At 36.2% G+C, this 144179-nt stretch overlaps 8 protein-coding genes across 16 annotated transcripts; 2 read left to right on the top strand and 6 right to left on the bottom strand.

The window, feature by feature from the left end:
• The first annotated feature begins 6552 nt into the window (after positions 1–6552).
• Positions 6553–34587, top strand: LOC123559887 (WD repeat, SAM and U-box domain-containing protein 1-like). 2 transcript variants are annotated; one of them, XM_053552165.1, is made up of 12 exons: positions 6553–6711; positions 8762–9227; positions 11104–11303; positions 11789–11893; positions 15262–15355; positions 16604–16637; positions 22678–22718; positions 23309–23415; positions 26144–26377; positions 27289–27369; positions 27687–27758; positions 29152–34587. In XM_053552165.1, the coding sequence occupies exons 2-12, from the start codon at positions 8809–8811 to the stop codon at positions 29298–29300; spliced, it is 1536 nt and encodes a 511-aa protein (XP_053408140.1). In that variant the 5' UTR covers positions 6553–6711; positions 8762–8808; the 3' UTR covers positions 29301–34587. The 2 variants fall into 2 exon arrangements, with proteins under 2 accessions (XP_053408140.1, XP_053408141.1); XM_053552166.1 differs by lacking the exon at positions 6553–6711 and adding an exon at positions 7233–7254.
• A 2423-nt stretch (positions 34588–37010) lies between these two features.
• On the bottom strand, positions 37011–61387 carry LOC123559888 (proprotein convertase subtilisin/kexin type 7-like). The gene is made up of 17 exons (XM_045352014.2): positions 61279–61387; positions 57791–58310; positions 57478–57574; positions 56201–56302; positions 54350–54445; positions 53926–54016; positions 53579–53633; positions 52915–53053; positions 52282–52385; positions 51034–51207; positions 49623–49730; positions 48599–48704; positions 47508–47664; positions 46869–46963; positions 46159–46255; positions 45487–45595; positions 37011–44895 (listed from the first exon to the last, which is right to left on the bottom strand). The coding sequence occupies exons 1-17, from the start codon at positions 61320–61322 to the stop codon at positions 44227–44229; spliced, it is 2763 nt and encodes a 920-aa protein (XP_045207949.2). The 5' UTR covers positions 61323–61387; the 3' UTR covers positions 37011–44226.
• Positions 61388–63285: 1898 nt separating this feature from the next.
• LOC128546280 (uncharacterized) lies at positions 63286–67457 on the bottom strand. Its single transcript, XM_053516663.1, has 2 exons — positions 66399–67457; positions 63286–63756 (listed from the first exon to the last, which is right to left on the bottom strand). Exons 1-2 carry the CDS (start codon positions 67455–67457, stop codon positions 63286–63288), a joined length of 1530 nt encoding a protein of 509 aa, XP_053372638.1.
• Positions 67458–70871: 3414 nt separating this feature from the next.
• Positions 70872–74511, bottom strand: LOC123560541 (uncharacterized). The gene is made up of 3 exons (XM_045352710.2): positions 74348–74511; positions 73242–73354; positions 70872–71925 (listed from the first exon to the last, which is right to left on the bottom strand). Exons 1-3 carry the CDS (start codon positions 74389–74391, stop codon positions 71174–71176), a joined length of 909 nt encoding a protein of 302 aa, XP_045208645.2. The 5' UTR covers positions 74392–74511; the 3' UTR covers positions 70872–71173.
• Positions 74512–76098: 1587 nt separating this feature from the next.
• On the bottom strand, positions 76099–82167 carry LOC123559889 (uncharacterized). The gene is made up of 3 exons (XM_045352015.2): positions 82031–82167; positions 78342–78454; positions 76099–78247 (listed from the first exon to the last, which is right to left on the bottom strand). The coding sequence occupies exons 1-3, from the start codon at positions 82072–82074 to the stop codon at positions 77496–77498; spliced, it is 909 nt and encodes a 302-aa protein (XP_045207950.2). The 5' UTR covers positions 82075–82167; the 3' UTR covers positions 76099–77495.
• Positions 82168–84310: 2143 nt separating this feature from the next.
• On the bottom strand, positions 84311–89621 carry LOC123560542 (uncharacterized). Of its 2 annotated transcripts, none has more exons than XM_045352711.2 (3): positions 89549–89621; positions 87099–87211; positions 84311–85767 (listed from the first exon to the last, which is right to left on the bottom strand). In XM_045352711.2, exons 1-3 carry the CDS (start codon positions 89590–89592, stop codon positions 85022–85024), a joined length of 903 nt encoding a protein of 300 aa, XP_045208646.2. In that variant the 5' UTR covers positions 89593–89621; the 3' UTR covers positions 84311–85021. The 2 variants fall into 2 exon arrangements, with proteins under 2 accessions (XP_045208646.2, XP_053372680.1); XM_053516705.1 differs by lacking the exon at positions 89549–89621 and adding an exon at positions 88567–88699.
• An 11980-nt stretch (positions 89622–101601) lies between these two features.
• On the bottom strand, positions 101602–121242 carry LOC123559892 (chromobox protein homolog 1-like). 2 transcript variants are annotated; one of them, XM_045352023.2, is made up of 5 exons: positions 121093–121242; positions 109686–109828; positions 108995–109160; positions 107476–107576; positions 101602–103386 (listed from the first exon to the last, which is right to left on the bottom strand). In XM_045352023.2, exons 2-5 carry the CDS (start codon positions 109820–109822, stop codon positions 103251–103253), a joined length of 540 nt encoding a protein of 179 aa, XP_045207958.1. In that variant the 5' UTR covers positions 109823–109828; positions 121093–121242; the 3' UTR covers positions 101602–103250. The 2 variants fall into 2 exon arrangements, with proteins under 2 accessions (XP_045207958.1, XP_045207957.1); XM_045352022.2 differs by having other exon boundaries at positions 108977–109160.
• A 78-nt stretch (positions 121243–121320) lies between these two features.
• Positions 121321–143979, top strand: LOC123559891 (heterogeneous nuclear ribonucleoprotein A2 homolog 1-like). 6 transcript variants are annotated; one of them, XR_006688057.2, is made up of 10 exons: positions 121322–121481; positions 122108–122397; positions 130299–130422; positions 130956–131151; positions 131968–132066; positions 132780–132878; positions 133083–133211; positions 139070–139280; positions 141450–141535; positions 143875–143979. XR_006688057.2 is itself a non-coding variant. In XM_045352017.2 (9 exons), exons 1-8 carry the CDS (start codon positions 121467–121469, stop codon positions 139240–139242), a joined length of 1119 nt encoding a protein of 372 aa, XP_045207952.1. In that variant the 5' UTR covers positions 121321–121466; the 3' UTR covers positions 139243–139280; positions 139592–140066. The 6 variants fall into 6 exon arrangements, 5 of the variants coding, with proteins under 5 accessions (XP_045207952.1, XP_045207956.1, XP_045207951.1 ...); XM_045352017.2 differs by lacking the exons at positions 141450–141535; positions 143875–143979 and adding an exon at positions 139592–140066 and having other exon boundaries at positions 121321–121481; positions 130962–131151; XM_045352016.2 differs by lacking the exons at positions 141450–141535; positions 143875–143979 and adding an exon at positions 139592–140066.
• The last annotated feature ends 200 nt before the right edge of the window (positions 143980–144179 follow it).

A 144179-nucleotide genomic window follows, 5' to 3' on the forward strand; every position in this document is an offset into this window, starting at 1 on the left:
CATCACATGCGCAGAAAAACAGAATAGCGTTGTTGCGCATGTGATATGAAATTATTGCTTTATCATTAAATCTATATTTATAGTCCCTTCCATTGTTCTAGATGTAGTCACATGTTCAAACGATAAAAAATCGTATTTTCTCGAAAGGGGGACCCAAAAAAACACATATTGACCTCCAGCTGTGACGTCCACACGTTATTACGTTAAAAAAATGCGACGTCGTATCAATTAACCACGAAAGATGACCTAAGGCTGCAGACATTTGTATTTTAATGTTTATACTTATGAGTAGGCTGGATTTTATAATAAAACAATTGTCGTTTTTGTGTGGTCGATAAATCCACATATCGACCACACATAAAAACGATATCAAGTCGATAAATTCGCTCGAGGGTTTATATTGCTTTTATCAGGCCGATAAATCCACATATGAGCCAAGCCATGAGAAAACCAACATTGTCTATTGCGATTAGTTTTTAGTTTATACAAATTTGTTTTAGCTCGATTGTGATGAAAGCTTCAAGCTTATTGTAACCACTCTCAAATCCGCTTCCTGGAAAAACCAGTACTGGGTCATATGAGAATCATGGTCGTGACCCCATGGGGCTCGAACCCCCCGACCTCTGGATTGAGCGGCCAACACCTTATCCACTAGACCACCGCTCCCTATTGGGGATTAGAGAAACCGTTAGCAAACAGCATGGATCCTGACCAACTGGGCGGATGTTGGTTTTCTCATGGCGCGGGTCATATCGACCTCACCAAAAGGCAATTATTGTATAATATCACATGCGCAAAATTGAAAATAACGATTTTGCGCACGAGATATAAAAACGCTTATATAATTATCAAGTTAAACTAATGGGAAAAGTGCATTGGACATTGTGTGGCGTATAATTAAATTTAACATCTGAATTGCACACATTTTTAATCCATGCTTTAAAATGTTCATTTTAAAAAACAAATATTAACATTGTGTGAATAGTTGTATAACTAAGCAAAAGCATAGTTCGTAGTCCGACCGGGCCGGTTTTTTTAATTTTGTGTTAAAAGATATGCTAGTATTTTTCAAATATAAAAGAAAGAGAAATCAAAAAATAAATAATCTAAAAACAAAAATAACGTTAGCAGTAAATTTTAAAACATGAAAGTTCATTGCTATCACTACCCTCCCATTTATCCGTATTTTGATATTTACCGTTTTTTATTGTTTGTTTTTAACAACTGAGCGGGCATGTTTCGGGTGTGTGGGTGGGTGGGGGGGGGGGGGTCCGGGTTCCCAAACTTTGCGACCGATCTTTCATGTTTTATACTCCAGTTCATTCATTTCTACAACTTACTGTAACTCGGGGTATCATCTCCATACAAAACCACCCGGTTTTGTTTAAAGCTAAATCATAGATTTATCATTTGAGCAACATTTTGGGGATATTTTGTTTCAGTTTTCTTGTATTTCAGGGAAAAAAGACCTATTACATGAGTTATACCTCTTCTGTAAATGTTTACTTTGATATTTTTTATGAAATTTTGTAATTGCCTCCCCTTTAATATGAAAAAAATGTAAAAAGTGGACTTTGTTTTTAGATTTGATATAATTTATTAGTTTATTAGTTTTATATTCAAATTTGAATACTTCAACAAAACCCGAAACAAATGGCAAGTATGAAAACAGCGCATAGCTTCGTAGTTCATCTATTTTCGATCTATCTTGGTTGCCCCAACCGAGATAGGCAAAAGGAGTATAATAATAATTCATAAACTTACATTTCTAGTTAATTTTCGCAAAATGTGTACTTACCAATCCCAAAACTTTGACACCTTAATATAAGTGTTTATATTCATAGTTCCCTAAGCAAGATATTTCATTAAATTAAAAAATTAATATGCTAAAACGCTATCTTGGTCGGGCAACCAAATTTTATAAATACTTCCAGTGCACGGTATAGAACCCTTCGCCTTATGTCACATCGTTAGGGGTGAAATAACGACGTACATTTAACTAGCCTGTCCAGTTCTGTTGAAAGTATCCTGTAAACTGCTATCCGTGTCTGTCCGGTACACAAAATGACACATCGACTGCCGAACGTATTTTCTTCTTGATTGAGTGTGATTCAAAATACTTGTTATTTTAGGTCTTCGCTTATTCAAGTGCAATACTTCATCAAACATCGTATCATTTAATATCAAATACTTTGCTTCTTTCTTTGTAATAATGAAATAAAAAAACACATAATGGCCTTGATAAAGATGACGGTATCACCATTCGTAATTATATTAGGGCCTCCGTCCGTAAGTTTTCCCGGGAGTTTCCGTACAATCGGAATCGGCTTTTTCCGTGGTTTGGGCCGGACCGGGTTTTATTAATAACCCCGGCTACCTCTTTCTACGAGAGTTTTTTTGAAGGGATCAGCTTTAACTGTATTCTCAAATAAGTAAGCTGGAGTTTTTCGTTCTTCATTTAAACGAAAATGGACCCAGCTAACAAAAATATGAAGACATGAAATTACGTATATGAATAAGCATAAAGCGCAATACAGAAATCGTTGCTCTCTTGACATTACACAAGCACTTAATGACATTACAGTGTATGCATGTAATAACTGTAATAAAAACAGTTGATTAACAATGAAAGAACGTATTTGCTAACATTTAACTAGTCTCCAATAGCCCAAATCAAGTAAATGACTACCAGTTCTCTTTTGGCACTTGGCGTTAGAAAAAATACTTTGAAAAATTATCATGAAGCTATACATAAGATATAAGGATTTTGGCTTTTTAAAGCATTAATTTGGTTTACTTATATCCATATATAAGTGATCTAAATTGCAACATGTAGCATTGAGTTTGTCATCAACAATAATGCACTTTACCAAATGCAATAATAGTTGTCATTAATCTTTAAAGCGTTTGATCAAATACAATAATAGAATTTTTGCATAATAATCTTCCATAAGATAGCATGCACGTTGTTCATTGACTAATGCGGCCGTGTATCTTTTTAAAGATACTTTTTGTTTTTGTTGAAGAAAGATTGCCTATAAAAAGCGTCCTCCAATCCACTGTCAAACATTCTATAAAAGTCATCGCTGTGTTTAATGCGTTTAGAATATATTCTGTGAATGGCATTTGAAAGCAATGTATAAATAGTTTATGAAGCTGGTAGTTCTTCATAAGACAGATAAAGCAAAGTGCATCAAGGATTTATGCAATATCGCATTATCCCCCTGTTGTTCATGTACTTACTTGGAAACTACTAAAAGGAATGAAGTAAGATAATAATGAAACAATGTTTGAATCTTTTTCATATTTTAAAATGTCCTTATTTTAATGACTGGCAAATCTGGCTTTGTTTGAAAAAGTTAACTTTGACAATAAAAGGAAGTACAGCCGGTGGCAAAACAAACCCTGTTTTCTTGCACCTACTGAAGCATGGCATATATTGACAGACGGCAACGGATGGCGTGCAGAGTGAAAAGCCTAGCAAAGAACGCATTGACTTAGAGGGCTAAGACGCTTTCCTACGGAGCTGAAGGCCCTGAGCTCGATCTCTGACATTGCGATGTGTTTATGAGCAAAGCACTTTATCACAATTGCCTCAGTTGACCCAGCTGTAAATGGGTACCATCAAATTGCTAGGGGTAAAGTATATTTGATTTTAACTGATCTTAGAAATAAGGTCGCTCAAAAGCTCTACAGAGCTTTAGTTCATTGTTGTTCATTTCCCATTTAAAATTTGGCTGTCGTAGGTGTAACTCTTACAGTGCTGAACGAAATTTATTCAAACTGCTTAAAAAATAGAAAACATTAAGGTGAAACGTTAAAGAACTATTAGTCTGCCTACAGCACCATTATTTTTTCCCTTTATTAAAGGTATACTTAGTATTACATCCATAGTATTAACTACGGAAGCATGGAAGATTTTTTTTCGGAATGAGGTTATTTCTTACTAACTTATGGGAACAACATAATATCTGAAGTTTTTTGTTTTATTAATTGATTAAAGTCATCTCCAATTAACGCCACCTTTTAAGAAGATCGAGAACTTTAGCCAGATTGCTTGCGGCCACAACTTAATATCGGGATTTTATTTTTATTCTCCTACACCGGAGGGGACTATAGGAATGCCCTCCGTTCGTCCGCCCGTCCGTCTCTCCGTTCACAAATCTGGATCCTGCAATTACTGAAAAACTATTCAAGCTAGGTTCATAAAACTTGGTCTGTGAATAGAGGGCAATTATGCACGTACATTTTATTTAAATTTTCTGAATGTTTGTCTTGGCATTTCATCTGTGTGCTTTTTTTTTCAGTCTAACGGCACCTTGATGGCAATTTATAAAAGTTACGAGCTGGGTAAAATAACATCATATTCTTTGAGTTTGTCCATGACAGACACTGACTACTCCATGATGAGCTACGGGCCTGAGAGAAGTGGGAGGAAACTTGGCAGATGAGCTTCAGCCCATCAAAGTGTGATATTATCAGGTGGCACCTCGATCCCGAAGTACTGTAGACACTACCTACAGTCTTCATGATCAAACACTAGAAGTAATTGACTCAAGCAAATACTTGGGAGTGACAGTCACCAAAGAACTTACCTCAAGTGGGACAAGCATATCGGCAACATCACAAGCAAGGCTAGCTGTAGCATGGGTTTTCTGACCAGAAACTTATGAAATTGCACACCACCAGTCAAGTAAGCAGCTTACAAGGCTATAGTCAGATCCACGCGAGAGCACAGCCATCGTCTGGGACCCACACCAACAGAAGCACATCAAAGCCATCGAGCAGGTTCAGCGCCGGGGAGCCCGCTTTGTCTTCAACGACTTTACAACAAAGACCCCAGGATGCGTCTCCAGCATGATCAAAGACCTCAACTGGGAGTCACTTGAAGAGCGTCGTAAACACAGCAGGCTCGCCATGATGTACAAGATTTGCAACGACCTTGTAGACATCAGCGCAGACAAATTCCTCCGAAGCATCGATGCTAGAAAAAGAGGTCAGCACAAGCTATTCCAGGAGTGCATTACTGACCAGATAATGTCCAACACGTTCTTTTCGAGGACAGTGAGGGATTGGAATATCATCCCCTCCACCACAGTATCTGCAGAGACCCTGGAAGGCTTCAGGTCACTCCTTGCGGGGTAACCTGACACACTCCTTCACAGACATAACAGCAGCTGAAAATAGTTTTAGACAGTTTTTATTGTTGTTGTTTTTTTTTTACTGGTTGTCGCCACCACGTGCCTGACTCGCTGAGCTAATTATACGTTCTTTCAAGATCTCAGCTCTATACTTGGTTGATAATGTTGGTGCTTCTGTCATGTAGTTCATGTAGAATAGAAGCCCGAACACCCTTAGATGTTATGTTTTCCCAATTTGGTATTAATTAGTTATTATCATTATTATTATTATTATTATTATTATTATTATTAGGCTTACAGGTTGATTCAAATGAATCAAGTTCGGACAGTTCCGATTATTATTATTTTCATTATCATTCATTTTATTATTATGAATATCCTTACATTAGTTTTGTTCCATTTTGTCATAATATTGGTATGTACATTCTGACACATATATTTATATTATCATTATTTACATCGAAATATACCATAAATAATAATTTTATTCCCTTTTTTATTATATTCATGAATATCTACAAAAGAATCCGACCACAGGGGTCCGGCATAACTACTCCCAAGGCAGTAAATAATGTTATATTAGTATGTGTTTTTTTTTATAATTATGGCTCTAAGACTCAAAAATAAGTCATTAAACTCATTCCACTCATGAATGCATGTGCCGGACCCCTGTGAATTTTGTGTAATTGTGTCATTGTTTGAACAAAATAATCAAAGGTCAAAAGGGTCGGACAACAAGTTCTGACAACATTAGAGACTGTCATTCCTTTAAGCAGTAGGTGGAAAACGAATGCGAAGATTTACATAATATACGCATAGGCACTAATCATGATCAGTAGGCATTATATTTTCGTGATGAAAAAATGTTACGTGATTGCATACTTTAAGATATCAATATTTCATTCTAACATGGCTCGATTCGATTTCCAGTTAAACAAAGAAGGAAATCAAGCTCTGTATATTCTGCGATAAACAACGGTTGACGCGCGGACCGGTAAGAGAGCATTATGACGTGAAATTGTCACATGACGTCCGATACATTACTCCTCGGGTTAATGAAGCCCAGCATGATATTTATTAAAATATGTCAATGAGCATGTCAGAATGAGAACAATCAAGGCCTTCTTGTGAGTTATAGTTTATTTTACCACGATTCATCGTACAAATGCTTCAGTAAATTTAACCACGAGGGCCTACGCATCTGAATTCTGAACCGTGGTAAATTAGACGATAAACCACTCAGAGGCCTTGATTATTTATTAATTTAATGATAGCATAACATGAATTACGGGCAACGAAAAGTACATTTTTGTAAGTTAAAGGTATTGACTAGTAGGTCTAACGCCAAAAAAAAAAAGTATAGTGGTGTTACACGGTTAGGTAGTGTGATTATGATTTTGTGCGAATATAATGGTAACATCACATGATATTTTGTAAACAAAATGGCAGAAACTGTGACATCAAAATATTACAAAATTGCAATATTTGTAATGTAAAATTCGTACAGTGCAAGAAATCACACCTATTTGATATCGATAACAACTGGCTAAACTGAACATTTAGACTCTGGGTAAGTGTTAGGTTATTTTAAACTTAAAAGAAAATCAGAAAAAAATATTGTTGACAACATTTTTTCCAGATTTATGTAAAATAATGAGTGTTGAATGTAAAATGAGCATGTACCACTATGTCTAATAATTCAGACTTTATCCTCAGAGGCTCAGGTCATGTCTCGGTCTATATAGACCGTACTCTAGAAAAAGTCTAGTCCAAATAGGACGTTTTGGGACAGCGTGATAACTTTTGACAGTCACTGTGATTTACAGTCAACAAGTCCCCTAGTCAACTCGTCCCCGATTTGGTGATTTCGTCCCCCTCGGCGATTTCAAATTATGTATTCAAGTATGTAATAAAACATAAGTTAGGCAGACAGTTTCATAATCATTTGCTTTACAGCAGATTTACTGATTTTACTGAGAAGTCTTTGTAATGATCTGTTTTCCTACATGTAGTTTGCAGTGGCCTGTTTTCCAGGGAGGACGGACGTTTTGGCCCGGACGTTTCGGCCTAGGATCTTTTGGCCTAGGACGTTTTGGCCAAGAAAATTTTTGAGGTAGGATGTTTTGGCCAGAAAGAAATTATTTCCATAATATGCAAATTATGATCTGGACTTTAATATGTTATCATATGTTACAGTATAATTGATCATTCTTTTTAAAAATGTAATTGTGAATAAAATTTATTTTCATAACTCTTTTGGTTTGTTGTAAATGGCAAATATTTTCACATACACAAACACATACAATGTGTATATGTTTATATGTATACATATAGAAAGATTATAAAAAATAAAAATAAAATACCATGAGTATGTTTTATTATCAGTTTAATTTGTTCACTTATCCTATAAAATTCTTTAGAATAATCTCCAGACCATATTTTTGCATGATATGGAACCACAACTTATTTTTGGCCAAAACGTCCTACCCCCAAAAAATGCCTGGCCAAAACATCCTAGGCCGAAAGATCCTAGGCCGAAACGTCTGGGCCAAAACATCCGCTGGCCAAAACGTCCTACATTCGTTTTCCAGTTATTTCTTCTTTATTTGATGTCATAGTACTATAAAGAAATTCAGAAAACATAGAGATGAAAAAGTTATAACATTACCATAAATGTAAGTTATTATAGACTTGAACTCTTTAGTCTAATTTGTACTGCAGGAAAAAAAAAGAAACTGACATGGCATTATATACCTAGCAGTCTTATAGAATTTCTCTATGACCCTTGCATCGAAGACCCAGGAGGCAAAATTTAAGTGTTTGCATCGAAGACCCAGGAGGCAAAATTTAAGTGTTTGCACTGTCATTCTGTCCATTCATCCATCCATCCTTAATTTTTAGCCTGCTGGCGGCAAGTGGTTTTGCCTTTGCAACCAGTGCAGACCAAGATCAGCCTGCACATCATTGCAGACTAATCATGGTCTGCACTGTTTGTTATTCAGTCAGTAAATTTTCAGTGAACACCCCCTTTGAATAAGAAGTTGTACTACCCAAATTGAATAATGGACCAGTCCATTTTAGAAATTTAGCCAGTTAAAGGTTAAGTACTCAACTCCTGCAGTTTCCATCTGATTCAACCAAACTTTGTATACATCATCAGGCCTTTTTTCCATCAATTTGGGAATGCCACCGACACCGTTGGGAAAATGCTCTCGGAAATTATCTTAATTGGGACAATTTGCAAATTACCAAAATCTACATAAATGTGTTTTTGTGTGAAATGTTAATGAATTGCATTTCAGTAATTGTTCAACAGTATTATAATTTACCTAAATATACATACATATTAGCAAAACTATCTTAAAACAGCAAAAACCCTAAAAGGTAAAATCATTTGGGAATTTCAAATTCAACTTTGGGAAAAAAACATACTTTTTGGCATTGGGATTACCTCCTTTTACAGGAGGTAGATTCATACTCATAGGGGAAAAAAGCCAGATCATCAACATAAAGCAGGTATGCACATATTGTCTGGACTTGCAATTTTGGCATCATTCTCCTGCTGGTATATTGCTGTTCAGTTTGGTATAACCGTATTGTACTTTAATGTTTAATTTCAGATACTGGTAGTGTAGTTGACACTGTTAACCTTGTTCCGGTGACAAAAATGGAAGCCCCAAGTATAATAGCCAGTCTGTATCACACAATCAGTTCACACACTTCTGATGTTAATGGAGTGTGCTTCTCCAAGACAAAGATTTTAGCAACATGTTCAGGAGACAAAACTGTGCGTCTTTGGGACACAGATGATTATAGTGAATTGCCATGTTCTCCACTTTGTGGGCACACATACTATGTCCACTGTTGTACATTCTCACCGTTTGGAACTCTGTTAGCTTCATGCTCAACCGATGGTAAAGTTATTATATGGGACACAAAAACCGGAAAAAAGAAAGGTGTGTTACAGCACGACAGTAAATCTCCGATACGAGTGTGCCGTTTCTCGCCTAATTCACAAATGCTGGTTTCTGGAGGAGACGATAACAACATTTGTTTGTGGGATATAACTACAGAAACTCTCATCAAGTATTTACACTTTCTGTTTTCCATTTTTGAATAGTTTAATTGCAAATGTTATATTGGCCACATGAAGAGATTTAGACCGTATGAATACATGTATAGCTGAATATGAATATAATACCACATCATGTAATTTAGATTAATCAAATGTAATTGTAATTAGAAAATGTCAAAGTAATTGAAATGTAATAAATTACTGACACGTGTAATCAGCCCCAAGCCTGACCACATGGATATTTGTTTACTACAAAAAAGACGAGCTAAGAATATAGAAATGGGAATGTTTTGTTTAAATATTCTTTAACCCAATATTATTCCGATACATTTTGACACTTCAAATTGAGACTGTACTTTACAAGGAAAAAAGTGATATATCAAATAATCAAGATCTTTGCATTGTTTATTGTCTGATTTAATATGGTTCAGAGTTCAAATACAAAGGACTGAAACCGTACAGATGCTAGGTCAAGAGATTTAAATATCCAAGCATCTGAACGATGAACCATGGTAAACTGGATGATAAAGAACTAGAAGGTCATGTTTTATTTTCATTCTAACACACTCACTAAAATATGATGATGAAAATTTCATTCAGATAGTATTAAATGAACTAGACATCATGTGGCTATTGGACGTCATAATTGACGTCACTATGCTCTCTAAATTGTCTGCATGTCAAGTTGACAACCCTTGTTTATTGCAGAATATACATTGCTTGACTTCCTTATTTGTTTAACTGACAGACAGATTGAGCCATGTTAGAATGCAGATTTTCAAACATTATTCAAATGGGAATAGTTCAGCACTTTGTTTATAGTGTTTAGACAGGAATATTTAAAATAAGTTGTGTATAATAATTTTATATCTCTATATTTATGGATGATGCATCATATTCATCTCTTTTTCATTTAAATATTGATAGAACTTCAATTTTGCAGAGAAAATGGTAACCACCACAACTATTTCTCTTGATATACACTGGTTATAGTACATCTAACAGCAGTGTATTCATAGTCTTTATCGGCTGTTATTAAATCAATTTTCAAGGAGGATTTCTTTTCCATTTTGAAACTTGTCCATGGCTATATGTTTATGTTACAGCTGGAGAGTACATGTTACACTGTGATATAGCATCCATTCAAAGACATTCAGTTCCATTTCATTTGGGCAAATAAAATAAGATATAAATCAAAACTCAGAGATTGGTTGAGGTTTTTTTTATTGATAAGATTTGTTTTGCCCCCGAAGGGAGGCATATTAGTTTTCAACTGTCCGTCCATTAGTTCGTTCGTTCGTCACAACGTTAACTTTTTGCATGAAGGCACTTTACTCGCGAACCACTGCACCTAGGACCTTCAAACTTCACATGCTGATAGTACTTATTGAGTACACGACCCCTACTGACTTTGGGGTCACCAGGTCAAAGATCAAGGTCAAAGGTCAAGGCGCTGCGAGGGCATTTGTCACCATTAGTGACAGCTCTTGTTTATGTCAGTCATGTGACCAAGCCACCTTTAGCTAGATCACTGTCTCAGGTACAATGTATATGAAATTCTGAATACCTGAGGTAAAATGCCTTATTTATAAAGCCTTATATTTAATGACCATTAAGTACAAAATGTCATATTCTTCTGTGGTGTTTTGGTCAAGAATGCAGGAAAATTTTTATTGCTGCAGCGGCACAGGTTGGATTCCCGTCTCAGGCAAGTTTTTTTTTGTGATTTGGCAATTTTTAAACAGTTTAGAAACAAAAACTCATGTACAAATGCTCATTTTATGACCAAACTTTAATTTTAAAGAAAGATTATTTTTAGCAAAAATCTGGAGGTCAGTGCCTTTAACAATGATACATAATATTAATTTTCTTTGCTTTCTTTTTCAGTACATTCCGTGGACATGAGGGCACTGTATTTGGCTGTGATTTTACCCCAGACTGTCAACATGTAGTGTCAGGGTCCAGTGATGGGGATCTACAGGTTTGGGATGCCCGGTATGGTCATGGGAAAGCCTTGCTGCTGGAACTGGAAGGTCATGACCTTGGAGTTACATACTGTGATTTCTCTCCAACATTTGGTGTATCAGGTATTTACACTATACCTAGTTCTACATAATACTGTATGGTGTTTAGTAATTTCGTAAAGATGTTTCAGTCATGTTAAGAATTTATACTTTTTATGCTGCTTATAGTCCTGTTAATGCCTGTACATGGCAATGCTTTTTTAATGCAATTACTTACACATATGTATTTACTCTATAAAAAAAATAATTTTTTGGGGAAAAGTTCTATACATAGTTCTCATGTAAAATATCTGTTTTCAGATAAAAAAAAAAAGTATACATTGTTCTGTCTGATTTACACAACAAATTTTTCTTTCACTCAAATGACCAGTTTTACTGTAAATGATCTGTCCCCTTCCATTACATAGCTGTTCTACATGTTTTGATTACTTTACAATGTAATTTATGATTAAAAAATGTGTTTTCTGTAGAAAGAATAAGCAGAAGCAGTCTTGATTGCTATTTATTCTGTTGGTTTGCTTGTCAGACTGTTATACCATATTTTACAGAGCAGCCAGGACCGCCTACAGGCACCTCGAGATTTCTGTTAGCATCATGCGGTCAGGACGATGTCGTAAAACTCTGGGACTTCACTTCTATAGCTGGAACTACAAGTTAGTTTATTACATGCACATAAATATAACATATATAATAGCAGGTATTATAGCATCAGATCTATGTCTTTGCTCGGTTCTGCAACAGTCAAATTTGGCTTGCTTAAACTCATCGAGACCAGCAAAAATTTTCAATTGACGTATATATACTTTATTCAATGATGACATCTACTTTATTTCCTTACAGATATATTGTATTCAACATGTATGCAATAATCAATACACAAGCTTTTTTTAGTACATAAGTTATTAGAAATTGCTGTATAGGAAAACATGATCTTACTTACTAGACTGTTCTGTACATGTAAACTTTATTTCACTGTACATTGGTGGCTCAGGCAATCTTAAAAAAGTTACTTTATAATGACATTTGTTTCAAGTAGTGGGTGGACGGATAGCTCAGTGGTTTGCACACTGGCCTTCCAATCCTGAGGTCGGGGATTCGATCCCCGGCAGCTACTCGGGAATTTTCAGAAACGCTTTTCAGTGTTTCCCACCCAACTAGAGATGTACTGGTCAGGAACCCAGGCAATCCTTGCGTGTATCAGTGCTTAACACTGGGCACGTTAAAGAACCAGGCTGTCTATTCGCAACGAGCTAGGCTAAGTTAGCCGGACAAGCCTGTATCTGATTTCTGATGTCTCTGTCATGGGGGCTTTGTCTCACTCTGTCCCTCTGGTCAGATCACTCTGTGTCTGTACTAGTAGAGGATGAATTATGCGCCCTGTGTGGCTGCATTTGAACTATGTAAAGGGCCTTTAAACGTGAAATTGATCATGAAAAGGGCACTATATAAATCTGGTATAATAATAATAATTAGAAATTTAAGTCAATGATAACAGCTACTTTATTTCTTACAAACACTTTTTAAGTATATTTATGTACAACAAGTACGCAATAAAAACGTGCACCTATAAACAACTGTCAGTCAGTGTAATTAATGAGAGGCGACTTTCTTACATGGGTCTATTGATGCAAATGTTTTGCATGCGTCTTGTCTGTTTTAGGAAAAAAGGTGTGAAATGCACTTATACCATGTCTGTCAGGACCTTTGATGGAGTTGGAGAGTATGAATTGTCAATGTTTGATTTTCTTAGGTCTAACAATATATATTACATAGGGACTTTGCTGGGACCAGATGATGAGTTTCAGGGAACGAAGTTTGACTGTATGTTAAAAGATGTGTAATGTTACAATTAATTTGTTGTTTTATTCCCATGACAGTGAATTCAATCTCACACATTCATTCTCGCTTCAGTACATTACGACTGCATTAAGCCTTCTAGTGTTTCAATTGTTATGTTTTAATTCTCTAAACTATTGTATCAAGATTTCATTCTACAAAAAGTACAATGGGCTTATCATCCCATTTAGGTAATGTGATATTCCTGTGGTATCTATCCTCCATCTGTAAAATATTCTACTATGTTGGCTTTCTGTTGACACATGTCAGGCACTCTAAAGTATTTTCCATTGCTAAATTTGGGATTTGGCTAAATACTGTGAAATCGTTAATATGTGTGGAGGACTTATTTTCGTGGATTTTCTGGTTTGATTTATAGTCCACAAAACTAAATCCCAACAAACATTAAAATGTTTTCCTATGCATTTTTTCTTTAAAAATAGAAGTCCATTAATAAACAATATAGCTGTTTTGGTAAAAACATAGGATATTTCATGGCCACAAAATTGAATGGTTTCACAGTTAAAGCTTAATTAATTAGATTTGCAGATATATTCCAAGATTTTTTTAGTGATCACCCTGTGTCCGTCGTCGTCGTTGTCAACAATTTGACTGTTAACACTGTAGAGGTCACAATTTTGGCCTAATCTTAATGAAACTTGTTCAGAATGTTAATCTCAATAAAATCTTGGACGAGTGCGATATTGGGTCATCTGGGGTCAAAAACTGGGTCATCAGGTCAAATCAAAGGAAAAGCTTGTTAACCCTCTAGAGGTCACAATTTTGGCCCAATCTTAATGAAACTTGGTCAGAATGTTACCCTCAATAAAATCTTGAACAAGAACGATATTGGGTCATCTAGGGTCAAAAACTAGGTCACCAGGTCAAATCAAAGGAAAAGCTTGTTAACAATCTAGAGGTCACAATTTTGGCCCAATCTTAATGAAACTTGGTCAGAATGTTACTCTCAATAAAATCTTGGACGAGTTCGATATTGGGTTATCTGGGGTCAAAAACTAGGTCACCAGGTCAAATCAAAGGAAAAGCTTGTTAATACTCTAGAGGTCACAATTTTGGCCTAATCTTAATGAAACATGGTCAAAATATTACCCTCAATAAAATCTTAGAAAAGTTTTTTATTGAGTCATCTGGGGTTAAAAACTAGGTCACCAGGTCAAATCAAAGGAAAAGCTAGTTAACACTGTAGAGGCCACATTTATGGCCATATCTCAATGAAACTTGGTCAGAATGTTAATCTTGATGATCTATAGGTCACTTTTAAATCTGGGTCAGGTGGGGTTAAAAACTAGGTCACTAGGTCAAATCAAAGGAAAAGCTTGTTAACACTCTAGAGGCCACATTTATGACTATATCTTCATGAAACTTAGTCAGAATGTTAATCTTGTTGATCTTTGGGTCAGGTTCGAATCTGGGTCATGTGGGGTCAAAAACTAGGTCACCGGGTCAGATCAAAGGAAAAGCTAGTTATCACTTTAGAGGCCACATTTATGACCATATCTTAATGAAACTTGGTCAAAATGTTAATCTTGGTCAATAGGTCAGGTGAACGATACAGGGCCTTCATGGCCCTCTTGTTTTTGTCATGTTATCAGAATAATGATATATCTATACATCTTCCCATTTGCAAAGGATTGACCTTGAGACTGTAAACAGTTTGTGGTCAATAATTGGAAAATACTTGGGCCTACAATTTTCAGATGGTCATTGCCTATGGTCACGAGGTCACTCCTATAGCTTTTTGGGTCATTAGGCCAAAGTTCAAGGTTTATTGGAAATTAAACCGTTAGGCATTAAACCCAACAAAACTAGTAGATTTACTATACATTTAATTGGAAATCAAACCCTTAGGCGTTAAACCCAACAAAACTAGAATATTTACTATACATTTAATTGGAAATTAAACCATCAGGCGTTAAATCCAACAAAACTAGAATATTTAAACCCAACAAAACTAGAATATTTACTATACATTTAATGGAAATTAAACCATTAGGCGTTAAACCCAACAAAACTAGAATATTTACTTGTTAGGCGTTAAACCCAACAGAACTAGAATATTTACTTGTTAGGCGTTAAACCCAACAAAACTAGAATATTTACTATACATTTAATTGGAATGGATATTTCTAGAGATACAATGATACAGCATGACATAAAATTACAGGTGTGATGTTGAAGGAGAGGCAGGTACTACGAGGACATACAGGTACTGTGATGCAGTGTAAATTCTCACTGAATGGCAAACTTCTAGCTTCAGGGTAACTATTTAAACACTGATTTTCTCCTTTCAACAGTAACCTCATGGGACAGATTTATTTTCTCAAACATGATTGAACCCATTGATAAATTTGTGGTGATGATACATAATATTCTGGTTTATTAAATTCTGTCCACTTAAAAGACGAGTCATTAACCTTAACCCTGCTAAATTTCCAAAATGGACTAGTCCATTATTCAGTTTTGGTAGTACCACTTATGATTCAAAGGGGTGCAGGCTGATCTTAGTCTGCACTGGTCGCAAAAGCCAAATCACTTGCCACCAGCAAGCTAAAGGTTAAGTATGAATTGTAATTTTCAGTGGTTGGTTAAAAATGGCTGTATAGAAGTACAAAACCAAAAACAGTCACAGTGCTTTTCATTGTAAAGTGTTTTCAAACATTTACAAAAATATGAAGACAGCCTCTGCCTTATCTTATTGTTGACAATATGAATTTTCATTCTCCACATAAGATTTGTCTTTTGAAGTCATCAGATTCAGGTAGTAATTTTGTATTGGTCAGAAATTGTGGGGAAAAATTGGTTTAACCCTTACATTGATTCTGCCTTTACGACCAGTGTAGATCATGATCAGCCTGCACATCCATGCAGTCTGATCATGATCTGCACTGTTTGCCATTCAGCCAGTATATTTTTGGTTAACACCCCTTTAACAGTTAATGGTACTGTTCAAATTCAAAGATGGACCAGTTCATTATAGAAATTTAGCAGGGTAAGGGTTAATAACTATATAAATGTTACATCAGTTCCTTTCAGAGATGGTTTTATTCCTAGAATAGATGGATGCATGTAAAAATCATTTAATTTCATGGGCCTGAAATTTCATGATTTTGGTAGAAATGGCACTTTTGTGGGGATATAAATTCATGGATTTCAACTTTTGAACATATAATGTATGGGAATTTTACTTGTTTAACGGGATTAAATTTCGTGGATTGACACAACCACAAAATCCACGAAAATTAGTCCCCCACAAATATTAATGCTTTCACAGTATCTGTTTTATAACCATAGCGACAATAATGAAAATGGACAGTAATATTGATTTTGACATTCTTTGACAGGCAACTGAGAACCATAAAAAATCTCTCTGATTAATTAATCTTACTACTATATAGCAGGAGTATAAATAATGAGAAAATTTCTGAATATATAAGGAGGTCTTCTGCCAACATTTTTTGTTTGATTAGAGTGCATACTTTGTAATTCTATGTGTAATTATTTCACAGGTCAATAGATAAAACAGTGAGATTATGGGATCCAGTAAGTATTCACTTGCACTTAATACTAAGGGAGAAAACTCTTATGCAACCTTCTTTAATCAAATTAATGTAAAATTAACTTTGAATTTATTGAAAGCTTTGTAGAGTATCTTAAAAGTAAAACTTGTTATGTCATAAAGTAGTAACCTATAGGTTCTGTTATGCCTTCTTCCTCCAAAAATAGAGGGGATTTATTGTTTTTCCAGTTCTTGATTGGTCACAGTTGGTAGACCATGTAGTTTCTGATCAGTAAGTAGAGAATGCCCTAGCTTATAATGTAGATGACGCCTATTGTTTGTGGGTTAGTAGATTAAAGGTCAAGGTCTGAAAGCCCTCTAGACTGACCGTGGTCTCTTCTCTCCTCAATAAGTAAGGAAAAGTTTCGTCTACTTTCAAACTTCTGAGGTCAACAGAGGACCTATAATGTTTCTTAGTTAGTAGGTTAAAGGTGAAGGTCAAAATGATGTTGACACAACAAATGGTTCCAGATCAATATCTGGAGCACTTCTGGGCTTACAGCAATCAAATTTCTTGCCTGTTACAGTGTAACTTCCGAAAACCGGACCTTCTGAAAACCGGAAACCTTTGAAAACCGCACGAAAGTCAAAGTCCCGTTTTTTTCTGTTCTTATTTCTATATATTTTTAACCTCTGAAAACCAGAACTTCCGAATTCTGAAAACCGGACGATTTTTGAAGCACCGTTTATACTTTAACACTAAAATTGACTTCTGAAAACCGAACAGCAAAATATTTGCTGGATTAAAAGTGTCACCTGATAATCCAGAAATGCTGTCAACATGTCTTTTTGTTTAATTATTAGTGGTGCGCGTTTATTTTGACACGCTATATAATCACAATGATCATTTGATGCAAAAGTAAGGAAGTAATTAGCGCTTATTTTCATTTGCATTCAATTTATGAAAACGTGATGAACTAAATATCTTATGTGTTAAAAACTTTCTTAATGTTTGAACAAAAGAAAGACAGATGTTTTAAATGATTAGTTACATCGATTAAACTATGCATTATCCACATTAAAATTTAATGTTGACGAACTCGGGACTCCAAAGATGGTAAAATGTAAGTGGAAAATGTTTGCGTAAATGCTATTATTAAATTTTTTTTTTTTTTTATACTTGCTATTTATGTATTTATTATCCTTAATGTATGCAAATAATTAATAATTATCTAATTAATTAATTAATTAATTACTATGAAATTGTAAAATTAAAAAGGATAAAAATCTCCTTCATCCTACGTGTAAGAAAACATAACTTTTGTGCACCATGTCCACTTTGCCTACAAACCTTCAAACTTCTGAATTCCGGAAACTTCCAAAAACCGAACTTTTAGGCTGGTCCGGAGGTCGTTCGGTTTTCGGAAGTTACACTGTATCAGGAAACAACCACAATGATTATTGGGGTCAGTACCTTAAGGGTTAAGGGCTCAGTGACCTTGAGATTGAAAACCGGGTTTTTGAAGAAAAATCCGGCTTGTAGATTAGGTCTGTCTTGGCGAATGGGTGGGCGGATGGATGGAAACCTTTTTGTTCACTCAATATCTGGACAAGTATTTCACCTAGGACCTAGGACCTTGAAACTTCATAGGTATGTTGGTCTTGATGTGTACATGGCCCCTATTGATTTTGGGGTTACTGGGTCAAAGGTCAAGGTCACAGGGACCTGAACATTGAAAATGACCTTCAAAGTTCATAGGATGATTGCCTGTAAGCAGTAAATTTCTCTTTATTAAATCTTTTTATGTATTTTTGTTCATTAGATCAAAGGTCAAGGTCACAGCTTACAAAATGCCATACTTACATAGATGCCTCCACCATGCCATCATATGGTAAAAGGGGTGCATATGTGTTTTACAAACAGTTCTTGTTTAGTCATGTTTGGGCAACTGAAGGGCATGTCTCCAGAGATGTTCATACCAATAGTATGGTTTTAAACAGTTTGAAAATACAATAAATCTTTCCAGTTTATATCAAATCCATAGTACATAGCTTGACTACATGCTTCACAGTGTATGCAAATGCTTAAATATTTCTGCTTTAGAACTCAATCACTTTCTTGTTAGTTTTCATTTACAACTTCTAACAAACATAAGTACTTAAACATATAAACATGAAATATCAAATGACTGTCCTTGTTTTAGACATGTAGGTGTAGATTATGTACAGATGAACACAGGAATAGCTTTATGCTGTAAGAAGCTGCCTTCATGTGAATCTGTGCTTGATTTTTAGCTCACCTGTCACAAAGTGACAAGGTGAGCTTTTGTGATTGCGCGGTGTCCGTCGTCTGTCGTCCGTCCGTGCGTGCGTCCGTGCGTGCATCCGTAAACTTTTGCTTGTGACCACTCTAGAGGTCACATTTTTCATGGGATCTTTATGAAAGTTGGTCAGAATGTTCATCTTGATGATATCTAGGTCAAGTTCGAAACTGGGTCACGTGCCGTCAAAAACTAGGTCAGTAGGTCTAAAAATAGAAAAACTTTGTGACCTCTCTAGAGGCCATATATTTCATAAGATCTTCATGAAAATTGGTCAGAACGTTCATCTTGATGATATCTAGGTCAAGTGCGAAACTGGGTCACGTACTTTCAAAAACTAGGTCAGTAGGTCAAATAATAGAAAAACCTTGTGACCTCTCTAAAGGCCATATTTTTCATTGGATCTCTATGAAAGTTGGTCTGAATGTTTTTCTTGATGATATCAAGGTCAGGTTTGAAATTAGGTCACGTGCGGTCAAAAATTAGGATAGTAGATCTAAAAATAGAAAAACCTTGTGATCTCTCTAGAGGCCATATATTTCATGAGATCTTCATGAAAATTGGTCAGAATATTCACCTTGATGATATCTAGGTCAAATTCGAAAGTGGGTCACGTGTCATCAAAAACTAGGCCAGTAGATCAAATAATAGAAAAACCTTGTGACCTCTCTAGAGGCCATATTTTTCATGGGATCTGTATGAAAGTTGGTCTGAATGTTCATCTTGATGATATCTAGGTCAAGTTTGAAAGTGGGTCACGTGCCATCAAAAACTAGGTCAGTAGGTCAAATAATAGAAAAACCTTGTGACCTCTCTAAAGGCCATATTTTTCATGAGATCTGTATGAAAATTAGTCTGAATGTTCATCTTGATGATATCTAGGTCAAGTTCGAAACAGGGTCATGTGCGGTCAAAAACTAGGTCAGTAGGTCTAAAAATAGAAAAACCTTGTGACCTCTCTAGGGGCCATACTTGTGAATGGATCTCCATAAAAATTGGTCAGAATGTTCACCTTGATGATATCTAGGTCAAGTTTGAAACTTGGGCACGTGCCTTAAAAAACTAGGTCAGTAGGTCAAATAATAAAAAAACCTTGTGACCTCTCTAGAGGCCATGCTTATTATGGGATCTGTATGAAAGTTGGTCTGAATGTTCATCTTGATGATATCTAGGTCAAGTTTGAAACTGGGTCAACTGCGGTCAAAAACTAGGTCAGTAGGTCTAAAATTATTAAAATCTTTTGACCTCTCTGGAGGCCATATTTTTCAAAGGATCTTCATGAAAATTGATCTGAATGTTCACCTTGATGATATCTAGGTCAGTTTCGAAACTGGGTCACGTGCGGTCAAAAACTAGGCCAGTAGTTATAAAAATAGAAAAACCTTGTGACCTCTCTAGAGGCCATATTTTTCATGAGATCTTCATGAAAATTAGTGAGAATGTTCACCTTGATGATATCTAAGTAAAGTTCAAAACAGGGTCACGTAACTTCGAAAACTAGGTCAATAGGTCAAATAATAGAAAAACCTTGTGACCTCTCTGGTTTGCTAGACTGATTTGAAAGATTTGGACCTCACGCAAGTTTTCATAATGGAAGTTTATGGGGAATTCACAATTTTCATAACAGTGTAGATTTTAATGAAATTCTCATGGTTGTAAATAAACATAATTATGGCCTATAATATTTTGAAATAAAATGTATAGGCCTGTTTGCTGTATCAATGCTTGTTTTTAGCTCACCTGAGCACTAAGTGCTCAAAGGTGAGCATTAATGATTGCCCTGTGTCCGTCGTCCGTCCGTCATCAACAATTTGACTGTTAACACTCTAGAGGTCACAATTTTGGCCCAAACTTAATGAAACTTGGTCAGAATGTTGCCCTCAATAAAGTCTTGGACGAGTTCGATATCGGGTCATCTGGGTTCAAAAACTAGGTCACCAGGTCAAATCAAAGGAAAACCTTGTTAACACTCTAGAGGTCACAATTTTTGTCCAATCTTAATGAAACTTGGTCAGAATGTTACCCTCAATAAAATCTTGGATGTGTTCGATATTGGGTCATCTGGGGTCAAAAACTAGGTCACCAGGTCAAATCAAAGGAAAAGCTTGTTAACACTCTAGAGGTCACATTTTTGGCCAAATCTTAATGAAACTTGGTCAGAATGTTACCTTTAATGAAATCTTGGACGAGTTTGATATTGGGTCATCTGGGGTTAAAAACCAGGTCACCAGGTCAAATCAAAGGAAAAGCTTGTTAACACTCTAGAGGTCACAGTTTGGGCCCAATCTTAATGAAACTTGGTCAGAATGTTACACTCAATAAAGTCTTGGACGAGTTCGATATTGGGTCATCCAGGATAAAAAGCTAGGTCACCAGGTCAAATCAAAGGAAAAGCTTGTTAACACTGTAGAGGCCAGATTTATGACTATATCTTCACGAAACTTAGTCAGAATGTTAATCTTGATGATCTCAAGGTCCAGTTTGAATCTGGGTCATGTAGGATCAAAAACTAGGTCACCAGGTCAAATCAAAGGAAAAGCTAGTTTACACTGTAGAGGCCGCATTTATGACTGTATCTTAATGAAACTTGGTCAGAATGTTAATCTTGATGATTTATAAGTCAAGTTCAAATCTGGGTCAGGTGGGGTCAAAAACTAGGTCACTAGGTCAAATCAAAGGAAAAGCTTGTTAACACTCTAGAGTCCACATTTATGACTGTATCTTCACAAAACTTAGTCAGAATGTTAATCTTGGTGATTTTTAGGTCAAATTAGAATCTAGGTCATGTCTGGTCAAAAACTAGGTCACTGGGTCAAATGGAAGGAAAAGCTATTTAACACTTTAGAGGCCACATTTATGATCATATCTTAATGAAACTTGGTCAGAATGTTAATCTTGATGATCTTTAGGTCAATAGGTCAGGTGAGCGATACAGGATCTTCATGGCCCTCTTGTTGAGATATTTGCTCATGATTAAACTGACCCACCCATTTCAGGTTGGTTTTAAGACATTATTTTGAATTATTTAAAGTGTCAGATGTTTTGATATCATTTTTTAACTTTAGAAAGATAGTACCGTTACCATTGTAATAAATCTACTCACGGGTTGCCATTAATTCATAAAATGATTTTCATATCCGTTTGCGGAATCCAAACTTTATTCTACGGTATCCGGATAAATGACGTTACGCCATCACTTCCGGTTTATCAAATGTGCAGAACTACCTTAACTTCCATGGATTGACTCAGCCATGAAATCTACAAAAACTAGTTCCCAAGGAATATTTAAAAAATAATAAGTTCCCAAGTCTGGTTTATCGTATAATGACCCGTGTTTTGAGTTCTTATGCGTAAGAATATATCAGGAAGGCTGTAGGCCTGAGTGATATATTGTTTTGCATAAGAACGAAAAACTAGGGTTATTCTACGATAAATCACACTTGGGAACTTGTTATTTCGATTCTAACATGACATACTAGTATCAACAGTGTTAGAAAAAATGGTAACTACTTTTTACGACCGTGCTACGAACCTGGACCGGATGACATCATTGCACGTGGGTGGTTTATTGCAGAATAACCCGAGATAGATTTTGCTCTACATGTATGTAGGTTATTCGCTGGCCGTGTTAGAATAATGATTTCACAGTATCCTGGCTGTTAAACAGTCAGTAATTAGGATATCTTTGTATACATGTGTTCAGAGATTATTTCACATTATATACAATATATGTTTAATGCTTTGATGGTTCATTCTCTTTCAGCTTACAGGAGCCGCTCTACATGTTATAGAAGGTCACAAGAGGTAAATTCTTAAAATTATACATAGAAGTTCCATTTTATAGACGGCTGAAAACATCCCCAACTGCTTAGGGTATATATATATATAAATGTAGTTTGTATAATGTATTGACCATTTTATTCAAACACGTTGACAGATTTGTTTTTTTTTTTTTTGGTTTAGCGCTGTTTTTCAACAGTATTCAATTTATGTAATGGCGGGCAGATAACCTAACCAGAGTTTCTGGATTCTGTACTAATACAAACCTGTACTCTGTAAGTAACTGCCAACTTCTCCACATGATTAAGAGGTAGAGGACGAAATGACTCCTGACACAATATCTATTATCAAATCATCACAGAGAACATACGCCTTACCTAGGGATCGACTCACTATCCAGTGATCTGTAGGTCTGCGCTCTTCCTATTGAGCTAAGCTGGTGAGCAGATTTGTGGATCTAGTATGTATGTTTACATGATGTATGTTTATGGATGTATAGATCTAGAATATGTTTACATTATATTTGCTTATGTATGGACCTAGTATATTTTTATGTGATAAATGTTTACAGATATATGAATCTATTATATGTTTGCATGATAAATGTTTTACAGATATGTGACATGTTGTGCCTTTTCGAGTGATGGTCAGTATATAGCATCGGGATCCAATGATAAAACTGTCATGGTTTGGAAACTACAATCAGAACAACAGCTCTTCAGTAAGAATTTAACTCATTTATTTGTTTGTATAACTCTTTCTAGAGTCCCATTCTTAACAGTGGCAGTAATTCAGGAAAAAAAGATTAAATTTCAAAGCTTGAAACTGTCCTTACTCGTAGCCATAAAGAGACAGTTCATTAGCTCGACTATACGAAGTATATGGAGAGCTATCTAATCCTACCCAACCTGGCGTCGGTTGAAGTTTTTTACACTCTATTTTTCCTCCTTAACTCAGTAATTACTTGATGGATTTGTTTCAAACTTAAAATAGTTAGTCATCATCATCATCCACATTATATAGTCTAAGGGCCATAACTCTCACACCAATATTTCATGAATTATCCCCCCTTTTTACAGGTTAAAGTTTTGATGCACTTTCACTCTATCTCAGTTATTACTGAATGGATTTGATTCAAACTTAAAATAGTTGTTCAACATCATCACTCACATCATATGACACAAGAGTAATAACTCTTGCACCAATATTTGATGAATTACCTCCCCTTTTTAGCTCTACTTTTCGAAGAAAAAGTAGACCTATTGCACTCGCCCCGTTGTCTGCATCAGCCTCTCCGTTGGTTAAAGTTTTTGATAAACTCAAATATCTCTGTTACTATCAAAGCTATTGACGTGAAACTTAAAATACTTATTTACTTCAAAGAGCTATAAAATAAACAGATCGGCAACTTGAAAGGCATATAGAGCAAATCTCGCCAACATCCCGTGACAACTGAATGAGATCTTGTTGTAAGCGTCTGTTGATCATGATTGATCAAGTCAGCAAACGCTTTGAAATAAGGTTACTTTCGGATCATTTGTTTATCATGATAATGGTGCATTTTTAATGTTATTAGTATTTTTTACACGGGGAAGGAATGAATTTATGATTGAAAGTCTGAGAAATCAACAGTTTCTGTTTGAAAAAGGACTCAAATTGGTTTATTACATGCTGGGCATACCACCAGTAAGCGTCTGTTGATTTGATCATGACTGATCAAGTCGGCAAACGCTTTGAAATAAGATAACACGCTAACACGAGATGACGCGGGATTATCCCAAGTTGCCATTCTGTGTATTTTATAGTTCTTTGTTTACTTTCAAAGTCTACACCAGGAGAAACAATCCCCGTAACTCTGTTTAAATTTTGACAGATTTATGCCCCTTTTAAACTTAGAATTTTTGGTTAAAGTTTTTGATAAAGTCAAATATCTCTGTTACTGTCAAAGCTATTGACTTGAAACTTTAAATACTCATTTACTATTGAAGTCTACACCAGGAGAAATAATCCCCGTAACTCTGATTGAATTTTGACAGAAATATGCCCCTTTTTAACTTGGAATTTTTTGATAAAGTCAAATATCTCTGTTACTATTAACATGATTAAAACTTTTGACTGGAAACTTAAAATAGTTATTTACTATCAAAGTCTACACCAGGAGAAACAATCCCCATAACTGTGATTTGAATTTTGACAGAATTATGCCCCTTTTTAACTTAGAATTTTTTGATAAAGTCAAATGTCTCTGTTACTATTAACATGATTAAAACTTTTGACTGGAAACTTAAAATAGTTATTTACTATCAAAGTCTTCACCAGGAGAAACAATCCCCATTACTCTGTTTGAATTTTGACAGAGTGATGTCCCTTTTTAACTTGGAATTTTTTTTCTAATTCAGAGTCAAGCACTGAGAAAAGTCGAGCGCGCTGTCATACGGACTGCTCTTGTTACTTAGAATTTCAGGTTAAGGTTTTGGTGCACATTTACTCTATCTCAGTTATTATTATATGGATTTGATTCAAACTTAAAATAGTTGTTCCACCTTATCACCCACATCATATGACACAAAGTCAATAACTCTGGCACCAATTTCTCATAAATTATGCCCCCTTTTACTTGGAATTTAAGGTTAATTTTGATGCATTTTCACTATATCTTAGTTATTACTAAATGGATTTGATTCAGACTTGAAGTAGTTGTTCCACATCATCACCCACATCATATGACACAAGGTGCATATCTCTTGCACCAATATTTTCTGAATTATGCTCCCTTTTTGCTTAGAATTATACTTATTTAGTGTTTTGATATACTTTGTCTTTATCTCTCTTGTAATTTAATATTTTTGACACAGCCTCAAGCTATTGTGCAATATCTTCATCCACCATTGGAGTCATTAAACACTCCAGTGACAGCTCCAGCTTCCTCAGATGTGCCCAATTTCACTATCCAGCATCGAAATAGTCCAGCGCGCTGTCTCCTGTGACAGCTCCTCGAAACAGAATGTCACCACTCGGCTTCCGCCTTGGGTGATATTCTGCCCTCGGGTTGACAATATCAATGTCACACACACTGCCATATGATATTTATATAGTATCAGCTTGAAAATCTCATTATTATGATAACTATGTTTTAAAAACATATGGAGCCTCCATAGCCGAGTGGTTAAGGTCACTGACTTAAAATTACTTGCCTCTTGCCAATGTGGGTTCGAGCCTCACTCGGCATTAAATTCTTTATGTGAGGAAGCCATCCAAAGGTCAGTGGAATAATATACCCAGTGGCACCTGAGGTTCTTCCTGACCTCAAAAGCTGGAAAATCACCATATGACCTACACTTGTGTCCGTGCAACGTTAAACCCAACAAAAACATAACAAAATAAAAACTTGTATAAGATTTTAGTTCCTCCTGGTGAGTAAATAACATTATTATTATTTTATTTCACAGCTGCCTTAGAGACGAAGGATGGACTGTATATTGAAGATGTTCCACAGACAGTTGATATTGACATGTCTAGCCAGATAAAATCTGAGGCGGAGAAGTGGACAGTAGATGATGTGTGCAAGTGGATAGAGGAAATAGGCCTCGACCAGTACAAGGATAACTTTAGAAAGCACGATATTGATGGACAGGAGTTGCTTACCTTGACTCAGGAAAGTCTTATGACTGGATTAGGTGTTGGTATGTATTTTGTACAGAGACTCTTACTAAATGTAGGACGTAATCCCTCCCTGGATGAACCACAACCCCATCCCCTTTCTCCCCCTCCTCTGCTCAATTCAATTTGACCGAGGCAGACAAATCTCCCCTTTGAATTTTGTTAAATTAAAACTCTAAAATTTAAAAAAAAGTTTTAAAAATTCATGAAATTCAATATTTAATAAGATGAATTTAAGTTTTTAAACTGAACAAAGTGAAAAATTGGGATGTAATTGAAAAAAATCTAAGCAGGGATCTTGTCCGCCTTGGTCAGATTGAGTAGGGGGTCTTTGTCCATATCCCACATGTACATCTCAAAAAGAAACACAAATGTTACGATAAAATGCTTCAAAACAAAACAAATGGTTTACACCTCTGTTGTGTGATTCATCATTTAAGTATCATGGGCTTTTTTTATTGACTTCTGTTAAATACCAGATGATACCATTAAATGTCATAAATGATTTAAAAGAGCTCATTGAGTGTTGATATGAACTTCTTTAAAAAAAAAAGTGCAGTTGGATTTATCTTTTCAGTGTACAACAATAAAATGGTATTCCATTGGAAATTTCAGTCATTTCAAAATATTGAATTTAGAATATTAGCAGATTAATTCCATTTCCTGTCGACAACTTTCAAGAACTCTTAGGTAGCATGAACACAACAAATTAGTTTAACATTATCACAGTGATTGTGTAACATTTTGAAACTTTCATGGGCTAAATATTAATAATGGTATTTTCCTTGACATTAATTTTTTTTTCTGACTTGGTTAATTAGGGAGCAGTTTGTATTAGTTGCAGTGAGAGGGGATACATTTTAGAGAATATACAATTGATTTAACAATTTATATGAGAATATACATTTGTAAATGAATTATTTCTTGTTTTCAGATTCACTTGGTCACAGAAATAAAATTTTGCGATGCCGAAGTAGACTTCTTGAACACCCGATTGTTCAGCAGAGGGATCAAGGTAGGTCTTATCTACTGAATAAACTTATAAAAGCACCTTAGATTTATTTAAGACAAACTTATAAAAGTATGTCGCAATCAGGAGTTACCAATACATTTTGATTCAGGCCAAGGTTTGAAAAGTACTCAAAAAAAAGAGTTCTTGTATGACTCCTTTAAGGCCTTCTAGTTATTTATTTGAAATAGGCCAGACTAGATCAGTTATTAAAGTTTGGTGATCTTTTGTGGTTTGTTCTCTGTTAATTCAGAAATATCACACAAATAGGTCAGGTAATAAAGAGTAGGAGAAAATTTTTAAATGTTGTTTGTAATTGACAGATGCAGGTGTGCCGGATGAATTCTTATGTCCAATCACCAGGGAGATTATGAAGGATCCTGTTATATGCTCAGGTATGTCTTATAAAACATTCAAATACATAGCAGTCTTTAGACCTAGTTTTTACTCGCCTGTACCAAGGTAAATTCAGGGTTAGTTACTGTAATGTTGCTGTGTCTGTTGTCCATGATCTGTTATATGAGATAAGCTTTTTGATTTAAACAATTTCTTCTCATTAACCACAAGAATGATCTTTACCAAATTTGGTCATTAGCATGGACCTCTCTGATTTGTTCAAATGGTTTTCACTTTATAAATAGAGACAGTCAGAGATAAAAGTAGAAAAATCTTTTAACAACTTCTCATGATTCATATGATGGATATTTGCCAAACTTAATCTGAAATGACCTTGTAAGGTCCTCCCTCAATTTTTTTTCGAAGTAGAAAAAAAAATCTTCATATGAATCACTTGATCAATCTGCACCAAACTTGGTCTTTAGTAACCTGTTAAGGTGCTTTCTTAAATTGGCCTGCTTGGTCCATTTTAGGGCTTAAAATAAAAAAGCCTTTAAATAATTTCTTCTCATGAACCGCCTGATTGATCTTCATCAAACTTAATCTGCATCATCCTTGTATCGTCCTAGTATACATTTAGTGAAACCTTCCACAGGTATACATGTAGTGAAACTCCCCACAGACGTGTATTTAGTGAAATTCCCCACAGGTATACATGTAGTGGAACTCCCCACAGACGTGTATTTAGTGAAATTCCCCACAGGTATACATGTAGTGGAACTCCCCACAGACGTGTATTTAGTGAAATTCCCCACAGGTATACATGTAGTGCAACTCCCCTCAGACGTGTATTTAGTGAAATTCCCCACAGGTATACATGTAGTGCAACTCCCCTCAGACGTGTATTTAGTGAAATTCCCCACAGGTATACATATAGTGGAACTCCCCACAGACGTGTATTTAGTGAAATTCCCCACAGGTATACATATAGTGGAACTCCCCACAGACGTGTATTTAGTGAAATTCCCCACAGGTATACATATAGTGGAACTCCCCACAGACGTGTATTTAGTGAAATTCGCCCACAGGTATACATATAGTGGAACTCCCCACAGACGTGTATTTAGTGAAATTCCCCACAGGTATACATATAGTGGAACTCCCCACAGACGTGTATTTAGTGAAATTCCCCACAGGTATACATATAGTGGAACATTACAGATTCATGTAAAGTAGTAAGCAAGCAGCAAGTATTCAGGTTGCGAAACTTGCCACAAGTACATGTGTAATGAAACTTGCCACTACACGTAGAGAAAGTCACAAAAACTTTACATGTAGTGAAACTTGCAAGAAGAATATGTTAATTTTCATCACAGACATAACAGAATTGGCCAAATTCAGATTTCTGTAATGCATCCTGATTAATGTTTCCGAGAATTCTGTACATTGTAGATGGATATACGTATGAGCGTGCAGCCATTACAAGCTGGATACAGAAAGGGAAAGACAGAAGTCCGATGACTAATGCGGTGCTGGTTTCCAAGGATCTCACACCAAACAGAAGTCTTAAAATGATCATACAGCGCTACTTGAATCCTTGATTATACACCATAGCAACTGTGGTGGATGTCATGTGTGTGTAGTTTCAATTAAGATCATCTGAACTACCAGTATAGAAGGATACTGTAGAGCCTTGGTTATCCCAGAATGCCTTTACATGTGTCAAAAAATTTCATCTTCCGTATTAATATCACAGTATAGACAAATTCAGATGTATATATTTTTTTGAAGAAGTTGAATGATTTTTAACAGTAGCTTTGCATTAGTTTAAAACTCTCACAGCATTTTAAGTGAATTATAGCGTCATGTATTGTACTTGTTAAACTTCAAATCAAATTGATAAGATATATTTAGAAATGGATAATAGTGCATGTAATTTAAAGACAAAACCTTCAGTCTGATGTAGTTTTCCTTTTGTAGGAAGTCAGTTCTATGTAACCTATGTAAAATGCTTCTTGCTTGATTTTAAGAATTGGGCACTCAAAAAAAAAACAACATTTAAGAAAACTGCCTTGACAATCAAAACACTGCTAATCAAAGTGATTATGTCAAAGACGTAAATTTGCAGAACATTTTTGAAATAATTTCATTTATATAGATTTAGTTAAATCAAGAGCATAGATGGAAATAAATGATAAAGTGAAAAGGTAAATTTGTAACTTATCTTATTTTATTTTTTGTGCAAATTACATACAATTACTCTACTTAACAAGGCATTACAAAAATTATTCATTAGATTGAAATTACCAAGCAGGCAGAATTTTGTAATTTTATGAAATGACCACTATATGAAAATATATGTGTTTAAGAAATGACTACCGGTATGTGGAAAAATCGCTTAGAAAATGTCTAGGTGTATTTTGCTTTCAGTGCACATGGGGAAAATTGGCTTGTTTGCTTCAAAAGGTTTTAATCCTTACCCTGCTAAATTTATATAATGAACTTTTCCATCTTTCAATTTTGACAGTACCATTAACTGTTAAAAGGGGCGCTTGCCAAAAATATACTGACTGAATGGCGAACAGTGCAGATCATGATCAGACTGCACAGATGTGCAGGCTGATCATGATCTGCACTGGTCGCAAAGGCAGAATCCATCATGTCAAGCATAAGGGTTAAAACAAAATGCTTTTGCTGGTTTGCAACATGCATCCAACATAAGGCAGTTGTTATAAATTCAGATATACAAGAAAACATTGTAAACAATTTATGATATTTTGATAGTTTCTTTTATTATGCCCCTCTTCGAAGAAGGAGGGGTATATTGTTTTGCAGATGTCGGTCGGTCGGTCTGTATGTAGACCAATCCGTTTCTGGATGATAACTCAAGAACCCTTGGGCCTAGAATCATGAAAGTTGATAGGGAGGTTGTTCATCACCAGCAGATGACCCCTATTGATTTTGAGATCTGTATGTCAAAGGTCAAGGTCAAAGTGACCCTGATTAGTGATGACCTCTATTGATTTTGAGGTCAGTATGTCAAAGGTCAAGGTCACAGTGACCAGGAACAGTAAAATGGTTTCCGGGCAATAACTCAAGAATGCTTAGGCCTGTTGTCAAGAAAATCGATAGTGAGGTTGGTCATGACCAGTAGATGACCCCTATAGATTTTGAGTTAATTAGGTCGAAGGTCAAGGTCACATTTACCAGGAACAGTTAAATGGTTTCTGATCTTCTTGTCCAAAACCACAGGGCCTAGGCTTTGATATTTGGTATGTAGCAAAATCTAGTGGTCGTCTACCAAGATTGTTCAGATTATTTCCCTGGGGACAAATATGGCCCCACCCTGGGGGTCACATGGTTTATATAGACTTATATAGGAAAAAAACTTTGAAAAACCTCTTGTTCAAAACCACAGATCCTAGGGCTTTGATATTTTGTATATGACATCATCTAGTGGTCCTCTACTAAGATTGTCCAAATTATTCCCCTAGGGTCAAATATGGCCCCGCCCTGGGGGTCAAATGGTTTACATAGACTTATATAGGGAAAAACTTTGAAAATCTTTCTGTCCAAACCACATAGACTAGGGCTTTGATATTTTTAATGTAGCATCATCTAGTGGTTATCTACCAAGTTTGTTCAAATTATCCCTCTAGGGTCAAATATGGCCCCACCCCGGGGTCACATGGTTCATATAGACTTATATAGGGAAAAATGTAGAATCTTCATGTCTATAACCTACATCATTCAAATTTGGATCACATGTATTGTTTCAAGTGGCAAGATGATCCTTGACAGGAGTTGACCTTGATCTTGACCTACTTTCACATTTCTGTAGCTACAGTCTTCAAATTTGGACCACATACTTAGGTTTGTGTACCGAAACAAACTTTGACCTTGTTATTGACCTAGTGACCTACTTTCACATTTTTGAAGGTAAAGGCTTCAGATTTGGACCACATGCATAGTTTTGTGTTCTGAAATAAGATTTGACCTTGATTTTGACCTAGTGACCTACTTTCATATTTCTCAAGCTACAGCCTTCAAATTTGGACCACATGCATAGCCTTGTGTACCGAAATGAACTTTGATCTTGAGATTGACCTAGTGACCTTCTTTGACATTTCTGAAGCTACAGGCTTTAAATTTGGACTGCATGCATATTTTTGTGTTCTGAATTGAAATTTGACATTGATTTTTACCTAGTATCTACTTTCACATTTCTCACGCTACAGCCTCCAAATTTGAAGCACATGCATAGTTCTGTCTGCCGAAATGAACTTTGACCTTGAAATTGATTAGTGACCTACTTTCACATTTCTCAAGCCACAGCTTTCAAATTTGGACCACATAGTATTACACAGTGTTTTGTACCGAAATGAAATTTAACCTTGAATTTGATCTTGAGCTAGTCTTGAAATTTGGAACATTAAAAAATTGGCTTGGTGGTCCGTGCCAAGATCACTCTGTGATCTCTAGTTAGGTTAATAGGTTAAAGGTCAAGGTCAGATTGGACCAGAACAGTAGAACTTTTGTTTACAGTGAGCTTATAATTTCTGTTCCTTGTGCAATTACTGAATGCATCAAGGGGGGCATTTCGTGTTCAACGAGCTCTTGTTATATTTTCAACTCTTGTGGTGAAAAAAATCAGGTATTGGTTTATCTACTGTCTAGGAATCTGTGTTTTCCCGCCAGCTTAGCTCAATAGGGAGAGTGCAGATCTATAGATGAATTTACTGGCGAGGCTGATGTTCTCACAGATGATTTGATAAAAAAAATTGTGTCAGAAATCATTTGTCCCCCACCTCTAATACATGTGGAGAAGTTGGCAGTTACTTGCAGAGAACAGGTTTGTACTGGTACAGAATCCAGGAACACTGGTTAGGCTAACTGTCCACCGTTACATAACTGAAAACTGTTGAAAAATGGCGCTAAATCTTGAACAAATAGACAGTGGTATCCCTGTAGAGTATGTGATACATGTCAAAATATTGCTTAAACAATGTCAGTGGAATAGTGAAAAGTCATTTGGTCTGTAGAACTGAAATGTACCCAATTTTCTTAGTAGTCTTGCACCAGAAATATGACTGTATCCATTTTGTCATGCCAACCAGTAGATCTGTTTTAATTGTAAACAATCTGAAGTTCTTAAATATTTTTGTGATTTTTTTTCGATTGTGGCGTACACAAGTGATTGACTTTATTTACTTTTCAAGTGTATGCTTACGATTATGCTATGTTGGCCTAATCAGTTGTTGATTTTTATAATTTTTATTTAGTAATTTGTTATTGTTGTTGAATCCATTGTAATGCCAAATAGCTTAACATTATGTGCAAGTAATGAAAATGTGTATTTGTCTGCAGTTTTAGTTGTTATATATTCTAGATTGTTAAGTTTGTGAAGGAGATATATTTGTTTCTATATTTAGATATTGTGTCATGATTGCATCTTTGTTAGTTTTTAGCTCGACTTTTCGAAGAAAAAGTAGAGCTATTGCTCTCGCCCTGGCATTGGCATCACCGTTGGTTAAAGTTTTTGATTAAGTCAAATATCTCTGTTACTATCTAAGCTATTGACTTGAAACTTAAAATAGTTATTTACTTTCAAAGTCTACACCAGGAGAAACAATCACCATAACTCTGAAATGAATTTTGACAGAGTTATAACCCTTTCTAACTTAAGAAGTTTTTGGTTCAAGTTTTTGATAAAAGTCAAATACCTCTGTTACTATCAAAGCTTTTGACTTGAAACTTAAAATAATTATTTACTATCAAAGTCTACACCAGGAGAAATAATCCCCATAACTCTGATTTGAATTTTGACAGAGTTATGCCCATTTTTAACTTAAAATGTTTTGGTTAAAGTTTTATAAAGTTTTTACTGGTAAGCTCTAATTCAGTCAAGCACTGAGAAAAGTCAAGCGTGCTGTCTTACGGACAGCTCTTGTATTTTAAACTACTGACTTTTTAGATATGTTGAGAAATGCTGAAAGCATGTACGTACAGGCACGTTTACTCTGTTATAATCACCACTCTTAGAAGAATCCATAAGTTATTTACAGTACAAGGTTATAGAAGGTGCTGCATTCCGGAAACATCCATGGAAAAGAACCTATACACAAGACTGGTATCTTACGGAATTTTAGTAATTTAAGATGAGTGATGGGGGAGATAAGAACTCACAGTCCTTGGTTTTATAGGTCTGGCCTTTTACCGTGGGTCCAGAGATCCACTCCTACTAGTACCACAATAGTAATCACAATCTGATGGATTAGTTATGAATATGCATGAATAAATCTCTTTAATTATTTTCAGTATGGGTTAGTCGGCCTATTAGTAAAGTAAATGATAATATGGTAAGTGTGTTGTCAAGGTACTACTTTCACTGAATAATTTTACTTCAGAATCACCTTGCTCAATGTTATCTCATTCTTGAATAGAGAATGGTTTGCTGTTTTTATCATGTTCATCTGACGTATTTATGAAAACAAATTGCGATGAAAACTGAAATCCAAGAAGTCTACAAAGCTTGTAATGTAAGACATAATTTCATTCATGTACAGTGAAACTTCATTCACTCGAACTCTTGTAATTCAAACACTACTCTTCACTCAAACTCGCGATCAGGTCCTGGCAAAATCCCTGTGTAATGTATATTATTTGTTGGCTCAAACTACCAATAAGTCAAACAAATTCTGTCGGTTCGGAGGAGTTCCAAGTTAACAAAGTTCGACCGTAACTGAACTACTTCTTGTAGTTGTACTTTGATCAAACTTTGTTAATTTAACAATATTTATTTGTTATCAAGACCATAAAATTGTTTGTAGACTAGCTGTTACTTCTCAAGACATTTCTATGAAAAGAAAATTAAAACAAGGAAATACATGCTAGTGTTTGCTTCTCATTTTTAACCTTTACCCTGTTAAATTTCTAAAATAGACTGGTCCATCGTTCAGTTTGGGCAATACCATTTATTATTCGAGTGTTCATTGAAAACTGAAGGACTGAATAGGGAACAGTGCAGACCATGATCAGCCTGCATATAAGTGCAGGCTTGTCTTGGTCTACACTGGTTGCAAAGGCAGAGTCTGCACTGGTTGCAAAGACAGAATCACTTGCCGCCAGCAGGCTAAAGGTTAACCTATGGAACATTTTACTTTGTTTTGACCATTTGCCATCTACCTTTATTTTGTCTGTGAAAAGGATGTATGAAGACGGTAAACAATCTGATGTTGTACAATTTAGAAATTGCTGATATGAGTTTACGATGATATTAAACTAACCAGTGGTCATGACTCACCTGCCATTTACAAGTAACTGACAACTCCTTCCAAGTTACCATATAACTTTAATTGGCCCCACACAAATGTGGGTTCGAGCCTTACTTGGGGCATTGAATTCTTCATGTGAGGAAGCCATCCAGCAGGATTATGGAAGATTGGTGGTTCTACCCAGGTGCCCGCCCATGTTGAAACAAGAGGACCATGATGGTCCTGAATCGCTCACCTCTTCCCACATGACCCAGTTTTGAGTATGACGTCGTTTTTTCTATTATTTGACATAGTGACCTAGTTTTTGAGCTCATGTGACCCAGTTTTGAACTTGACCTAGATATTATCAAGATAAAAATTCTGACCAATTTTCATGAAGATCCATTGAAAAATATGGTCTCTAGAGAGGTCACAAGGTTTTTCTATTATTTGACCTATTGACCTAGTTTTTTACGGCACGAGACCAAGTTTCAACTTTGACCTAGATATCATCAAGGTGAACATTCTGACCAATTTTTATGGAGATCCATACACAAGTATGGCCTCTAGAGAGGTCACAAGGATTTTCTATTTTTAGACCTACTGACCTAGTTTTTGACCGCACGTGACCCTGTTTCGAACTTGACCTAGATATCATCAAGATGAACATTCAGACCAATTTTCATACAGATCCCATGAAAAATATGGCCTTTAGAGAGGTCTCAAGGTTTTTCTATTATTTGACCTACTGACCTAGTTTTTGAGGGCACGTGACCCACTTTCGAACTTGACCTAGATATCATCAAGATGAACATTCAGACCAACTTTCATACAGATCCCATGAAAAATATGGCCTCTAGAGAGGTCACAAGGTTTTTCTATTATTTGACCTACTGACCTAGATTTTGACGGCACGTGACCCACTTTCGAACCTGACCTAGATATCATCAAGGTGAACGTTCTGACCAATTTTCATGAAGATCTCATGAAATATATGGCCTCTAGAGAGGTCACAAGGTTTTTCTATTTTTAGACCTACTGACCTAGTTTTTGACCGCACATGACCCAGTTTTGAACTTGACCTAGATATCATCAAGATGAACATTCAGACCAACTTTCATACAGATCCCATGAAAAATATGGCCTCTAGAGAGGTCACAACGTTTTCTATTATTTGACCTACTGACCTAGTTTTTGACGGCATGTGACCAAGTTTCGAACTTGACCTAGATATCATCAAGGTGAACGTTCTGACCAATTTTCATGAAGATCTTGTTAAATATATGGCCTCTAGAGAGGTCACAAGGTTTTTCTATTTTTAGACCTACTGACCTAGTTTTTGATGGCACGTGACCCAGTTTCGAACTTGACCTAGATATCATCAAGGTGAACATACTGACCAATTTTCATGAAGATCTTGTGAAATATATGGCCTCTAGAGAGGTCACAAGGTTTTTTTATTTTTAGACCTACTGACCTAGTTTTTGAGGGATTGTGACCCAGTTTCGAACTTGACCTAGATATTATCAAGGTGAACATTCTGACCAATTTTCATGAAGATCTTGTGAAATATATGGCCTCTAGAGAGGTCACAAGGTTTTTCTATTTTTAGACCTACTGACCTAGTTTTTAAAGGCAGGTGACCCAGTTTCGAACCTGACCTAGATATCATCAAGATGAACATTCTGACCAACTTTCATAAAGATCCCATGAAAAATGTGACCTCTAGAGATGTCACAAGCAAAAGTTTACGGACGCACGGACGACAGACGCTGCGCGATCACAAAAGCTCACTGTCACTTCGTGACAGGTGAGCTGAAAATGCACCTGTGGGTTTTCCTCCACTGTCAAAGCTGCAGTGTTGCCATATAACCAATAAACGTGTCAGTGCAATGTTAATTAAACCCAACAAAAAAATTCAACTTTTCAAATTTTCTCCTGAACCTCGAGTAGCAGTGATGTGATAAACATGCATCTGACTAAAATAGAAGGATATAGAATGCTGCTAGAAATTGTAAATACTGCCTTTACGTAAGTGAAAAATGAAAAACTAAAACACCTTTTTAATATGTAGTGTTTTATTCTATTTTCCCTCATTTCATAGATTAGCTAATACCCTCATAAAATATCACAATATTATATTACCTGTAAATTATTGGATTTATGGCAAAATAATACACATAAAATTACATATTAAAAACAATAAAACAAAATAGCAATATGTATTTTAAGTAGAACTGTAACAGTACTCTTCATACAGGAGCTATGAGAAATATTCACAGCATTTTTTAAATGTAGATGTAACTTGTGCTTTTTTTCATGTTACAAATTTGCAGAATTCTGAGGAACTGGTCGGTGATGGGTGCCCGAGACCAGCGTGATTGGTGCCTGAGACCAGCGTGTTTGGTGCCTGAGACCAGCATGATTGGTGCCCGAGACCAGCATGATTGGTGCCTGAGACCAGCAGGGAGAAGAATTCAACATTTCCAAATGGATTCTGCAGCTTCTAAAACACGAAACAAGCATGTTACATAAATTCCAAAATAAAACATGAAAAAAGCTTAAAATACAATATTATGTCAATCAGCATCAATAAATTTTCCTGAAATGCTTGGGAATGTACATGTCTGATCACAATATCGTCATTTCATTTCTAATTATGCATTACTGGGCCATATTATGTTTATATTCTGCCATGGAACATGCATATTCAAAAAAAGGTGAGTTAACAGTAAGTGTGTATTTAAACCTCACTGTTAAAGTTCACTCTCCTGTTAAACCACACACAGAAAATGAAAAGAAACTGCAGATTTATGCTAAAATTTGTGGTAAAGAAGATCTACAATACAAAAAATCAAATAACAGTCAAATGCCCTTAAAAGCACTAGGGTTTATATATAGAAAAATCTAGAAAAAAAGCCTTTACATAATTTATATTGCAGCATGTAAAATTAAATCAAAATAAAATCCTTAGAAATACAGTATTACAATATATAACAATGCAAGATAAACATCATATACTGTAAAATCATTAGTGTTTAAGTCGACTAATTTGCTTGGATTTCATGCTTGTGTCAATTCAAAAAGTCAAATACATATGAAGAAATAGAATTCAGGGCAATTTTTTTACTTTTCATTTCAATTATTTTAAACCTTGAAATTTTTTGTCTCGATGAAGACCACCCCTACCACCTCAACACCCACCCCCTCCACACACACACACACACACACCCGTTGGGAATTTGTTTTATCTAAAACCATACAATTGCATATCAACAACATTAACTAATTTCCCAGTATATATAAAAAAGGTATTCTGACTAGCTTGAACAAAGCACCATCTAAAACTACATACTACTTGTGGATATACATGTAGAGCACCGCAATGAGGAGCAATATATGCCTGAAGGTATGACCTTTGACCCCTAAGTGTGACCTTGATGCGAGTCATCCAAAACTTGCGCTCTGCATGTCGTCTCAATGTAGTTAACATTTGTGTCAAGTTTCTTCGAAATCCTTCAAGGGGTTTAAGAGTTACAGGGCGGACATGAAATTGCTATGGAGAGACACCGGCGTCATAACATAATACGTCCCTTTGGGCATATAAAAATGAACTTTATATGAACATATTTGGGTGATATCAAAATGTAAATAAAATATAGCGTTATATTGCTGGTATTTGGTTTCAAAACTATGAAATTAAACCTTAGTAGAAAAAACTTGAAAACACATGCATAAACTGCAAATGATAAAACATAAAGTTTATAATTCCATTAATACTTGAAGTTAGGTAGTCCTGCATGTTTGGAGTAAAAACTTTTCTACAATGTAGAATTTGATTAAATCCTGGTTATTCAAAACTTCACAATATACTTAGAAAATTCAGCAAATAAAAAACATGGGGTTGTGTGCTTGGGGTTGTGTGCTTTGATAATTTGCTAGACAATATGTAACTAAAGCAAAAACGTGGGACTAAAGTTAGCAGTCATTTCAACACTATTTCAGCCATTTAAAATAAGAGTTTATTTAATGGTGGATACATTATACAGACCTGAATAATTTTTACACTACTTTGGGGTCTTTCAATTCAGTTTTCTAGCAAAAAACATATACAGTATGTGGTTTCTAGAATTCTTGTATATATCCTGCCTCCACTCTTTAAAAAAATTTCCTTAAACTCTCCAAAAACATTTATATATAATTTCATAACAATACTAGTGAAATGAGCAAAACATATAATAAAATCTTGCTAAAAACATAACAACAACAAACTTATTTTACATGATTACCTCTTATCACAGAATACAGCCGATGGATTTCTGAACATAAAACAGAAAGTAACTGTTGTAAAAACAATTATAGAAGAATTAACAAAAAACACAAAATTCACCACAGGCACATAAAATAAAACAATTATAAAGTCTATCTTAAAGATAATTAAAATATAAATGAGCCGTGCCATGAAAAAACCAACATAGTGGGTATGCGACCAGCAAGGATCCAGACCAGCCTGCGCATCCGCGCAGTCTGGTCAGGATCCATGCTGTTTGCTTTCAAAGCCTATTACAATTAGAGAAACCGTTAGCGAACAGCATGGATCCTGACCAGACTGCGCGGATGCGCAGGCTGGTCTGGATCCTTGCTGGTCGCATACCCACTATGTTGGTTTTTTCATGGCACGGCTCAAATGATTATGCAAATTGACTGAACTTTTAAAAGCAATAATTAGAAACAAATGAGTCACACCATGAGAAAACCAACATAGTGCGTTTGCAACCAGCATGGATCCAGACCAGCATGCGCATCTGTGTAGTCTGGTCAGGATCTATGCTGTTCGCTAACAGTTTTTCTAATTGCAATAGGCTTTGAAAGCGAACAGCATGGATCCTGACCAGACTACGCAGATGCGCATGCTGGTCTGGATCCATGCTGGTTGCAAACGCACTATGTTGGTTTTCTCATGGTGTGACTCATTTGTTTCTAATTATTCTAATAATTCTATAATCCTGACCAGATTGGTTTTCTCATGGCACACTCAAAATCTGTTACTATACACAATATATAGAGGATATTTGTCTGTTTCAGTGAAATATCAATTTTATTTCACAAGTGAGCATCAAAAACTGATATTTTCACGAGTGGCGTAGCCACGAGTGAAAATGACTTTTTTTTGGCGCTCACGAGTGAAATAAAATTGATATTTCACTGAAACAAACAAATTTTCTTTTTTATTTCATGTGTAAAACTCTATTTTTGTTGCATAATTTATAAAAATGTCGAAAATCGCGGGAAAGATCAACAGAAAGCATAACACAAATGACGTCATTTTATCGACGTCATCGTCATTATGGTCCCCGGTATTCATAACGCCCAGTATACAATTTGACTTCAATTGCAACGGAGGACCGGAACAAGTTCGGCAAAAACAGTGAAAATAAAAATGATAATCTACTGTTTCAAAACTGTGGATTATCACTTTTATTTCACTGAGAAAACTCTATAATTCACTGGAAAACATAAAATAAAAAGCTTTATCAGCAGTATAAATACTTTAGAATTTTTTCTCTTTTATGATACGAGGAAATATAAATAATGACATTTGATTTCCGTCAAAATATACTTCAAAAAGTATTGTACAGTATTAATGATAACTTGGTAAGTCAAAAATTAGTAAAACAAACTTCAAAGGAGACAGTCTGAGTAAAATGTGAGACATCTCAAGAAAAAGTAGTAGCAAGTTGTCTACATTAGTTTATATATGAAAAATATAATGATGAAAGACAAGATATTTTGTCATACTTAGAAATGCAGAAGTATGTCACAAAAATGTGGGAAGACTTTAAAACTGTAACCAAAACACCTCTTAATCACTATTAAGTCTTATATTCATGAGCTGATAAACAATTCTTAAATAGATATGCAATGGCCATCTGTCACTAAAACATTTTATCTTTAAATATTTTATTCAAATGTGGAAAACCTTTGTCAAATGTATTTAAGTTCACAAAATAAATAAAAAAATAAGTGTGTATATACAGCTACATTCATAATTAAGGTGATGGAACCGTATAGATGTTTAGCAATTTCTGTGCAATTACGTAATCTCAAAATTTTAACTGGGTATTCTACAGTCCTAACTGTAGCGGCTTTCCGTACAAGGCAGGAAATATCAATACTGCATAATGAGAATATGTTATTAAGGAGAAATCGTCAATTACAATTACAGGTCTGAGAATATGTAATTAAGCAGAAATTGTCAATTACGATTACAGGTCCGAGAATATGTAATTAAGCAGAAATCATCAATCACGATTACAGGTCTGAGAATATGTAATTAAGCAGAAATCGTCAATTACGATTACGCGTCCATGACCTGAAGAGATAAACAGCAAGATTCTTCTGTTAAAAAAGTTCCAGTTGCAAAATAGACAGTAGTGTACGGAACAAAATTCTAAGGACAACTTATATACTCTCTCGTACAAAATGTCATCTCATTTTATTTGAATCTTATATCCCAATTGCTTTAAACATCAACAATAGGATTTATAGTTGGAATAAAATTACTACAAAATGTATCATAATACCACCACAAAATTTACAAATCGTGGACATGATTAGCAAAAAAATATAAATAAATCAAATCAAATTGTACCCTGATACAATCTAATCCAACCTATTTGCTAACACAGAATGATTATTTTCCTACTAAAAATGAAGACACTAAAACCTATCTTCAATATTATCTATAATATTATGTACAAAGTATATTATACCCCCACGTGCAATATACATAAAATCATATATGTATTCTTCAATTTCTTGTAACACATTCCTATCTGTACATTTGAATCTCAAATTCCTTGGGACCCAGCATTTAACTTCAAAATACACAAAATTTCAACTTGAAAAATATCTTTGTGCAGGTGTTTTCACTTGATCTATTTCCATAACCTGTTATTCCTACACATTAAAAAAAAATATATATTTAAAACAAGAGCTGTCTCCGTAGGATGACACATGCCCCCGATGGCACTTTGAATGAATAGTTATGGCCGATGTTAGAGTTTAGGACCTTTGACCTACAGAGCTGGGTCTTGCGTGCGACACATCGTCTTACTGTGTCACACATTCATGCATAGTTATTTTAAAATCCATGCATGAATGACAAAGATATGGACCGGACATGCCCATCAATGCACTATCATGAAAAATGATCTTTAACGTCTAAGTGTGACCTTGACCTTTGAGCTACGGACCTGGGTCTTGCGTGTGACACGTCGTCTTACTGTGGTACACATTCATGCCAAGTTATTTGAAAATCCATCCATCGATGACAAAGATATGGACCGGACACGCCCATCAATGCACTATCCTTTAACGTCTAAGTGTGACCTTGACCTTTGAGCTATGGACCTGGGTCATGCGCACTGCACGTCGTCTTACTGTGGTACACATTCATGCCAAGTTATTTGAAAATCCATCCATCGATGACAAAGATATGGACCGGACACGCCCATCAATGCACTATCCTTTAACGTCTAAGTGTGACCCTGACCTTTGAGCTACGGACCTGGGTCTTGCGCACTGCACGTCGTCTTACTGTGGTACACATTCATGCCAAGTTATTTGAAAATCCATCCATCGATGACAAAGATATGGACCGGACACGCCCATCAATGCACTATCCGTTAACGTCTAAGTGTGACCTTGACCTTTGAGCTACGGACCTGGGTCTTGCGCACTGCACGTCGTCTTACTGTGGTACACATTCATGCCAAGTTATTTGAAAATCCATCCATCGATGACAAAGATATGGACCGGACACGAAAATTGCGGACAGACCGACAGACTGACAGACCGACAGACAGACAGACGGTTCAAAAACTATATGCCTCCCTTCGGGGGCATAAAAAGACTTAAGCAATTTAATAACACAGTTTTACAAACTGTTCCATTCAAAAACTGATATTTTATTACATTAGTCAATTCATTTTTCATCTTTGACACAAGATGTAAACACAAAGGTATTTTATCAACTGGGCTTCGATTTGGCTTTAACATAACTGAATTTTCAGTATGACAAATTTGATTTAAACAATGTCAAAATAGATACAATTAGAAGGCATTTCAATGGGATTTTTTTTTCTGAATTACAAGTGAGTTTGAAATACTGAGTTTAAACTGTAGTTATAAATACCTGCTGAAACTTTTAAATCTACATAATCAGGTATCTAGCTACAAGTAAATTTACATACTTTAAAGCTCTAAATGTTGCATGTATACATCTAAATACTGAGAAAATGCATACATTCTGGATTTTGGTACATCATACATCACTTCTTACTGGAATATTCTATAGTAGGCAAGAATGCTTTTCTGGAAGCTTGTGGACTTCAAAATAAAACAAGAGCTAAGTTGGATATGGCCATCCCCCTGCTGAAGCAAATGTTTGTTAAGTTTCAAAAATATTTATTGAGGGGAGATAGTTCAAAACGTAAGTAAAGTGGAGTTATGGGTCTTGTATACTGCACATCCTCCCAATGGACCCAAAGGACTGTTTTTGTGTAAAGCTATAACAAAATTCCCTCTATAGTTTTCAAGTTTGCTCTCTGAACAACTGTTATCAGTTAATTAAATTAAGATAGTAAATTGAAAAAAAAAAATGAGTTAGATAGAACTATACTTTTTGTGCAGTACACTTCTCTTCACGTTCTCTATCATTTTATGCAGTGTGAATAAATTTTTCTTTATGCCCCAGACAAGGATTAAAGGGAGATCGTTCATAGTCAGCAAGGTAGAGTTATGGTTCTTGTTCAAGGCACAATTCCCTACACAGTTTTGCCAGTAAATGAAATAAAGGGAGATAACTCAAAAGTAAACAAGACAGAAGTATCATTATAGTGCTCTTTCCTTTCACTATCCTTCGTTTAACAATATCCCTTTAATGGTTTTTGAGTAATGCTCCTGAAAAAAGTGTTTTGAACAGAGGGGAGTATACACGACAGGTAGAGACCATTACTATATATCCCACTGACTTTCATTTGCAGGGAGGTGGGTGAAAATGCAATGTGTTTCACTTGAAAATGATATATGCAAAACAAATAAAAATGTCAAGGCATTTTATATACAATAACCATGATGTTTGTTTACAACCTCCTACTGATAGAAAGAATCCACAAACTTCTCAAACATGCCTAGTATGCATAACTATACATAACTCTCAAAATCTCAAGTCAGTTATGATCAAATACATAACCAGTTTCCTTCTGCATAGTTAAAGTTCTGTCTCTGATTCATCGGAACAATTCTGTAAGAGACTGTAACCATTTTTGGTCTGTTTCCTGGCCATGACCTTGGCCTGTAATGCTGTAAGTTTATCACTGATAGAGTGACCTTCACCTTTAGCACCAGTACCACTCAGGAGGGAATGTGCTGACCCATTTTCCCCTACCACAGCTGAGTCGGAAGTGTTTATTTCACAGTCATCATTTAATGTATAAAATGGATTTCTAGAAATATCTTCATCATTACAGTTATGTATTTCAACATCACATGTACCAAGCTGTAACAGAGAGTCATCTGTATCAGACCTTTCAACTTGACCTCTATTGTCACTTGACCTTTCAACTTGACCTTCACCAAGGTCACCTGTCCGTTCTGGAATGATAGTTGTACCCATAGACCCGCTATGAGCACCTGCTGACCCTGACCTTTCAGGTTCAGTAGTTCGGAATGTTTGCATGGGAATGTTGTCGCTTAGCAACCCGGTAGTTTCTGTTTGACTTGGCTGGTTATATATATGTTCTCTAGCCAATCTGTGAGCTCGTTTCAGCAGTTTCATGTACTTTGATTGTTCTTTCTTCTCATCATTGTAGCAAAATAAATATTCACAAGACTCGTAAACAGCAAATAAAAAACACAGGATTCCACTCATTGCAATCACCTGCAACATAATGTCACAATGTCAATTAAATGGAAATCATAATGATTCATTTCTGATTTAACTTTATACAGTTAAGACCTGTATAAGACAGTTAAGACCTGTATAAGACAGTTAAGACCTGTATAAGACACAAAAAACTTGTGTTCTAATGTTTATAATATGATTAAACTTCAATTTTAAAGCGAGATCATCTTTAGCCATAATCTAGAGTCCAGTCCCTTTAATATATTATATTAATAAGAAGTTAACATGACCATTGCAACATTCAAGTAAAGGAAATTATATGACACAGTGTTTGATAAATTCATGACATTTAACCTTTAGCCTGCTGGCGGCAAGTGATTTTGCCTTTGCGACCAGTGCAGACCAAGATCAGCCTGCACATCCGTGCAGTCTGATCATGGTCTGCACTGTTCGCTATTCAGTCAGTAAATTTTCAGTGAAATCCTCCTTGAATAAAAAGTGGTACTGCCCAAATTGAATAATGGACCAGTCCATTTTAGAAACATAAAAGGGTAAGGGTTAAATAAACAAACTCTCACTGTAATTACCTTCCTAAACAAATCTAAATTAGAAAAGTACCCTGTTTACCTTCAGTATTCTAACAGACATGATGGCATCTGGTTGTGCTGTTACAGGAGGTGGTATACATCTACCTGTACTGTTTAAAAATCCTCCATGCAGGGCCTCGGTCACCAAACTGCAAGAAAAACAGAAAGCTTTGAATAATTTTTCACTTTTGTATTTTGCTGACTAAACTTTCTATTCTTCTTTGCCAAATTTCTGAAGGAATTAAGTCCTATTTCAACTACATGCTTAAGATTTTACATTTAACCTCCTCCTCCACTTCCACTTATAAGCAGTTATTTCATTCTCGTGCATTTAGGAACCTGTTTTACACAATGCAACTAGGAACATGTTTTACACAATAAAGCCCACTCCAAGAGCGAGTTTAACCTGGAAATTACTTCAATTTAGAAGTGATACAGCTGTCATCAATGCAGTTATAAGTGCTTCAACTAAACAAAATATCTCAGTAATGATTTTGTGTCTTCTATTACACCAGTCATGATGCCAAATTTAATGTGTGTATAATTTACATATTTCCTGACAACATCGTTTTAGTTACAATGTCTATTCAATCTCTTACACTGAATAAAATTTTTGATGTAACAAAATAAATTATCAAGAATGCAGGAAAACTCAACATGATTATAAACAGATCTTAAAACTAAATTTTATGAAAAAAAAAACAAAACAAACCTTTTTCTGCGTTGGAACTCCTTTGGTGCCATGGGTGTACCAAACAACTTCAATGTCCAGCTACGTAATGTTCCCATTCCATATCTGCCCCATTTATCTGAAATTAAATGTAATTCTTTATTTTCTGACACATAGGACTTTCTTTATCTTAATGCAATATGTAGGTGTTGATCAGAAGAAGCAATCAATCTATCTTTTTTTCCTGTACTTTAAAACAGACAGACTGGGTCACAGTTTCAGATCTAATGTCAGTGATTTCTTTCAGCTTCAAGACTCACAATGTGACTGAAATAATCATTCAGTCTAACTGAAATTTCTGACTTGGTGAAAACTTGAAACACAAACCTTTAGATCTGCATGCAAGATGGAAAAACAACCGGAGACAAGAAATGTTTGGGTAAATTTTCAGGGCTTATAGTTTAGGAAATGTGTATAGAAGTAATAATACAGTTCAATTTTTGAACTCAGTATCCTGTCAAAATTTGTTCAAGCTATCGGTAGATCGAGATAAAAGTGGTTCAAAGGATATCAATAGTATGTTAGATGGAACATACTGGACAAACATCTATGATTATTTAAATCAGTTCATTTATGTCGCACGCGCCACGGAGGTCCTATTACAGGCCCTATTCCCCTGTTATATGTAACTGACCATAAGCACAAAAGCTACAATTTGTCAACACATGTGTATATTACCACTGACTGAGTACCTGAATCTCGGATGATTATTGTCCATGTACCAACTGGTGACTCTCCCCAGCATCTCACTGTAGAAAATGTCCAACCATCAAATCCAAGTGACGAGCTGTAAAAACAGTCATGCGTGTCGTCATTTACATACAACCCCTCACAAAACTGTACATCTTAATACTTTTTTTAACCTTTAGCCTGCTGGTGGCTAGTGATTCTGCCTTTGCAATCAGTGCAGACCAAGATCAGCCTGCACATTTGTGCAGACTGATCATGGTCTGCACTGTTTGCTATTCGGTCAGTAAATTTTCAATGATCACCCCTTCAAATAGTAAATGGTACTGCCCAAATTGAATGATGGACCAGTTTATCTAAGAAATTTAGCAGGATACGGTTTAAATACTTCTAGGGTATGCCTGTGATAACATATTCTTAGAGAATGACTACTCACCAAGTAGTGAACTGTTCCTTGAATGTTTTAAGTATGACTTTGAAAGAAAATGTCAATGTTAAATCTAATTTCATTTGTATAAATTGCAACAGCATTAACTTAAAAGGTAAGAAAATGTCATTATCATAACTACTCTTGACCCGCAAGAACAACTCGCAGATCAAAGAGAAGAGGTAAGCTGTATATTTAAGGTCAATGTCATACATACTCATCATGTGGTCTTGATGCACCAATCACAGACATTGTACCATGTGGACTCTTCACCCTGAAGTCCAGATTACCTCTACATGGATGATCTAAGGTCAAGGTCACTTGTACAGTCTCAAGTATATACAAGTCAAATCCATTAGCATCTGACTCTGTCACTGAGGAGAAAAGAAAATTGTTGGCATAAACTTTCTTATTTACAATGAAACAATCCTTTATTTTTTTAAATGAACAGCAACAGTTAACAAACCAGCATAACTGGCTTATTATTGCTTGCCTGTTTGGTACCCAACAATTCAAGAGGATCTGAACCTCCTTTAGTTAATGAAATAGCAAAATGTTTCTACAGTTACTTTTGTAAGAGAATTCCAGTAGATTTCAACTCCCTTTTGTTAATGGAATAGCAACATATTTCTATAGTAACCTGTGTAAGAGAGATCTATGAGATTTAAATTTTCCTTTTGTTACTGGAATAACAACATGTTTCTATAGTGACTTGCATAAGAATGCCACAGACTACTGAAATAGCAATATGTGTAAAACAGATCCAGGGGTTTTGAACTAACTTTTTTAAGCTTAAATAGAAACATGTTTTCTATTTACCTGTGGAAGAGAGTTCAAGAGTATTCAAGCGCCCTCTGGTTATTGGAATAGCAACATGTTTCTTTTGCAACCTTGTAGGAGAACTCAAGGGGATTTGAAAATCCTTTTATTATTCGATCAGCAGTGCCAGTTTCCAGTCGAGGAGAGTTCAAGAGGATATTAACCTCCTTTACTTATTTGGAAAGCAATATATTTCTATAGTTAACTGTCAAGTTGAGTATAAGGAGATAAGAACTGTTTTCAATTACAGTAATAGCAACATGTTTCTATAGTTACCTGCGTAAGTGAGTTCGAGGGGATTTGAAGCTCCTTTAGTTACAGGAACAGCAACATGTTTCTATAGTTACCTGCGTAAGTGAGTTCGAGGGGATTTGAAGCTCCTTTAGTTACAGGAATAGCAACATGTTTCTATAGTTACCTGCGTAAGTGAGTTCGAGGGGATTTGAAGCTCCTTTAGTTACAGGAATAGCAACATGTTTCTATAGTTACCTGTGTAAGTGAGTTCAAGGGGATTTGAAGCTCCTTTAGTTATTGGAATAGCAACATGTTTTTCACTGTGTTCAAACGATGTTTGCCAAGGCACCTGGTCCCAAACCTTCAAATACAACATGACATCAGTAATTGTAAAGAAGTTCAACAACGTCAGATTAAATTTTCAAAACATGTTTGTTAATGAAAGTTTCAAAACAAAGAAAGTTACATATTTTTCAAAATTGAAATATTTATCTAAAGGAAAACTTCATAACGGGAAATGCTGACAACATCATTCAGCAGTATTTCAGCATATGTTTATCAAAGGGCCCAATCAAATTTACATGAATATCAAAGCCAGTTCTTTTCAAAACTGACAATATATGACTGGTCTGGTTGAAGCGTAAAATGGTAACTTATTTAACATCCATTTTAGTACAATTTCACAAAGCATAACATTTACTGCCTTGAATTTCACAGACTATCTCTGTGTACTTCAGTCAACATTGGTTAGAAGGTAGAACACAAGACATCACTGAATAGGTTGTTTTGTTTGTTTGCTTTGGATTTAACGCCGTTTTTCAATGTTACAGTATTTCAGTTATTAACGGTGGGCAGTTAACCTAACCAGTGTATCTGGATTTTGTACAAGTTCAAACCAGTAACTGCCAACTTCTCCACATGAATTAAAGGTGGAAGACAAATGATTTCAGACACAATGTCTTTTATCAAATCATCACAGAGAACATACAGCACGCCCGAGGATCGAACTCAAGACCCCGTGATCCATGAAGGGGTTGTATGCTGGATACTCAGCAAGTCAGTGTCACCAGTATGACTTCATCTTCTGTCTCTTATCCACATAGAGAAAACATCAGGGACAGGTCAATACTACTACAGAATTAAGTTACACTGGTGACATTAACTTACCAGTAACCAACTTCAAAATTAAAGTAAAATTCAATTATCTGTTGTTTATTTCAATGCTTGGCCAACTGCCAATAAAATGTAATTATAACTATGATTAGTGGCAATCTGATACCTTAGCTGCATTGACAAGCCTCCAGGCATTCATGAGACCAAAGCCATGTTTATGTGAGTGCCAGAGTCCCGCTCCATTCTTCTGCCAGTGAGCCACATCAATATCTACCTGTTTATAAAAAAACATTTAACTATTGCTACCATATATATATATACAGTTGAAACTAGGTCCCTCGAATTCCAAGGAATCAAGTGTTTTAGTTTGAAATAACCGAAATTCCATTTAAAAAGATATTTTGCGCACACATTTTCGGGATGGGGCTTGAAAATATCTTCGAGATAGCCGGAATTTTGAGATAAGCAAGCTCAAGATATCGAACTTCAACTGTATTTATGTGTTCGTTTTAGCGTCATTTTACAATCATATTAACTATGGTCTCTGCTTGTAATCACAGTTTTATTTTTCTCTTTCTTTCACACTGATTAATTTCACTGAATATTACTTTTAAAGTAACAGATCCATGAAAATTGTTGACTAAGGTGACTGTTGGAATAGCAAATGTTCAGAGGCTGCACAACAACACATGTTGTCCATCCGAAAGAAAATGAAGTTTTCACAGTCCCCATTTTACATACCCCTTTCAGGGCCTCACTTTGTGTGAGTTTGCTTACTAAATATGAATCTGAATTATGTCAATTTTTAAGCAAATGTTAAGCTTTATTTTGATACCAACCACTAATGACAATTTGCAGAAATAAAAATGTTACAGGTAAAAAATCTCATTTTCTGTCCTGGTTTATCATCAATACCAGTAACCCTTACCCTGCTAAATTTCTATATTATAATGAACTTGTCCATCATTCAATTTGGACAGTACCATTAACTGTTAAAAGGGGTGCATACCAAAAAGATCCTGAGTGAATGGCGAACAGTGCAGGTCATGATCAGACTGCACGGATGTGTAGGCTGATCATGATTTGCACTGGAGCACTGGTCGCAAAGGCAGAATCAATCGTGTCCAGAAAGATAAGGGTTAAATATCTTTTCAGTCACACTAGTCTGTATATTTTTATGGTAACATTCTCAAGTAGAACAATATATCTTCCCCACAATAAATAGAAGTCAAGGACAGCAAAGTTCAAATATCCATTTTTCATACAAATGCAAAGCACACCTGGGTCAAAATTGATCAAAATCTAAAATCTAAAACTTAAACTTTGACAATAAACTGCTAAAATTACTTTTCGCTAATTTATAAAAAATTCTTTTACAAAATTCAATGAAATCTGGCTCAAATATAGCACTACCTACAACAAAACACACTGTAAAACTTTAGTAACTTATTAATATTTTAATGGTAGTTACAAGGATTTGAATTTCTAGAGATTAAGTCTAAATTTCAGACTTTAAACATTGACGAATATGGGCTCAGTATATCATTATGGTTTTGAAGTACCAAAGTTACACAAACCTTGAGCGCAGTGAGAGCAATAAGGTACTGTATATCTCTCCAGGTAAGACACGGCTGTACATCTAACATGAGTGCTATCAGAGCAGCAGCTATTGGTGCAGCTGCACTTGTGCCACTGTGGTGCTCCGTACATCCTTTCACAGACTCCTTGTGAGCAAGCCAATCTGTCGTTACCTATAATCACACAAGCTAAAATAACAGCAATTTTAGAATTCTTATGTTATCTAGAAAGCAATGACATTGTTTGTTATTATTTTGTTTTTGCTCCCTTAAATGTATTTCTATAATTCTTACTTCTGGAAAACCCATCATCGCATTCTGCCCAATGGTCAAAGGGAAATAACTCAAATACAGGAAATACTGAAACAAGTACAAACTGGGCAAAATCAGTGTACCATGCGAAAACGGGGTACACAATCGAGCCCTCCTACCACTTGTACAGGAAAAGAATTGTGGCACTTTATTATTTATATTTAAAAGTTCATCTTTGAATCTGACTGGAATTTTAGTCATGTTAATAGTTTATGAAGTTTGCTTTTATCTTGGAATTAGACTGAAATTTTAGTCATGTTTTCAGTTTATCAAGTTTGCTTTTGTAATTAATTAAATTGTTACGATGAAGACTTTTGGATCATAACAGATTAATGACTTTAAATATCTTCTTGTGATCAGTATCTTTCAACAGTAAAATTTATGACTAAGATATGTAGTATGCTATCTTTCTATCAATACCGAGTGGTTTCTTACAGTAAGGGTATTTCATTTATTTCTTGTTTTAATTTTATAAGCATACCAATGGTATCACCAACAATTAATCCCTAACAAAAAGAAGAGCCAATGCTGGGCTATTAGCATTGTTGTCCCAAGCAGAATATTACCCTACATCAGTACAGAGTTTCAATCCAGTATCTGCATTAGTTTTGGAGATAGTAACTGGCATGCAAAACTTTAATCAGGACTTTCTAAGACCAAAAGAGGGCATTATTTGCCCAAAATATATGTCAGTGTTATGGGACTTGACCCAGTAAGGTTGGTAATTGATCTAGAAAAAGAAAATATGTTTCAAAGCTACATGCCTTTAAACGATTGCTAATCATACTTGCATGCAAACCTTTAACCAAGGTGTGACGCAGACGCCAATGCCAGGGTGAGTAGAATAGTTCAGACTATTCTTCGAAAAGTGAAGCTAAAAATGATTTCACAGTATTACAGAGGCTACTAAAGTAGTGGGAAAAAATAAAAATATACTATATCTCTGGTCTGTCCCCAAGCACCACTGCTGAATGTGACAGCCAACATGGAGGCACACTCCTCGGAGTAGAAAGGCATATGTCCTGTCTCATCTACAGCACCTGTACACACACAAAACAAAAACATGAAAGTTCCTTCTGTGAACAGAATCAGTTTCTAGTAGCACATGTGTATTATTCAGTCAGAGTCACATGATAAGATTTACGGGATAAGACTAGAAACAACCAAGTGATTTTCCTTCTTGATCTTTAGGATAATAGCAAATTCCAGAATAAGATCAACTCAATATTTCTCATTCAATGGCTGATTATAGAGTCAGTTTCTTCAGCACAGTAATAAAGATATTGGACAAAAAAACTGTTTTTCCCAAAAAAGTCTATATTTTATGCCCTTCTCTAAAGATTTTATTAAACCGTAAGGATTCTGGTTTAACATTTAAACACAGCCTCTCATATACAGCAAAAATCACTCCTATAATCACTTAACTTTTTAAATTTCCTGGTTAACGGTACTATTTACAAGTTTGACTGTTGCCATGGTCACCTACTATATGTAACACATCATTACTGATTTCTCAGGACAATGACCAAGCTGAAACAATCAGTATAAACTAACCCCTACTCCACATACCTATAGTTACAGTGTACAGCGAGTTGGCATAACCATCATAGTTACAGTTGTCCCCTTCTTGGCCTCCGTTACCGCTAGCAACCACATAGATACTGCCATAACCACTGCGACCAAAATCTATGCCATGCTTCATTCCAGCCTGAAAAAAGGAAATGATTCACTGTGTTTTTCCATTGTCCGAGAACAAATCTGATTAATAATTTTACAGACCTAGTTGGTTAAAGAATGAATGTAAGTGTTTATTTTGTGTTAAGAAACATCTCTAAGTTAAATGTTACTTTCAGGTGTTTCCCTACAGTGGCCAGCTTACCCAACCACTGTTCCTGGATTCCTTACCAGCATCAACCTGTTTTCTACAACTTCCCCACTTAAATCAGAGGTGGAGAACGACCGACCGTAAACACAAAGTCTGACAAACAAGCAAGAAAAACAAATACTTATACCACCAGACAATAGAGTTCACATTTACCCAAACAAAAATTTTCTTTGTATATTTTAAAATTTCAATCTTTCACCAGACGGAATGAAATTTTACCAAACATGTCAGCTGGTTTGACACATTTTACAAACTGCTGGACCAGTTCTTTCACAGAGTCAGATATGCAAAATGATCATTATAGGGTATACCTCTACTTTCAGAATTATGAAAATGTAAATAACTTACTGCAGCAAGTATGTGTGGTCCATCTACAGTCTTCCCATCATCATCAGGTCCCCAGCTGTAACAATAACATATTGCTAGTAATTTCACATGTCATTCAGTGGGCAAATATGTAGATAATAACACTCTGTTTAAACATGTCCAATTTATTTCTTTTCTAATTTAGTCAAGATGCCAAATCAAACTGGCAAAAGCAAAGTACCCATTAACTGTATTCAGTGATGTCCACACTGGGATAACTCACCTACACTGGAGAACAAACTCACCTACACTGGAGAACAAACTAACTCACCTACACTGGAGAACAAACTCACCTCTGTAATACACCTATCTTCTTGAGGATTACTCACCTGCAGCTGTATATATCATTGATCTGGAAGAACTTTGTGAAAGCATCAGCTTCCATACTGTCTGTCAGAGGCCCATCCAGAAGTTTTAATCCTAAAATAATAAACTACAATGAAGTCTAAATATATAACATAATAGCTATACCATAGTGCACCTGTAAACAAAGAATACAACACTTCTTAACTTGTTACAAATGCTTATAGTTGCCTCTTCCAAATACCAAGTCTATATGACATATATACTAATGCAATTTTGCAGAAATGTCTGTAGCTAAAAGAATCAATATTTATACAAAGTTTGATTAGTCTGTGAGCTAATTTAAGAATGACAAGAGTGAAAACATAATTCAGCAATCTGAAGTTGCAGCTTTAGACTTTAAATGCTGATGAATACATCCCAGACAAATGTGTAAAGGTGTATACAAACCGGAGATTTTTGCACGATAGGCCACACCAACACCACATACTTTATTAGGCACTGCAGAGATCTCACCTGCACATCTTGTACCATGATGGTTGTTCTCTATAAAACACAAAAACAGTACATACTACACTCCTAAACACAAAGATTTATCTACATTATGGTGTATACCAAACAATATATCAAGACAATTTCTGATTTACATTTCAAAATTATCGCAATGTGTTGTTCTAAAATAAATGTCCATCCTATATCACTCATAAAACACGCATATCACTAGTGCTGGAATATAATAAATTCATCTCTGTAGAATTCTATGCTATGTTAAGCATTATACTTTTTATATATACTTGTATTTAAGGGTATGAATTAAATTATCACTAAATTTTATGGATTTCCATTTGCCTTCAAACCAAAGTTTGTCCACTGGCTAACATACATTTTTAAAAATAGCCTTAAAAGCTTCAAAAATGTTAATTTCTAAGTGTTTCAACTGAGTTGCAATAAAGCAAAATGGAATAAAGTAAGTTATTCCATAAGATTAAGTCAGGGCTCTCGCGACTGGGCGACTTGAGCGAAATAGGCCCTCTAGAACTTCAAACTTCGCTCAGATCTAACCTCAAAGCGAAATGCAAGTCGCCCGATTTTCTTTGATTTCCGCACTCGCTAATTACTGATTTCCGCACTCGCTAATTACTGCTACCCAGACTGTTGACAATTTGCACCGTGTCATAATGAGTGTCGAATACACAAACACACGCCGGCAGCATAATTTAAGCTCCGCCTACCTCAGGTACTTGCGAGATTATGCCGAGAATTGTGAAAGCGAATCAAATTATCCGATACACCAGAGTCTATTGTGTTAAGCCAATCAGCGCCGCGTTTACGTCTTTGACACTTCGCGTTAATTGTCAACATGTTCGAGTGCAAAAAAAAACAATGTTTTATTAAAGAAACTGCTGATTAACCATGCGATTAATTGGAATATGGTTCACAATTATTTGTTATCTATGATAAAAGAACGACATGTAATGTATTAACTACGTTAAATTGACTTCCATCGATGAATTTATTTGAATATGTATTTCTAGATTACTGTACACATTTTACTTTCAGTTTTATATTTCGAGTGAGATACTGACAATCTTCGGTGAATGACTCGGTGCAAAGAGCTATAAAAAATAAATACACTTCTACTTCTTTGCTCGGTGTTAATAATAAACACTTCATACATGTACAAGATATAACCAAAATTCGGCGTGTTACATTTATAGCATCGGCTTGAATTTTGAAAACGACTTTTTTCAGAATTTTGTAAGAAAACAATAACCACTGTATGGGAAATGATCTAAGAAAATGAACGGTCACATCAATGTTTTTTATGAAGAAACAAGAAAATTACAGCCACCTTTCGAATCACGCAACATCATTGCGGTAGAAAGTCTTCCCACTTCTCCCTAAAGTCTCCCCACTTCTCCCTAAAACTGCTTGAGGGAGAAGTGACTTCTCCCAAAAATTTGGACCTAGCTAGACCCCTGTAAGTGACATATTCTTTCTACAATGGCACAAACAGTTTCAACTTTCACAGAGTATTGTTTACTGGAATGAGCACAGAAAGCCTTCATGACTTTTTTGTAAAGGATTAATTTAATGTTTACTAGGTTTAAAAACATTTACTTTGGTTTCTATGACATATATCTTCTTATTCTCAATCCTTCAACAAATATTTGGAATCTTTTTTGGGATCCTTTTGTCCCATACTGTGCAAGGACATACTGTGCAACTTAGTCTTGGGCCAACATGACAAGCTATCTGGTAGGAGGCCTATATATAATGCTATCTGGTACAGAGACTTACTATTGTTTGTGTTTGGAGTTGGATCACTATCCCCATCATTTAGGTCATAGCTTGCTTCTTTGTTATAGTTCTCTAGTAAGTCTGGGTTGTTCCACTCCAAACCTATAAACCAGAAAAGAACTGACAGTTTGTCAAGCAAGCCTTAATTTACTGTATTTTTAAATTAAATTTTTTTAAAAGTGACACATTTCCATGTGACTATTCATTGACAAAGAATGATACACAGTCTACATAAACAAGTATTAATTCTGAAAGGAACTATGAAACAAGTGATGAAAAACAGTCACATCTAAATAGCTTGGTCTTACTGAAAGCTACTTACAACCGAAGTCTTATTTCAATATATCAACCTAAATTCAAGTTGAAGACACACTGACCTTGACATTGAGCCCACTGACCCAATGTGCAAGCTAAACCATAGTACTGAAGCTTCCTATAGCAAAAGTTTCATTTGACTTATTTTGTAAAACTTTAGATACTAAGCAAACTGTTTATTTTTGGAGTTCTTGACCCAACTGGCTCATATGCAAACATACTGTTAGTCTTACTATAAGCTACCTATGGGCCAAGTTTCAGTTTAATATATAAAATCAAAAGTTAAGCACTTCAGCAAATACTTTCGTTTCCTTGTATTTTTGGTTACACACCTTTCACTTATATAACCTCCACATAAGTTACTTACCCTCAAACATCACAGCAACAGTAATGCACCTGTCAATATTTTGCCCGCCCGGGGGAGCAGCGGGCATACACGGGACTTCAGACAGAAGACCATTTGACAAACATTTGATGTACCAACCAGGCTCTAGGGTGGGATTTAGACAAAAAAGGTTGTCTCTAGGGTGGGGATTTAGACAAAATTTTTGAAATGTCAAATTCCCCTGGGTCAGCCCCCCCCTTCCCTCCCCTCCCCGGACGGGCAAAATATTGACAGGTGCATAACTCCTGAGACTGTAATATTGCCCACTTTAATATCCTACACACAAGTTACTTTCCAACATACACTACAGTTATAGTTACATTTTTTTGTACACCTGACCCTGTAATGTTGCACATTCACACACATGTCACTAAAATATTCCCCACACAAATTACTTATCATGGTCCACCTCAGCTACACCTGACCCTGTAATGCTGCACATCCACACACTTGCCACTTAAATATATTCCACACAAGTTACTTACTATCATCCACCACAGCTGCAGTAACACGTGACCCTGTAATGTTGCACATCCACACACATCTTACTTAAATATATTCCACACAAGTTACTTACCATCGTCCACCACAGCTACAGTTACACCTGATCCTGTGATATTATGCTTCCACACACCTGTCACATTTATATCCATACCTAATTCCCATGAATTTGTCTGCAATATAACAACATTAAGTTTAAGTACAACAACTCTTATCTGAAAATTACTAATTTCAGAGAAGAACAACTAATAAATAACATTTCCTATGCATAGTATTGTGTAATGAAACTATAAGTCACTATATTTCAAGCATATTAAGCTGAAACATTTTCTACTGTCCCTAAATTAAAATCCTGTAAAGATACATAATTGTGTTTAATTAACACTTACCAAATGCCACTGCTTTCTGTAAAATGGGTCTTCGAAATCCATATAAGGCACCTGAAACCCTAGAAATCTTTTTCCTCGTGACAACACTTTCTGATGTGAATACCAATTAATATCATCATGTTTATCTAATTTTGCCTCAATATCCCTCATTTTTTCAGCAATTTTCTCCTTACTATGGAGCTCTGAATGATGTCTATGCACAGTGGATACTGTTTTACTTCCTGAGAAATTAGCGTGTAATTTGTGAGCAAATAAATAATGATTGTGAAGTTCACCGACTTGACCTAAGTTAATTAGGTCAAGGTCATTCGCAATTTTGTCAATATCGTCATTATTGTTTCTTTCAATGTTGACAGCCCATATAAGCGAGTTCTCAGTATTTTGCATATGAGCTGGATCTGGTACTTTTTTCCCTGGTCTATCCCATGTCTCTCCAATCAGAGTATACACTGTCAGGCAAACAATGAAACCAAGTAACAGAACCGATACCGGCAGTGAAACAAACTTCAACCACCATAACCTACAATATAAAAAGAAAAAATACATACATACCCATACCATGTCACAAACTCAACAAGTAATAAGACAAAAATACGCAAAGTTTTCTTTAAAGTGGACAAGACATACAAATTATAAACTATGAATGAACTTTATAAATTATAAAAGTATTTTTCTGAAACTGAAATTGTTAGCTTAGTACCCAGGAAATTTTGAAAATACATGTGTCTGAAATTTATTATTTTTTTAATATTTCTAAAGTTATAATTATTGCTTTATTAAATAACTCATTAATTTTAAATGTCCGAGTCATCCCTTGACTTGTTAACAATTTTATCATAGAATGTAAAATTCATTAATTGTAAGTAATTTCCCCAAATTAATTAGGGGTTTGAAAACTGGTAAATCGATGGCACCATACACATTAAAGGAAATGAAACCACCTAACAATTTGACCATTTTCCTTTCAAATTTTCTTCTGGGGAACTTTTTTTATTGAAACTGGGGGAAAATCACTTTTTTAATTGGAAAAAAGTCCTTTTACCGGTACTTTATAAAGACGGAAAAAATTCAATGCATCCATTAAATGTCATACCGTTGAACTGAAACATTAAAATCATTCAACAACAGCATCAGTAATTGCTAAACGGGATACATGGATACATTGTATATTATATTTTAACGCATTTGGACTTTTCCAAGTCATTATTATGACTTTACCTTGTGGGTACATTTTGGTTTGGGTACGTTTTGACCTGCACCATACACATTACAAAAAGGAAGTGTCTAGCCGTCCAGTAACCGGATGCCTAGCCTGCGTAGACTAACCGTCCGGTAACAGATTTTCTACTGAATACGTAATGATACCTGTTATTTACTAAAGATACCTATACTTATCTGCAAACAAAATTTTGTGTGAATACATAACATTTACTTTTAATCAACTCGAATAAATTTACACTGCATTATTTAGCCGATAAAATGAAAGTTTGCCGAAATTAATAATAGCGCACTCATTAAAATCTGTTCATCTGGTGGCAGGCAAAACAATGTTTTTATAAGATCGAAATTTTTTAATTTTAACAACTTTTTCACTGGATATTAAAATTAAAACAGTTTCGAAATAGTTACAATTTTCATATTTTCAGTATTCAAATATATTTTTTTTTAAATGAATAACTGTTTCAAATGACATTTAATTTCAAATGTGTGATGTTCAAAACTTTTAGAAAAACAGTAGTTAATCGTTCATAATTAATCCATTTTATTTTGAAATAATAGTCAAAATTAATTTATGAATTGCATGTTTTATAAGCTTTCCATTCATCAAAAAATTATATATAAATTTGTGTTTTAAGAATTAAAGTTTAGGCTGTTAGAAAAACATCACTTTTTTTAAAATAACATGGACGTTTTATCATTTCTAAAAATAGAATATCAACGGATTTGTATACAAACATGATCTCATTCGTTTAATCAACTGAAAAATCTGTAATCTATTTGAGACGATGAAAAATATACTTTGGTATGTATTCAACATGTTCACACAATATTTTGTAACTTGTTTACAGATAAGTATTGATATCTTAAGTAAATAACAGTTAAACCTATAAAAATAATTACTTATTCATTAAGAAATCAATTACCGGACGGCTAGAAAATCCCACGAGGATTTGCTAGCCATCCGGTAATCAGACGGCTAGAACGCAGGCTAGGTCAGTAGGTGTTGGTCCGGTTACCAGACAGCTATAGAGTGGTGGAACCTATGCTTGCGGTATTTTGTACATATATAATCTTTTTAAGAAGCAAGAAAAAAATATTATTTTGATTTGCCAATGCAAAAACATAAAGTTATCCTCCTTTTATCGAAAAATGTTGTTGATGTGCGTCATCATGTGACTTAGTCGTCTCATGAGCTATCGACACGGCATACGTGAAAAGGTGAAAATTCGCCCTAAAGGGAACCTATGCTGGCGGTACATAATATCGATTAAACTAAGGGTGAAAAAAAAAATCAGCAGGCTAAAATGAACAAACAAGCATATGCGAATATAATATTTAGAACATTACTCATTTATTATGTGAAAAACAAGAGAAATGAGGATAAAATTTAGTATGTGCCTCTATGTGTATATTTCCCTTACAGAAATGGAGTCATTATTGGAACAAAGCTTAAAAACGTATAATAATGTTGTTTAAAAACAGAATGTTCAAGTTTTAAAGATTCAGACAAACGACAGTGATTAACTCGCTAATGTTTTCTACACTTCTTTTGTGTGTAGGAAATTTACTCCTCTCTACATCTCAGAAAGAACCATTTGGACATTGTCAAAATACTAAGATCAACATCGATCTTTTCATGGTCCGAAAGGCACTCATTGTGTAGCCAGGCGTCACATTCATCACATCTTGCTCTTAAATGTATCTTATATCTGAATGTAATGCATGGTTTCTAAAAAACTAACTTTAGTTGGGTGATTTTGACATATTTGTGTAAGATTTGTGCGACGGATACAGATTGCGTAAAATGTATCGGCTGCTGTACACGTCACGTGAGCGGCTATCGCTACGTTTGTTGTAAAGGCATTTCACCACTGGTCGGTGTTGAACATAGCACGATAAAATATTTTTATCAGTGCTTCTGCAGAGAGCATATTTATCGAAATACCGCGAGCAGGGAATACCGCGAGCATAGGTTCCACCACTCTAGACACTTCCTTACAAAAATTGGAACTGTACTGATGATCAAAGGCAAATCCTACATAATAAAAGATTAACAGCGCATATCTTTATTTCACAAAGAGGGTGGACAACAAGATATATAACTTAAGATGCGGTTCCCTGCATCAGTATATTTCAGTAAGTACGTATTGTTTTGGGGACGATGTAAACGCAAAATATATACTTTGGCAAGTATTATCGAGTATAAGTTTATTAAATACAATTGTTAAAGCAAACATTATAGTTTGTGGTGAAACAGTTATGTAAACCTTTCTTTAAAAACCGAAATTTTCACTTTATCGATATCTGTCATAAAAAGTGTTCTAGTTTCGATTTCGTGGCAGTTAGTACAATATCAATAAACATAGTACGTGAATTTCCATTGGCTACTTTTTGTTAAACTGATTTTGATTGGATAAGGGCATTAGAAAAAAAACCTACGAAAAACAAATACTTGAAATAAAGTTAACTACCAATATTTGTAATGTCACAATTGGGTGGTAAGTTTCAAATTTTGTAAACAGTGGACGTAAATTAAACCACATTATATTATAGGGATCCCAATACTGAAATTTGAAGAACTTAAGAACAGTAGAAATAAAGCACTTTTAAAAACTCTTGCGTTGTTTTGTAAAGAAATAATTATTACAAGCTGCAAATAGTTTGATAATGTTCTATCATTAGTTTTCTTCTTTAGAAATTTGTTAATGATGCATAAATGTGTTGGCTTTTTTCATTCATAGCCAAGTTGTGGCTGTTTAGGCACAGTTTTGCTGACCTGCATGAAAGTAATATTAGGCCTATTATCCTTTAGAAACTTTGAAGATTATGTATGTGCTGAATAAAATTTTATGATGTTTTTACATATATAAAGTGTGTACATGTACCAAACAATAAATCTTTCCAAATTTTACATTAAAACTTTGTACACTGATAGCTGTTTAAAGATTGAGGACAGAGATTAGAACAGGCACAGTGACAAGCTTTGAAGGAGTCAGCGGTAACAAGAGGGTCAGGCATGATGACCCTATATCACTCATTTGTTAAACTTAGCATAGGAATCATCAAGATAAACATTCTGACCAAGTTTCATGGAAGATAGGGACATAATTGTGGCCTCTATAGTGTAACAAGCTTTTCCTTTGATTTGAGTGGTGACCTAGTTTTTAACCCCGCAGGACCCAGTTTCAAACTTGGCCTAGGAATCATCAAGATAAACATTCTTACCAAGTTTCATGAAGATAGGGCCATAAATACGGCCTCTAGAGTGTTAACAAACGTTCCATTTGTTTTGAGCGGGTGACCTAGTTTTTGATCCCACATGACCCAGTTTCGAGTTTTGGCTAGAAATCATCAAGATAAATATTCTGACCAAGTTTCATGAAGATATGATCATAAATGTGGCCCCAAGAGTTTTAACAAGCTTTTCCTTTGATTTCACAAGGTGACTTAGTTTTTTACCCATCAGACCCAGTTTTAAACTTGGTTTAGAAATCATCAAGATAAACATTCTGACCAAGTTTCTTGAATATAGGGTCATAAATGTGGCCTCTAGGGTGTTAACAAACTTTTCCTTTGATTTGACCTGATGACCTAGTTTTTGACCCCACATGACCCAGTTTCAAACCTGGTCTAGAGATCATCAAGATGAATATTCTGTGCAAGTTTGTATCATATCAAAGCATAAATGAAACTTCTATATGGCTGAAAGGGCCAAATTAGAAAATGTTGCCCCTTTCAGGGACAGAAACTCTAGAACCCATGATGGAATCTATCCGATTTTCGAAAGGATCAATTGTTGCTAAAGATATTTTGCAAGTTTGTAACAAATCAAACCATAAATAAAGTCTCTATACGGCTGCAAAAGCCAAAATAGCAAATTTTGGCCCTTTAAGGGGCCACAACTCTGGAACCCATGATAGGATTTGGCCAGTTTTCGAAAGGAACCGAGATATATATCAATACAAATTGTGTGCAAGTTTGATTTAAGGGGCAATAACTCTGAAACCAATGTTTTCGAAAGAAACCGAGATATTATGCCAATACAAGTTGTGTGCAAGTTCGGTTAAAATCAGTTGCAAAATGTGGTCTCTATCTTGTTCACAAGGAATTGTGAACGTGCGGACGGACGAATGGCGATCAAAAAAGATCAATGTGATAAATACAGATATACTGCATACACAGACGTCATCAGCCGAGTTCCATCCGTCAACAGGTGTTTCGCCCCTTAACTCGGAACACCCTCTTGATGGTGGGGCAGGTAGGGCGATCAACCCCTACCCCGTCTGTGTTGGCTTCCAGCATGTATTGCTACGCTGTAGCAAAAGCCAACATGAGGCTCTCTCAGCAGCTTTGCTGAGGACATGGACTGATGTCTTCCTTGTTGCTCCTTTGATGCCCAATGCCCCAAGCATTCTCCACACTGAACTGGATGGGAAGCCGCGGCATCCTACTTCTACAGGGAAGACCCATGTTTTCCAACCGTTCCCTCTGCATGTGTTGGCTAGCTCTTCGTACTTTTCCCTCTTTAACTCATTCGACTCTTCAACTCTCTCTTCCCAAGGCACTGTTAACTCCACCATAATTACTGTCTTTGGATTTCTGGACCAAATAACGATGTCAGGTCTGAGAGTTGTGTGGGCGATTTCTTCAGGAAATTGTAACTTCTTTCCTAGATCTGCCCGCAGGTCCCAGAGTTCTGCAAGATACCTCTCTCTACTGTGGACACAGGTTTCTTCTCTCCTTCTCTAACAAAGTTGATTAAAGGGAATTCCTATAGTTTTTAATGCGCATCTTTCTGCGCAGCCGACACTTTCTATGGAAAGCTGAACTGAAGTCAACATTTGTTGAAACATGTTACAGACAATCTTAAATATGAGGAATCTTGAATGAAATAACATTTTTGATAAGTTATATCAGTAATCAGATGTTGATACTAGTTTATGTTGTATTGACAAGTATCATGCCTGACGGGTATCTTGCTATTTTTGTGGTTGTGTTTTCACATCGCATTTTAGTATAAAGACAGTGTTGTTCATATAATGTAAGATAATTGACTTAATACTGATAAGACAATATCACCTTTCAGATTATTTAGTATGCAATTATAGAAAGAATTAAGAATTTTTAAAACTTTTTTTAAACTTTTAGTAGACATACATGTAATCAATTTGGGCAGGTTCGCGCCATTTCCGTCCGAACAGGTGTTTGTATTCTAGCGGTCTTAACATAAAATTTAGCCTGGTGACCCATACATTTTTAGCCATTTTTATGCTCACAATACAATTATCTATACACAAGAAAAAAAGGAAAAAATTCTATGAAAGAGTTTTTTCAAAATTTAAAAAAATATTCTTAACTATGGGTATTTTTCATTGAAAAAAGTTCACAAAAGTAAATATGAAACAATATTTTTTATTCTTTTATACCCATCATTGTAAGGATAGAGTATTACAAATATGACTATGATATCAAGTAAGTATATGATAAAATCTGTAATAAGAAAAAAAACCGTATTGTGCTGCCTGGATGTATATTTTGGTTGGTATTTATAAACAAGAGGGCCATGATGGCCCTATATCGCTCACCTGTTATCATTGCACTTAAGGACAAGTCTTCAAGGTCAAAAGATCATAATAGAAATCAATCAAAAGAATTATGAGAAAATATAGTTGAAATTTTCTTTAAGTAACTTTAAAAACAAGATTTGAAAACTTTTTGTAGAGGTCCACTACGCAATGCTACATGTCAAATATCTAAGCTCTTCTGGTTTATTTTTAGAAGTTTGAAGATTTTTCTATGTACAATCAAGTAACCCCATGGGGCAGGGTCAATTTGACCCCAGGGGTCATGATTTGAATAAACTTTGTAAAAGTCTAATAGGCAATGCTACATGTCAAATATCTAAGATCTAGGCCTTCTGGTTTATTTTTAGAATTTTTTTAAAAGATTTTCCTATGTAAAATCAAGTGACCCCTAGGGCGGAGTCAATTTTGACCCCAGGGGACAAGGTTTGAACAAATTTTGTAGAGGTCCACCAGGCAATGCCACATGTCAAATATCTAGTCTCTAGGCCTTCTAGTTTATTTTTAGAAAATTTTTGAAGATTTTCCTATGTAAAATCAAGTGACCCCTCGGGCGGGGTCAATTTTGACCCAGGGTGTCATGATATGAACAAATTTTGTAGGGGTCCACTAGGTAATGCTACATGTGAAATATCTAAGCTCTAGGCCTTCTGGTTTATTTTTAGAAAACTTTTGAAGATTTTCCTATGTAAAGTCAAGTGACCCCTAGGGCGGGGTCAATTTTGACCCCCGGGTCATAATTTGAACAATTTTAGTAAAGGTCCACTAGGCAATGCTACATGTCAAATATCTAAGCTCTAGGACTTCTGGTTTTTGAGAAGATTTTTTAAATATTTTCCTATGTAAAATCAAGTGACCCCTGGGGCGGGGTCAATTTTGACCCCGGGGGCCATGATTTGAACAAATTTTGTAAAGGTCCACTAGGCAATGCTACATGTGAAATATCTAAGCTCTAGGCCTTCTGGTTTATTTTTAGAAATTTTTTGAAGATTTTCCTATGTAAAATCAAGTGACCCCTGGGGCGGGGTCAATTTTGACCCCGGGGTCATGATTTGAACAATTTTAGTAGAGGTCCACTAGGCAATGCTACATGTCAAATATCTAAGCTCTAAGGCTTCTGGTTTTTGAGAAGAAGATTTTTTAAGATTTTCTTATGTAAAATCAAGTGACCCCTGGGGCGGGGTCAATTTTGATCCCAGGGTCATGATTTGAACAAACTTGGTAGAGGTCCACTAGGCAATGCTTCACACCAAATATCTAAGCTCTAGGGCTTCTGGTTTTTGAGAAGAAGATTTTTAAAGTTTTTCCTTTCGGTTGCCATGGCAACCAGTGTTCTGCATGGAATTCAATTCTTTGAACAATTTTGAAAGGGGGCCATCCAAGGAACATCCCTGTGAAGTTTCATCAAAATTGGCCTGTTGGTTTAGGAGGAGATGTTGTTTAAAGGAAAGTGTGGACGGACGGACGGACGGACGGACGGACGGACAGACGGACGGACGGACGGACGGACGGACGGACGCCGGACGGTGAGCGATCACAATACCTCACCCTGAGCACTTTGTGCTCAGGTGAGCTAAAAAGCAGAAAATTATGAAAATGTTCAAAAATCGCTGGCAGTTTCAGCAACAGTGGGTGTGTTCAAAGCAATTTTTCACAAAAACAAGCCTGGTGACCTATTATTTTTATTTGTTCATTGTTTTCAGCACACATTTTCCTATCATATATATGAATTTTAAAAAATTCTATGAAAGGAAAAAAATTATCGGAATTCTCTTTAAATGGCTTTTTGGAATCAGAGGTTTAACTTTCCTTCTTTCCCTTTCAAGGACATGTGCCAATTCGCCGAGGACCTTGTCATGCCGCCATCTGTTCCGCCCCTGAGACAAAGCGGTAGGGCAGCCTGATAGAATATGGCGCAACGACCCTTTCTTCTCACAAAGTGGACAGGTTTGGTCTTCTGTCAGCTTCCACTGGTACAAATTTGTTGGCGTTTGGAGCATGTCATATACTGAACGTAGGAGAAAGCTTAGCTGGAGTGGTTCGTAAGTCCACAACTCGTTCCAAGTGAGTTTCCTCTCTGGTACTGTCCATTTTGTCCAGTTGCCTTGACTACCAAACTGAACTGCCTTTGCTGACCTTTCTTGCTCCTCAGACCGTCTAATCTCTGACTGTACCATAGATCTTCTCTCTTGAAGGTTAGCGTCCGCCCAACTTTGATGGCTTCTTGTACCTAGACCTTCTCTTCCTCTGTTCGTAGAGCCAACAATGTCTTGGTGTTTGAGACTACTTTCAGCCCTTTCAACTTCATGGCTTACTGACCACTTTCTACCAGTTCGGATGTCTATGCCTGCACCACTGATCTTGTTATCTTTGGAGTCTCGCAGTGTGAGCAATAGACGAGCTTTTGCGACCTTAAACTCTTCTACAAGGGAGTTAATTGGTAACCGGAGTTTGTTCGAGTGTCCGTATAAACCAATACTTGTGAAGGAAGGGGGTAGTCCCAACCATCTCCTCAGATGTTTGCTGATGGCTTGTTCCAATTTCTCAACAGTAGTAAGTGGTAACTCGTACACCATCAATGGCCAGACAAGTCTTGGCAGGAAACTGTGCTGGTATATCCACGCCTTGAACTTTCCTTGAAACTCACACTTGTCAATTCTACGTAAGCCATCATGAACCTGCTGGTGGAGTCTGTTTTTACTGTCTTTGTCTGTCATGGAGGAATCAAACCACTTCCCTAAGCACTTTATTGGATTATTGGCAAGTGCTGGGATTTCTTCATCCTGTATAAACAATTTAAACTTGTTCATCACTTTTCCCTTCTTTACGATCAGACATCTCGACTTTGCTGGCTTGAATTGCATTCTAGCCCATGTTATTGTCTTGTCAAGTGTTGGAGATGAATTTTGCTCTCTTCTTAGCTCTGTTTCTTCTCTTCTTTCTTATTCTTTCTGCTGCTGTCAGTGTCTTCAATCTTTCTCTAATCTCTCCACGTAGTTTTGACAAGCCTTCCCTCTCAGACACCTCTGACTGCACGAATCGTTTGCGTAAAGCTCGTAGTTCAGCTCTCAGCTTCTTGATTTCAACAACTCATCTATTCTGTCTGGGTCTGGACTTTGCAACGGATGTTGGTTTTTCTATTCCAAATCTTTCTTTACCAACAGCATAGGCAATTGAAGGTAAGGCTTGGAGTTTTCTTTCTACACTGCCTGAAAGTGCTGTTTGCAGGATAACATCTAAGTCGTTATCATAAGTCGCCCATCTACTGTCATTCATCTTAGGCCAAGCAATCTTTTGTCTTCTCTCTGTACTAGCAGGATGTTGTTGCTTCTGGCTCAGTTTTGTGTCTTCGCGGACAGGTTGACTAGCCCATGACTGGGGAAAGGAAAATGGACTTCCTGGGCTTTCTTGGCCTTGCAACTCTCTGTGCCTGTTTATAGGGCTAAAAATAGGGGAGTCTTCCAGTTGTGCAGACCCAAATATAGGCGAGCCTTCTAATGGGTTGTCTTCTTCTTCCTCAGTCAGTGCTGTTGTCAGGTCCTCAAGCGATGGACTCGAAAGGTCATCAAGCAATGATGATTCACCTCCCAAAGAACTGCCCTCAGTCAATGAAAGTACAGGTGCTGGGACACTGCTAGCACTGTGGTTGGAACCCCGACTAGTTGTCTCCCCCGTCTGACCAGGTTGCCCTGAGCGTTGCATCTGTCCTCCCCGAGACTGACAGCCACTCCGTGATTGATGGATCCTCATCCCTCGCTGGTTCTTGCATACCTTTCCGCAAGGACACACCACCGATGTGTCGTGTTCACTCTTTCTCATAGTCGATTGTTCGTACCGTGTCGTTACCGCTAAATCTGTCCGATTAGGCCTATCATCCTTCACCCCCTCTCGGAAGGCCTTGGGGTGTTGATCTTTCTGGTTTGTCGTAGCTTGTGTGTAGGTGTTCCCTCACGGGAACAGCATAGCGGGGTGCCGACCCGCTATACCCAGATTCTAGTCTTTCCTAGATGTCATCTGTCTCTCCAGCGTCACCATTCTTTCTTGGTTGTCATCCAGACTTTCCTGGCGGTCACTGGTTACCCAGAGATAAGCAATGTGATAAATACAGATATACTGCATACACAGACGTCATCAGCCGAGTTCCATCCGTCAACAGGTGTTTCGCCCCTTAACTCGGAACACCCTCTTGATGGTGGGGCAGGTAGGGCGATCAACCCCTACCCCGTCTGTGTTGGCTTCCAGCATGTATTGCTACGCTGTAGCCAAAGCCAACATGAGGCTCTCTCAGCAGCTTTGCTGAGGACATGGACTGATGTCTTCCTTGTTGCTCCTTTGATGCCCAATGCCCCAAGCATTCTCCACACTGAACTGGATGGGAAGCCGCGGCATCCTACTTCTACAGGGAAGACCCATGTTTTCCAACCGTTCCCTCTGCATGTGTTGGCTAGCTCTTCGTACTTTTCCCTCTTTAACTCATTCGACTCTTCAACTCTCTCACATTGTCACTACGTGATAGGTGAGCTAAAAGAGCCAATAATCAGTTTTCTACAATTGAACAGTGAAACTTCCTCCTACATAATTTCACAATTAGTTTGAAGTTTATTACTATGAACTGACTGATAATTATTTTTTACAGCAATAAGTACCACCATGCCTCTGACCTCTTCTCTTTTATTTGGTGGCCTGTCTTTTCTGCATACAGTGAACAAATACAGATAAAAAATTCTGATGATGATACAGAAGGATCAAGCCAGCTCTCAGTTCCAATAATGATATCTAGGCAGACAGAGTCTAGAAGTGCATCCAGTACTGGTTTTTGTTTTTGATGGACTGGAAATTCAGACAAATTACCTTTAATAGATGATTTACATTCTTAGTTCTTTTCGTTTTCCGATTAATTTAGCTAATTTGAGAAGATGATGCAAAAGGTTTTTCCATGACTGTCGCAATTTCTGTCACCAAGAACAGCGAATGAGTTATTAGATACTTGAGTTGAAGATTGAAGTTGAAAAAATTGGTAGACTACATTCCAGACAATGCAAAGACCAATTACAACTATATTTATTTGGGATTTACGGAGCACCAACACAGTATAGGTTATATGGCGCCAAACAGGACTACAAATTTTGGTTCCACATCTCATTTACATCGAATTACAACTATCCATCATGTTATATACTAGTAAACGGATTCCGACATGTCACCTTGACAATCATTATGATACCATGTTTTACATGAGTCACACTCAAGGGTAACATTTTACCACATGATCCTCAAGGTCTCCTGGTGCTTTGGATCCGGGGTTTTATTATACCTGATCTCCTAAAATGAGTTGGGTGGTAAGATGAACAATTTTATTTGAAGAGGGAACCACTACCTTGTTACGATAAGGTTTAGGATGATGATACATTCAGTAGTAGACACAGACATTGTTGTTAATCCTGTATGACATAGGACACAGTACAGTATGTGCATGGACTGACCCTGGTATTGCAAGGGATTTTGGCAACAAACTGCACGTATAACATGCACAGCAGACCGACACACAGCCATTTCATTGAAAGCATTTGTTTTTCCGTGTTATCTCATTGTCGCATATTTCTTTCTACATTTCAAACTATAAACAGTCAAGTTTCTGGCTGGTAGAAATAATGCACGGGTGTACACATACACGCATGCAAGCACAAAAAGCTTTTCTGTATACAATGTACATGTATTTCTTTTAATTTCGCCATCGGTTTAGGGAATTCGGTCTAAAAAAGCTCAGAAAATCATAAATATTTCGTTCTAAGCACAATATTGCTGACCGTAGGTTTAGACAAATATACGGACCACATTATCTAAACTATTACTGATTTAAAAAACCGGAAAATAACCCTCGTCAAATTTAGCTTGCATATTACAAGAGATTTTGGGGACTGGCAGTGATCTTTTTTAGAGATGTAGGAAAGGACGTATCAATTTTATACGGTCAAGGTAGCTCAACATAAATCACGGGCTATCAACCTATGGGCTCAGTTTGATTCGTCAGACAGAAAAGGCAATAACATATGCTTTAAATCAATTTCATGTGGACAGCTGTAATTTAAGTTATTTACGATTAACCGGTAGCGTGCAACAAGTCTATGATACGATAAGAGTATCATTCGATATTTGGGGCTTCCTTGGCCGGTTGGGTGAAGTTCCGACTCACTTGCTACCCCCACTTCCCCTACCTCCCCACCCAATCCCAACTGTTAATTGTGGGTCTGAAACCTCGTTTGGAGTATTGAACCCCTTCATATATGGAAGCCACCCAGTAACCGTGGTTCTGTCCAGGTGCCCGTTTATGTTTGAATAACATCTGGAAGATGAACTGGGTAGCTGTCAAATGAAAAACGACATCGTTTGTAAATAAAGTTTAATACTGCAACATTTTATTCGCGATGCAATTACACATATTGTAGTTATATATATATATATGTTAAATTTACGTTCTTAAGTGTGTATAGTTTCTCTTAAATTTACTCAAGTTCTGAATGGATTAAATAATTATCAAGTACAGCACAGTTCCCACAGTTGATAAACTATTAACCACCGACTATAAACGGCTACACTTTTCTATGTTGAAAAAATTATGGTAACTGATTGTGACAGTGGCTGACAAAACGGAACCATTCCATATCTCAAAATGATATGCATTTTTGATGACTTTATCTTCCCAAGATGCAACAGTCAAAATGTCTCCCAAATTACACTCATTTAAATAAGAAATCTGCAATTTCTTCACCCCTATCTCGTACACATCTAAACTAACACCATATTTACCAGCAAGAACGTTTTCACAGAAACTGTCACAACAAAATCGGACGTATACTGTATAATTCATATGCTTGTTTTCGTCTGTATCACTGAAACACACCCGATGTTCCGAACTAAATACATTTGCTTTCGGTTTCGTGGGTAGTTTGAATTCACGTTTTGATCCTTCTGTGGGAAAGTTAAAATGTTCCTTCCACCATAAAGGAAATGGTTTGGGTTTTCTCGTTTCTGGGTCCATATTTACTTCAATTCCAGAACATTTAGCGTACTGCCTTTCCACTTCCGGATGTCGCAAAATACTTTCAGTAAACCGCGAGGCGTTCTTAACGTACTTGACAGTGTTATCGATGATTAACGGAACTTTTGGAGAATCAGATGTATAAAGTGCTTCATCAATCTCTAATTCATAATTCAGTATGTACATGACCTTGTCATGAGCCGGACCTTGAGGCTCGTCTTGAAAGGGCCAAAAATCACTAATTTCACATGAGTCGAACAGTTTCATCAACGACCAAGGAAGAATCTTTTCTCCTGTAATGTACAGATACCAATTAATAAATATCGATTATACTAATGGTCAATGAACAGCTGCATTTTATGAAATGTCTGACTTGGTAAACTAGCCGAAAAGTCAATATATGTCTCATGATGTATGACAGCACACACTGACGAAAGGAGCTTTTTGGAAAGTCATAACAGAAATAACAAGAGCTGTCGGAGGACAGCAACGCTCGACTATTCAACAGCCTTGTCGATTGAATGAATACGAGTCGAAAAAGGGACATAATTTAGTAAAAAAGCAAAATAGGGTTATGGAACCTGCATAGTGCTTATCAGCTCAGGACAGTGGACAAGTGTGTGAAGTTTCAATCCATTCCCATTAGTGGGTACTAAGATACCAGCTTACATAATAGGAATTTAACCAAAAACTCCTAAGTCGAAAAAGGGGCATAATTTTGTAAAATGCGAAGTTGAGTTATTGACCCTTTGCATTGCATGTCATATCATGACAGTGAACAAGTGTGTGCAATTTCAATCCTTTCCTATTAGTGGATACTGAGATACCAGCTTACATACCAAAACTTAACCAAAAATTTCTATGTTGAAAAAGGGGCATAATTTTGAAAAAAAAAGCAAAATAAAGTCATGGGACCTGCTTTGTGCATGTCAGATCATGACAGTGAACAAGTATGTGAAGCTTCAATCCATTCCAATTAGTGAGTACTGAGATACCAGCTTGCATACAAAACCTTAACCAAAAAATTCTAAGTCGAAAAAGGGGCATAATTTTGTAAAAAAGCAAAATACAGTTATGGAACCTGTGCAATGTAAGTCAGTTTGTCACAGTAAATAAGTTTGTGAAGTTTCAATCCATTCCCAAAAGTGGTTACTGAGATACCAGCTTACATACAAAACCTTAACCAAAAATTTCTAAGTCGAAAAAGGGGCATAATTTTGTAAAAAAAGCATAATAGAGTTATGGAACCTGTGCAATGTAGGTCAGTTTATCACAGTGAATAAGTGTGTGAAGTTTCAATCCATTCCCACAAGTGGTTGCTGAGATACCAGCTTACATACAAAAACTTAACCAAATCGGGACGCGGACGCCGACGCGGACGCCGACGCATGGGCGAGTCCAATAGCTCTACTATTCTATGAATAGTCGAGCTAATAAATCAATATCAATATATCGGTCAGGAATTCTGAACTGCGCCCTTTTACCCGAGCCTGTTGATCAGGTCATATAGATTTGAAATCGTTGTCCAATGCTTGGCAGATCTGTTATCAACGTTACATTTTGGATGATTCAACGCATATGGAACTTAATTAGTAACAATCATATCTACCTGAGCAATCGAGTGCTTCATATGGCAATGTCGGTATGATAATTCTAGCGAGATTTGGGTGAAAAAACTCTCTAGTGTATCCAAGTTGTTTCTTCAAAATTCCAACAGGCCGTCTGAAAAAATGATCAAATCATTAGAGCACGTTGTAGAATGAAACTTTTCTGCTCTGCTATTTGTTTCATTCATGGTAAACCATCTGTAAAAGAGTGAACTTAAAGTATCTTTGCCACTGGAAACGAACTTGAATTACATTAAAATTAACTATTGAAAAGCTTCAAGGATGTTATTCTTACTGCACGCTTTAGGCATTATGCTTCACTGCAATATTTTCTGACCCCCCCCCCCCCCCCCCCCCCGCCCCCACTCCCCCCACCTCTTAAAAAAAATAATAAAACAATAACAAAAAAAATGAATCGTAGAACCGTGAAGCATTTCTGCCCTGTGATTTGTTTCATTCTGTATAGTAAGGTAACTGATGTTGTGATGACTATGTTTTACTCTTGTAAAGGCGGAGCGTATGTTCTAGACGATTTGAGAAAAATACACTGTGTCTGGAATCTATTCGCCCTCCACCTTTGATTAATGTGGAGAAGTTGGCATTTCTTGCGGAGAACTAGTTCGTACTGGTGTAGACATACAAGCAAACTTATTTAGAACGTAATAAATACAACATGAAAATATTTTCGATACAAGTTTGATATAGACTGTTTTGTGACTTGTTATGGTCAAAAACTGTGTCATTGTCCCACCTTGCCCCGTATCAGCCTTTGTCATTTGAAAATTCATAACGCGCATACTGTATCAGATTTGTTATCGAATCGTCATGTTACTAGTAAAACTAAAACAATCATGTGTCCCGTCATGCCCTTGTATAACATCAACTTCAAACACAAAGTCAAATTTTTGATTTCAACTTGAACCATATGATATGAATCTAACTGTAAATGTTTGATATACAGGTATTCGAACAGATATTAAAACATATAAAATAATCTAGATAAAACATGAATTGACATAAAATAGTCATTCCAAAAGCTATTAAGTACATGTGCATACAAATGTATAAATATGTTCGGTTATTATGTAAAACAATAAATCGAACTCACTTTACAAAGGACTTCTTTTGTATTGTATTCTTTTGAACATCCATGACTTCTGATTCGGGTGATGTACAGTGAACTTTGCCCACTATACGTCTACAGTCGACTTCATAAATTCAAGTCTAAATTGTTCAGTGGTCGTCGGCCGCGGTGAAACGACTTTTGCGTGCATTTATATACTTTACAGCTATTTCACGCCTACCCGGTTTGCTTTTTGATATCAGTCAAAATGCAAATGTGACAATGAAAGTGCTTTTATGACGAAACAGTCCTGTTCACCGCTAAATCAGCTTGTTGGTAAACATCACCACGACCTCAAATCAAGAATAAACACACTTTAAGTTCTCTGTAAAGTTACATCAAATCTACATCGCCTACCATTCCCCTATTTTTGATATTCAATACAATGCTTGTAAAAATACAAAAAAAAATTATGACACTCACCTTTGTTGACATTCTTTTATCGCGACATGTATAGTGGACGCAACTTGACCCCGATGGTTGACCTTTGCATTATAATACATAATAAGGCACAGCCTATTATTGAAAAGGAGTGTACGAGCTGCACGAGAAAAAGGAAATATCAATTTGTGTAAATATAAATTAGTGTATTGGAAAGTTTTAACTGATCAAATGTAAGTATATATACTTTGATACTGCACTGTATACAAACTCATTCCATATAAATATACACGGCTACCCTAAGCACCCTTGATTTCTACAATGAAATAATCGATATGAATAGTCAGCCTAAGGTCAACCATCGCGGTCAAGTTGCGACTACTATACTAGCTCGGAAGTTGCGACAGAGCAATTTACCGTATACCTTTGAAAGAGGTAGCTCTGTTGTTTACGAGGCGTGTGAGAGGTAATGAAGAGTGCAACACCCCTCATGCACCCTTAGTACCGGCTACTGTACTCACCTACAGTTTGGGTGAAATTTTTCAACATGTTCATTTCCACCAAGTTTGGCATAGAATATATATTCTTTTTTGGTATGTAACCGTCCAACTGCTATACAACTATTGTGAAATACTGTTGGTGAGAACTATTTATTGATGTTGTTATAACTCGTGGTTCAACCGTTTTGCTACTTTTAATATCATTAATTGCATATGCATATACATTTTTTTGTATATTATTGTACATGTTATAAAAAAGAAGCAATAAAATATGTTTAAACTAAATAGAATATATCTGACACCGAAACAAATGATAAAGTGGATGAAAATAGAAGTTAAACCCGCAACCAAAAAGGATTTCTCTCTATCTGTTCTGTGGGCTTTATCTCACTCTGTCCCTCTGGTCAGATCGCTCTGTGTCTGTACTAGTAGAGGGTGAATTTCGCACCCTGTTTGGCTGCGTTTGCGCTATGTAAAGCGCCTTTGAACGTGTTTATCATGAAAAGGGCGCTATAGACCTATAAATCTGGTATAATAATAATAATTATTATTATTATTATTTCAAAAGCGTTGCAACGGTTTACTACCTTCTGCACAATATTTTTGGTTACTGATAAAAATATCTTACTAAAATCTTATGTCAATAAGTTTTTACCACTAGTCACTTTCAGAGTACTCACTTTTTATGGGTTTTTGAGGGAAATTATTTTTCGCCTAGTCCCTTTAAGTGGAATTCTATTATACAGACATTGAATGTCAAGGCCGTTTTAATGTGGAGAGTTGTGGGTGATTTATGGTCAAGTACGACTTGAGCTGTAGTCGAAAATTGTAAAAGAAGTAGAACGAAACATGACAATGTGTGTAAATGAAGTTTAATAGTGCAGTATTTATGCACGAATACAATCCAAATATTATAATTAGTATAATTTGCATTTCTAAATACCTGAAGATTTATATATCAACATGTAAGTCACTTATAGAAGTAGGTGATGTTTATAATAAATTTATACTGAATACTTGATAAATACAGCATGCACAATATCTCGAACTTAATGTCTCTAAAATTCTATGACGGACCAATTCAAAATGATTTGAATTAACAGAAATTCTTTAGCATTTAACGTATATAATTCTTTTCGCTTAAACGTAGTGAATTAGAAAATAATTGTTTCCCCACGTATTGTTCCTGACGGACCACTGCGGGGCGCTATTTCGCGCTCTGTTGAGCATGATTTTCTCACATTGCGGAGTGGTTAGTTCACTGCAGCGCTTGGTCACTCGACTGTCAACATGTCCGTAGAAAATTTTTAATATTAAGTTTTAATACTTTAAATGTGCGTGTTCCACTTTGTATATAAATATTATACACTGAACGGATTTCGAGGCGCGATAATTGTATGTCGATTAGCTATATAGAAAATCACTTGGATTTTTAAAATCGGTTCAGTGTATACGAGAAGTGAATGTAATTTCATGGTATTATTTTCATTGGGTACATAAAATAACCTGTTGATTATAGTTAACTTAATATTATGAGTGAAATGAAAAATATTCGTCAATTTATTTTCGAATATTATGCATAATGATGTACTTATATTTATGATGATTATATACGAATGTTTTGTACATGTTCAGTTGACAACCAAGTCGCTTACAACAAATTAAACAATTATTCATTGAAATGTTGTTCGTATTATATTATGATACTTAACATTATGGTAACGTTATATTTTGTTTGTTTGTTTGTTTTGGGTTTAACGCCGTTTTTCAACAGTATTTCAGTCATGTAACGGCGGGCAGTTAACCTAATCAGTGTTCCTGGATTCTGTACCAGTACAAACCTGTTCTCCGCAAGTAACTGCCAACTTCCCCACATGAATTATCAGAGGTGGAGGACTAATGATTTCAGACATAATGTCGTTTATCAAATAGTCACGGAGAACATACGCCTCGCCCGAGGATCGAACTCACGACCCCGCGATCCGTAGACCAACGCTCTTACCTACTGAGCTAAGCGGGCGGGCGGTAACGTTATATTGTGATAGTTCATGTCCGTTGGGTACGATTTGAGGGGAATCTCGTTGTGTTTAAAATTGCAACATACGCTTTCGAAGCCAGTAGTTTTAATAACAATAGTTCAAATTATCGAGTGTATACTCAAAGTATTTCAAAAAGCCTTTTGCAAGTCTGAAGGCTTTATCATGGCAACTGTAAAAGCATATATAGTTTAGTTGATGAAAAGTTATCACTGCTTATAAACGGCTGCACTGTCTTTCGTTGCGAAAGTTATGGTAACTGATTGTGACAGTGGCTGATAAAGCAGAACCGTTCCATATCTCAAAATGATATGTATCTTTGGTGACGTTATCTTCCCATGATTCTACAGTCAAAATATCTCCTAAATTACATTCTTTCAAATATGAAACCTGTAATTTCTTCACCCCTGTCTCGTACACATCTAAACTAACACCGTATTTTCCAGCAATAACGTTTTCACAAAAACTGTCACAACAAAATCGGACATATACTGTATAATTCATATGCTTGTTTTCGTCTGTATCACTGAAATACACCCGATGTTCCGAACTAAATACATTTGCTTCCGGCTTCGGAGGAATTTTAAATTCACGCTTTGGTCCTTCTGTGGGAAAGTTAAAATGTTCTTTCCACCACGAAGGAAATGGTTTGGGTTTTCTCGTTTCTGGGTCCATATTAACTTCAACTGCAGAACATCTAGCGTACTGTCTTTCCACTGCCGGATGTCGTAATTTTTTTTCAGTAAACCGGGAGGCCCTTTTAACGTACTTGACAGTGTTATCGATGATTAACGGAAATTTTGGGGAATCAGATGTATGAAGTGCTTCATCGATCTCTAATTCATAATTCAGAATGTACAGGACCTTATCATGAGCCGGACCTTGAGGTTCCTCTTGAATGGGCCAAAAATCCCTGATTTCACACGAGTCGAACAGTTTCATCAAAGACCAAGGAAGGATCTTTTCTCCTGTAATATAAAGATACCAGTTAATAAATATCAGTTTAATTAGGTCTTATACAAAATGTCTGACACTTAATAAGGTCACATCTTTTTTATATACCTGAGCAATCGAGTGCTTCATATGGCAGTGTCGGTATGATAATTCTAGCGAGGTTTGGGTGTGGAAACTCTCTTGTATATCCAAGCTGTTTCTTCAAAATTCCAACAGGCCGTCTGAAATAAAGATCAAATAATTTAGAGCACGATGTAGAACGAAGCTTTTATGCTCAGCTATTTTTGTCATTCATGGTAAGTATATCTGTGAACTTGAAGTATTTGCTTAATTTCAAGTATATCATTCTTACTGCACGTTTTAATCGTAGGACTGTAAAAGCATTATTGTCCTGTCGTTTGTTTCATTCTATACAGTAAGACTGCTATATGCTTTTTTAATTCGCTCTTATAAATGTATATCCTTCCCTCCTAGACTGGAGGAAATCAACATAATTATACTTAGTGATACAAATGAAATTAAATTAGAGACAACAAGAGTGCCGGAATGTCACAATATACGCCCGTCACAGCAAATTTCTTTACTCTAGCACCTGTATTTGCAAATGGAATTTTAATTTTGTGGTTGTGTAGTAATCATTGTAAGTCATTTGTTTTTCTAAGTCCACAAAAAAACTCCTTACCAGGTAGAGATACCTTAAAATACACCTAAAATTTGAAAGTAACATCCATGTTGTACCACAGAAAAGTGGTCTTTGTTCTTTTTATTCAATTATTAAAAAGTTACAATATAAGTTATTTATAGTAACAACTAAGGGAAGATAATCTTAAAAAAAAAAAAAAAAAAAAAAAAAAAAATCCAAAAAAAAATTGTAAGTCCAGACAAAAATCTTTACCAGGTAGAGATTGGTCAAAATACACCTCATAATTGGATGTAGCATGCATGTTGTACCACAGAAAAATGGTCTCGATTTTTCCCTACGACTAGTAATGAAAAAGTTACAATATAAGCTATTTATAGTAACAACAAAGGGAAGTAATTCTAAAGAAGGGAACTGCGCATGCCACTTTGTCTCATGATGGTGTATAATTGTGCCAAGTTACATCAAAATCCCTCCATGCATGAAGAAGAAATGCTTAGGACAAAGCCATTCTTGTATCTGACCTTTGGCCTCTAAGTGTGACCTTGACCTTTGACCTAGGGACCTGGTTCTTGCGCATGAAACTCCGCCTCGTAGTGGTGAACATTTGTGCAATGTTATATCAAAATCCCTCTATGCACGAAGAAGAAATGCTCCGGACAAGGTTTTTATTCTTGTATCCTTTGACCTCTAAGTGTGACCTTGACCTTAGACCTAGGGACCTGGTTCCTGTGCATGACACTCCGCCTCGTGGTGGTGAACATTTGTGCCAAGTTATATCAAAATCCCTCCATGCATGAAGAAGATATGCTCCGGACAAAGTTTTCTTTCTTGTATCCTTTGACCTCTAAGTGTGACCTTGACCTTAGACTTAGGGACCTGGTTCTTGCGCATGACACTCCGTCTCATGATGATCCGTCTCATGATGATGAACAATTGTGCCAACTTTCATCAAAATCCCTCCATGCATGAAGAAGATATGCTCCGGACAAAGTCATTCTTGAATTTGACCTTTGACCTCTAAGTTTGACCTTAGACGTAGGGACCTGGCTTTTGCGCATGACACTCCGTCTCATGATGGTGAACAACTGTGCCAAGTTTCATCAAAATCCCTTCATGCATGTAGAAGATATGCTCCGGACAAAGTCTGTGGACGCCGCCCGCCCGCCCGCCATCCCGCCCGCCCGCCAGGGGCGTTCCCATAATACGTCCCGTTTTTCAAACGGGCGTATAAAAAGTGAACATCTTAATTCTGCTAAAATAGCAATGACAACTGATAATCTTATTTCATATACTGAGCTTCACAGAAACAGGGAAGTTCTTATTTAAAATTATGCTATAACAGGCAGAACTGGGAATGAGGCTGGTTTATTCTCAGTATACAGTATTAGTGATTTTTATACGCCCTTTTGAAATACGGGACGTTTTATGGGAACGCCCCTGGCGGGCTGGAGGGTGGCGTCCACAGACTTTGTCCAGAGCATATCTTCTTCATGCATGGAGGGATTTTGATGAAACTTGGCAAAGTTATTCATCATCATGAGACGAAGTGTCATGCGCAAGAACCAGGTCCCTAGGTCTAAGGTCAAGGTCACACTTAGAGGTCAAAGGTCAGATACAAGAATGACTTTGTCCGAAGCATTTCTTCTTCATGCACGAAGGGATTTTGATGTAACTTGGCACAATTGTACACCATCATGAGACGAAGTGCCATGCGCAGGTCCCTTCTTTAGAATTACTTCCCTTTGTTGTTACTATAAATAGCTTATATTGTAACGTTTTCATTACTAGTCGTAGGGAAAAATCGAGACCACTTTTCTGTGGTACAACATGCATGTTACATCCAATTTTGTGGGGTATTTTGACCAATCTCTACCTGGTAAGGATTTTTATGTGGACTTTAATTTTTTTTTTTTTTTTTTTTTGATTAACTTCCCTTAGTTGTTACTATAAATAACTTATATTGTAACTTTTTTATAACAGACCGTAGGGAAAAACTAAGACCACTTTTCTGTGGTACAATATAGATGTTACTTTCAAATTTTAGGTGTATTTTAAGGTATCTCTACCTGGTAAGGAGTTTTTATGTGGATTTAGAAAAACAAAAGAATTACAATAATTACTAAACAACCACAAAATTAAAATTCCATTTGCAAATACAGGTGCTAGTGTAAAGAACTTTGCTGTGACGGGCGTATATTGTGACATTCTGGCACTCTTGTTTTTTTTGTAGAGGAAACAGTTTTTACTGCCGATGATATAAAAAAATTATAAGGTAGCTCTCATGCCATTTTTTTTTCAACCAACGGAAACGGATTGAGCCCGGCTTGGCAATGAAAATGCATGGGCAAGCCGAGAATTACGCTCTTTTTTTTAAATACCTACCCTCGCTTATTTTGTCGTTTTCATTGCTGGGCAGGATTCAATCCACTTCCGTTGGTTGAAAAAAAAATGTTGTGATAACTATCTTGACATTTTTTATATTGTCATAGGACGCGAAACGCGTTTTATTTCTTTTGGCCTTGTAATTGTTGTCACATTGTATTTGAATCTATTGAATAAAATATGAAATCTAAATATCAGATGCACTACCTGTTATTCATTCTTGATACTTTATGGTTAACAGAATGTAACAAAAGTATAACTAACCTGCAAAATATTTAAATATCTCTATAGATATTTATTATCATATATATCATGACGTATATCAGTATCCAATATCATCGCCGCGCAAATTCTGGATATTTTAAAGAAGCATTTAAATCGAAAGTCGTGGGTCAATGAGATGACTTGTATATGTAAATAACATCGAATCTAAGCGGCTAGTCAAAACGGTGGCTGTATGTCCAGCCGCAGGGTACCTGTGGACCAGAGGTTATGAACGGTAGCATGCGTTTCCAATACCGCGTATGAACATGCATGCTCAGTCAAACCGAGCCAGCGACATCTTCATTAACTTCATAATCAAACAAAGTCAAGTATTTGATTTTAGCTTGACCAATATGAACCTGACTGTAAATGTTTGATAGTTATACAGGTAAATAACCTAGATAAAACATGCACTGAGATAATAGTCATGACTTAAAATTACTATGCACATGTGGATAAAAATGTATTATATAGGCTCGGTTATCATGTAAAAATAAATTGAACTCACTTTACAAAAGATTTCTTCTCTTTCGTATTCTTTTCAACATCCATGATTTCTTTTCGGGAGATGTACACTGGACTTTACACGTTTAAAATGCGTCTACAGTTAACTTCGTAGATTCAATTCTAGTGTTAAGTGGTCCGCGACCGCGTCCGTTTTCGCATTCCCCAGTGAAAATCGAAGACTTTTGCGTGCGTATACATTCGTCTCCATAGCTGATTTGTAAAGTGGATAAGAAATTTCACAGACAAAACAGTATCCATTTTTCCTGAAATAATTTCCATTTTTAGTGGCACGTTATAGTGGCACGTATACGTGATATGTGGGAGAACATCATACAGGACCAAACACTAACCTTTCAAAAACTTACTCATTTTACAACAGCGTGGACTGCATTAAAATATTTTGATATATCTCTAATAGAGATGTTTATAACACAAAACTATTGTTACAACAGGCTGCCGTTAATATCAAGGCATTGACTGGTTGAGACAGCTAGCCGATTCAAGTTGTTGTTCTATATTTGGTGCCGTTTTCTGCTACTGTCTTTTCAGACATTGGACATTGAGAATATTTGTGTAAGAATTGAGCACATTTGTATGTTGTTTTATTTAATACCTTTTTGGCCATTAGTTTAAATGCTTAGACTATCGGAGACTTCTTATTTGCACCATGATTTCGTGTTTTTTTTTATCTAGATTACGTTATGTACTTCCAAAAAATCATTGATCGTGGTGTTTTCCTTCAATGATAATATTGTTAAAAGTTTATAAAAACATTTGGTACATATCCTACCCGATTCAAATGTGTTTCCCCACATTAGAACCAAGAGTGTTTTTTTTTTTTTTTTTTTGTAAAACAGAACCTTCTTTCGCGTCTGAAATATGGGCTTCCATTGTCAACAAAATTCAGTGTGTGTGTGTGTGTGTGTGTGTGTGTCCGTGCGTGCGTGCGTTCATGCCTACGTGCGGTTTTTGCATGCGTGTTTCAATGCCGATCTTTCTTTTCCAACACAATAGCGAGCGTATTATGATCGTTTCCGAAACCCTTTAATTAAGAAGTACATGTATTTTAATTATTACGCATCCGAACCCCTGCCCATATTTAATCAAAATATAGGGTCACATTTATTATTTCTTAAATCAAAGTACGGGGTGACTTTTTACAACCACCACACAGCAGTTAAATACTGATGTTGTGATAGTTAATAAAATCTGCAAGATCCTTTGGAAGTATAGAATGCAACAAAGTAATAGATAGAGAACAGAAACACAAGGGCATCTGATTTATTTGAGGGGGCGTAAATATAGCAATATTAATACCCATGTCATTTGATCTGTAGTTTTTCAAGAATGAAGTTACATTGTTTCACTTTTATTTCCGCAGGCCCAAGATGTATGGTAACCCATTTTGAGACTTCTACAGAAGACCTTTGCCAGGCAATATGATACGTTATCGGAACCAGCCTGTTGGTGTCAATACACCTGGCAAATTTATGAAGGAAATCGCTGAAAAATGTGAATTAAAAGGGAACTACTTAAATCACAGCGGCAAGCGAACTTGTGCGACTAGTCTATATGAATCCGGAATCGATGAACAGGAAATTATGAGTCGGACAGGTCATAGGTCCACGACAGCAGTTAGAAAGTACAAAGTTTAACAGACTTCTAATAGTATTCGTAAAATGGTATCTAGCGTTCTTGATCCAAATAAAACTGAAAATGACGTCAGTGGGCCTAAATGCCCAAAACTGGACAAACAAGAGAACATTACCCAAAATAAATGCATTTGAAGACATTACATCGCGCTCGGGTGTGATTAATTTTAGTGGCTTTACATTTAACTTCTAATGTTCAGCGTAGAGATATCAGAAGTTCTATGACTCGAACTTAACAAGTTACTGGATTTAACATTTTAAAACAGATCCATATAAATTAGATTTACATTAATTATTACAGAAAAAAATTGATGTTTTATTCTTTTTGAAATTAAAGAACATTTTCATTTCAGCTTGTTGATATTTGACCAAAACTGCTTAAAAAAAATTTATCCCCGTGTATCAATGCTTTACATTGGGCACGTGAAAGAACCAAACGAACTGCTTTAGTTCATTTGTATCTCAAACTTTCTTCACTAAAATTTAACAACGCGAGTGAAATGTTGGGCGGACCGAAATGTTTACGCGTAGATTGAAATGAACGCGAGTGAAATGTTGGGCGGACCGAAATTTGTACGCGTAGACTGATAACTGGTAAGTAATCGTGTAGGTATCAGATACCCGAACTGTTAGTTACCGCACTCTACTGTGTTGAAAAATGGCTCCTCCTCTTCACCTAACCATTATGGAATGGAATGCCCTTGGTGTATACGATTTACTCGCACCAATTTTGTTAAGAAAAAACAACGAGCTGTGATACAAAAAGAAAAATAGCCTCCATCCTCCCAGCACCGGAAATTCGATTACACAGGCATTGAATGTAAAGTCCGTTTTAATGTGGAGAGTTGTAGGTAGACGACATGAGTTGTAGCCGAAAATTATAAAAGAAGTACATGTAGAATGAAACATGACGATGTGTGTAAAATGAAGTTTAATAGTGCAATATTTATGCATGAATACAATTCAAATATCATAATTAATATAATTTGCATTTCTAAATACCTGAACATGTTATATATATAAACATTAAGCCCCTTATAGAAGTAGGTGATGTTTGTAATAAATTTATGCTGAATATTTGATAAATACAACATGCACAATACATGTATCTTGAACTTAATAAACTCTAAAATTCTATGACGGACCAATTCAAAATGATTTGAATAAACAGAAATTCTTTAGCATTTAACGTATCTGGTTGGGTATACGGTTTCGAAGCCAGTAGTTTTAATTAAAATAGTTCAAATATACTCGAAGTATTTCAAATAGCCTTTTGCTAGTATGAGGGCTTTATCATGGCAACTGTAAAAGCAGTTTAGTTGATGAAAAGTTATTACTGCTTATAAACGGCTACTCTGTCCGTTGCGGAAGTTATAGTAACTGATTGTGACAGTGGCTGATAAATCAGAACCGTTCCATATCTCAAAATGATATGTATCTTTGGTGAACTCATCTTCCCATGATTCTACAGTCAAAATGTCTCCTAAATTACATTCTTTCAAATATGTAATCTGTAATTTCTTCACCCCTATCTCGTACACATCTAAACTAGCACCATATTTACCAGCAAGAACATTTTCATAGAAACTGTCACAACAAAATCGGACGTATACTGTATAATTCATATGCTTGTTTTCGTCTGTATCACTGAAATACACGCGATGTTCCGAACTAAATACTTTTGCCGGTTTTGGAGGAATTTTAAATTCACGCTTCGGTCCTTCTGTGGGAAAGTTAAAATGTTCTTTCCACCATAGAGGAAATGTTTTGGGTTTTCTTGTTTCTGGGTCCATATTAACATCTACTCCAGAACATCTAACGTACGGTCTTTCCACTTCCGGATGTCGTAAAATAGTTTCAGTAAACCGTGAGGCCCTTTTAACGTACTTGACAGTGTTATCAATGATTAACGGAAATTTTGGAGAATCAGATGTATAAAGTGCTTCATCGATCTCTAATTCATAATTCAACATATACAGGACCTTGTCATGAACCGGGCCTTTGGGCTCGTCTTGATTGGGCCAAAAATCGCTGGGTTCACACGAGTCGAACAGTTTCATCAACGACCATGGAAGGATCTTTTCTCCTGTAATGTATAAATACTGTTTAACTGATATCGGTCGAGATACTCTCGATCGGCGGGGCCTCTGTCATCGAACGTTCAGGGTCGATGACATGCCCCTCACGGATATTGGTTCAAACTTCACAGGGGTGTACAATTCTGCAGGAAAGGATGCCAAACTGCTTGCTTAGGGAACGTCGGTGTTTGTACCCAAGTGTCCGCCTATAATCGATTAAATGCCCGGAGGGACACCTAGCTAGGACTTTCCTCCCCCAACAAAAGCAAGAAATGTGTTGGTGTTACTCTAAAACCAACAAAAAATATTTAAGGAATCTATCGACACTGAAAATATGGTCAATCGAAGCTGAATTATACATTAAGCAAAAGTTCTAATTAGAACCATTCAAGTTTATTTCTTTTTTGCTTACATGCATCAAATAGATTTAAAAACTTCCTACTTAATTTTCGTGTAAAGGGGATCATTCATGTAAAATTTCATTTCAACAAAATGTGTTTAAGTATAAGTCTCTTTAATGTCAAATTCAAAATTTAATAAAAGTCAACATTTCGGCAGTTCACTGGAACAAGGCGCATACGCAGTTTTTGTTGTTGTTTTTTTTTTTTCATTTTTAAGGGTTAATAAAAGCTTTGAGATTTCTGAATAATTAATTGATAAACCTAACAGAATTCTGACAATTAGTAAAAACACGTTTAAAAAAATATACCGGCCTTAATAAGACAATACGCAGAATCGGTAAGATACGGCAGAAACAGGCATTTTACTGTAATTGCCTGTTTGACGTTGCGTGTCTTTCATTAGTGGTATTTTTTACTATAATTGAGCCGCGCCATGTGAAAACCATCCGCGCAGTCTGGTCAGGATCCATGCTGTTCGCTTTCAAAGCCTATTGCAATTAGAGAAACCATTAGCGAACAGCATGGATCCGTGCTGGTCGCAAAGGCACTATGTTGGTTTTCTCATGATGCGGCTCATGTGTTTTCATAGATACACCAAATAAAATCTTTTTCTTCTATTGAATCGTTCTACATTTCTAAATTACGAGTTTCCAGCTTTGATGGTGGAGGAAGACCTCAGGTGCACATTCGTGCATTATTTCATCACGAGCGGGCACATGGGTAGAACCACCGACGGCTGGTCGGCTTCTTCACATGAAGAATTCAACGTCCCGAGTGAGGCTCGAACCCACATCGATGAGGGGCAAGTGATTTGAAGTCAGCGGCCTTAACCACTTGGCCACGGAGGCCCCCTAGATAATACAAAGTTCAACTCTTATTCACATATGATGCAGAGCAGATCAAAGTTTGTTGTTTCGAAAGATATTTTTCGTATCTACCTGAACAATCGAGAGCCTCATATGGCAATGTCGGTATGATAATTCTAACGAGGTTTGGGTGTGGAAACTCTCTGGTGTATCCAAGCTGTTTCTTCAAAATTCCAACTGGCCGTCTGAAATAACGATAGAAATAACACTATAACCATTAAGAATATACGCTACAAAGAACATAACTTTTTGCCGTTATTTCATGGTACATACATTATACATGTGTAAATGTGTGTGTATCAGACTGAAAACAAATGAGCATCACATAAAAGTAAAACAGCAACATGTCACATACGTTACATGGAACTATTTCGGTAAAATTTTTAAAGGTGGATAATCAGATTTTGGCCCTGTAACGGATTTGTTCGAAACTTTAGCATCAGATCATTTACACACATTTATGTTCACTTAACACTTAATACAAATTAGATTTTCACTGGAGGTATTTATAAAATTTCATTTTCCTATCCTGGTTGCCCAACCAAGATAGAGTTATTTTATCATAAGTATAAATTTGATAAACATACTTTGCCTAAGGAAATGTATAAATATTAGACATATTGTAATATATTTGTAAAATATTTGCATTAAAAATTATGTATTTAGATGGAATTCATTAGAAACGCAAGTTTGAAAAATTATTATTACCTCCCTTTGCCTATTTTGGTTGCGCAACCAAGATAGATTGGAAATAAATGAATTCAGAAGCTACACACAGCTTTTAAACTTGCATTTTGGTTCAGATTGTTCAATAGTTGATATGTCTATCAAATGCAAATGTAAAACTAGACATTGTATCGAAATAAAAAGAAATACCCAGCTTTTTATATACTTTCATATTAAAGGGGAGTAATTACAAAATTTTATAAAAATAATAAAATATACATTTCAAATAGGAATCTAACTCTATGTAATCGGTCTTTTTGTTCCTTAAATAATTCTCTACCAGAATTTACAAAAAGTAAAAAATGTCTTTAAATGTTGTTTAGATGTGATTGACCACCTTTAAATAAAATTTTGGCACGTATCCGTTTGTAATCATGGTAAATCTGTGGCACGCATTGCCGTGTACAAGCTACTTTTGTGAACAGCACACACATTGTACTAGACATTTATATCGAATCGTCGCGTTACATGCCGCACGTCCCGTCACGTTCCGATCAAACAAAGCATACACCGCATAGCATAAAGGCCAAGGCGATCCGATTGCATCTTAACAAAGAATTCAGTATCTGAAGCTAACAATAAATTTGTAAATAGTATACAGGTATTTGGATACATATAAATTATTTTAGTACTGACATAGTTAATATACATTCAGCTAATATTTTTATTGGCATAAAGTAATTAGTGCCTGAAAAATTAATTTGCAACCTTGCATAATTATTTGTGGTACAATCTATACATAACGGACGAAAACATTAATTTATGGATATCTTTAATTTACTTTTTGCTATTGATTTCAATAAATCGAACTCACTTAACAAGAGATCTCTTTTGTTTAGTATCCTTTTCAACATACATGGTGAAATTTATACTGTAGACCAACGTATCATAACATCTTAACGCTTCGTGTTGACTATGTACTAGATTCGTCTACAGTTCAATGACAAATCGGTATTCCATTTGTGAGTTGCTTATCACAAAACTTATTTAGTCTCTTTTTGACCTATAATTGTGTCGGAGCGATGTTAAAACAAACAAAAACAAAAGAACAAAGCTTATTATATGACACATGTATATGATTCTAAATATAAAACAATCATAAATGAAAAGGGCGCATGTCTCCTAATACAGCTTTACTTCATTTGAACAAACAATTTTACCAAATTATATGAAATCCGTTTATAGGGTTAAAATATATGGAGCGGACATAAAATACAGCATTAATTATTATCTGTACAACCATAAATGTGAACCAACATGACTTTCTTACCCAGTTTACTCAACGCAAGATGTTTTAGTGCCCTCATTTTGCTGTCAGAAAAACACAACCCCCCCCCCCCCCCCCCCTCCCCCGCACTTTCAGCATGCTTTTCATTAGTAAGAGCATTACAAATTATCTTTTTTAATTGGGCCGGCCCGCATGCCCAAGAATGAACTATTTCCAGCCTTTTATGCCCGAAATCCAATCGTGCGAAACATCGGGTAGCATACACCGCATAGCATAAAGGCCAAGGCGATCCGATTGCATCTTAACAAAGAATTCAGTATCTGAAGCTAACAATAAATTTGTAAATAGTATACAGGTATTTGGATACATATAAATTATTTTAGTACTGACATAGTTAATATACATTCAGCTAATATTTTTATTGGCATAAAGTAATTAGTGCCTGAAAAATTAATTTGCAACCTTGCATAATTATTTGTGGTACAATCTATACATAACGGACGAAAACATTAATTTATGGATATCTTTAATTTACTTTTTGCTATTGATTTCAATAAATCGAACTCACTTAACAAGAGATCTCTTTTGTTTAGTATCCTTTTCAACATCCATGGTGAAATTTATACTGTAGACCAACGTATCATAACATCTTAACGCTTCGTGTTGACTATGTACTAGATTCGTCTACAGTTCAATGACAAATCGGTATTCCATTTGTGAGTTGCTTATCACAAAACTTATTTAGTCTCTTTTTGACCTATAATTTTGTCGGAGCGATGTTAAAACAAACAAAAACAAAAGAACAAAGCTCATTATATGACACATGTATATGATTCTAAATATAAAACAATCATAAATGAAAAGGGCGCATGTCTCCTAATACAGCTTTACTTCATTTGAACAAACAATTTTACCAAATTATATGAAATCCGTTTATAGGGTTAAAATATATGGAGCGGACATAAAATACAGCATTAATTATTATCTGTACAACCATAAATGTGAACCAACATGACCTTCTTACCCAGTTTACTCAACGCAAGATGTTTTAGTGCCCTCATTTTGCTGTCAGAAAAACACAACCCCCCCCCCCCCCCCCAACCGCACTTTCAGCATGCTTTTCATTAGTAAGAGCATTACAAATTATTTTTTTTTAATTGGGCCGGCCCGCATGCCCAAGAATGAACTATTTCCAGCCTTTTATGCCCGAAACAGCGGCCAGTTTAATTATACATTTATGAAATGCATGACACCTCGTAAGAACTGGTTCATACTGCCTATTTGAAAAGAAAAAAAAATGCAAATAACGTACCCTATTTTTTTCACTTACATTACCTTCGTCATTATCTTATCTAATTCTGATTTTCACTATACATGTGTTAAAGACCCATCACGACCTACTGACTTTTTCCTCCCACATGAACTTCGTGCAAATCATTCTGATAATACTGGTGTAATACAGCTAAATTCTACAAGATGACAGGTGGACAATTTAGGCCCTTCCTGAATTAATATGTTTTCAATCTGCAGTCAATCTCTTTTCAGTATAGTTTTAAAAACATAGAATAATAATAATCATATACTGTTAATATTTACTTTTCCTGAAAGGGTATACTCGTCCCATAGTTTATATGGCATGATATTCACTTCATATTTAATCTCACAGATGATCGGATTTCGAACGACAGCAAGGGTGGAACAGTTTAAAAGAAAGTATTGCATGTTTTGTGTTGCTTCGTTACACTGGAGGCATGTATCGTCTATCGCATTCCGGTTAAACGCTGCACGATTACTTTGTAGCACATAACTCCAAGACATGAGTTTTAACTTGACCAGAGATCTACTGGCGTCCCAAGTTGATCTTGCAGGAATTTGCAGAAGGGGATGTGGTTTACCGATAATTACTTGCTGCAGGCGTAAATATTTTAATCTGCTTGAATGACGAGCTTAAATTAATATTTATTTGTTCTTGCCGGTGAAAGTTTACTGCTTTCTTTACTGTTCATTTCCATTCAAGTTTTTCTACAGGGTTTTTCAAAAGGTCTTCTGGGTCACCAAAGTCTATTTCCAGAACAAACGTTTAAAAACGGGGAAAAAATGTCCAGTTTCCGTCAATAACGATGCATCCAGTCAATTTCCCAACGCTGTATTTTTCTCAAAACATCAGCTGCCATGTTTAAACCAGCTCACGTGGAGAACACACCTCCAGAATCGACCAATCGCAAAAAGGCTGCGTAGTAAAAACCAGTTCCGGGTTGCCGTATAAACATGGCAGCTGATGTTTTGAGAGAAATTTCCCAACGCTGGATGCATCGTTATTGACGGAAACTGGACGAAGTAATTATAGGTAAGCGACTAATTATTTATGTTTCTAAAGGCTGGCCACGATTGTGCTTGGAAATAACGAAGGGAATAGGTGGCTGCCATTGACTTGTCTATTGGCCCGAGAAATATACGGCTAGGTCACATCGTGTACGAGATGATTTTGTCAAAGAATAGCGTCTCGCTGCATCAAAATGATGCAGCCTTGAGACCAAAGTGCATGTTTACCGTTAAGATTTATGCTTTATGCGTTGATTAAGACCAGATTTTCAAAAATCGACCGGAAATTGTGTACGCAGTGAGATCGTTACTGAGACCATTCCATTTTTTCCTTAATGTTTTGCCGTAAAGTACCATACCTTTATTTTTTTTATATATAGCATTTTTTTTTTTGAAATGTGTTTTTCTGTTATTATGTTGGGGATCTGGGTTGTAGAGAACAGGGTGGGGGTCCATCATTCATAAGGGGTCAAAGTCACACGCCGATTGCCTGTGATGTTCATAATATGACCAAACTTCAATTTGAAAGAAAGATTATTTTTAGCCAAATCTGGAGGTCAGTGCCTTTAATACATCAAGTACTTTGCATACTACTAAATTAATTCAATAATATATTTAGACATTAAACACATTGTCTTGGCCTTATATATTTCACTGACAATTTGTAACTAGGTTCTTTTTTCATGCAAAACATGTATTAACAAAACGCGATAACTGTGGCCTTTATTTACTAATACCGGATCAACCCATAACAATGAAATAGGGAATCAGGTGGAAACATTACATGACAAATATCTTATATCGCAAAACCGATGTAAATAGCGGCGTGGTCTAGTGGTTAACACGTGTGATTTGTAAGCTTACAGTGCTGGTTCGAATACGGGACGAGCTACTTTTTTTAAATTTTCTAACACGATTTTACCTGGAGAAGAATGCAGGTAAAACTACTGGTATCATGATTTTCTTATGCACTTATACTAAGAAAATATTAATATTTTTCAGAGGATCTCATATTAGAATCGATATTAAATCTATTAACATTGCAAAATGAATAGAGAAAACTCTTGCAAGAATGAAAGCAAAAATAAATACAAAAGATGATATAAAAAAGACCTGCAAAAATAGAATGAGTAAAACCATTTTTAAAAAGAAGAACTCGAACCTACACCATACAAACATAAAAAGAATAAAGATCCAACACACTATCCACTTGACTACAAATCTGTTATAGAATGACGTATCGTGTGTAGAGTAAAGAATATATTACAATATACAAATTTACACCACTTATCGGAAAATACACCTGCTTTACCTGTTTTTGGATTTTACCAAGTACCGTTAAAACAAAATTATCGCGATCCATTAATATAATTACCATCATGGAAATACAAAAGAATACAGTTATTTTGTGTCACGTCTTACACCAACACGAGAATCGCGGGCTAATTAGAGTCCAATATTACGAAGTCGAGAAACACGAGAAAAGCACTATCGTGCAGTAGCGAAAAAAAGCGTGCATAAAATGAACATGCGAATCTACGAACGGGTAATGATTCAAATGAAATAATGTATACAGTTTACTTGGGTATCCAAATCGCTGTTAGCGGCAGTAAGTACAATGGATTTTATGGGAAAGACGTATTTTGCGTCATATCTCAACAACCGCGCTTTCTTTTGGATATACTCGCTAAAATTGTATCCTGCCACAAATAATAAATATCAGGTTGTAAAATAATAAATAGTAGAGTTGTCAGGGTATAATTCCTGCTTGTTTATTTGGTGACTACCTCTGTTCCCTTGTTCATGGCGTACTTGGCCATGTCCCAGAAGCTGCCTTGATCTCTGCTCTGGGAACAATTTCGGTATATATCTGAGGCAGCCGAGAACCCCTGTTGATTTCGCAAGATAATTAAGATTTGGGTGTGGAAACTGTCTGAAATATCTAGAGCTATTACTCGGTAGCCTAGTGGTAGAGCGTCCGCTTCGAGTGCGGAAGGTCGTGGGTTCGATCCCCGGCCGCGTCATATCAAAGACGTAAAAAATGGTACTAGTAGCTTCCTCGCTTGGCGCTCAGCATTAAGAGGATAGTGCTAGGACTGGTCAGCCCGGTGTCAGTATAATGTGACTGGGTGGGGTATCATGCCACGTGTCTACGGCGTGATATTCCAGTGAGGCAGCACTATAAAGTTGGGCACTGTGCTCACTGCTATAAGTAGACACCGTCGTTTATATGACTGAAAAATTGTTGAAAAAGACGTTAAACCCGAACAAACACACATTACTAAAGTTGATTAATTCCCGCCAGACCTCGCTTTGATATTTTGTGATCATGACCTTTGACCATAGGACTAGTGACCTGGGTTTCGCACTCTTCATGGTGCCTTGATGAGATTAACTAACAGTTGACGCTAGTTTAGAAAATCTTTCCAGTGGTTAGATATGAAGCGGACATGAAATTCAGCTCCGAGTGTGAGAACAGAGACGAGTTACAGAAAACATAATACATATTTGCATTAAAAACAACTACCGTATTACAGATATTGCTGCAGACCGAATTGAAGTGCCCAACAGGCACTGGAGGCGTCATTGTAAATGATTCAGATATAGAGCAAACTGTGAATTGTAGGGAATTGTCAATCGTAATATGATATAAAATTGTACTGCTACGGCTTCATATTTAATGCAAGATGAAGAATAAAATACGAGCCGTTTGTAAAACATAAATGCCCCCATGACGGTCTGTCCCATTTTCAATCCCGACGTCACTATGACCTTGCCCTTTAATCCCAAGCACATTCAAGGTCATCTATTGACCACATGCAATCACGTTATAAAGTTTGTGAACTGCAGGCCAAAGCGTTCTTTAGATATGGAGATGGAACTATTTTCAGTCTCAATGTCATTGTGACTTACACACCTCTAGAAAAATACAGGTCATCTACTGACCGCATGCAATCAAACTATGCAGTACGAAGGTAGTAGGCCATAGGGTTATGCAGTCTTGATGTCACTGTGTTACCTAGATATTTGACCTACTGCTTTCCGAAACATATACTAGTATACTGACCAGAATTATCCTACGAGGATTGACGACTCAAGGGCTAGGTGCTTTTTAACTCTTGGACGGAAACCATTTTAGTCTGAAGGTCATAGTGACCTTGACCTACTGATCCCTAAACAATAGGGGTCATCTACCGAGCGGAAACCATTTTCAGTCTTGAGGTCAATGTAACCCAGCGCTTTGAACAACTGATCTTCAAAACGTATGGGGTCATCGAATGACCACAAGCAATTATTATATGAAGTCTGAATGTTGTAGGCCGAACAGCTTCTTTGTTATTGAGCGAAAACCGTTTTTAGTCTCAAGGTCATTGTGGCCTTGACCTTTGACCTACTAAACCGAAAGACAATAAGGGTCATCTACTGACTACAGGCAATAATCATAGGCCAAGGCACTCTATAGTGTAAGGAAATCTTTTTCAGTCTCAAGGTCATTGTGACATTTCGTTTACTGAGTCCCAAATAAAAGGGTCACCTACTGACCACAATCAAACTAATTTTATGAAGTTTGATGCATGTAAGCAAAAGAGTTCTTTAGATAATTATCTGTGATTGAGCAGAAACTGTATTTCAATTATCAAAGTCATACTGACCTTGACCCCCAAAACAAGGGGTCATCTACGGATCATAAGCACTCATCCTAAGGAGTTTAACAACTGCAGGCTAAATAATTCTTCAGTCTTTGATTGGAAACTGATTTTCAGCTCAAGATCACAATGACCTTAACCTAGCCTAAAAAACATGGGTCACCTATTGACCACAGGCAATCATCCTGTGAAGTTTGATGACACTAGGACGAACCGTTCTTTATTTACCAATCAGAATTTGATTTTCAACATGGCCATGACTGGGTCTACGTCATGCATGTGGTATACTAGTATCACGTTTTAACCAGGAGGGGAATAATTAATGCAAATTAATAGACACAGGCTTTGCTTAAACATACAATCTGGACATTGACAGTGACCTTGTCCCACAGAAACCAAAATCAATAGTTCATCTGCAATCCACAAAACATCATTAACCCTTAACCTGCTAAATTTCTATAATGAACTTGTCCGTCTTTCAATTTGGACAGTACCATTAACTGTTAAAAGGGTTGCTTACCAAAACGATACTGACTGAATGGCGAACAGTACATTCAGTATTTTTATAACGATATCAATGAATTTGAAAATCCTTCAAGGGGTTTAGGAGATACATAGTGAACTCAAAATAGTTGGCTCAAACCTTTGACCTAGAGTTGTGACCTTTACCTTGAGCCGACATGGCTGACTCAGGAGTTCTGCACATCGTCTTGATGAGGTGATCATTTGACCAATGCTTCATGAAAATCCTTCAAGGGGTTTCGGAGATACAGAGCAGACACAAAATGGAAGGCTCAAACCTTTGCAGGGCTAGCACTGGGTTGAAAAAAATTGCGCCAAATTTTTACGCCGCGGATTGAAGAGGTTCGCATGCCCATTAGCGTATCCACAACAGGACTTTGGTGGGGTTCACAGTGTGCTTTGTCCCCTAAGCTTTTTGGCTTTAAGCTATTTCAAATGCTTCGATTGCAGCAGAAAGGGGTAGAATGTTTTTGCAAAAATTAAATTTTATTTCCATAACATGTGAAAAATGGTCTGGATATTAATATGTTGTAGTATACAAGAAATATCATTATAATGGAAATATAATTATAACAAGAGCTGTCTATAAGACAGCGCGCTCGACTTTTCTCAGTGCTTGACTCTGAATTAGAGCTTTGCCAGTAAAAAAAATTCCAAGTTAAAAAGGGACATAATTCTGTCAAAATTCAAATCAGAGTTTTGGGAATTGTGTCTCCTGTTGTAGACTTTGATAGAAAATAACTATTTTGAGTTTCAAGTCAAAAGCTTTAATAGTAACAGAGATATTTGACTTTATCAAAAATTTTAACAAAAAATTCTAAGTTAAAAAGGGGCATAATTCTGTCAAAATTCAAATCAGTTATGGGGATTGTTTCTCCTGGTGTAAACTTTGATGGTAAATAAGTATTTTAAGTTTCAAGTCAAAAGCTTTGATAGTAACAGAGATATTTGACTTTATCAAAAAATTTAACAAAAAATTCTAAGTTAAAAAGGGGCATAATTCTGTCTATTTCAATCATAGTTATGGGGATTGTTTCTTCTGGTGTAGATTTTAATGGTAAATAAGTATTTTAAGTTTCATGTCAATAGCTTTGACAGTAACAGAGATATCTGACATTATCAAAAACTTTAACCAACGCCGACGCCGACGCCAGGGCGAGTGCAATAGCTCTACATTTACTTCCAAAAGTCGAGCTAAAAAGGGCGATTATGTGATTTAAATGAAATTCTTATAAGTAAAGTAGAATTTGTGGTCCTGATGAAAATCAATAAAATTATAAGAAATAGTGAATAATTTATATTGTGATCCTAAGGAAAAATTTTAAAATGAAATAATTATTGTTTTGAAATAAATCACACAAACTTACAAGTAATGTTTCACAAAGTTAAGCAGTCCTGCATTCAAATACGACAAATTCCACAAGCAACCAAGGAAAGTCTGTTTTCCATTTTTTAGCTGGATTTAGAGTTCTAGATTCACTTTTCACAGATTTGATTTCTTTGCAGGAAGTATACTACCTGATTCAGAACTACGTTTCTCAGCCATAGTGACAAGCAAGAAATTAATAACTAACAAGAGGACCATGATGGTCCTGAATCGCTCACCTGTCCCCACATGAACTGAGTATGACGTCGTTTTTTCTATTATTTGACATAGTGACCTAGTTTAAGAGCTCATGTGACCTAGTTCTGAACCTGACCTAGATATCATTAAGATAAAAATTCTGACCAATTTTCATGAAGATCCATTGAAAAATATGGCCTCTAGAGACGTCACAAGGTTTTTCTATTATTTGACATAATGAACTAGTTTTTGAAGGCATGTGACCCAGTTTTGTACTTGACCTAGATGTCATCAAGGTAAACATTCTCACCAATTTTCATGAAGATCCATTGAAAAATATGGCCTCTGTAGAGGTCACAAGGTTTTTCTATGTTTAGACCCAGTGACCTAGTTTTTGACCCAGTTACAAACTTGACCTAGATATCATCAAGATGAACATTCAGATCAACTTTCATAAAGATCCCATGAAAAATATGGCGTCTAGAGTGGTCACAAGTTTTTTCTATTATTTGACCTACTGACCTAGTTTTTGACCGCATGTGACCCAGTTTCAATCTTAACCTAGATATTATCAAGATGAACATTCTGACCAATTTTCATGCAGATCCCATGATAAATATGACCTCTAGAGAGGTCACAAGGTTTTTCTACTATTTGACCTACTGACCTAGTTTTGGACCAGACGTGACCCAGTTTCGAACATGACCTAGATATTATCAAGGTGAACATTCTGACCAATTTTCATATAAATCCCATGAAAAATATGACCTCTAGAGAGGTCACAAGGATTTTCTATCATTTGACTTACTGACCTAGTTTTTGACTGCATGTGACCCAGTTTCAATCTTAACCTAGATATCATCAAGATGAACATTCTGATCAATTTTCATGCAGATCCCATGATAAATATGACCTCTAGAGAGGTCACAAGGTTTTTCTATTATTTGACCTACTGACCTACTTTTGTACCAGACGTGACCAAGTTTCGAACTTAACCTAGATATCATCAAGATGAACATTCTGACCAATTTGCATATAGATCCCATGAAAAATATGACCTCTAGAGAGGTCACAAGGATTTTCTATTATCTGACCTACTGACCTAGTTTTTGACCGCAGTTGACCCAGTTTCAAACTTGACCTACATATTATCAAGATGAACGTTCTGACCAATATTCATGCAGATCCCATGAAAAATATGACCTCTAGAGAGCTCACAATGTTTTTCTATTATTTGACCTACTGACCTAGTTTTGGACCAGACATGACCCAGTTTCGAACATGACCTAGATATCATCAAGATGAATATTCTGACCAATTTTCATGCAGATCCCATGAAAAATATGACCTCTAGAGAGGTCACAAGGTTTTGCTATTATTTGACCTACTGACCTAGTTTTTGACCGCAGTTGACCCAATTTCGAACTTGACCTAGATATTATCAAGGTGAACATTCTCACCAATTTTAATGAAGATCTATTGAAAAATATGGCCTCTAGAGGTCACAAGGTTTTTCTATTTTTAGACCTACTGACCTAGTTTTTGACCGCATTTGACCCAGTTTCGAACTTGACCTAGATATCATCAAGGTGAACATTCTGACCAACTTTCATAAACATCCCATGAAAAATGTGACCTCTAGAGTGGTCACAAGCAAAAGTTTACGCACGCATGGACGGACGATGGACGTTGCGCGATCACAAAAGCTCACCTTGTCACTATGTGACAGGAGAGCTAAAAATATTGTCATATACTTACTGGCATCAATAATGAATTACTCATTTGTAATATTTTTATCTAATTAAACTTTTTTTAACAATAAAGATCAGACACACCTTTAAACATTCTTTGTATATTCATTGATCAGTACCAATTTAGCTAAACAAACTGTGAGAGATGCTTTGAATTGCCCCAAGGGCACAGGTTTACTGTCATTTGACTATGGACTGTGCCTCTTGTTTATTGCATGTTTTGTCACAGTCTGGCACTCTTTGGTCCAAAATAACATTATATAAAAATTGACTGGTTTTAATTCTTAGGGTAGGGGTTTTTAAGAGTCATTTCTGAACTTTCTTGAGCCAAAATTAGCATTTTGCTCAAAATGCCTTCCAGCACTAGCCCTGCTTTGACCTCGACTTGTGAATTGACCTTGAGCAGACATGGCCGACTCATGAGTTCTGCACATCGTCTTGACGAGATGATCATTTGACCAAAGATTCATGAAAATCCTTCAAGGGGTTTAGGAGATATAGAGCGGACACAAAATGCTACGGATGGACAGGAGACAATTCCTATAACCCCCTGCCACGAGTTGCAGAGGATAATTCAAATATAGGCGTCAGAGTTATTGCCCTAGTGTCAAACGATGTAGGTAATAATGCTGAACAATTATATTAAGTCTGAATCAAATCCCTTGGTAACAATAGAGATATAGTGAAAATGCATCAAAATTAACATAAAATTCTAAGTAACAAGAGGGCCCTAGGTCGCTCACCTGAGAAACACATCACAACAGTGTAAACATGTTTCCCAGATGACCCATATTTGAACTCGTAAAATGCAGCCCCTATTGCCTACACAAGGTTTTTCTTTAATTTGACCAGGTGACCTAATTTTTGATCCTAGATGACCCATATTCAAACTCAACCTTGATTTCATCCAAACAATTTATTTATTTGTTTGGGTTTTACGGCGCAGTATCATCCAAACAAATACTCGGATCAAATTTCATGAAGATCCCGTGTAAAATGCAGCCCCTACTGCATACACAAGGTTTTTCTTTGATTTGACCTAGTTTTTGGCCCAAGATGACCCATATTCGAATCTGACCTAATTTCATCAAGGCAATCATTCTGACCAAAATTCATGAAGATCAATTGAAAAATACAGCCTCTATGACATACACAAGGTTTTTCTTTGATTTGATCTAGTGACATAGCTTTTGATCCCAGATGACCCATATTCGAAATGCTCCTGGATTTCATCAAGGCAATCATTCTGACTAAATTTTATGAATATCCAGTGTAATATGCAGCCCCTATTGCCTACACAAGCTTTTCTTTAATCTGACCTGGTGACCTAGTTTTTGACCCCAGATGACCCATATTCAAACTTGATCTAGGTTTCATCCAGACAAACATTCTGATCAAATTTCATGAAGATTCGATGTAAAATGCAGTCCCTATTGCATACACAAGCTTTTTCTTTGATTTGACCTAGTTTTTCATACAAGATGACCCATATTTGAACTTGACCTAAATTTCATCAAGGCAATCATTCTGACCAAAATTCATGAAGATCAATTTAAAAATATTGCTTCTACTGCATACACAAGGCTTTTCTTTGATTTGACCTAGTGACGTAGTTTTTGACCCCAGATGACCCATTTTCGAACTGGGCCTAGATTTCATCAAGGTTATCATTCTGACCAAAATTCATGAAGATCAATTGAAAAATATAGCCTCTATCAAGCATGGGTCATGTATGCGACAATATTGTCTGGTCACGAAGAACGTTTGCTTGTCGTGGCAAGAAAATCCTTCAATGCATATAAAAGTTAGTGGAAACAAAATCTTACTTGACCTTAGTGACCTTGACTTTTACCCGACAAGCATAGATCACGTTAGGACTAGTATGATGCGAGTGATGATGATGATGAACAACTGTTTTCAAGTCTAAATCAAATCCATTTAGTAACAAGCACATTCAGTGAATTTATAACCCATGCCAAACAGGTTGCTTTGTAAATGAGGGGACTATATTTTGAAAGATATTTAATTTCAATGGGTTACTTTGTTTTGTGGTAATTACAGAATTTTACAACTATTAATTCTGAACTTAATGCTAAAAGAAGAGCACACAGCACCACCCTACAGTGATCTTTCTGTGTGTTAATTTCATGAAGATTCATCAATGGATTACTTTGTAATGTGGGAATTTATGAATTGTTAAATAATCAAAGGGCAAAAAATTAAGTTATTGAAGTGATCAAGATGAAACTGCATGTGCATGTAGTGATCTACATTTGTGCAAAGTTTCATGAAGATCTATCAATAGGTTATGTCAAAACTCCCTACTTTTTACCGCATCAAGCTAAAATAATTCAATGTGAGCAATTAATAATTATGTGAGGTTTGGTGAAATACTTTTTGAATTGTAAGATTTTCAATCTGCCAGATGGACAACTCCAGACACTTTCCTCCACCTGCAGTGCGGTACAACAACAAAGTTGGTCAAAGTGCACAAAAAAAACTTAAACCTGAAACTCTTAAAAATGGGGGATAATTCATGAAATATTGGTGCAAGAGTTTTGGCCCTCACATCACATGACGTGTGATAACTACTTCAAGTTTGAAGCGAATCCATCAAGAAATATATAGATTAAATGAAAATGCGCTAAAACTTGAACCAATGTGTGGGTAAGGAACAGACGATAACACCAAGTCAAGTAAGATAGCTGTCCATATATTTTTACGGTCGAGCTAAAAATATTACCATAAGCTATCAAAACCTACCATTTAGGTAACAAATTGGACATGTCAACTGTTAAATTACCAAAAACAAACATATTTTTTCATACATTTTTATTCATTTTCACAATCTTTCAGCAAGGTGGGACACTATCAATTATCTACATTTCATACATCATTTAATGTTGCAAATGTAAAAAAAAAAAGCGCAGAAATTATGTATAGCTTTATTTAAGCCTAAAAAAAAATGTCCAATTAGTCTCTACATAAAGATTTTTAAAAGTGCAAAAATTACATTATTGTGGTATCAAAACTATGGGAGCAAGAGAACTCAGCCACCACTTAAAATTCTTACTCGAGATTACATGGTTATAACTGACTTATTATGACTCGACAGTGTTCACAATTTTCTCTCTCCAATTTTGAAATGAGGTTAAAAGTCTACGTTACAACCCGATGTGGAAGAGCAGTTTTTACATTTACCCACCTACATTCTACTTTTCTTCTCTCAACTTTTCTACATAGACGACAGTATGATTATTTACAATGGCTAAAAACATGCTATTCTACTTGTAGTATTAAAAACATATACTGAAAATATTCAAGGGTCAACATCTTTTTCCCTATGGTACAAGTGTGACTTTTTAAGTGCATTTGATTTAGATGTTGCATAAAACCAATACTTAAAAGTGGTTACGAAGTGCTGTACTTGTCTCGTTTGTAAAGTTAAAAACATCCATAAGATGCTCAATAAAAATTAAATACTTTTTACTGAAGGAAAAAGAATGCATGCTGAAAATATTCTCCTTTTGCAAAAAGTTGAAAAGCACTAAAAACACTTTGAAAGTGTTGAGTAGAAAACAGTTCTTTTCTGGTTACTCCAAAGGAAATGAACCCTCCATGATTAGTGTATAAAAACTGTAAATTTCCAATGAGCACTTCTTTTGTATATTTATAAACTCTTCTACAGCTGCATCAAATTTCTCTTGGGGCAATACACGATTGTTCATTTTATGAAGATGACCATGAGGAATGCATGATTGATGAGAAATGAAAACAAATTACATCTAAGCACTTGGTACATTATCAAAGCAATGGATGAAATGGAAGTGACATGCTAGCAGCATGTGACAATGCAGGTTCCAGCACATGAAAGCGCATCTTTTTCCTTACAGGTACAAAATGCCCTCCTTTTTGTTTTGATAAGAAGGTAGAACCCTACAATACAAACATACATGTTCTAAATGAAATATACATCCAATGTGGACCCTCTAAGCCAAATTTTGACTGCTTGTTCAAGAAATTACCCTAGTCATGTGAACATAGTTTGTATCAAAATATGCAACCTCAGTCACTAGTTGTTTATGCTTTACACTATGAAACCAATCACATTCAACCTTCAAACAAATGCAAGTTAATTCTTTAAAGATTTAGCAACATTTTAAGAATAAAACCTCAGGTGTTTTATAGAAATTTGTGTAACCAGTTGTTTTTTTTTGTTCAAATTTCTCCCACCAGGAATACACAGATGGAATCACTAAACTGCTATATGTAACATGAAGTAGGGGTCAGAAGATGCATATTTTAACACAATCACAAATTTACAGCCATGGCAGGAATATTTGCCACTACCCATGGCTTTTTGACATTTACAATGTTATTTTGATAAAACTTGTTGTTAACACAGTGAGACTCAATGTTTGATATTGCAAGTATTATGAGTACATGGATGAATGGATTATGAGATTAAGATCCATCTTTATCATCGTCATCATTGTGGTTGTGCCATGTAAGTCTTTCTTCATAGAATGCAATCACTATCTGTGGGCATTTCACATTGGCTTGTCTAGCAGGAACAAGATCTGCTTCGTCACTGTCTTTCCTGTGAACAGCATAAAATACATTAAGAGAATGCAAAAATAATATGAAGAAAATAAAACACTATAAACAAAATATTTACTTATACTGTGAAATTTCAAACATAAACATTTCAAAGACCAGGACAAGTAACTCATAAGCATATTGTTTTTGTGGCAGGTAGATTTTTTAATGTACCAATTATATAAATCCAACAATACTTAATCAGCCAGCCAGATGCTTTCCCCACATGAAAGAATTCTACTCTCCCTCGAAGCAAGGTTTCTATCCCACAGCGGTGAGGGGCAATTGATTTAAAGTTTGTGACCTTAATCACTCTGCAACCCCTCTCCAAAACAAATACACAAACTAGAAAATGCTTTTGTAAAAAAGCGCATGTCTCCCTCAATGCAAAGTCCTATAGGCAAGAAGTCAATAGAGGTCAGGAGCAAAAGTCAAAGAGACACTGATGGTTGGCTGCAATAGGGATCATCTACTTGGCATGTCCAGTCATCCCGCTAAAATTAAACACTCTTGGCCTAGTGGTTCTCAAGTCACTGTTCAGGCTCCTGTGTACTTGACCTTTGATCAAGTGACCTCAAAATAAATAGGGGTCATCTACTCTGCATGTCCAATCATCCTATTAAGTTTCAACATTGTAGATCAAGTGGTTCTCAAGTTATTTCCAAAAAATGATTTTACATGAACAGGCCACTGTGACCTTGACCTTTAATAGACTGACCCCAAAATCAATAGGGGTCATTTACTCTGCATGTTCAATCATCCTATGAAGTTTCAACATTCTGGGTCAAGTGGTTCTCATGTTATTGATCGGAACTGGTTATCAATGTTCAGGCCCCTGTGACCTTGACCTTTAACAGAGTGACTCCAAAAATAATAGGGGTCATTTACCCTGCATGAACAATCATCAGGGCTTTTTCACCCTATCTCACGGGGCCGATATTCGGCCCCATTCCCAATGCCAAATATGCTCAATTTTTCCCAATCTGGAGCAAAAAATTCCCAATCCAATGAAAAATTTCCCAACTGAAATCAGTTACTTTCTGTTTTTTAATAATAATTCTTGTACAATTAGTTTTGTCTGCCAAAGAGCTATAAAAATAAATAGATCGGCAATTTAAAAGGCATATAGAGCAAATCTCGCCAACATCCCGTGATAACGGAATGAGATCTCGTTTACCGGAAGTGGCGCTTTCTACACTCGCAATTTTGTGTGCGAAAGCAATTATTCATCGGTAAAATAATCATCACCGTATGACCACGCTTCTTTTGATGGCAAGAAACGTGTACGTTGTGTCTGAACACTATTTCACATTAAACTAATGTTGTTTAAGAAGCTAACATGTATTTTAAATGTAGTTTTAAAGGTACAAATTGTAACTCCATGCTCGCCGATGTTTGTTTTTACTAAGATAACGCCGATTCACGCTTTGACACGAGATCACGCGAGATTACAGCCAGTTGCCATTCTGTGTATTTTATACTTCTTTGTGTCTGCCAAGTAAATTAAACAAAATGTTGGAAAAACCAACTCGTTTCTATTTTTAGTAACACGACCGTCTGCAAGCTCGGCAAAAATAATTACAAGATTTTGCTGAAGAAATGCATGATTTGCATGCAAAAACCTCTCAAAATACATAAAAACACAAATATTAATTGAATAAAGTACCCAAAACATGTTGACAGGTAGTTCTTATATCAATAAAATCAATTGTCACATATTTTCGCGACCTAGTTTTTACACTCGAAAATACAAGCACTTTGCCATTCTACTTTTTGGATAACTTCAGTTATAACTTTAGTGAAAACAAACTAAACAAAAATTATAGCATGACAAATAAAGAGTTACTGCATTTTTAGGCAATATTGGAACACAATCCTGAAAAAAAAATCCAAATTTCACAAGGGGATACTGTCTACCAGTAAAATTTGAAACTGAAGGTTTAAACTAATATAAATTAATTAAAAACTCACTTAATTTCAAATTGTCAGTATATTTTCCCAAATTTGACAATTTACCGCGTTAAAAATTCCCAATATGACCAGGGGCCTTTTTCCCAAAACCCCCTGAAAAAGCCCTGATCATCCTATGAAGTTTCAACAATCTGGGTCCAGTGATTTTTTTTGCGTATTTTTACTGCCGAATATCGGCACTTTCCCCTCGCCAAAATAGGCCATTTTTTCCCAAAAAATCGTCAATTTTTCCCCTAAAAAAGAGATGTTTTCCCCCCTCAAACTATAAGATTTTATTTCCAAAATGTAACAGTTTATATTCGGGCGTGAGATCAGCGATATCTAACATGAAATTGGCAGAAATGGCATCAAAAATGTCCTTTTTAAGATCAAAATCGCATCAAGGTTACCGTCGCGAAAACACGTGACAAACAAAATATTGCCGATTTTCAAGAGAAATATGCACTTTAGTCGGTTTAAATATGTTCCATTATGTCATTTAATCATTTATGGTAATGAAAAATGACAATATCTCTCCTAGTTTTTGAAAAATCGGAGATCAAAATCGCCGCGATTGTACCGATTTTCGGATAGTCAAAATTTCGGACGTTATCAAATTTCAAGGGCATGAGGTGAAAATTGATAAATACAATTATTACAAGTTGTATTGATGTCTTAATTTATTTTATCACCCAAAAATTTCACGATTTTAAATCCAAAAGTGGTTTTGAAAAATATAAACTCTTCAAACAACATTCAGTAAGGAAATGTACAGATTTATATCACTTAGTATGGAAATTAAACATATTTCTATTTTTCCCAATTTGGGGAATTATCGCGCTTATTTTCCCAATTCAGCGGGCACAGGCACCTTTATTTTTTCCAAAAAAAATCACTGGGGTCAAGAGGTTCTTAAGTTATTGATTGGAAATGGTTTTCCATTCTCAGGCCAACAGAGTGACCCTAAAACCGTTAGGGGTCATCTACTCTGCATGATCAATCATCCTTTGAAGTTTCATCATTCTGGGTCAAGTGGTTCTCAAGTTACTGACCGGAAATGCTTTTCAATGTTTGGGCCCCTGTGACCTTGACTTTTAACAGAGTGACCCTAAAATCGTTAGGGGTCATCTACTCTTCATGACCAATCATCCTACTAAGTTTCAACATTCTAGGTCAAGTGGTTCTCAAGTAACTGACCGGAAATGGTTTTCAATGTTCAGGCCCCTGTGACCTTGACCTTTAACGGAGTGACCCCAAAATCGATAGGGGTCATCTACTTTGCATGTACAATCATCCTATGGAGTTTCAACATTCTGGGTTAAGTTGTTCTCTAGTTATTGATCGGAAATGGTTTTCAATGTTCAGGCCCCTGTGACCTTGACCTTTGATGGAGTGACCCCAAAATCAATAGGGTCATCTACTCTTCATGACCAATCATCCTATGAAGTTTCAACATTCTGGGTCAAGTGGTTCTAATCTCTAGTTATTGATCAGAAATGGTTTTCAATGTTCAGGCCCTTGTGACCTTGACCTTCGACGGAGTGAACCCAAAATCAATAGGGGTCATCTACTCTTCATGACCAATCATCCTATGAAGTTTCCACATTCTGGGTCAAGTGGTTCTCTAGTTATTGATCATAAATGGTTTCAAATGTTCAGGCCCGTGACCTTGACCTTTGATGGAGTGACCCCAAAAACAATCGGGGTCATCTACTTTGCATGTACAGTCATCCTATGGAGTTTCAACATTCTGGGTCAAGTGGTTCTCTAGTTATTGATCAGAAATGGTTTTCAATGTTCAGGCCCCTGTGACCTTGACCTTTGACAGAGTGACCCCAAAACCAATACGGGTCATCTACTCTTCATGACCAATCATCCTATGAAGTTTCAACATTCTGGGTCAAGTGGTTCTCTAGTTATTGATCGGAAATGGTTTTCAATGTTCAGGCCCCTGTGACCTTGACCTTTGACCCCAAAAACAATAGGGGTCGTCTACTCCAGAAGCCCTACAACCCTATGAAGTTTGTAGGTCAAATGGTTCTCCAGTTATTGCTCGGAAATGAAGTGTGACATACGGACAGGGCAAAAACAATATCTCCCCCAGACGCAGGGGGGGGGGGGGGGACATAATAATATTTACCATTTCATTAAAAACATGAGTTCTCCAGAACTGTCTGTGGCACCAATAATTCTTTCTGGCTGCAAACCCCTGTCAAATCCTCTTGGTTTATTATCATCTTCCTGAAAAACAAAAAACAATTCTTAATGTATCTGCTACAGAAGTAATCTCATCTTTAAGCATACAGGAGGCACAAAATCAAGCCAGGAGGTTATAATACTTTGACATCAGTAGGACAAGTAACAGCAATAGACTGATACATCAAGTTCTATAGAAAACTTATGACCTGAAAAAAATTGTCGTATATGTGTTTTTTTTCAAGATAGATAACACGTTTAGCCCTACCTATCTAAAAAGACTAACTGAAATCCATGTTTATTGTAGGTCCTTTTCAGTTGTATTCATTTTCTTTTTAATATTTATTATATGAATTATTTTGTCATTCACCTTCACTATTATGGAATAATTTTGCATTTTCAGTATTCCCATAAGGCTCCCACATTTTACAACAGGGGTCCGTATGTGTAAATACATTATTCCGTCATATTTAACAGTAAAAAAATCTCAGTCCCGGCAATGTCCGGCAAGATTTTCAGGTGTTTTGATGTTTTGAATTGTTTGATGTGATTACATGGCATAATGGAAAGCACTGTATACAGCCTTCTTACATGGTTGGTTCTGTCAAGATAACAACATTTATCTAGTCATCAAACAAGTGTGTAAAATAAGGCTGTTGTTACCCAAAATGGGACAATGTAATTGAGCTGCTCCATGAGAAAGCCAACATAGTGCGTTTGCGACCAGCATGGATCCAGACCTGCCAGCGCGTCCGCGCAGTCTGGTCAAGATCCATGCTGTTTGCTTTCAAAGCCTATTGCGATTAGAGAAACCCATTAGTGAAAAGCATGGATCCTGACCAGACTGCGCAGGCTGATCTGGATCCATGTTGGCTGCATATGCACTATGTTGGTTTTCTCATGGTGCGGCTCAATTTACACTTGTTTTGTTCAGTTTCACATGCAGAAAAAACTTATTTGACAGGTGATGCTGTTTTGGTACATAATGTCTCCTTAACATTGTGATGCCATTCTGTGCATGGGTAACAAACTTTCCAGAGATATGCCCATTAACAATGAACTGCTAAATTTGGAGAACAGACACTATCAATGTTTGCAATTTTGAGTAATCCATGAGTGATAATACCAGAAACTTGGGAGATCCAGCTGGTTATAGAACCTGGTCAAGATATTATGCCCATGAACATTGTGACCAAGTTTGTTGAACACTGGATCAGAAATGCTAAAGTTAAAAGAACAGACAACTTTTGAGGAAGTCTCCTTCCACTGCAGGTTATCTAAAAATACACCCTTCTTGGTGTATAAATATGAAATGATGATATGAAGAGGGATTTATTCTCAGTTTGTTTCACCATAGTAAGCAACAGTTATATTTAGTATGACAAACATGTACAGATGATTTAGCATTAATTTAGAAATTGTGCATTGGTGAGTGTAATACTCACAGCACCACCAGTTCTCACTTCTGCAACTTTCTTCTTCTTCCTAGACGAGCCTGAATCTACCTCTCCATTAGGCTTTCTCTTTTTCTCTGCCTCTTTCTTTTTCTTTTCTGTTCTACTCGTTTCATATTCTGCAATGAGGTCTGGACAGTCAAGGTTGGCTTCTGGCTCCCATGTATTCTCAGAGCTGAAAATCAAAGACGAGAATGGTGTTGGCAACAGTCAAATTGTTAAATAGACAAACAACAATCTCTGACCTCTTGAGAGCCTGTGCCTAAACCAAAATTTGTGGGAAATTCAACTCCCAAAATTGGGAAAATAAGCAAATTTCTGCAATTGGGATGGGTCCGAAATTTGGCCCCAAAAATCCCTGTGAATAGAATGCTTTTTTAAATGAACATACAGTAATTGAGCGCTATTTTTTTCTTTGTCCTGGAATGTCTGCATGTTTCTTTATTACATATACAGCATCATTATTGACCAAACCAATCCGCAAAAACAATAATAAACTTTAGAAATTTAAATGAGGGTTTTTCTGGGGGACACAAAACTCAAAATCTATGCCAGAGAAATACTCTCTACTGCCACTTTAAAATCATTGCATCTTTCTGTTATCCATCGTAACTTTGAGTGTCTTCACATGCCCCGATTATATAGCAAAACTCTTTTGATACTGGTCATGACCAGCTAAATATACTAAATGAAAGCTTACTCTGGGTAACCTTTCCATTTAAGAAGATACTCCTTGCGTCCATTCCTAACCCGGACATCTACAACTCGCTCCACTGTGAATTCTTCCTCGGCCTCTTCCTCCTCATCCATAGGGTCATCTTCATTGTGTTTAGACATTTCTATCTGAAAGCAAAAGATTACATTTTTTTCTGTATATTTATTTTGAAAATGTTTTTACAGCCTACCTGTCCAATACATGTTTAACTATCCTGTCCTGTATTGTTCCATTCTTAAAATATTCTCAAACAAGAGCTGTCTGTAAGACAGCGCGCTCCACTATTTGGCAATTAGACAGTAAAACAAATTTATGTCTCAATTGTATTGTACTAAAGTTATATCCAGAAAGAGAAGATTGCCAAAAAAAAAACTTTCAAGTATAAAAGGGGCATAATTCTGTCAAAAATACAATTAGAGTTATGGGGATTGTAACCACACATGCAGATGGTGATTATAAAGAACTATTTATAATTTCAAGTCATTATCTTTTAAAGTACCAAAGATATGTCTATTTATAAACGAAGCTTTCAAAAAACATTAACCTTAAAAATAACCTTTAGAAGAGTAACACCTTGGTGCCCTTGACCTTGGGTATAATGGGCCCAGGCCCTGCACATTGTTTGTATGCTGGACAATGTTTATGTGAACTTACAGTACGATATAAGTAATAGTAACAAAGATATGACAGAAAAACAAAGGTTGCCTAAAAACTTTAACCTTAAAAATACTATGTATAACACCTTGGTGGGCTTGACTTTGGGTATAATGGGCCCAGCCCCTGCACATACTTTGTTCGCATGCTGAACAATGTTGATGTGAAGTTACAGTAAGATATAAGCAATAGCAACAAAGAACAAGAGGGCCATGAAGGCCCTGTATCGCACATCTGACCTATTGACCTAAAGATCATCAAGATTAACATTCTGACCAAGTTTCATTAAGATATGGTCATAAATGTGGCCTCTACAGTGTTAACTAGCTATTCCTTTGATTTGACCACATGACCTAGTTTTTGACCAGACATGACCCAGATTCGAACTTGACCTAAAGATCATCAAGTTTAACATTCTGACTAAGTTTCATGAAGATACAGTCATAAATGTGGCCTCTAGAGTGTTAATAAGCTTTTCCTATGATTTGACCTAGTGGCCTAGTTTTTGACCCCACCTGACTCAGATTTAAACTTGACCGAAAGATCATCAAGATTAACATTCTGACCAAGTTTCATAAAGATATGGTTATAAATGTGGCCTCTAAAATGTTAACTAGCTTTTCCTTTGATTTGACCCGGTGACCTAGTTTTTGACCAGACATGACTCAGATTCAAACTTGTCCTAAAGATCATCAAATTTAACATTCAGACTAAGTTTCATGAAGATACAATCATAAATATGGCCTCTAGAGTGTTAACAAGCTTTTCCTTTGATCTGACCTGGTGACCTAGTTTTTGACCCCACCTAACCCAGATTTAAACTTCAGCTATAGATCATCAAGATTACAAATTCTGACCAAGTTTCTTGAAGATACAGTCATAAATGTGGCCTCTAGAGTGTTAACAAGCTTTTCCTTTGATCTGACCTGGTGACCTAGTTTTTGACCCCAGATGACCCAATATCGAACTTGTCCAAGATTTTATTGAGGGTAACATTCTGACCAAGTTTCATTAAGATTGGGCCAAAAATGTGACATCTAGAGTGTTAACAGTCAAATTGTTGACGACAGACGACGGACACAGGGCGATCAAAAAAGCTCACCTAAAAACAAAGGTTGCCCAAAAACTTTTAACCAAGAAAGCTGGCGCAAACGCCGGGATGAGTAGACTAGCACCCTTATACTCCGAATACTGGAGCTAAAAATGGTGTACCATGTCTATGAATATTTATCAAATTTGCATAAAATGAAGTGTAAATTTTCTTAGAACATTTCCTTTGCAATAAATGTTTTTAAAACTTTTGGTTACTTATTTCTTCCTTTTTAATCGATTTGTCATTATAAATTTTGCCAACCTTCCATTTTTACTTGTTGAAATACAGTTATTAAACTATCATGATAGATCGAATTCAGTCCATGGCCCCTAGATTTTGGGCTGGGCCCCTACATTGTTGGAGAAAATGCCCATATACCTAATGTTAAACATTTGTTTTTGACAGTCTGGGTCCCTCAATAAAACGAGAAATTGCTTTTGTAATGAGAGATCACAGAGTGATCTTGGCACCCACCAATGTGCCATTTTTGTGTGTTCCAAATTTCAAGACTTATTGACTAGCTCAAGGTCAAATTTCATTTCCGTACACAACACTGTGCATGTGGTCTAAATTCGAAAGCTGCAGCTTGAGAAATGTGAAAGTAGGTCACTAGATCAATTTCAAGGACAAAGTTCTTTGTACACAAAACTATGCATGTGCATCAAGTTTGAAGACTGTAGTTTGAGAAATCTGAAAGTAGGTCACTAGGTCAATCTTAAGGTCAAAGTTTATTTCGGTACAAAAAACTATGCAAGTGGTCCAAATTTTAAGGCTGTAGCTTGAGAAATGTGAAAGTAGGTCACTAGGTCTTAATCAAGGTCAAATTTCATTTCAGAAAACACAAATATATGCATGTGGTCCAAATTTGAAGCATGTACCTTCAAAAATGTGAAAGTAGGTCACTAGGTCAATGTCAAGGTCAAAGTTTTTTTCAGTGCACAAAACTATGCATGTGGTCCAAATTTGAAGGTTGTAGCTACAGAAATGTGAAAGTAGGTCACCAGGTCAAAATCAAGGTCAACTCATGTCAAGGTTCATCTTGCCACTCAAAACCATACATGTGGTCCAAATCTGAATGTTGTAGGTTATTGACAAGAAGTTTTTAAAAGCTTTTCCCTATATAAGTCTATATGAACTATGTGACCCCCAGGGCGAGGCCATATTTGACCCTAGAGGGATAATTTTAACAAACTTGGTAGAGAACCACTAGACGATGCTACATTACAAATATCAAAGCCCTAGGCTTTGTGGTTTGGACAAGAAGATTTTCAAAGTTTTTCCCTATATATGTCTATGTAAACCAGGTGACCTCCGGGGCGGGGCCATATCTGACCCTAGGGGGATAATTTGAACAATCTTAGTAGAAGACCACTAGATGATGTCACATACAAAATATCAAAGCCGTAGGCCCTGTGGTTTTGGACAAGGTTTTTCAATGTTTTTCCCTATATAAGTCTATATAAACCATGTGACCCCCGGGGCGGGGCCATATTAAACCCCAGGGAATTAATTTGAATTATCTTGGTAGAGGACCACTAGATGATGCTTCATACCAAATATCAAAGCCCTAGGCTCTGTGGTTTTGGGCAAGAAGATTTTCAAAGTTTTTCCCTATATAAGTCTATGTAAATTATAGAAATAAACAAAGGGCCATAACTTACTAAAAAATTGTTGAACCAGTCTGATTTTCAGGGGGACACAACTAGGGTACCAATACATCATTCTGACAAAGTTTGCGATAACGAGAAATTGTTAACGGAAGGACGGACGGACGCAGAGTGATTTGAATAGCCCACCATCTAATGATGGTCAGTGATTCATTTTGAAATCTAAAGATACGAGTCCATGGGACTCACATATTTTGAAACAATGAGTCCCAGCCAGTGAGTAATGAGTCATGCAAGTTGAAAAAGGAACTAAATATGCTTAATATATAATAATATAACGTTACTAATTTTATTATTTCCAGTCTTTGTTTAAGTCTATTAATTTAAAGTAAATAAATTCACTGAAAATGTCAGTGATTCTGTTTTCTTATCTTTGTAAACCTTGTGAACCTAATGTGATTAATCTGCAAATTAAAGTTTTTTTCACTCTTGCAATTATTGTCCAAACCAAGAAAACCCTTTAAATATGAATACAATTAATTAAAAATGTTAATTCCATATCAGCAGTAAATAAATCAAGCTCCCAGTGCTAATGCACTCAAAGTCACAGTCACTTTAAATAACACATATGTGAATTAAATACATGTCAATAGCAGTGACATCACTATGACATCACTCGAATACTGTCTTCTTTGATCTGCTGGTGTCTCTTTGATCTGCTGGTGTCGGCTCACATCAAAAGAAACAGTTGTCAAACATGTTTAACCCAATTTCTAAATTTGATGCGTCAAAAATTTGGGTAAATTTCAGTTACCTTATTTTAATCTCAGAAAGTGTCAGTGATTAAAATTATGCTTCTAAAGTCTTAATTGGTTTTGAAAAATATGAGTAAAATTAAGTGGATTTAAGGAAATTATTCGAGCCAGTCAAGGTAAGATACTTTCTAAAGGTCAAAAAAAAGCATGTGTAAGCTAATGTACCTGTAATATAAATCTCTTCTGCTTTGTTTGTTTGTTTTGGGTTTAACGCCGCTTTTCAACAGTATTTCAGTCATATAACGGCGGGCAGTTAACCTAACCAGTGTTCCTGGATTCTGTACCAGTACAAACCTGTTCTCCGCAAGTAACTGCCAACTTCCCCACATGAATCAGAGGTGGAGCTCTTCTGCTTTGTTTATCAACAGTCAGTTTACAAAACAAGTGTCACCTTCGCACTTCTCGGTAATCTGAAGTAGGCGGAGCTTAAATTATGTCATCGTATATTCCAGTCAAGTGTCAACAGGCTAATAGCGGGTAACTGGTGGGGTGTGGATAAAAAAAATCGGGCGACTTGAATTTTGCTTTGATGTTAGATTAGAGCGAAGTGGGGAGCTAAAAAGCGACTATTTCGCTCAAGTCTCTCCCTAGCTCAAGCCCTATTCTTTACAAATCGAACGGTGATAAGGTAAATTTTGTTTGCGTCCCTTGGCTGCACATATTTTAAATTAACGCGTCTCCCATGAAAAATACGCGTCTTTGACGCAGGACGCACGGCAAAATGAATCACTGGATGGTGGGCTAAAAAAGCACATGTCTCCCTCAATGCAAAGTCCTATAGGCAAGAAGTCAATAGGGGTCAGGAGCGAAAGTCAAAGAGACACTGATGGTTGGCTGCAATAGGGATCATCTACTTGGCATGTCCAGTCAACCCGCTAAATTTCAACACTATTGGCCTAGTGGTTCTCAAGTCACTGTTCAGGCTCCTGTGACCTTGACGTTTGATCAAGTGACCTCAAAATAAATAGGGGTCATCTACTCTGCATGTTCAATCATCCTATTAAGTTTCAACATTCTAGGTCAAGTGGTTCTAAAGTTATTCTCCAGAAATGATTTTACATGACCAGGCCCCATGTGACTTTGACCTTTAATAGACTGACCCCAAAATAAATAGGGATCATCTACTCTGCATGTTCAATCATCCTATGAAGTTTCAACATTCTGGGTAAAGTGGTTCTCAAGTTATTGATCGGAAATAGTTTTCCATGTTCAGGCTCCTGTGACCTTGACCTTTAACAGAGTGACACCAAAATCAATAGGGGTCATCTACTCTGCATGTTCAATCATCCTATGAAGTTTCAACATTCTGGGTTGAATGGTTCTCAAGTTATTGACCGGAAATGGTTTTCAATGTTCAGGCCCCTATGACCTTGACCTTTAACAGAGTGATTCCAAAATCAATAGGGATCATCTACTCTGCATGTTCAATCATCCTATGAAGTTTCAACATTCTGGGTCAAGTGGTTCTCAAGTTATTGATTGGAAATTGTTTTCCATGTTCAGGCTCCTGTGACCTTGACCTTTAACAGAGTGACCCCAAAATTGATAGGGGTCATCTACTCTGCATGTTCAATCATCCTATGAAGTTTCAACATTCTGGGTCAAGTGGTACTGAAGTTATTGATCGGAAATGGTTTTCAATGTTCAGGCCCCTGTGACCTTGACCTTTGACAGAATGACCCCAAAAACAATAGGGGTCATCTACTCTACATGACCAATCATCATATGAAGTTTAAATATTCTGGGTCAAGTGGTTCTCTAGTTATTGATCGGAAATGGTTTTCAATGTTCAGGCTTCTGTGACCTTGACCTTTGACAGAGCGACCCCAAAAACAGTAGGGGTCATCTACTCTTCATGACCAATCATCCTATGAAGTTTCAACATTCTGGGTGAAGTGTTTCTCTAGTTAATGATCGGAAATGGTTTACAATGTTCAGGCCCATGTGACCTTGACCTTTGACGGAGTGACCAAAAATCAATAGGGGTCATCTACTCTTCATGACCAATCATCCTATGAAGTTTCAACATTCAGGGTCAAGTGGTTCTCTAGTTATTGATCAGAAATGGTTTTCAATGTTCAGGCCCCCGTGACCTTGACCTTTGACGGAGTGACCTCAAAATCAATAGGGGTCATTTACTCTTCATGACCAATCATCCTATGAAGTTTCAACATTTTGGGTCAAGTGGTTCTCTAGTTATTGATCGGAAATGGTTTTCAATGTTCAGGCCCCTGTGACCTTGACCTTTGACTGAGTGACCCCAAAAACAGTAGGGGTCATCTACTCTTCATGACCAATCATCCTATGAAGTTTCAATATTCTGGGTGATGTGGTTCTCTAGCTATTGATCAGAAATGGTTTTCAATGTTCAGGCCCCTGTGACCTTGACCTTTGACGGAGTGACCAAAAATCAATAGGGGTCATCTACTCTTCATGACCAATCATCCTATGAAGTTTCAACATTATGGGTCAAGCGGTTCTCTAGTTATTGATCAGAAATGGTTTTCAATGTTCAGGCCCCTGTGACCTTGACCTTTGACGGAGTGACCCCAAAATCAATAGGGGTCATCTATTCTTCATGACCAATCATCCTATGAAGTTTCAACATTCTGGGTGAAGTGGTTCTCTAGTTATTGATCGGAAATGGTTTTCAATGTTCAGGCCCCTGTGACCCTGACCTTTGACGGAGTGACCCCAAAATCAATAGGGGTCATCTACTCTTCATGACCAATCATCCTATGAAGTTTCAACATTCTGGGTCAAGTGGTTCTCTAGTTATTGATCGGAAATGGTTTTCAATGTTCAGGCCCCTGTGACCTTGACCTTTGACAGAGTGACCCCAAAAACAATATGGGTCGTCTACTCTAGCAGTCCTACAACCCTATGAAGTTTGAAGGTTCTAGGTCAAATGGTTCTCCAGTTATTGCTCGGAAATGAAGTGTGACCTATGGACGGAAGGAAGGACAGGGCAAAAACAATATGGGGGATAGCTAGTTTATATCCCTGTGCTGTCTTAGGCAAACAAAAATGTGTGTTCTGATTTAATGTCTTTTCAACAAATTTTCAGTCATATAAATGACTGTGTCTACTTGTAGCTACAAGTACAATGCCCAACGTTAATTATAGTGCTGCCTCACACCTGACACCTAGAAAAACCCTAGAGGATTATAATCTCGTCGTCCAGTTACTGTACAGCTAGAATGCAGACTAGGCGTCCTTTTATCTGACAGCTGGACACTTCCTTCAGTATTTCCGCACAACATGTGACGATGTTTCAAGTTCTAACATTGCGAAATAATACAATTTTTTTTATTTCAAATGCACCAAAAGGCTTAATCTTTCTAGTGACAGTGGAATTACAGAGCAAGGCATCAACTGTTAGCTTCCAACAGAGTAAAGCATCAGCAATTCTGCATGCTCTAGATAACCTGGCCACTGTAGCCTGCAACATTCTAATTAACCCTGTTGCCACTGTGGTCTTTTTATGAAGAAAAACAAAGGTCTGCCGAGCCATGACCACTTGCTTGCAAGTCTGGTGCTCTACTGAGCTAACTGGGCGTCTGCTAACTCAGAAGCCTCAAGTAACGTTTTACAGCCTATTATGCCACAAAATCAAACATAAAATTTATATCCTAATAATGTGAAATTTTATATCTTCATGGTTTTACTTTGTATAAAGTATGCCGAGTTTTACAAAGTGCTGCAATTTGTTACTACCATTACAGCTGCTACAGCCTAACAGGTGGTATCCTAACTCACCCATTTCCTCACTGCCATTGAATATGTTACTAAAAACATTGCATACTGGTACTGATGATAAATCTGAACAGAAAATGAGGTCTTCTACCTGTAACTTTTTTTATTTCTGCAAATTGTTATCAATGGTCGGTATCAAAATAAAGCTTAACATTTGCTGAAAACTTTACATAATTCAAAGTTATATATAATAAGCAAACTCGCACGAAAAGAGGCCCTGAAAGGGGTTTGTTAAATGGGGACTGTATGAATGTTGACTGATGATAAATTCGACCACCGTCATTTACAAAATTTTCTTCGTAGTATTATATTGAAACTTTTTCCGAAAAGCTGCAACAGTCATTCCTGATCAAGTAATGAAAAGTGACCCAATGTCAGGCCTTCATGTGTCGACAGTGAGCATGCGCAAAAAACACCTTTGTCCCCAGTAATTTTGGATAAATATTTTTTATACAGATAAATATAAGTCATTTATTTATACAGAATATTTACCAATTTTGTTTTTGTTTACACCAGTTGGTGTTGTAAGTGGAAACGGTATCAAGTCAACTCGTCCCCGATTAGATCATTTCGTCCCCCTCATGATAAAATTTGGTCAACTCGCCCCCCCTTTTGGTAATTTTGTTCCCCTAAATATTTTAGGCATTTTTGTTTTTTTTAATGATATTTTTGACTTTGAAAACTTGTATTTAAAATCATCGTGAGTTTTGAAGGAGTTATATTGGAAATAGTTAACTTTAAATAATTAGGTTTTATAAAATAATAAAAGAAATATACTGAAAATATAAGACAATTAACTGAAATAAAATAAAATAAAAATAAATATAATGCCAACAACTAATATCTGTCACATATGTTTTACTAAACATAACCAACATGCTTTAAATATATTCATTTTTGTCATTAAAATAATAAAAAAATACTTCAAAAGTAGGGAGACATTGGTTTCTAAAAAAAAGTTGAATGAGTATAACCCTGCATACGAAAGGTGTTAAAGGTTATTAATCACATTAAAAGGCGTTGATTGGGCTGACTGGAAGGTGTTAATGGTATTTAATTGCAAGAAAAGTTGTTGATTGACCAAATGAAAAGTGTCAAAATTTTCCTAGTAAAATTAAATGCGCTAATAGTTGTTTGGAGTAAGGAAATTATTTGTTATAAAACAAGAGCTGTCACTAATGGTGACAAATGCCCACGCAGCACCTTGACCTTTGACCTGGTGACCCCAAAGTCAGTAGGGGTGGTGTACTCAAAGTACTATTAGCATGTAAAGTTTGAAGGTCCTGGGTGAAGTGGTTCGGGAGTAAAGTGCCTACATGCAAAAAGTTAATGTTGGCCCCTGTGACCTAGACCTTTGACCTGGTGACCCCAAAGTCAGTAGGAGTGGTGTACTCAATAAGTACTATCAGCATGTGAAGTTTGAGGTCCTGGGTGCAGTGGTTCGCATGTAAAGTGCCTTCATGCAAAAATGTAACGTTGGCCCCTGTGACCTTGACCTTTGACCCCAAAGTCAGTAGGGTTGGTGTACTCATAAAGTACTATCAGCATGTAAAGTTTGAAGGTCCTGGGTGAAGTGGTTCGCGAGTAAAGTGCCTTCATGCAAAAAGTTAATGTTGGCACCTGTGACCTTTGACCTGGTGACCCCAAAGTCAGTAGGAGTGGTGTACTCAGTAAGTACTATCAGCATGTGAAGTTTCAAGGTCTGGGTGCAGTGGTTCGCGACTAAAGTGCCTTCATGCAAAAAGTTAACATTGGCCCCTGTGACCTTGACCTTTGACTCCAAAGTCAGCAGGGGTGGTGTACTCAAGTACTATAACCACGTGAAGTTTGAAGGTCCTGGGTGCAGTGGTTCGCAAGTAAAGTGCTTTCATGCAAAAAGTTAACGTCGACCCCTATGACCTTGACCTTTGACCCCAAAGTCAGTAGGGGTGGTGTACTCAATAAGTACTATCAGCAAGTGAAGTTTGAAGGTCCTGGGTGCAGTGGTTCGTGAGTAAAGTGCCTTCATGCAAAAAGATAACGCTGGCCCCTGTGACCTTGACCTGGTGACCCCAAAGTCAAAAGGGGTGGTGTACTCAGTAAGTAATATCAGCATGTGAAGTTTGAAGGTCCTGGGTGCAATGGTTCGCGAGTAAAGTGCCTTCATGCAAAAAGTTAACGTTGGCCCCTGTGACCTTGACCTTTGACCTGGTGACTGCAAAGTCAGTAGGGGTGGTATAATCAATAAGTACTATCAGCATGTGAAGTTTGAAGGTCCTGGGTGCAGTGGTTCGCAAGTAAAGTGCCTTCATGCGAAAAGTTAACGTTGCGACTAACGAACGAACCAACTAACCAACGGACAGTTGAAAACTAATATGCCTCCCTTCATGGGCATAAAAAGTTTAATCTTATTCAAGAGTTTGAAAATATGTAGCATCAAAATACGGACATTTAAACAGCAATCATGTTGTCCAACATAGCAGACTTACAAAAACAAAGAAATAAAAAACAGAAAATCCTCCTTGTTAAATCGATCATTTTTAAAGCAAAAAGTTCTTAAAACAAATGAAAACTTATGTATATTTTTAGCGTAAAACAAACTTATTTGAAAGAAAAAAACGACTTAATTTATCATACTTTGATTTTTTTTTCAAAACTATGTTTTAAAAAGGGGACCAAAAAAGGCGGGACGAAATGACCAATTTGAAAACGCCGAGGGGGACGAAATGACCAAATCGGGGACGAATTGACTGGGGGCCGAGTTGACTGTAAATCGTGGAAACTATTAGAGGGTGTGTTCAATTTTATAAATAACCAATTGCAATCGAATATTTCCAAGGTGTTCGACTTTATCATCTGTCCGGGTTTATCATCAGTACCAGTATATATATATATATATATATATAACTTCAAATCCTTTCACCATTGACCATGTATTTCAACAACATTAACACAAGAATGCATTAAAAAATGGTTGGTTCAAATCTTTAGCAAAGCTCAGCAGAGTATTTTAAAGAATATACTAAATCGCTGCTGCGTAAATCCTCCTTGACGTAACATGTCTATAAAAATTACGAATTAACATGTCTATGAAAATTACGAATTAAACAACAAAAATAATGAACAGATGGATGTAAATTATGGTCATGTGCAGTCTAGCACTTGGGTTTGGATTTACAAAGGCGCTGCCTCTTCAAAAATAACCAAATTGTTCAACATATTTTGTCAAATGTGATAAAACTAAATTGCTAACAATTTCTTCATAACACAGGCATCTACTTTGCAAGCTGTACCCAAATTGGCCAAAATTACTGTCACGTCGGGTCGACTTACTGCATGTACGAAATTATTTCGTTCTCTTTATTTTATTGCAGACCCTTGTCACACACGTAAACACTAAAAAGGAACAAACTATATCAATATACTTAGTGTACTGCATGATCGATGTGTTTATTGAGAACACTAGAGTTCAGATAAAAGTAATTTACCAATTTTATTCTCTGTGTTTCAAAAACTACCACTACCGGTGCGCTCTGGGACTTTCCTGCGCATGTATAATAATAATATCCGGGCTCTTTGTATTATCGTTGGCGCGGGAAATTATTCGGTTATTTCCGTGGTAAATAATCAATAACTGCAACAAAATATTATGAAATATTTTTAAAAATCATTTTATGTTTTTTTAATTTATGAATAAACTACTTGATAGGATTGATGAAACTGGCATTTAGGTAAAGAGAAAGAAAAAATATCTGAAAAAATATCTTCACGAACTTTAATTTATTCATCACGTGACATAACCCTCTCTCTCTCTCTCTCTCTCTCTTCACTTACTTCAGCAAGAACAAGAACACAAAGAACAATGGGAGATTACGGAGTAAGTTTTTCAGCTTTATAAATGAGTTTGAAAATATATGATCAATGTTAAAACAACAAGTAACGTACTTTAAAGTAGTTTATAGAGATTTTATTTTTCAGTTGAATGTTTATTGTATCTAAATTATGATGAGAATGTTAGCGTCATGGCAAGCCGGTTGTGCCTCGTGTGCCGCCATATTGAATATTTTAATTACAAGTTAAAAAATACGGAGAATTACAGATAATAGCTACTTCGCCGTGCATTAATAATATTTTCAACTTAACTTGTTTACGTTGTGCTTTAAAGTAGTTTATAGGGTGTTAATTTTTCAGTTGAATGTTTATTTAAATTATGATGAGAATGTTAGCGGCCTGGCAAGCGGGTTGTGCCTCGTGTGCCGCCATATTGAATATTTTACTTAAAAGTTAAAAGATATAAGCTACTTCGCTGTGCATTAATAATATTTTCAACATAACCTAATTGTTTAACTTGTGCTTCGTTTTTGTTTCTCAAGTAACTTTACCATTTCATTTACAATTTCGCGAGGAGCGTGGTGCGCCTGTCGGTCTTTGTTTTAGAAAAAAATCACGAGCCTCAAGTTTTTTTGTAAAATTAACATCTATAACGACATTTTTTTTCTACAGGGTGGTTATCAACAGCGTGGTTTTGGAGGTGGTAGAGGCGGTGGCCGCGGTGGGGGATTCGGCGGCGGAGGCCGGGGAAGAGGTGGAGGACGTGGTGGTGGTGGAGGCGGCGGTGGTGGCGGCAGAGGAAGCAGAGATGCCGATTACTACACAGACCCAAATGCAGAAAACTTCTGCAAGTTATTTTTGGGTGGTCTTGCACCAGAAACCACAGAAGATTCTATCAAAGACCATTTTGGTTCATACGGAACAATTGTTGACTGTGTTGTGATGAGAGACCAAGAAAAGAAGTAAGCATTGCACTCGCAGTTCCCTCAGTATTTTTGTTATACGGTATTTAAACTACCTAGGAAGGGTGTGTAATTAGATAGGATATGTCAAAAAAATTTGGTGCGATCCTAGGAAATATGGGGAACATCAAAAAAACAAAAACAAAAAAACTTCCCCTGCTTATGTCCAATCCTTCCTCTGTTTTTATCGTTGACTTCTTTAAGCAATATCTATACTAAATTTCATTGGATTGGAAAATGATCAAGGACAGGTTTTCCTTTAGTGGCCCTCTGCTAGATTTAGGTTTGATTAATCATTTTTGTTTAGAAACCTACACATAAAAAGATTTACAGTCAACTCGTCCCTGATATGGTCATTTCGTCCCCCTCGGCGATTTCAAATTGGTCATTTCTTCCCCCCTTTTTTAAGAGTTTTTGAAAAAAATTCAAAATATGAAAAATTAAGTTGTTTTTTTTCTTCGAATAAGTATTTTTCATGCTAAAAATATACATAAGTTTTTGTTTGTTTTAAGAACTTCTTACTTTAAAAATTATCGATTTAACATGAAGATTTTCTGGGTTTTTTTTTTTTCTCTTTGTTTTTGTAAGTCTGCTATGTTGGAAAACATGATTGCTGTTTAAATGTCCACATTTGATGCTGCTTATTTTCAAACTCTTGAATAGATTTAGACTTTTTTTTATAACAAATGATTTCCTCACTACAATCAACTATTAACACATTTAAATCCTACTAGGGGAAAATTTTGACACATTTCATTCGGTCAATCAACAATTTCTCATGCAATTAAATACCGTTAACACCTTCCAGTCAGCCAAATCAACAACTTTTAATGTGATTAATAACCATTTAATAACACCTTTCTTATGCAGGTATATGCTCATTCTACTTTTTTTAGAAACCAGCGTCTCCCTTCTTTTGAAGTATTTCTTATTTTATTTTAATGACAAAAATGAATATAAAGCATGTTGGTTATTTTTAGTAAAACATGTGTGACAGATATTAGTTGCTTATTTATTCTTTATTGTATTTCTAATTAAAACTTCCTTTTATTATGACCAGGGGTAAGGATTTATTGCTCTCTCTTTTCTTACTATGATTTTTAAAAAGTTAACAAGATTTTCTATTATATTATATTTTCATACAAAGGGCATTGTATTTTATTTATTTTTTATTTATTTTTTTTCTTCAGTTAATTGTCTTATATTTTCAGTATATTTCTTTTATTATTTTATCAAACCTAATTATTTAAAGTTAACTACTTCCAATATAACTCCTTCAAAACTCGCAATGATTTTAAATACAAGTTTTCAAAGTCAAAATATTATAAAAATGCATAAAGTATTAAGGGGGGCAAAATTACCAAAGGGGGACAATTGACCAAATTTTATCAGGAGGGGGACGAAATTACCAAATCGGGCACGAGTTGACTTGATACCCATAAAAAGCATATTTATTTTGACCCAGGCCTTTTTTTATGCTGATTTTAGGGCCGAAATTCGGCCCCATTCCCCAATCTAAAAAGTATACTTTTTTCCCCACTTTGGCAAAAATTCCCCATGCAAAAAAACTGAAATCAGTTTTGATTTTCAGTCCTGATTTTAACAACTTTTCAGCAGATATATTCCTCCAAACAATGATTTCGCGACGTAAATTTCCCCTCCAAAAGGGACCTGGTACCCTTCCCCAAATTTACGAAAAAAGGGCTGTGACCAAACGCAACATCTTGGATAAAGGTTATAATAAAAAAGTCAGAGGAATCCAAATGAAAGGGACCAATGTAATATTTGGTTATCCTTTATCATCAGTGATTTTTTTTTGCCCTTTTGGGAAAAGGTCCGGTACTGGATAAAATCATGGTGAATGTCTATGTTACTAAGTTTTCCTTCTGCAATCATCAAAATGCAAACTAAATTTGGTCATTTGGGGAATTTTGGATGATAATTGGGGGAAAAAGATTGCATTTTTCAGTTGGGAAAAGGTCCTTTTAGGGGTAGTTTATAAAGACGGAAAAAAATAGCTGATCATACAACTTTTCACGGGAAGTAACAAGCTAATGTTCCTCATTGATATCCCCAGTCTCGTCAAACACTCGAAAGACCAAAATAATGGAAGCAATTTCCGTAAAATTTTCATACTGCCAACATGCTACAGGTTTAAATGCAGATTATGTCACTAATTGGCCATAAATGCAAAACTTGCATGTATTAAAAGGGGATTCAATTCCTCATTGATTTATGTACAAAATTACCAAATAATATCCAAAATTGCGAATTTTCTGGTGATTTAAACCTATGTATGTACTGTACACGATTAAAGTTTACCGAGTCTACACGCCAATATGCGCAAGCGATAAAACCAGTAACTTTACACGACCATGTAATGTGATTTATCCTCCATTAGTATGGTCCTTCAAAGTTTTGACGTTTAGATTGCCCCTTCACCAATATAAAACAATCTCAGCATTGAATTATTTTAACTAGGATTAGGCTGTTAAATACCTTTTGTATGTTAAGGAGCTGTTGGACTTGCTGCTTGTAGAACAAACTCTTTACTAGTTAATGAGTTATCAAGTGTACTGTAACGAGAGTACTATGCTATGTTATATTGCTCTTAACATGTTTTCAAAACATTCATGTTTGTACATACTGTTGTGTAGAAAAGTCTGGCAGACGTATTCAGATATGCTAAAGACAGTTCTAAAAAAGAACAGAACACCTTAATAGCTGTGTTGAAAGTGGCAAGTCGAAAAATAATCAATTCAATATTTTGTCACAAAACTGAACAGTGATTTTGTCTTCCTTGTATCACTGAAAAGGGTCATCCTGTCCTGTCCCTCTTGGCGTTTTAGCTCACCTGAGCACGAGGTGCTTAGGATGAGCTTTTGTGATTGTTAACCATCCGGTGTCCGTCTACACTTCCGTTTAAACAACATCTTTCAAACCATTTGGTGAAAGTTGAAACTCTGCCTGGATGTTCACTGGGTGGTCCTCTTTCAAAATTGTCCAAATGGTTCCGCTTGTTTGCACATAGTGGCTGCCAGGGCTGAAGATAGAAAAATCTTTGAATAACGTATCTTTAACTGCTGGTCGGATTTTGAAATAATTTCATACAAATGGTCCTTGTGTAACCCTCTACCAAGATTGCTCAAATTATCTTGATTCATCAAAAACATAGCCGCCAGGGGACGTGGTCACCTTTTCCTATTTGTATATATTGGAAACTATAAAAAATCTTTTTAAATGAAACAGCTGGCTTGATTTTTAAATAATTTCAATGGTCCTTGTGTGACTACCAAGATTCAAATAATTATGTCTCCCACCACACGGTGTGGGAGACATATTGATTTACTCCAGTCTGTGTGTCTGTCTGTCACAAAGCTTGTCCGCACTCTTGAGTCGAACATTTCTCATCCGATTTTCACCGAACTTGAACAAAATGTGTTTGACCATAAGACCTCGACCAAGTTTGATAACTAGCCAAATCGGTCTTGGAAGTTGTGGCCTTTGAATTACCAAAAATCGGTCTTATTACTCTTGTCCGCCTTCTAATTCGAATATTTCTCATCCGATCTTAACCAAACTTAAACAAAATGTGTTTGACCACGAGACCTCGGCCAAGTACGATAACTAGCCAAATTGGTCCAGGCATTTTGGAGTTACGGCCCTTGAATTATCGAAAAATTGGCCTTTTTACTCGTGTCCGCACTCTTAATCAAACATTTCTCATCCGATCTTCACCAAACTTGAACAAAATGTGTTTGGCCATGAGACCTCGGCCAAGTTCGATAACTAGCCGAATCGGTCCAGGGCCTGGTGCACAGTAAAGTGCCCAATTGGGTTAGCATCTAAGTCAAAAAATAAAGTTTTTACTTTGCCTTGAAAAATACCTTTTTTCTACACTTCAACAAGTTGTGCACAAGGATCAGTACCCAAATAGATAACTTTTTGGGAAATTTTTTCAAAAAAATGGATTTAAGTTGCCATGTCGGGTTGGGGACGGACATTACACTGTCATTCAAATTAAGACTCCTACTGTAAATGTTTTATGCAAAGCCACTTCTTTTATGTGTATTTTCTAATAGTTTGAGGTCACAGATAAAGAAAATATAAGCCTTAACTCTTTGCTTTTCCATTTTTTTACAAAAATAGCTAATTTCTTTGAAATTACGATTATTTTCTGTTAATTGTAAAATTCACTTTAATATAAAATTTGGAAAATGGAACATTTACAGCAGGAAAACACCTTTAAAGCAATTAATTAATACAAACAACAAAGTAGAAACATAAATACTCTTATTTATATTACATTTAAGCAGAAAATATCATAAATAAATAGTGCCGGAAACGGGGGACGGACATTACATAAAATGACTGGTTCAGCTTTTATAACTACCGGTACTTTGGAACATAAATTACTCTGAAATTCAAATTTCTTAACTAAGGAAACATTTGTGTCATTTCAATAGGTAATATGTCTATAAATATAATAAATGGTTTTACTAAATGAATAAAGGAAATTCATTTCAGACATTCATTCAAATAGCAGTTAAAAAGCGAGCAAGACTGAAGTATTTCATTTTTACTAATTTTCAAAAAGTATTCTGCTAGTATTAAGCAGTATTTGTCAAAATCAGCTTTACAATCAATTCTTTGCTGCATATTATCATATATATGCAAGTACTGTTCTGTTTCAAAGAAAAAAAACATACATGCAGTACACGCATTCCCATCAAAATAATCCATATCTAACAACCTTCCAGTAGAATACAAGCATATTAAATGTAGATGACCATAACATTACTGTATCAGTTTAGCTTTCTATCAGTGCTGTGTTAATGGTACAAAAAGAAATAATGATAACATAATAATGTTCTGTGTATGATTGAAAAAATATAACACTTCAACACATTGTTTTGTTTTTTTTGTATACTTGTTTGTATACTTGTACCAGTCTTTTATTTTTCACGGTTTAATTTAATATAATACTTTTTTTTTAAAGGGGGAAGTCCTTGGCAAAAAAGGCAAAATATATCCTTACTAGGGGTTTTAATTTTATACAATACACTGGATTATAACACTTGCATCAAAGAGTGTTGTTTTAGGTAAAGATTCCATAATGATCAATTAAGATCCAGTTTAGGGGTTTTATGGTCCCTTGTATATTGGCACCCTGTTGAGAAAGTGTGATTTTGTGATCTTCTATGGCCACCTGTGTTTTATGGCATGTTGTTGCCATCTCAATAGGTCACTAATTAATTATGTTGTTTTAATTAAGGAATGATTTTGATGCATCTTATGACCCTTTATTGTGTTGATGAAAATATAAGAGAAAATATAAAAGATAAGAAATATACAGTAGGGCACTAGGGGAGGGGGATCAAGTGTTTAAACAGTATGGTAGCATTTCAAAATGTTTTTGTAATTACTAAGGGACAAAAGGGGGGCATAGTTTTCTGGATATGATGTTAAAACCTATAAATTACAGCACTATAAATTTCAAGAGACAGAAGACTAAAACTCTACTTACTTTTTTCAACATGTAGTTTTAGTACAAAAATGTAATGTCCGTCCCCCAACACTTTAAATGTGCTTATAGATAATGTTTTGCAAAGTTTTACTTTATATATATACTCATTAGTCTTTTTCCATGTTTTTTCATGAGTTCTTTATATGAAAGTAAAATTCATGTATGAAACTGATTCATTTTGCTTAAGATTTCAACAAATTTTGACATTTTTTTACACACACTGTGTTTTTAAGAAAAAATGTCACAAAATAATGTATTTTACTGATTTTAAATGCATTTTTTTTTAAATTTCAGTTCTTATTGGTAAATCAGAAATAAAAGGAATTGAATTTGATAGAAAATAACAATATATATACAACATTTAAAATCAATGATAAGTGGGGACGGACATTACGGGGACGGACATTACATATAACTTTTACACTTTTGTCAATATCTAAAAAACTGCTTGATGGATTTCAACAATTTTTGGAAATGTTACTCATGTCATCGTATGTAATAAAAATATGCTGCAAATTTCTAGTTTTATAACACTTAAAGAAGTTTATGGTAGTGGGATGGACATTACGTATTTTTTGTCACAAACTAACTATTGATGAGATATTCGGCTATATTTATTTATAGACTTGATGTACAGAAATGATACTTTGACTGTTTCAACTTACATATTTTTCAAACTTTTCAAGGCCATCCCACATGTTCTAGCACCAAAAGATACTACTTTTTTCTTCACTTTTTTAAGTATAGCATTTTCAGATTTCTGGGGCGTTACATCCATACAACTTTGGTTCAAACCATGATTCTCAGAACAAGAAATACAGAAGAACATGATGTTATATATCAAATGAAAGCAAAGATATTTTTCTTTCACAAAATTTAATAGTGAAGATGTAAAAAAGAACAGAATTTCTGTGAGACAGCTTACAAAAATGATGAAATTTTAGATGCTAACCCGTTACATGCAAAAATGGCTAATTTTTGCCTACTTAAACTTGTCGCACTACTTTATTTCTAAATTTTCATGATAAATGTTCACCTCCACATTTACATCTGTATCATACCTTACTTATAAACTTTATTTCATAGTTCTATCATGTACTGTTTGAAAGATGGGGCTATGTACATGATTTTTTGCTGAATTGGGCACTTTACTGTGCACCAGGCCCCAGGCATTTTGGAGTTACAGCCCTTGAATATCGAAAAATCGGCCTTTTTACTCTTGTCTGCACTCTAAGTCGAACATTTCTCATCCGATCTTCACCAAACTTTAACAAAATGTGTTTGACCATGAGACCACGGCCAAGTTCGATAACTAGCCAAATCGGTCCAGGCATTTTAGAGTTACCGCCTTTGAATTACCGAAAAAATCCGTCTGTTTACTCTTGTCCGCTTGTAAGTCGAACATTTCTTATCCGATCTTCACCAAACTTGAACAAAATGTGTTTGGCCATAAGACCTTTCCCAAGTTGGATAACTAGCCAAATCCGCTCAGGCACTTTTGATTTATGGCCCTTGAATTACTGATTGGATCCACTCATCCAGAATAATCTAATTGGATCCACTCGTCTAAAACATATAGAGAAACTAACATTTTTCATAGGGGCAGTTGTGGGAGACATGCGCTTTTCTCAAAAGCATCTCTAGTTTTGTAAGAAACTGCTGACTCGATTTTAAAATAGTTTTACACAGTGTCCTTGTGTGACCCTCTACTAAGATTGTTAATTTTTTTCCGATTTGTCAAAAAATATTGCCGCCAAGGTCAGTGGTCACTTTTCCTACATTGGAAAGTTTAAAAATCTTGTTTCAAACTGCTGGCCTGATTTTGAAATAATTTCACACAAATGGTCCTTGTGTGACCCTCTACCCAGAATTTTCAAATTCTTTTGATTCATCAAAAATGTAGCCGCCAGGGGGCATGGTCACTTTTCCCAATAGGTATATGGTGGAAACTTGAAAAATCTTCTTGTAGGAAACTGCAGGTTCAGTTTTAAAATAGTTTCACGTAAATTGACCTTGTGTGACATATTGCGAAGATTATTTAGATTTGTGGAAAAAAATGGTTGCCAGGGGTGTGGTCACGTCTTCCCTATATTTGATTATTGCAAACTTTAAACATGTTTTTAAAGAGAAACAGCAGGCCCAGTTTTAAAGTCATTGTCCGAAACTGCTGGCCCTTTACAAAGATTGTACAAAAATAATGTTTCATAATAATTTCACAGATATTTCCCTTTCATAATTGTCTTCCAAAACTGTTGAAGCAAGCAGAGTATCAGTTGAGCGATCTAGGTCCGTCATGGACCTATCGTTAACCATTTTGTAGTCGTGTAACATTTTTAGAAGAATGAATTACATTTTTTGCAATTCCTTTTTATAGGAGGTCAAGAGGGTTTGGCTTTGTCACATTTAGTGAATCATCTTGTGTAACAGATGTACAGGCAAACAGACCACATAAAATAGATGGAAAACAAATAGAAACAAAAAGAGCCACACCAAAACATGTAAGTTAAATCACTTTTGTTAAGCTGGTTGATTGCCCCAGTTCTTGCATAGTTTGTAAGGAAAAATTGTGTTGTGCTGGAGATCCTTCTGAAATGTTACTTGTAAATTTAAAAGGCAATTGTGCTCCCAATTCCAGAGATACGGCCTTTCATTTTCACTTAAAGAGTACGTTGTTAAATATTTAAAAGTACGTTGTTTGTACCATTTGCATGTACCCGATACTGGTCCATCATTTATTTAACACCATAGTATATTTTGTAAATTTTGACCTTTGATTCTTTCACATACATCGAACTACATGCTTGAAGGTCAAAAGTGAAATAAATGCTGGGGATAAGTGCAGTGTAATGCCAGTCAGAATGGATTGTGCTGTACACAAACATACAGCGACACCCAAAATGAGCGTTCAGATTCCTCAGTATGGAGATCTATGTGCTCAGTATTGAACATCAGAAATTTAAAATCTTAGTCACTCAGTATAGTGATATACAGGAAAAAGCATGTTTTCAAATCAACACAAATTTTATTAAAGCAACAGGCAGAGGGCCAGGATGCTAAAGTGTCAACAAAAAAACTGTTTGTCGGTGGAATTAAAGACGATATGACGGAGGACATGTTAAGGGAAGAATTCTCAAAATATGGAAATGTGCAGTCAGTAAAAGTAATACAAGGGAAAGGCTTCTGTTTCATAGAGTTTGATGACCATGATGCCGTGGACTGGTGCAATTGTAAGTATTTTTTTTTATTATTTATCTTCTGTCTTCAGCAGCTAATTATCAAATTTTGTGTTTCAGCTTGACTAGTCGAAGGTTATTGAGTAATCTACCAAGATGGGTGAATGAGATTATTCTAACCGCCTGGGTGAAAGTGGGTTTTTTTTTTGGTTTATCCAAAATAAATGTTCTTTAATGCTTTAAAAAATGATGCAGCGTATGAAAGCGTTTTGTAAGCTGTAAACATCAATACACTTTATAGTTGAACCTCTTGGTCAAGTTACTTATCATTTCATGGTTTCACAACTTTACCAACATTCTAAGTTATATATATTTGAATAAAATCTGCCCCATGTGGTTCTGGGACGATCTGTGTATGAAAAGAATTTGAACCACTGCCTTGCCCTTAAATGATCGTAAGAGGCGACTAATAGGGTCTTAATACTTGGGTTTTGGTTTAACTCTGATTCCAGCAGGTATACAAATTTTGATTCCATACCTCGTGTTTTTATTTCGATGTAAATGAGATGTGAAATCAAAATTTGTAGTCCTGTTTGGCGCCATATAACCTTTATTGTGTTGGTGTGCCGTAAAACCCAAATAAAATAAAATCCATCCATATAGCAGTTTCCTAGCCAATAGGTACAGGAATTTCAACAAAATCTCGAAGGTAAATGTGACAAATGTCATGGATTCTGTATCGCGGTATGTTATACTTTCTCCTTTCTGGAGTGTACATCCTCCGATATTTAGGTCAGTGTAGAATGTATGTAAGTGCTTAGATACTACTCTGGACTGTGACATAACAACGTAGGTTTTCTTTTCTTCTAGTGATTGGCAGGTTCCAGATTGCTGACAAATGGGTGAATGCCAAGAAGGCCCAAGACAAGAGTAAACAGCAACAGCCTGGTGGTCAGCGAGGTGGTGGTGGTAAGTTGTCTTCTAAAGAACTTTATAAAAGAAGATAAATTAGGAATCGGTTGGCTGCTAGAGTTTAAAACAGAAATAATGTTAAAGAAGGTCTTAACCTGAAACTCTTGATGGTCTAAAGCATCATTATAAAGTCATCTCTTAATAAGTGGGTGCACTTGGTCCCTTTCAGATATGGCTAAAAATAGGAAAACCTTTTAGCAACTGCTGCTCCTGAACTGCTTGGTGGATCTTCCATCATCAGACTTAGTCTGTAGCATCATTGACATGTTCTCTATTTTGGGCAGGTGGGGTCACTTAACCGTATTTTGAGCCCCTAAACAACTTGTGAGGTACTGAATGCATCTTGATGAAACTTTGGTCTGTAGCATGGCCTCTGTAAGGGGACATTTTAAACTGAAAATAGAAATCTTATGAAATGAATTTCAGCAGATCTTCATTAAAATGGTCCCTTGTGAGGACCTCTCAGATTTTTACAAAGGGGTCATTTGACCAGTTTCATACCAAACATAGTTGTTGCCATTCATGATTCATTGTTTACATGCTCAAGGTCAAATAGTTCCAGGTGTCTTGACTTGGGACCACTGGCCTTTCGTCAGCAATTACATTGTCCACATGCAATTTTAGGAGTTTTTTCCAGGTTTGTATTTGATTCTGTTTCAAAGTCGAGGACCAGCTTTGTGTCAACTAATTGGGATTTGATGATATTTCAGGTGGTTACGGTCAACAAGGTTATGGTGGTGGCAGTTACGGAGGTGGATACGGTGGCAGCGGCGGCTATGGTGATAGCGGATATGGAGGTGGATATGGTGGTAAGTGACCGGCACCAAACTTGACCTTTGGTTCTAGTGTTCTAATTTAAACTTTATTATTGTAGAATACAGTCAAATGTTGTCAACTTGCACTATGCAGATGTACAAAAGAAAAAAAACTTGGTTGTTGGAAAGTGTTTGTTGTGTTATACTAGTTCCAACTTGGATTGGAGTAAATAAAAAAAATTGCCTTTCTTCATTCAGGAAATGATTATGGTGGTGGTTTCGGTCAAGACTACCAAGGAAGCTATGGAGGAGGACCAATGAAATCATCAGGTGGTTATGGAGCACAGAGATCTCAGCCGTATGGAGGTGGAGGTGAGTCATATGATGGTATGTCTGAATTAACGTTACTTGCACATTTTTTATATTCCCACATTATACAAAATATATTTGGGTTACATTTGAGTCGTGAATGTCCATGTTGCATGCTCTTTCCGCTAACAACTTGGAAGATTTCCATGAAACTAGGTTCATTGTTGAAGTTCCACTCTGTCAAAGGTCATAATCACAAGCCCTTACGAAAGCAATGGCTTGGGGTATTAATAGACTCTAATAATAGGTTTTGGACCTGTGACATGCAGAATTGTAAGCAAGCACTACCAGTGTCAAAAGTAAATGGCTGCTTTTCTGTAGAGGAAGTGAACCTGCATCAGCAGATTACTGTTTCGACGTTCTCTGGTTATTTTGAAGAGGCTTTTATGAGAGCTTCATTTACATCTGGGAGACGCAGAGTTGCATCACAAGAATATAATTTATTATGTAAATGCACAGCTTGCTCAGTTTTACTATGGGTTCATAGATCTACTTTCAACTGAAATAAAAAAAAATGTCAAGTTGGTTTTGTTGAGCAGTGGACGTTGTTATTAGGTTCATGTACATTATTGTATAGTTGCTCTTTTGTCAGATTGACATGCATAGAGCAGTTTTAGCTCGACTATTCCAAGATATTATGTAAGTAGAGCTATCTTACTCGCCACGGCGTTGGCGTCACACCTTGGTTAAGTTTTTCGTACGAGTCCACATTTTGACAGTCTTTTGAGATAAAGCTTTGAAACTTTCAGCACTTGTTTACCATCACCATGTCCAGTTATAGGCAAGAGCACATAACTCCATCAAGGATTTTGGCTGAATTATGGCCCTTTTTGACTTGGAAATCTGGGTTAATTTTTTGTAACAGTGCATATTTTGACAGTCTTTTGAGATAAAGCTTTGAAACTTTCAGCACTTGTTTACCATCACCATGTCCAGTTATAGGCAAGAGCACATAACTCCATCAAGGATTTTGGCTGAATTATGGCCCCTTTTGACTTACAAATCTTTAAGTTTTTCGTACCAGATCATATTTTGTGTAAAGTATTTGACATATGGCTTTGAAACTCTTATCACTTGTTTAGTATAATAGTCTCTATCTGTAGGAAAGAGTACATAACTCTGTCATCTATTTTGGCTGAGTTATGACTCATTTTGGACTTTGAAATTGGTTCTGTTTTCATACAAGTCCACGTTTTGTCAAAACTATTTGACATCTGGCTTTTAAACTTTGAACACTTGTTTATCATCATGATTTCCATCTATAGACAAGAGTACATAACTATGTCGACTGAATAATGGCCCTTTTTGGACTTTGAAATCTTAACGAAATCCAAGAAATACAGGAACATTGTCTAATCTATTTATTTCTTTTGTCTGAATATCTGTGGAAATATTTTGACCCCATTCTTCAATCAATTCTTCGAATAGTCGAGCACGCTGTCATCTGACAGCTCTTGTTTATATTTAGCTTTAATGTTATTCTTGATGACATTGAGGCTGTGTGCAAATCCTCGGTCCCAAAGTAAAGGTTTAACCAATAGGAAGAGGGGTAGTTGAAAGTGTCTGGTGTTGTCCAGTTCATAACTTGATACATATGGAATAAATATATATATATATAGCTCAACTGTTCAGAGAATAGTGAGAACTGTACTTAGTCCAGCATCTGCCATCACATCTTAAGTTGTCAGTGTTCACGAAAGACCCTGAAAATTCACAGGACAGTCGGTCTGGTAAACATGATTTTTTTTACAAAACCGGATTATATTTTACCCGACCGAATTTAATAAATTTGATATCTGATCTTTAAAACTGGTATTTATACATAGTCTATATACTACTGTTTGCAGATCAAATTGCCCTTTCGCCTTATCTTAAATCGATAGACTTGTACCTTTAGGATGCTGAAGCTATTTTTGGAACTCAGTCTATACAGGAAACTCCGCCTTTCCGATACGAGTAAAAAAAAACTGAATGAACTTGTTTACATTGGCTGCATGACCGAGAAATGCTGATTTAAATACTATTCGAATGGGTGTTTAAACGGATTGTAACAGATGTACTAAATCTAATCTTCATTTAAAATCTTGCCACAATGCACATTTAGGTAGCGTGGATGTGAAAAAAGACACCATCTTATACATTACAGGCCTTTTTTCTGCCTAAATTTCAGTACCTTTTGCTGCAGGCTTTTCTTTTAAATAACGTATCACGTGTTTAGTTTTCACAATAATTGTAAAACGTGACTGACTAGAGTTGTTGGATTCGCTCATCATTGATGAAGGGCATAAGTTCGATTCCCGGAACCGTCCATGCCTCTTCAGTTGAAAAAAGTCTGCAATTTCTTACGGAATATTAGTCTAACTAATTTGACGCGATCCTAGGAAACAGTTACAAGTTACTTTCTCAACTCGAAAGAAGATTTGGGTTCAAATGCTGATTTGTTGCGAATATGAGATAAATTCAAATAAAACTTAAATGTGTCAAAAGGTAGTCCAAATAATAGTACTCAAGTCATATTTTTTGACTAGTCGATATCCCCTTTAGGTAGACAACGTAAAATTTCAAAATTGGTCTACCCTAGATCTCATTATTTAGACTAATCAAAAGGGGGATTAAATTCCTCATTAATTTATGTAAAAGTTATCATAATTCCCCTTAACAGGAATAACGTTACACATAATGTGTAAGCAATAAAACCAATTACTTTAAATGACAGTGTACTGTTATTTATCCTCAGTTATTTTGGTCCATTTAGAGTGACCGTCACAAATATAAAACAAACAAAACGTCGAATTATTTTGACTTAAGTGAGTCTATAACTGGTTCTTTCCATGAACGAAGACAATGCTTATCAAATGCCTGTATGTAAATAACTGAAATAGTGCTTAAACGACTTCAAATAAATAGTAGATAAATTCACAACCTACACGTAAACCCCACCAATAAAATAAAATAAAATAAAACAAGATCTAAATTAGATTTGCGATAGTTAAGCTACAGAAGACTCTGCAAAAGTTTGAATATCAAATAAATCAGTGTTTATGGATCTACAAGTGTTGCGTAGCTTGAAGGTTCGAGATACCTTTCTATAAAACCTTGCGTGGTTGGAAATTTTGTCGAAAATAATTGTCATAACAAACAAAAAGTGCTGTTTTCATTTGAACGTAGTTGAACTATCTATATTCTACTTTTAAAACATATCCATTACAGGCCTTTTTTCATCAATTTGGGAATGCCACCGACACCGGTGGAATTGGGAAAATGCTCTGGGAAATTGTCTTAATTGGGACAATTTGCAAATTACCAAAATCTACATAAATGTGTTTTTGTGTGAAATATTAATGAATTGCATTTCAGTAATTGTTCAACAGTATTATAATTTACCTAAATATACATACAAATTAGCAAAACTATCTTAAAACTGCAAAAACCCGAAAAGGTATAATCATTTTGGAATTTTGAATTCAATTTTGGGGGAAAACTTTTTTGCATTGGGATTACCTCCTTTTACCGGAGGTAGATTTATAGGGGAAAAAGGCCCTGCATTAAATTATTCACCTAATTGCATTTTACAATGTATGCAAGTACGGCAATGCTTCAGAGACATAGTCAGAGCACGCGCTTTGTGTGACGTCGAGATAAAAAAAAAAGTTTCACGACAAGGTGAATGAATAATTTATTGTGGATGAGGTGGGGTTAACCTGTCAGAATTACTCCAAAAATAGCTCCAGCTTCACAGTTTCTGTGAGGTAAACATGCAACTCTATCGATTTGAAAAAAGTTGAAGGGGCAATTTGATCTGCAAACAGTAGTATAGAGACAGTATTACAATAAGTTTTCAGGCTGTAAAAAGTCTCCCCGGACTTTGATTGTGTTGATATATTTTCTGGTCCTTTGGGATCATGCCACGGAGTCCATTCAACATATGTGTAATAGAGTCCCGCTTAAGCCAGACATGTTGCACATTTCATTACCTCTTGTGAACAGAATCAAAACGAGTCTGCAGTTATTCTTCTTGGTTGCATTCTTTGCTTCCAAAGGATCTTTTTACAGATTTTATTCATATTCATTAGCTATATCGCTGTCCTTTCCCCCTCAAGTCTGTTGTTTGCACGGAGTCATGTTGATGTTGACATTGAAAGAGAAAGATGGCCTCGGAATTTCGGGGAAATCCTGTCTGGTTCCTGCATACATAAATCAAGTACCATGCACGATTAGTCAGAACAACGCATCCAATGACAACGCCCATTCTTAGAAATGTCGTGACGTCGTGATGGGTTTCCACTGTTTCTAGTTTAAGGACCAATGAAACAAGCGCTTACTAAAATATAGTTTGACATCAGTTTCTCGGGATTCCATGTTACAATAATAATGAAAGTCTAACTTCAGCGAAGTCGTGGAGGACTTTCTTATTTTATCATATTGACCTGCAGTTTTTATCGGACACATGGTCTTGTGAACTTGATATATCACGGCGGACCGGATCAAAATTTAGCGGAATATGTCATATGGCTTTCGCGACCTCCGAGTTGTGCATGAAAGTTCATGTCTCAGTAACATTGCATGTTTTTTCATGTTTCCCATTGATCAGACTACAATTTTGCTTACATTATCAAGCTGTATCTCTGTAACATCTATTTATAATTGGATTGCACTGCAAATTTACGAATTTTATATATGTTACATGTTCATAATGTTTACAAAGTCTAGGTCATGTTTTTACACTAGGTCATTAGGGTTAGTCGAGGCATACAGGTCTTCATGACCCTCATTTTTGGAATGCCACAAATACCAGTGGAATGCTCTTGGGGAAAATTTGCAAATTATCAAAATTTATGTAAAGATATATTTTTATGCCCCTGAAGGGAGGCATATTAGTTTTCAACTGTCCGTTCGTTCGTTAGTTCGTTAGTCACAACGTTAACTTTCTGCATGAAGGCACTTTACATGCGAACCACTTCACCCAGGACCTTCAAACTTCACATGCTGATAGTACTTATTGAGTATACCACCCCTACTGATTTTGGGGTCACCAGGTCAAGGTCACAGGGGTCAACGTTAACTTTTTGCATGAAGGCACTTTACTCGTGAACCATTGCATCCAGGACCTTCAAACTTCACATGCTGATAGTACTTATTGAGTACACCACCCCAAATGACCTTGGGGTCACCAGGTCAAAGGTCAAGGTCACAGGGGCCAACGTTAACTTTTTGCATGAAGGCACTTTACTCGCGAACCACTGCACCCAGGACCTTCAAACTTCACATGCTGATAGTACTTATTAAGTACACCACTCCTACTGACTTTGGGGTCACCAGGTCAAAGGTAACGGGCCAACGTTAACTTTTTGCATGAAGGCACTTTACATGCGAACCACTGCTCCCAGGACCTTCAAACTTCACATGCTGATAGTACTTATTGAGTACACCACCCCTACTGACTTTGGGGTCACCAGGTCAAAGGTCAGGGTGCTGCGGGGGCATTTGTCACCATTAGTGACAGCTCTTGTTTGTGTAAAATATTAATGGATTGCATTTCAGTAATTGTCCAAACAGTATAACAGTTGTTTTAATAACCAAAATGAACATACAAATTAACAAAACTATTTTCAAGAAACAAAAACCCTAGAAGACACTCGTTTGGGAATTTTAAATTCAGAATTTGGGGGGGGGGGGGGGGGACATTTTTTGCTTCGGGATTAGCTCTTGCTGGGGGTAGATTTATAGGGGGAGAAAGTCTCGTATTGAGGTAGTTCCAGTGCACATGCATACATGCCAAGTTATATGAAAGCAGTAGAGATTTGTTTCATACGCCATTTTGCCTCTAGTTTTGATTTCATAAACTAAGCTTAGAAAAATTTCTATAACTTTGTCAGGTGGATATAGTCAAGGTAGTTACGGTGGTGGACAGGGAGGATACGGTGGCGGAGGCTATGATCAGAGTGGTGGATACAGCAGTGGAGGAGGTGGTTACGGTGGAGGATACGGCAGCGGTGGTGGTGGCGGTGGATACGGAGGTGGTAGTGGAGGCGGCTACGGGAGGCGATAGACTGGTTTCTATCACAGACAGTGGAACATGGTGGATTGGTATGTGTAATTTCTCTTACCTTGTGGGTCAGTTGAGTTTTTGGTATTGAAGGTTGACACAAGTTTGTATTGTGTTCTGGTGATTGGTGACTTCACAACCAAAACTTCACTGACCTGCTGCTTTTGTCCCACTGTAGAATTTATAAATTTTCGTTTTAGATTTAAATACTGTAATGATTAAAATGTAGTTGATAAGTAAATACTAGATTTAAGATTACATTTTAATAGTTTTCTTTATCAAAATGTCTGCGTATAAGTTGTTGTTATAATTGATGACTAAATGATTTTAATACTTTGTCAATTTAATCTAGGCTGAATCAATGAAGCATGAGGAATAAATTATCCAGATAAAACCTGACAAAGCAGTCCTTAAACCTTAAGTGCTCCAAATGAGGCTTATTTAAGGCTGATAAGAGAAACCTTCCAAGCTGACTTTAAGGATAAATGTGATATAAAGCCAATAAAGCTGTCAATTTAACAGGGAGTATATTATAGTTGAGCAGTCAAGTGAGACTTGAGGAATTAATCCACCTGTTCATTACTATAGTAATATCGGTGAAGTCCATATAAGGATTTACTTAACAAATCAAGGATAATTAAAAAAAGGGCGAGACGGCTAATCTACTGTGTTCCTATATCATAGTATATAGTGTTCATTCCCATTGTGAATCATGGTTACACCCAGAGAAGACTCAACATCATCATGTAGAAAATTTGATTTTCATTTTTCATTATCGTCTTAATGTTGTTTTTTGAAGTCAAATAAAGTCATAATTTTTAAACTTGTGTGAAATTAATTTATTTCTGTTTTTTACTATAACATGCATTTAAATATTGCAATAAATGTTGGAGAAAGTGCTTTCTTTATATAGTATGTTCTTAAATTAAAAAGTGAAAAATATCTTGAAAGGGGAGGGATTTTAATTTCCAAGAAGCACTTGCTTTTAATTAAACATTTATTACAGTCTTAATGTCATATTAATGTTGGTTGTCCAGGAAACTTGAGAATGTGAAAACGGTAATTGCTTCAAAGATTCAAGAACAGACATGCCCATTTTGTCAGTTTCAATGGCAGTGTACATTGGGCAAAAAACTTGAGAAGAAATTTTTAGAACGTCTAAAGTTGCCAGTATTTAAGATGAAGTCCTTGAAACAACACCCATTTTAACAGCAACTGAAACTTGTAATTTCTTAATTCTCCCCAGTCTTCTGGGGCTCTGACATTGCATGTTGTAACTTGTAAATACAAGTGTTCCATGTAGTTTGTGTTCTAAAGGCATAACTGGCGAGATGTAATAGTCACGGGTCTGTTGATATGCCAAGCCATACTGTGTGTTCTTTTTCTGTATGAAGAGTCCTCCACATGCTTTGAATAATTTGAGATGTTCTAACCACCAAATGAAATGACTGGGAACTTCTTGAAGCACAGTTTGCTGTCCATTAGGTCCTTGATATTTAAGTCCATCTTTGACTTTGAAGTTACAGATTTCAAGGTTTTCAAGCGACTTAATCCAGGTCAGACATTCCTAATAAATTTAGGCAAAATGGATTCAGTACTGAAAAAAATTGATGAGACCTAGCCATACTCGTAGTTGCATGAAGAAGACGGCCTGAATTGGGAAGTGACACAATTCTGTTTGCAAATGCAATAAATTACAAATCTCAAGTTTCCATGGATGTTCTCTATGCTTGATACTTTGGTTTGAAAGCTCTGACAATACAATATTTAATAAAAATGCAATGCCCACAAATAAAAAACCTTGTTTTTGCATCTGCTTTCAAACCAAACTAACTTGATGTGTATGTATATTATACAATGAATGCAACTGTGATAAATGTTAATGGTCAGTTTCAAGGACAGCAGAATAATTGATGAATATATTGATAGCAGCTATAGCCCCTAAGATTTGCAATTTAAGGGCGGTTCCAAGGTTGTATCGCGTAAGGTAAGACAAAGGATCATTACTTTATGAATTAAGATTGAACTTTATACAGATTACTTTAATGGATCATTGAAGGTTAATAAGTTAATATCCCTAGGTATAATTAGTTGGACTGCTTACTATTTCGGTGCATAATTTTTAAAATAACGTCTATTTCTGATTGAAAATATTTCTAGAAGCTTTGAATTATTTGGCAGTTACTAATTTTCTACTGAAATTTGTATAGGCTGCCCAATGCCACAGCAGGACAATGTTGGTATGTTTGTGTCCAGGCATCACAAGCTACTGGGATTTTCCAAAGACTGGAACTTGGTAGGTTGATCACACCAAGGTCATTCATATTGATAAAAATCTAAGCCACATGTTAGAAATTTTAAGCATATATTGACAAACTGAAATCAATATTTGTTCATGGACTTTACTTGTTTAGGCTACAAATTCAATTTTGTTAAGACAAGATATATCTGTAAAACACCTTTGCCGCCTATGATGGCTTCGCCAGATAACTATGACCTTCGAGCATGAAAAACAATAGGGTTATCTGCAATCATCCCAAGATGTTTGATGGATGTTGGCCAAAGCATTGTTAAGTGAAGCTTTGACACAAACAAGTGTTTTTCACTTACTTCCAGTTCTAGGTCTTTGGACAACTTTCCTAAAAATCAGTGGTCATCTGCAGTGATGTTGGAGGTTGTGTGTGCTGGTGTTTTTATGGCCCCCTTCGGAGGAGGAGGGGTATATTGTTTTGCAGATGTCGGTCAGTTGGTATGTAGACATATCAGTTTCCAGATGATAACTCAAGAACACTTGGGCATAGGGTCATGAAAGTTGATAGGGTGGTTAGTCATAACCAGCAGATGACCCCTATTGAGTCGGAGATCAGTAGGTCAAGGTCACAGTGACCCAGTACAGTTAAACGATTTCCGGATGATCTCAAGCCCACTTGGGCTTAGGATTATGAAAGTTGATAGGGAGGTTGGTCATGACTAGCAGATTACCTCTATTGAATTTGAAGTGAGTAGGTCAAAGGTCAAGTTCAGTGACCAGGAACAGTTTAACGGTTTCTGGATGATAACTTAACACTTGGGCCTAGGATCACGAAACTTGATAGAGAGGTTGATCATGACCAGCAGATATGACCCCTATTAATTTTGAGGTCAGAAGGTCAAAGGCCAAGGTCACAGTGACCGAAACTGTTTGTGTCTGGACGATTACTTGAGAATGCTTGGGCCTAGGATCATGAATAGGGAGGTTTATCGTGACCAGCAGATGACCCCACATGATTTTGAGGTCAAAGGTCAAGGTCACTTTGACCAAGAACAGTAGAACTTTTGTGCACAGTGACCAAATAATTTCTGTTCTTTGTGCAATTACTGAATGCATCAAGGGGTGCATTTCGTGTTCTACGAGCTCTTGTTCAGTTGTTTAGTCTCGAGGACACTTTACCTACTGACCCCAAAAAACAACGGAACAATGGGATGAATGCAAAGCAAACTATGCAATCATCCTTTGAATGACCACTATAGGCCAAAGTGTTCTCAGTTGTTGAGCAGAACCCCTGACCTGCGGATCCCAAAAACCCTAGGGGTCATCTGCTGACCACAGTCAATGATCCGATAAAGTCCAAAGCATTGTTTAGGGCCCGATTGGAAACCATTTCCAGTCCCAAAGTCGGTGTGACCTTCATCTTTTACCTACTTCTGAAAAAAGACAGCAACAGGATAGTTTTAAAATAGTTTTATACAAATGGTCCTTGTATGACCCTCTACTAAGATTGTTCAAATTTGTTTAAAGACGGCCACCAGAGGACGTGATCACTTTTCCCTATATATATATATATATATATACCTGACCCAGATTTAAAATTTTCTCCCACACCACTTTACTCCTTTCTGTGTGTCCGTCCGTCCGTTTGTCACAAATCTTGTCTGCACTTGTCGAACATGTGAAAACAAAATTTGTAGTCCTGTTTGGCGCCATATAACCTTTACTGCGTTCGTGCGTCGTAAAACACAAATAAATTTTCATCGGATCTTCCCCAAACTTGAACAATATGTGTTTTCCAAGATCAATAACTAGCCAGATCTGCCCAGGCACTTGTGAATTACACTTATCCGATAGGCTGCTTACTCCAAAACTATCAAAGGTATATTTTCTGTGAGTAAACAGTATATAAGACTGACTTGCTATTAAGATGATTAGACAGTTTTCTCAAAAGCAGCTCTAGTTTATAGGAATGGTCTTCGTCCATCTGTAACATTGTTCTGCACTCTTATCTCCTAAACCCTTGAAGGATTTTCATGAAACTGGTCAAATGATCACCAAAAGACGATGTGAAAAACTCCAGATTCGGCTCAAGGTCAAGGTCACAGCTCTAGGTCAAAGGTTTGAGCCTTTCATTTTGTGTCCGCTCTGTATCCTAAACCATTTTGAGTCAAATGATTGCCTCATCAAGACAATGTGCAGAACTCGTGAGTTGGCCAGGTTTGAGCCTTCAATTTTGTTCCGACTGTAACTAGTAAACCCCTTGATGGATTTTCAAATTCATTGATATAGTCCTACATGGACTATGAAATATACTCGACAAAGTCAATAACAGCGGCAGGGGATATAGCTGTCTTTCAGACTGCCTTGTTGTTTTTTTACTTCAGATAATCGGAAATGCAGCACACCGAAGAGTGCATAGAGAGCTAGAAGGGACGAAGGAGATGAGATAACTTGTTCATAAAATGAGAAAATAAACTAGAATCATTATATTTTGTATTTACTTGTCTTTGAGATGTGAGTTACTAAACCTTAATAGGTATAGTTGCATATAAACATCTCTATGAATTTGAACTCGACTAAAGAAGTATATGGAGAAATAACTTTCTGGACCAAGCATTGTGTCCACTGCTAAAGTTTTGATGCAATTAATCCCCTACCAAAGATGGAAGAGCTGCAAGTTTAGCAGCCA

The sequence above is a fragment of the Mercenaria mercenaria genome, chromosome 10 (genome assembly GCF_021730395.1).
Source record: "Mercenaria mercenaria strain notata chromosome 10, MADL_Memer_1, whole genome shotgun sequence".
Taxonomy (NCBI): domain Eukaryota; kingdom Metazoa; phylum Mollusca; class Bivalvia; order Venerida; family Veneridae; genus Mercenaria; species Mercenaria mercenaria.

Coding starts and splice junctions, on each gene's coding strand:
- LOC128546280 (XM_053516663.1), bottom strand. CDS start 67,457: ATGCAATTCAAGCCAGCAAAGTCGAGATGTCTGATCGTAAAGAAGGGA. Junction 63,757..66,398: donor TTGAAAGGGAAAGAAGGAAA/GTTAAACCTCTG, acceptor CAACTTTGTTAG/AGAAGGAGAGAAGAAACCTG.
- LOC123559891 (XM_045352016.2), top strand. Junction 131,152..131,967: donor TGCCGTGGACTGGTGCAATT/GTAAGTATTTTT, acceptor CTTTTCTTCTAG/TGATTGGCAGGTTCCAGATT. Junction 132,879..133,082: donor ATATGGAGGTGGATATGGTG/GTAAGTGACCGG, acceptor TTCTTCATTCAG/GAAATGATTATGGTGGTGGT.
- LOC123559887 (XM_053552165.1), top strand. CDS start 8,809: ATGGAAGCCCCAAGTATAATAGCCAGTCTGTATCACACAATCAGTTCA. Junction 23,416..26,143: donor ATCAGAACAACAGCTCTTCA/GTAAGAATTTAA, acceptor TTTATTTCACAG/CTGCCTTAGAGACGAAGGAT. Junction 27,370..27,686: donor TGTTCAGCAGAGGGATCAAG/GTAGGTCTTATC, acceptor TGTAATTGACAG/ATGCAGGTGTGCCGGATGAA.
- LOC123559888 (XM_045352014.2), bottom strand. CDS start 61,322: ATGACAGATATCGATAAAGTGAAAATTTCGGTTTTTAAAGAAAG. Junction 54,446..56,200: donor AACTCCAAACACAAACAATA/GTAAGTCTCTGT, acceptor TGTGTTTTATAG/AGAACAACCATCATGGTACA. Junction 49,731..51,033: donor TTGCTCTCACTGCGCTCAAG/GTTTGTGTAACT, acceptor TTTTATAAACAG/GTAGATATTGATGTGGCTCA.
- LOC123559892 (XM_045352022.2), bottom strand. CDS start 109,822: ATGTCTAAACACAATGAAGATGACCCTATGGATGAGGAGGAAGAGGCC. Junction 109,161..109,685: donor AAATGGAAAGGTTACCCAGA/GTAAGCTTTCAT, acceptor TTTGATTTTCAG/CTCTGAGAATACATGGGAGC. Junction 107,577..108,976: donor AAGTGAGAACTGGTGGTGCT/GTGAGTATTACA, acceptor TTTGTTTTTCAG/GAAGATGATAATAAACCAAG.
- LOC123560541 (XM_045352710.2), bottom strand. CDS start 74,391: ATGGATGTTCAAAAGAATACAATACAAAAGAAGTCCTTTGTAAA. Junction 73,355..74,347: donor CAAAAGAAGTCCTTTGTAAA/GTGAGTTCGATT, acceptor TCATTTTTTCAG/ACGGCCTGTTGGAATTTTGA. Junction 71,926..73,241: donor TGAAGCACTCGATTGCTCAG/GTAGATATGATT, acceptor TGTACATTACAG/GAGAAAAGATTCTTCCTTGG.
- LOC123560542 (XM_045352711.2), bottom strand. CDS start 89,592: ATGGATGTTGAAAAGGATACTAAACAAAAGAGATCTCTTGTTAA. Junction 87,212..89,548: donor CAAAAGAGATCTCTTGTTAA/GTGAGTTCGATT, acceptor TCGTTATTTCAG/ACGGCCAGTTGGAATTTTGA. Junction 85,768..87,098: donor TGAGGCTCTCGATTGTTCAG/GTAGATACGAAA, acceptor TATACATTACAG/GAGAAAAGATCCTTCCATGG.
- LOC123559889 (XM_045352015.2), bottom strand. CDS start 82,074: ATGGATGTTGAAAAGAATACGAAAGAGAAGAAATCTTTTGTAAA. Junction 78,455..82,030: donor GAGAAGAAATCTTTTGTAAA/GTGAGTTCAATT, acceptor TCTTTATTTCAG/ACGGCCTGTTGGAATTTTGA. Junction 78,248..78,341: donor TGAAGCACTCGATTGCTCAG/GTATATAAAAAA, acceptor TTTATATTACAG/GAGAAAAGATCCTTCCTTGG.